Source organism: Lampetra fluviatilis, chromosome 15 (genome assembly GCF_964198595.1).
Source record: "Lampetra fluviatilis chromosome 15, kcLamFluv1.1, whole genome shotgun sequence".
Taxonomy (NCBI): domain Eukaryota; kingdom Metazoa; phylum Chordata; class Hyperoartia; order Petromyzontiformes; family Petromyzontidae; genus Lampetra; species Lampetra fluviatilis.
The window spans coordinates 15,128,489-15,243,339 of record NC_136289.1 but is presented as its reverse complement, the minus strand read 5'-3'; the positions used below and the strand labels follow the sequence as shown (position 1 = coordinate 15,243,339).

At 50.3% G+C, this 114,851-nt stretch overlaps 6 protein-coding genes across 19 annotated transcripts; 3 read left to right on the top strand and 3 right to left on the bottom strand.

Annotated features, from left to right (window-relative positions):
* Window positions 1–2,428: 2,428 nt before the first annotated feature.
* LOC144936299 (gamma-aminobutyric acid receptor subunit alpha-1-like) lies at window positions 2,429–21,030 on the bottom strand. 10 transcript variants are annotated; one of them, XM_078863390.1, is made up of 10 exons: window positions 20,827–21,030; window positions 20,230–20,376; window positions 19,171–19,292; window positions 16,922–16,986; window positions 14,289–14,533; window positions 13,762–13,844; window positions 12,191–12,334; window positions 7,709–7,861; window positions 5,266–5,468; window positions 2,430–4,898 (listed from the first exon to the last, which is right to left on the bottom strand). In XM_078863390.1, the coding sequence occupies exons 2-10, from the start codon at window positions 20,322–20,324 to the stop codon at window positions 4,596–4,598; spliced, it is 1,413 nt and encodes a 470-aa protein (XP_078719516.1). In that variant the 5' UTR covers window positions 20,325–20,376; window positions 20,827–21,030; the 3' UTR covers window positions 2,430–4,595. The 10 variants fall into 10 exon arrangements, with proteins under 10 accessions (XP_078719518.1, XP_078719516.1, XP_078719521.1 ...); XM_078863395.1 differs by having other exon boundaries at window positions 20,831–20,937; XM_078863388.1 differs by having other exon boundaries at window positions 2,431–4,898; window positions 20,230–20,339.
* A 2,211-nt stretch (window positions 21,031–23,241) lies between these two features.
* LOC144936298 (gamma-aminobutyric acid receptor subunit beta-3-like) lies at window positions 23,242–37,335 on the top strand. 2 transcript variants are annotated; one of them, XM_078863383.1, is made up of 10 exons: window positions 23,242–23,611; window positions 25,556–25,727; window positions 26,964–27,052; window positions 28,110–28,177; window positions 28,658–28,878; window positions 30,562–30,644; window positions 30,803–30,940; window positions 31,081–31,233; window positions 32,690–32,937; window positions 34,578–37,335. In XM_078863383.1, exons 2-10 carry the CDS (start codon window positions 25,645–25,647, stop codon window positions 35,154–35,156), a joined length of 1,662 nt encoding a protein of 553 aa, XP_078719509.1. In that variant the 5' UTR covers window positions 23,242–23,611; window positions 25,556–25,644; the 3' UTR covers window positions 35,157–37,335. The 2 variants fall into 2 exon arrangements, with proteins under 2 accessions (XP_078719509.1, XP_078719508.1); XM_078863382.1 differs by lacking the exon at window positions 23,242–23,611 and having other exon boundaries at window positions 25,217–25,727.
* Window positions 37,336–49,669: 12,334 nt separating this feature from the next.
* On the top strand, window positions 49,670–56,582 carry LOC144936296 (magnesium transporter NIPA2-like). Its single transcript, XM_078863379.1, has 7 exons — window positions 49,670–49,748; window positions 51,659–51,883; window positions 52,871–52,927; window positions 53,383–53,473; window positions 53,807–53,967; window positions 54,483–55,114; window positions 55,918–56,582. Exons 1-7 carry the CDS (start codon window positions 49,703–49,705, stop codon window positions 56,266–56,268), a joined length of 1,563 nt encoding a protein of 520 aa, XP_078719505.1. The 5' UTR covers window positions 49,670–49,702; the 3' UTR covers window positions 56,269–56,582.
* Window positions 56,583–57,159: 577 nt separating this feature from the next.
* LOC144936294 (gamma-tubulin complex component 5-like) lies at window positions 57,160–89,652 on the bottom strand. Of its 4 annotated transcripts, none has more exons than XM_078863374.1 (24): window positions 89,539–89,652; window positions 88,763–88,896; window positions 88,475–88,528; window positions 87,617–87,719; window positions 86,514–86,625; window positions 85,151–85,227; window positions 84,372–84,522; window positions 84,164–84,281; window positions 83,639–83,728; window positions 81,824–81,917; window positions 80,641–80,956; window positions 79,491–79,693; window positions 78,439–78,554; window positions 77,033–77,277; window positions 75,730–75,940; window positions 75,063–75,269; window positions 74,150–74,326; window positions 73,628–73,712; window positions 71,638–71,758; window positions 70,708–70,997; window positions 70,184–70,309; window positions 67,546–67,634; window positions 58,612–58,712; window positions 57,160–58,118 (listed from the first exon to the last, which is right to left on the bottom strand). In XM_078863374.1, the coding sequence occupies exons 2-24, from the start codon at window positions 88,882–88,884 to the stop codon at window positions 58,087–58,089; spliced, it is 3,240 nt and encodes a 1,079-aa protein (XP_078719500.1). In that variant the 5' UTR covers window positions 88,885–88,896; window positions 89,539–89,652; the 3' UTR covers window positions 57,160–58,086. The 4 variants fall into 4 exon arrangements, with proteins under 4 accessions (XP_078719500.1, XP_078719501.1, XP_078719503.1 ...); XM_078863375.1 differs by having other exon boundaries at window positions 88,763–88,917; window positions 89,539–89,641; XM_078863377.1 differs by having other exon boundaries at window positions 89,558–89,639.
* A 206-nt stretch (window positions 89,653–89,858) lies between these two features.
* Window positions 89,859–92,727, top strand: MED7 (mediator complex subunit 7). The gene is made up of 2 exons (XM_078863381.1): window positions 89,859–90,205; window positions 90,523–92,727. Exons 1-2 carry the CDS (start codon window positions 90,188–90,190, stop codon window positions 91,276–91,278), a joined length of 774 nt encoding a protein of 257 aa, XP_078719507.1. The 5' UTR covers window positions 89,859–90,187; the 3' UTR covers window positions 91,279–92,727.
* A 34-nt stretch (window positions 92,728–92,761) lies between these two features.
* LOC144936293 (serine/threonine-protein kinase PLK4-like) lies at window positions 92,762–113,266 on the bottom strand. The gene is made up of 18 exons (XM_078863373.1): window positions 113,050–113,266; window positions 112,349–112,444; window positions 111,870–111,965; window positions 111,215–111,332; window positions 110,377–110,654; window positions 109,127–109,372; window positions 108,112–108,713; window positions 105,254–105,330; window positions 100,979–101,580; window positions 100,124–100,228; window positions 99,475–99,577; window positions 98,735–98,884; window positions 97,774–97,916; window positions 96,799–96,893; window positions 96,235–96,355; window positions 94,988–95,116; window positions 94,317–94,423; window positions 92,762–93,444 (listed from the first exon to the last, which is right to left on the bottom strand). The coding sequence occupies exons 1-18, from the start codon at window positions 113,080–113,082 to the stop codon at window positions 93,237–93,239; spliced, it is 3,309 nt and encodes a 1,102-aa protein (XP_078719499.1). The 5' UTR covers window positions 113,083–113,266; the 3' UTR covers window positions 92,762–93,236.
* Between the last annotated feature and the right edge of the window lie 1,585 nt (window positions 113,267–114,851).

The following is a 114,851-nucleotide window of genomic DNA, read 5'->3' as shown; positions in this document are numbered from 1 at the left end:
CGCACAAATCACAGCAGATGCGGGATACCTGATGCACAAATGCAAAACAAATACAAATCCAGTGTACGACTGTGAGCATCCAGAACAGGCCGTACAACATATAACGATTAGAGGCCCGATCCACAAATATGGAGACATCACAGCCATGCATTCTGCTGCTCCTGACAGGATTATCTGGCTGCATCTACATCAGCCATTCGAAAGAAGAAGACCTCTAGCAATGCAATAAAATAACTCACGTGAAAATTGTGATATTTAACCTCACGGACCACTGTAGCGGAGAATTCCAGCGAATACATACACCTTTCGTTAGCGGACTACAAATACAACATCCATAAGACAGGTTTGTTGTGCGAGATCACACGAATATAAATGTGTCGTTCAACCCGCCACCAACCGACATAGCCAATTAGTGAGGGTTGTCAACTCGTTACTAGTACAGCACACCGGTGTGTTGCAGAGTAAATCGACAACATTTACAATCGGAATACGACGTTTTGCAAGTATTTACAACTATGATGGTAGGTGTGCTGTACTCGTCACGAATTAACACGTTCTGTTTTCTTGACAAACCTTACTAATTGGCTGTCGGGTGGTGGCGGGTTTAACGACACATTTATATTTAGACGATCTAACCCAAAAACTTGTATTATGGATATTGGTCGCGAAAGTCGACGTGTTAAATCAAATACAACACGCATCGTTACGTCTATCAGCGCAGTGGCCTTCGAGGTGCGCTAACAGCAGCATTTCTAGAACTCCGAACCGATTTTGTGTGTAAACATATAATTGGGTGTTCCCATATACGTGGCAATCGACACACTTTCAAGCATGAATTTCCATCTCAAAATATTATCTATTTAAACATTTTAACACGTAATAAGCATCACATTCCACATCCCCAGCGTGAAGACGCTCACTCACCCAGTCCAGCAGGGCCGAGCACTTCGCCTGCGCCAGCATTGTCGGCGCCGTTGGCGAGGAAACGTGACACGAAAAAACACGACCCTGATAACACCGACCCTGATGGCACTGACCCTGATGGCACTGACCCTGACGACACTGACCCTGACTACTGACGGCACTGGGAGCGACTCCGCTGCCCCCGACAGCCGCTGCCGCCTTCTCGCTCTCGAGATTCAAACTGAGCTCGCCCGTTGACCCGGAAGCGCAGGTCTCGCTCTGATTGGCTCCTGATTGACCAATGGCACTCAGCTTCATATCGATTCAGAATCGAGCTCAGTAATAACATATATTTAAATCGATCTCGGTAGCATCTATCGATTTCCAGTTGAAATAAAACGTCACGATTCCGAATCGATTCTGCATCGAGTTCGTGGTCTCTGCGACGTTACGACTGAGCTCGTCGTGCGGCACGGCCGATGCGTGGCACGACTCTAGCAGGTCGCGTGAACACATAACTGTTGTGTCGTTAAAACCCGCCACCACGCGACACAGCCAACTAGTAGGGGTTGTCACGGAAACAGAACGTGCCAATTCGTCACCAATACAGCACTAACCGGTGTGTTGGAGAGCCAAGCCACATTTGCAATCTGAGTACGACGTTTCGCCAGTAATTACAACTAACTTACTGTTGCGTTCCTTATATAGAGGCGTAGATGTGGTGACCACGCTTCTGCGCTCTTGCACAATGTCGGGGGGGGGATTACTGAGGCAACGTACATGATGCATGTGCATTATGCGAGCCCTTTGAACTTGTCCTTCATGTCTATTGTGTTTATTAAATATGCTATGTTGGGCAGACGGCGAATTATCAACACGAGACTAAAAGAACACCAAAGCAATATTAAATACTCCCAAATACAACTGTCAGCAGTAGCAGAACACGCGTGCCAACAAAGACACTCAATTGATTCTGATAATGCTGAAGTTGTGCAAAACTACTACTGGCCAAGACTAAATTTCGATTTAAAGCTTTCGTGACTGCAGGGATTCATCTTCTTGGTTCTTTCGGTAAAGTCACGTAGAAGGGAAGTAATAAAATAATAAAAATAAAACATAATAAAACAATTCTCACGACGTTTCGGCCACAACGCAAGCAGCCGCCTGAGGACGGCTGCTTGCGTTGTGGCCGAAACGTCGTGAGAATTGTTTTATTATTTTATTACTTCCCTTCTACGTGACTTTACCGAAAGAACCAAGAAGATGGCCAAGACTAGTTAGAGAATCGATCGAAATTGAGAAGTAAAAAAAAATTAACCGTTCGGATAGCTACAGATTGAGTACCGCTTGGAAGCGAATAATTAAATAATACACTTGTAAAGGAGAGCCGACACAAGCTTGCAAGGGGGTTCGTCTTTTATTCCTTCCTTCAGTCCACACTCGTCCCCAGCCTTCTCAATCTCATTCCCGCCAAGATCCCCCTCTTCTCTCATATCTCCTTGCTTGCCCCCCCTTCCCCTGTCACCGTCCCACCCCCCCCTCCTTTTGGTGGGAATCCTTCCCCTGACATCCCTTACACATTGTTTAAATGCATGCCTATGCAGGTCACCATTCATCTGTAGTGTTGTTCACCAACACGGAGGCACACACTCTGGGCTGGGAGGCAACACTTTTATTGAACAACTTCCCTAGCGGGTAACACTGAGGTGATGTGGCTAACTATGTGAGTAGCGAGTTAACTCGAGACGAAGACCCGGAGACGACGAGACGCGGGACCCAGGCTTGATTCCACAGACGAGCCAAGCTCTCTCTCGGGACCGCCCCTTGATGCTCCTGGGCGAGGCCTCGCTCCGCCTTCGGCCACGCCCCCTTCGAGACCTTTCCCGTAGGATCTCGGCCGAGCATCACGCGCCCTCCCGGGTTCACTGAGGCCACCACCAGGACCACGCCCCCTGGCTGACATGCCGTACCCACTCTGGTGCCAGAGAGAGGCTCCAGACGCACAGCTGCACTCCTATAACTGCAGCTGGCACGAACACCCTAGTGACACCATTTACGTCACTACACATCAATGGAGATAACCTGTGAGCAGACAATAGATACTGCTATTCTAGTGCACACAAACGACAGGAGGTACCAGAACAAAGTGCATGCACATTGTTTAATGGGTACCAATTGTAATTTATATGCATTCAATAATCCCCCCCCTACTTCGCACAAGAAGGGGTCACACGTGACATCACATCTATCCTGTAATTACAATGATGCAGATTGTAATTACTGGCGAAACGTCGTACTCAGATTGTAACTGTTGTGGATTTTTTCTCCAACACACCGGTGTTGCTCTACTAGCAACGAATTGCAATGTTCTGTTTATGTGACAAACCTTACTAATTGGCTGTGTTTGGTGGTGGCGGGATTAACGACACATTTATATTTATGCGATCTAACCCAAAAAAACCTGTATTATATAAATACTTATTCAGTAAATACAATATTTAAATAATAATGATTAAAATATTTTTCAAAACGGACGATATGATTTTAATGGCTCTTATATTGTACAACATATATCATCGTATCACGGCAACCCTAGTATTTCTGAAGCATATAAATGGGACTGGCATAAGATGGTGTGCAATTGGGTGGACCATGCATATATCCCTGTTTATTTTTAAGAGGGAGTGGAGCAACGAGGGTACAGGGCAAGGAGTGCAAGGATGCACATGGGCACAGAGAAGAGACAGGTTATCTTGAACTAGAATAGAGTGGACAGCCAAGGAGGTGAGTTCCAGACTATGCAAGTAACACCAAAGAAGCAACTGTCTATAGAGTAGAGGTCTATCTTACTGGAGCAGAGCACACGAAGGAGAGTGAGATTAGAGAGGAAAGGATATGTGGGGGCGAGTCGAAGTAGAACATGAATGATGGTGAGGGTGAACTTGTTTCAAATGCTTTAGTGCACATGAAGCTGGGCCACTACGTTTGCATGTTAACAGCTCTGTAAAACAAGACGTTTTCTTTTGATAAGCGCAACAGCAATGTGGAAAGTACTAGACTTATCGTAAAGACACTGCTAATTTCTTGTAACAGAGGAAAGGCCTGTGCTAGCCGCCAGCTTGCAGATAATCACTGACGGGCATTTCTACAAGACAGGGAGCTAAAGACACAGCCACAGTCATATGAATACCTTACAGTACAATCCTGTAAAAGACACTTCGATATCCGCTTTGCTAAATTACATTGTTTTCCCATTATTTATGTTCATAAAATAATGTAGTCATACTTTTTGATGTTTTTGAACGTTTTCTACCAGTTCCCTATTCCTGAAACATGCATGTACCGATACTTTCTGTTTGTAACATGACCTTTGTAGCCATGATTGTAACTAAGATCTGTACTGTACAGCATCTGTACCATCTCAGGATGCCCATGAAATAGAGCCTAACAGCTCATTGGGCCCTTCCCGCTAAAAAAAAGTATAACATTTTACATGATAACACAAAATATAAAACATGTTTGCATGAGCATTTTTCCAATATTAAAATTAAAAAAACCTCAAGTTTTCTGAATTTCTACACATCAATCACAAATTTACTATTTAGGTGTATTGGATATAGTGGTTTTGTCATCTCTCTCAAGCACGTGTGACCTGTTACCACTCTTCGCAGTCCCTGGCTGCTTCATGCGCCCTAAGGCAACGCACCACTTGCATGAGTCTCACGGTTCAGGTACGTGGCCCAGTACACCAGGTTGAAGATTCCAAAAAGGATGGGAAACACGATGCGGGAGAGCTTGTCAATCTTGCTCACGCTGTTGTAGGTTTTCTTGTAGTCGAGGGGTCTGCTGTCATGTTGTCCGTGGTGCGGCGCGACTTTTTGAGAGACGCTGAGCAGAGCTGCCTCCCTGGCCAGCAGCGTGCGGTGGCCCGCGGGGCACAGGCCTGTGGTATAGGCGTTTTTGCGCTTTTTGATCAAAGTCACCGCGTCCTTTTTCTGCAATGGTGAGCCAAATAACATAAATCATATTAGGTACAGGTATGTGAACACATAAGCCCTGACTCAAATGATCACTCAGGACAAATCCTAACACCACTCATCAATACCATCCACTGCTCACATATACCTCACTAACACCCCACTTACACCTCACTCCTAAACACACCACCCAACCTTTACACAGCTCACTAACATCCCATCCACCCCTCACATCCACCTCACTAACACCACATGCTCCCCTCTCACGCACACCTCTTACTGTCCACACACCCTCACCCCTGCAGTCCCGTCACTCCTGGTGTCCCTCCTCATGTCACTCCTCGTGTGACTCCCCATGTCCCTCCCCGTGTCCCTCCCTGTGCACCTTCGATGGCGCAGGGAATTTCCCATTCCAGGCCCAGGCTCTCTTGGTGAAGTAGTTGACGGTGGCGAACTCGATGAGCGCTGAGAAGACGAAGGCGTAGCATACGGCGATGAACCAGTCCATTGCCGTCGCATACGCCACCTTGGGCAAGGAGTTGCGTGCGCTGATGCTGAGCGTCGTCATGGTGAGCACTGTGGTGACGCCTTAGAAGGGCAGAAAAGTGCAAACGCTCAACAAGTCAATCACCTCCAGAAGAGCCTCCACTAGAGGGTAATTGATGTCCTCTTCCACTTTTGGAAGAGGTGAGTGTACCACATTTAACCCCATCACACACGACCTGCCGATTGACTGTGAACCAATTTTTCTGCTGGGTGGACAGAGGTGATGATGGGGGGTTGAATTGTTTCAACTGTCGCACCTGGAGATGGAATCGAACCGGTATCCTCTGCTTTGCATATCCAGTTTGCTGTGACCATTATACTACGGCAGATCCCAACCTGAGGTAGACGCCATATTTGCATGCAAGTTGGCTCTCAGCTTAATAACTAATAAATGCATTGAAAACCAATTATGAATATTTCATTATTTCATTTAGTGTGCTTGAGCCAGCCCTGGGGCTTATCCAATGGATGTGTTGCAAATGGTGCAATCTAGATACCACAAAATATGTCTGGAAGTTGTGCTCAGAAAACTTCAGGGTCATTCCCAAATGAGACATGACTCCGTTTTTGTGAGGTTCATCCTAAATTAAATATAAAATTTGGAGGGAAAGCTGATGGCTTGTGTTGTGCATCTCTCTTGGTGAACATGACCACTGACCCAGCAATCCGACTCACTCGAGAGCTTTACTTCTCTACTTTGTGTGCAACTAGGACCCATATCTAACAGAGAAGGTTCATGCCTATAAACAATCATAATCAGAATATTTACTTATACTGGAGAAATCCGATGAGCTATAAAGCTCTTTTTCACAGATGTCCAGTAGGGGCAGGTAAGAACGTTACAACAACAGCACAAAAACACGAGAGTAGTGCAAAGTACAAGAAAGGTAAAGAAATCACCAAAACGAATACAGGCTGGCTACCACAAATGATAGCTCAACAAAGTGGCCCATCATTTGGACATTTATAGCACCAAAATAATCTCAATGCATCTTTATGAATGTGGAGGGGAAAACTAGAAGACCTGGAGAAACCTCTAGCAGTTCACCAGCATTAGATCAAGCATGCCTGACTGGTAAGACAAAACTGGTCCAGTTTGCTAGTTTAAACAATCTGCTGCAAAAAAAAATTCTGATGGGATGTCAAAATACTTTCGTTGTTTACATAGACGTGACAGATATGAGAAGGAGCGTATTGTCTGACAAGTTATTTTGTTATCTCTTAGTGTATGGATTCTGCTGGTGCCCAACAAAAAACCCACAATGCCAATCATGAGCCGTCATATCATGTTTATGCATCACACTTGCAGGAGTCCTCTTGTGATAGGCGAGTGTTTTCGCGTGGTAAATGTATAAATAACCGCAATGTTAAAAAATATGTTATGCAATTCAGCTTAATCAATTATAATTGACAGCCCTTCATTAATCCACTGCTGGATGAAATCCTCCCCACGCCGTGGCAGTCATGGAAGTTGCTTGATCATACTTCACCACGCTGATCAGTGCGGGTTGATGGAGGGAGATGTGCCCAGGACCAGTTCCGATATCACTCACCACTGACATTAGCCGTGGGTGGGATCAAACTTCGGTCGCTGGGTTCACAGCGTGGTGCGTCAACCACTTTGCTATCACTTCACCCCTAAAGTAAGTAATATTATGCAATACATATTTCTGATTTCAACCTTACATCCTCAAAATTGTGCAATATTTGATTATTTATGATCTAACCCGAATTTTAAACAATGTTTTTAAATCTTGATTTAAATATTATTATTGTTTTTAACTAAAGCTATAATCCTCTCGTCTCTGTCATAGGAATATCGAATTTCTGCCACTGGTCATGGCTATAAACAGGAGATGAGCACAAATGTCTCATTGTTCATTTCAGCAGGAAATCCCTGCGACTTGACATCATGATTGACTACGATCTCCAAAATACAATACAATGCACATTGCATGGCCACCCTGGTTATCACTGTGGGTGTATTAACCGTAAAAAGTATATGCCGTCTGCTTCAAAGTGGACGTTAAAGGGATGAAATAGGCTAGGCCCCTACTGGCATCCTAATGCACGTTCGCAGGACAGGTGCCTGGGGACAACTGCCACTGAGGGTGCCCATTCAAATGTGTTGATATGTATGGCACTTATCGCATATAGAGTGCTCTGACCCCAACATAAAGGGCGGTGCTCTGTAAAAACAAATCATTGTTATTATCATCACCATGTGTGTTTTTGCAACGCAGCAGAAGCTATCGATGCCAACGTCTCCGCTGCTGTATTACCGAACACAGTGCGTGCTGGCACCGCCTCGCGGTTGAGCCAGAAGGAGACCTGGGAAAGGAGCACGGTCATGATGCACGGCAGGTACGTCTGGATCACGAAGTAGCCGATATTTCTGCGCAGGTGGAAGCGGGTGGTCATCACTGTGTACACTCCTGCAGCCACAAGTGCATGTGGGACAAACACAAAGATAACAATACAGACTGATGGGGAAAATGCTGTTAGCGAGCACCAATTAAGGCTGGCATGGCGCAACAAGGGGGTGGCGTGGCCAAAACTATGACCAGCCATTTTGTCTCCCTAGTGGCGATATTTACCCACCACACCAGGTACTCAATTAAGAGTCCACATAGTGCAGGCCCAGGACCGATTCAAATGTGTCACTGATGTTGGCCATGACTGAGAATCGAACTCAGGCCACGGGTTTGTAGCACAGTGCACTAACACTTCTCGTAATGAGGGAGCACACACAAGAGAGAGCACAAACAGACACATGTAAAGCAAGAGTGTTGTTTGAAATTCCAGTGCTTGGCAAAACATGTATGCTGTTTAACCGTCTCTGTAATAAAAAGCACGAACAGGTTCACTCTCGCTCAGACACAGAGCTGCCTCAACATGGAACCATCTCCCAGACACTCTCTATACAGGCCACGAGTGTCAACTTCTCTTTAATTACAACACCCTTGCACAACACTGGCAGCTGTTAACAGCTGAGTGAATGCTACAAGAACCGGCAGTGCACCTCACTTAATTATTCATGTATGTATGTTATTGACTGAGTGTTATATTCGAACAAGCAGCTTCTGTTTTGCTGGATAGAGGGGGTTAAATAGGCATGGCACGGCCTGGAGAAGAGATGGACTGATGCGTTATGGGAGTATGTGGAGCTGTGTGGAGGTAAAATTTGAATCCAGCAGATTACTTGCCGATGTGGGCGGGGCAGGCACCCCTGGGAGGTGCAGCTATAGCATATTAACTTAAGTGCATAGTCATAGTTGCTATCGCAGCCATACATGTAAATGGGTACACGGTACGGCCGGGGACAAAGGAATCTAGGGCTAAGGCTCCCTGCGTTCATGACTGAGGGTTAAGCGGAATGTTGGAGACACAGTGTTTGTAGGCCGCTCTCTCTCACTCTTTGTCTCTCTCTGTTAATGCTAGGACCGCCATTCCCCAACACCTCGGACAAAGTTTTTAGGCCAAGTCACTCCAAGTTGGAGGTCTGTTTTCCTAATGTACAATGTTCAATGTCATCAAATACGTGGCGGTCCCCAGCAGAAGTATGTTAATGGCCGTGCTAAAGCCTGTGGGTACGAACGCTTCCCGCTGGGAGTAATTTCGCGACCAATTATATCCATAATACAAGTTTTTGGGTTACATCGCGTAAATATATAAACGTGTCGTTAAAACCCACCACCACCCAACACAGCCAACTAGTAAGGGTTGTCACGGAAACAGAACATGCCAATTCGTCACCAGTACAGCACACCGGTGTGTTGGAGAGCCAAGGCACAACATTTACAATCTGAGTACGACGTTTCGCCAGTAATTACAACTAGCTTTATCAGGCGACAGCCAGATTTGTGGAGAAGTCTAACTGTTCAGTTACTTATATAGAAGCGTAGATGTGGTGACCACGCTTCTGCGCTCTTGCGCAAAGTGGGGGGGGGGGGATTACTGAGTCAACGTACATTATGTATGCGCATTATGCGAGCCCATTGATCTTGTCCTTCTTGTCTATTGTGTGTATCAAAATAATCTTGATTTGAAACTTTCGTGACTGCAGGAATCCATACTCTTTGGTTCTTTTGGTAAAGTCACGTAGGTAGACTTTACCGAAAGAACCAAAGAGTATATATTAAAATAGCTGTACCTTAAGTAATCCCTATTGAAGTATGCTACCCTTTATAGGCATGCATTTAAATAAGGTATTATTCGATGATTCGCTTCTACGCAGCACTAAGGCGGTAGCTATCCGAACGGTTAAAATTATTTTTATTTCTTTCAATTTCGATAGATTATCTAATTAGTCTTGGCCAGTCATAGCTAGTTTTGCACAGAACTTCAACATTATCAAAATCAATTGAGTGTCCTATTGGCACGCGTGTTCTGCTACTGCTGACAGTTGTATTTGGGATAATTTAATATTTCTCTGATGTTCTTTTTTAGTCTCGTGCTGATCATTCATCCTGTTTGCCCAACATAACATTTCCCACATGCCCAGTTTATCCTGTACACACCTTCTGTTGATAGCTTCGATAATACATCTTTTGTACCAGACATTAATTTCTGTATTTTGTGTACCATGCCAAATCTGACTCGGAAATTTTGTTTTTCCAAACATCTGGCTTGTTTATCAGTTACTCCCGCAATGTACGGTATTTTGATAATTTTAATTACTTGGGCAGTTTCAATGTTCGTGTTATTTGATTTGGTTTTGGCATTCAATGCCCTGTTGATTTGTGCATCATTGTAACCGTTCATTTGCAGCACTTCTTTAACATGTTAAATTTCACTTCTCAGACTGTCTTAGCTCGATGAATGATTGTCTTGATAAGAGCAGATTTCTGTGTGGGGTGATGGTGTGACTCTGCATTCAGATAGGCGTCAGTATGCATTTTCTCTCGGTAAACCATGTGTTATTTTATCATTTCAACCCCGTCTGAGCAGAATATCCAAAAATGGTAGAGTTCTGTCAGCCTCCACTTCCATGTTGAACTGGATGAATGTGGTTTTGCGAGTTGAAATTATTTAGAAATGCGTTCAGTGTATCTTTGCCGTGTGGCCAGACCACCAATGTGTCATCCACATATCTAAACAATGCAGATGGTTTTAGTGTGCTTGAAGCTATTGCTTTTGTTTCAAAGTCTTCCATGTACAAATTCGCTATTACAGGAGACAAAGGAGAGCCCATTGCTGCTCCTTCCTTTTGTTTATAGAAGTCACCTTGCCACAAGAAGTAGGTGTTCTTTAGACAGTGTTCAGCTAGTCTTGGGATGTCTTTGGCTAAACCTTTGTTCGTTACCAGAGTGTCGAGTAATTTAATTGACTCGTTGACCGGAACCCTCGTGAACAGAGAAGTCACATAAAAACTCACGAGAATATCATTAGGATTCAGCTTAATATCTTTAATTATATTTACGAGATGTTCAGTTTTTGATGAACGAATAGGTCCTACCGATGTAGGGCTGTATTTGTTTCGTTACATATTGTGTTAATTTGTACGTGGCAGAGCCTATTATACTAACTATGGGTCTTAATGGGACATCAGGTTCGTGAATTTTTGGTAGCCCATAAAGTCTTGGTGGTTTTGATGCCCTTGGTTTGATCAGCTATTGCTCTTCCTTGGGAATTGATGACTTGGCAATGATTGCCGTTATTTTACGTTGCAAGGTGTTGGTTGGGTCTCATTTAATTTCAAGGTAAGGTACCTTCATCGAGTAAATCTTTGCTTTTATTATCATAATAATTTTAACCGTTCGGATAGCTACAGCCTTAGTGCTGCGTGGAAGCGAATCATCAAATAATACATTATTTAAATGCATGCCTTTAAAGGTCGGCATACTTCAATAGGGATTACCGTTGGTACGGCTATTTTAATACACACAATAGACAGGAAGGACAAGATCAAAGGGCTTGCATAATGCACATTCATAATGTATGTTGACTCAGTAATCCCCCCCCCCCCATATTGCCCAAGAGCGCAGAAGCAGTCACCACATCTAAGCCTATATATAAGGAACGAAACAGTTAGACTTCTCCACAAATCTGGCTGTTGCCTGATGAAGCTAGTTGTAATTACTGGCGAAACGTTGTACTCAGATTGTAAATGTTGTGGCTTGGCTCTCCAACACAACGGTGTGCTGTATTGGTGACGAATTGGCATGTTCTGTTTCTGTGACAACTGTTACTAGTTGGCTGTGTCGGGTGGTGGCAGGTTTTAGTGATACATTTATATATTTATGCGATCTAACCCAAAAAACCTCTGTTATGGATGATATCGGTCGCGAAAGCCTACGTGTTAAACAGTAATTCACAATTTGATTGATAATTAACGGGCATTTGAGGGAGGTGGGCAGCGGTGAAAGGGAAGTCGGGGTCACGTGATTGGCGCTGGCGAATCCCGTACGACTGCTCCCCTGTCGGTAGCAAATCAGGGAGCTAGGGCCCAGAGTGGCTACACCAGAGAGGGGAGGCACAGGGCGTCCACGGGACAGTCTCTGGAGGAGGGCGGTCACTTCATTTCTCTTTTTGCCTCTTCCCTTGCAGCACTCCACTGTGGAATTCCCTCCCATCATCTCTTTTTCCAAGCTCTTTTAATAACTTTGCGCAATTTAAGTAACGTATTCAGTCTTACCTTTTACAGCTCTGATCGTGCTGTTTGTGGCTGGCCGCTTGACATTTTGGGCCTTTAGGCCTGTGCTCAGCGACTGTGTTTATGAGATAAATGAAGCCCGTGTGGCAGAGGCACAACCGGAGCTCACCGGTGCTGGAGCGGCTGAGCTCGCTGCCCACCGTGTGGTTGATCAGGTTGTACTGGTTGAGTCGAGATCCGTCCTCTGCCACGATCACAGAGTTGGCGGGGCCGTGCGTCCACGTGTAGAACACTTCGGAGCTAGTGTATGCATCTGCACAAATAAAAAAAAGATTATCCGTATAACCTTTAACACACCAGAGACAGCAGCCTTCTTTCGGGCCTAGTCTCACCAGAAAGGAAACAACTTATTCTTATTTTTTCATACTTTGATATTGGCAAAAAAAGGTCCCATTTTGTAGCTGCTCACCCGAGGTATAAATTCTCTGATAGTGCATTGTCTATGTACTATTCGCCTTTTGGCATTCTCTGTTCTGACACTGGTCTAGACCCTAAAGAAGGCTGTCTCTGCTGTAGGCCAATCAGTTTCAAAGACTGCATATATTATCAGAACATACTCTTAGTTCTTTCGGTAAAGTCACGTAGGTAAAAAATGAAATTAAAATTAATAAAAATAAAATAAAAATCACGACGTTTCGGAGGCAACACAAGTCTCCGTCATCAGGTGGGACCGTCACAGCCAGATTTGCTGACTTTACCGAAAGAATTAAGAGTATGAATCCTTGCAGTCACGAAAGCTTCAAATCTAGAATTATCAGAGCATGTTTGTTTGCATGTTCACGACAAGTACGTGTGGTTAATGCAGACTTGATTCCTTGCAAAAGGTTTCTATTTGGTGTTTGAACATCTTAACACCTGTTTTATTGCCAGAAAGGCTAAAAGTATTCTTATTTTTTCATACGTTGATACTGGCAAAAAGGGCCCATTCTTTAACAGGCTGTTGGGGCAAGCGCTGTTAGCGGCACACAAGGGGAGTAGTGGGAGGTCAGCTCCATGGGCGGCCACCTTAGTGTCGTCCAATGGTGCTCTTTATACACCGCATCAGGTACTGTAAGGCTGAGTCGACCTAGGTGAGGCCCAGGGCCAGTTCAGATATTCGTCACCAATGTTGGCTGTGAGCAGGACTCGACCTCGGGTTACTGGGTTCACAGCGCCGTGTACCAACCACAGCAGTGCAATGGCCACACACATTCGTTTTTCCGCAAACCCGGGCCCCAGCTGGTTTGCTGCATGAACACTACGTCTGTGGTTCACGTAAAGGTTAACTTGCATCGAATTATTTTGCTTGTTTACCAGGAAGTCTCTCTGAGTCTCAAGATTATTTTTAAAGAGGAGCCTGCCAAGTTTTGGCAGTAGTGATGTCGTGCGTAATCCCAACTGAGTAATTTGCATGGTACAGTAGTTTTTCAGCATTGGGATGTCGTTTGATCAATACAAGTTATATTTTATAGTGTTTTTAGCTATGGAAGGAAACCAGAGAACACAGAAACCCATACAGAACAGGGGGAGAAGATATAAACTCTGCATTTAAAAGAGCCTGAGATGGGAATTGAACCCATATACTCTTGTTGTGAGGCACTACGTCATCCTGCCGCCAAAAACATATTAAGCATATTTAAAGCATGAGGAGGCAAATTATCTGCATGCTGTTAAAGTGTATGTGTGTCTCCACATACTCACAGCTCCCAAACTTGAGTGGGCAGGCATGCGTGTCCATCGGGAAATCCTCCAATATCATGGGGCACTCTGCATTAATAGTCAGCCTAAGAGAACATTAACAGTGGTCTCTTCAGGTATCACCTAGTTAAACAACATCAACTTGAAGATTGCAGATAATATATATGTTAAAAAGACATCACTGACGTGCAGTTTTGGATTCATGGTTATACTACGGGAGAAAAATTACTTTACATGTCAGTTTTCAGGCTTTTCACATTAACATTTGTAAAAAACAGTGAATGAGGTTGTGATTCCCGTGTGCTGCAACATCATCTAATTGACAGAAACATCAATAGATGTAGGGTGATTATTGTACTCATATGTAAACAGCCAAGGACATTCGTCAAACAATTGCAAGTGGAGTTATCACAAAGTCCACATCACAGTGGCTACTGTGCTTAGCTTGCGATGCATCATATTTGGTGTCTGCTGGCGAATCTTACGTGTGGCTGAGGTGTGATGCATGAGCGGAGCTGCACAATGCTTACCGCATGGTGTACAGCAGAGATCCGTCATCGCAGATCCTCAGGAGTTTGTTGGGAGTGGTGATGTTGTGTGCCACGGACTTCTTGCTGTTGTAGAAGAATGTGTCTGGCGTCCATAGGTGAGACACCATCATATTGTTCACAGGCAGAATCCTCATGGGCCCGTTGAATTTGAGCCGTAAGTCCCTCCAGCTTTGACGGAAAAACACATCCACCGTGTACTCCTGGACAGATAGAATATTACAGCGCTCATACACACATACACATTAAGATTAATAGAACAATTATTCTTGTTTTTTACGTAGTTCGCTTAATGCTGGGTCATGTCACAGCACTTTATACGCGATAAGTGACTTACATAACATTTTATCTCAAACATATGAGGGCACCCTCAGTGGCAGCTTTCTCTGTGGTCACAGGTGATTTTGCACCTGGCCTTCAATCAGGCAATAGTCTGCCAATAGGAGGCCATGATTGCTATGAGTAATCCCATTGAGTCATTTACAGGATTTATTTTATTTGGAAAATCTGGACCAACAACGCCAGCACACAATGGCCTACTTGTTTTGAATGACATTGTGGATCTTTAATGTCCACAGTGAAACACAGACGCCACGTCGTATTTTCGGGTTCATACCCCTGCCGTATTAACTAGGGTGGCCTGCTCGGGTCGAACCGCGAACCTCTACAACGAGCGGCGAACGCGCCACCGCTGGGCCACCGCGTCACTGCCCCTCATGGTTATATTCATCTAAAGCCCAACTTTGCAGCCTTCTTTGCTTATGTGTTAAATAATGTTTCATTTAATTTCATTAATTGTGATATAACTATGGCACTGGCAAGTTTGAAATTGTTCTTACGGTATTTTCTGAAGCTATCAACAGAAGGTATGTATCGGATTCATTTCTCCTGTGGCAAATGCTATGTTGGCGATAGGGGAGGAATGATCAGCATGAGACGAAAAGAAAACCAAAGAAATAAATACTTCTACACACAACTGTCGGCAGTTGCAGAACACACGTGCCACCAAGGACACTCAATTGATTTTTATGTTGAGGTTTTATGCAGAAATAGTTACTACTGGCCAAGACTAATTAGAAAATCTATTTAAATTGAGAAAACATTATTTTTACCGTTCTGATAGCTACAGACTTAGTGCTGCTTGGGAGCGTATTATCAATACACTGTTTCATTTCATGCTTATACAGGTCACCATACGTCGATGGAGATTAACTGTGAGCAACCAATAACAGGTACAGGGACTCCTCTACTTACGAACGAGTTAGTTCCAGAGGTCTGTTTGTAAGTCTATGTGTCTATGTGTTCGTAAGTTTCAAACATGTACGGCATGTGCATTAAACACGGGGAATGGTTTTCAAAATTGTATCATCTCCTGCAGATGTAGATGCCACCACCGCCATCTATTGCACAGTAGTTGAACCGGCAACTGAATACACGGACAGGTTTGTTCGCATCTCTGAAAGTGTATAATCGAATGTTCATAAGTAGAGGAGTCCCTCTACAGTATTGCGATTTTTTTACCCAAAAACGGTGGAATACATGAACCCCCTCCCCTCTGATATTCGCACCCGATTGGCTCACAAGTGATGACATCACATTTATTCCTCTATTTAAGACCGAAACAGGATTTCTTCACAATTCTGGCTGTTGCCTGATGAAGCTGGTTATAATTACTGGTGAAACGTCATACTCGAATTGTAAATTTTGTGGGTTTACTATCCAACACCCAATGGTGTGCTGAACTAGTCACTAATTGGCATCTTTTGTTTGCGTGAGAAACCTTACTAATTGGCTGTGTCAGGTGGTGGCGTGTTTAACGACACATTTATATTTACCCGATCTAACCCAAAAATACCTCTTTTAGGGATAGTATTTTCTGTTTGTGTAAATGCCTGTATTCCTCCAATACAATTTTCAGAAAGTATCTTCTCGTTGTCACTGTGCATTGCCTCAGTGAGAGCGAATCCCATGGCCTAGCTCCTCTTGTGATTTGTATTTTGTTACTTTCTATCGAGTGCCTGTCTCTCGGTGTGTTGTGTTAAGTTAAAGTTTATTTTGTTTAACCAGGTGAGAAGCCAAGAGACGAGGATGAGTCTCACTCACTCAAGTGACCTGGGTCACCAAGATGACACAAGCAAGAATGTAAACACAAGTACAGTAATACAGCAAGATAAATTACAGCAAAAAAATACAAAATTCAGAATAGAAGGAAACAAAGAGCAGAAACAACCACTTTACAGAAAATATATAAAATACTGCACAAATCACTAGTGAAGAGAATGCATTCCCGAGAATGAAGATGAGTCGGATAATCGACTTCTTAAACTCCTCCACCCACGACCCATAGTAATAATACTACATCACAGTTTTTTTGGGTTAGATCGCATAAATATAAATGTGTTGTTAAACCCGCCACCACCCGACACAGCAAATTAGTAAGGTTTGTCATGTAAACAAAACATTTGGCAAATTCGTGACGAGTACGACGTTTCGCCAATAATTATAACGAGCATCATCAGGCGACAGCCACATTTGATCTAACCAAAAAAACCTCTTTGATGTATATTTGTTGCGAAAACCTACGTGTAGTAATAGTGTAATGTAATAATAAATACCATGTCAGTATCCGACACGGGCCCAAAGCTTGTGACGTAGATGTCGGTCTTCACCTCAGTGGCTCCTGAGAGAACACAAACACAAGCGTGTTTAACACATCCCATCAGCAACATGGCTTTCTGGTATCTCGTGAGACAATCAGCGTCTCACCCACAGTCGGGCTCGCTTAAACCAGTGCTGTGAACTGCCAGATGTTCGTTGGTTCAAGCAAGCCTGACTGCTGATGAGACACTGCATGTCCACACCAGTCCAAAGTGTGCTTCCATTAAGCCGATGTTACTGAAATTGTGCACTCTCAGAAGACCCTGTGATTTATGGGATATATAAAAAAATATATATTTTTTACGTGGAAGGATAGATACATTGTTTCTCACATTCTCCATGATGATGCAAATTATTATTGTGTGCAAGCCACTGCTCACTGTGGGAAGAGTTGTGGACACCCGTCTAGGGTGCACAGCCCGCAGCCATGCGCACATCGCAGCTCACTCGGGGCCACGGGACAACATCGGTTGCTCAGACGGCAGGAAAATAGATCATAAACTTACGAATGTATGTTCATAATCCCAAAAAATAACATTCGGCCAAAAATATGTCACCAGTGTTTGTATAATAGGTCTTTATTTACAAAGAATGATATTGCTATGATGTGTATCATGTACTCCATGCCATCAAATCTAGTTTTGAAATAGAATGTTGAGTTGTCAAGTTAATTGCGGCGAGCAGCTATACAGGCCGTCAGCAACGGCAGCAAATTACCACCACGTTGTCCCGAATGTAACCATCATGTTGACAGCTGCTGTTGTTTTTTATATATATATGTTTATTTGGGTTTTGGCACAATTCATATTTATTTATTTCATTATTTAAGATAATCATGTTCGAATTTTAACCATGTGTGGCAAACTCCAAGTATGACACGTGCAATTAAGTTTATGTTTCGCACATTTTATTTGTTCTTTATACTGTTTCATGAAGCCCAAATAAATTGTCCATTTGTACTTTTGGATTTTTCGATTTCAGGATTTCACTTCAGGCTTCTCAACTACCACAGATCCGTGGGGCTGATTTGGAAAATGTCGAGAACTGGTTCCCCATTCGTTTTCACTTACAAATGAGCAGAAAATAACTCAGCTGTTTTCGGTAAGAGGTTGACAAAACATATTTTGTTCCACCACGTGAATGAAGCCGTCGGTCTTAATGGGTTCCCACCGAGTTGTAAGTTAAAGATGCCAACCTGCTCGCACAGTGGGCAATACAAGCAATACGAGACGTCTACTCCCTCGAGACGATGGGTCTTAAGTAAACATACAGCCGAGATTAAAAGCGTGACATGCGCACTGCCTGGACACGCGGCTCAGCAGTGGAGTGAGCTTCGGGCCTTGTTGACGCGTCCGGAGGCGGTAAAATAAGTACCACATCATGGGAAAGTCAACAGTGATTGTTCTGTGGATAGACTAACCCTGTTTCAGGAATGTGGAATTTCCACGACTGTCTCAGGGCTATAAATGGAAGATGGGCACCGCCTCCATACTCATTTCAGCATAAAATCAGACATTGATTTGTCATTATTTATAATTTCCACTTGTAATACCCACAGTATTCACTCACTATTGAAGAGAGAGCGCGACTCAGAGGCACAAGGGACCATAGACAAGCAGGAAGGCAGCCAAACGATGAGCCAGCGCCAAAAATTGCCCAAGCTGTGGGGTTCACTATATGTTAATTGATTATTGCTCAATTAATACGTGTTTACATGTGGGAGGAAACCGGAGCACCCAGAGAAAACTCATGCACGTGGGGGAGAAACACTCTATCCTATCCAGATGGAAGAGTTGGGAGTCCACGGGATGGCACTACCACTTGACTAGCCTCAACCAGAAGCACCTGGGTTCGATTTCCGACTCTTGTGCCTTTCTGTGTGCAGTTTGTATGCTCTCCACCTGTTCTGCATGGGTTTCCTCTGGGGTTTCCGGTTTCTTCACATTATAAAAACAAATGCAATCTAACTGATATTGTTTAAAAACATCAGAATGCTGAAAAGTTACACCCCCCCCCCAAAATATCTAAGTTGGATGTGTGCATAACATGGCTCTCTATGGCAAAAATCTGGCAGGACTCTCATGAAAAAGAACCTTGAGATTCAGTGAGGCTTTCCTGGATAAACAACAACACTAAACATATGTATAGGTATAAGACGAACGCTGGAGACAAGTCGCGCATGTGTGTGTCACTGCGAGGGCCGCACCGCTGAGCCCTGGCCGCAGTCGGTTGTCGTATCCATCAAGGAGGCGATCCAGGATCTGCGTGAACACGGCGGTGTCATCCTGATCGACGCCCTGCGTGGGCGGGAAGCTCAGCTGACCTGGGCTGAGGTGCGCCATGGGACACACGCATCACGTCATGAATCCTCGGGGTTATCGACAACACGTTCTCGGCCAGCAACAGACGGCACGAGTATCAGAGTTTTAATCTGTAAGAGTGTAACGCGTTTCTTGAATTGAGCAAGGGTATTGTGTTATAAGCTTTTTGTAAAAGAGGTTATGATGGGATTTTCCTCCCCATGCATGCGTTTGTTCACCCTCTGTTGTGTTCGTGTTGCGGGTTCAATAAAGACATTAAAGAGGGGATGGGAGGCATTCCAGAGTGAGGTGACTTGCAGTATGGTGAGTGGGTGAGTTAGTGGGCACAATGAGTGAGTTGTGTCCTGCAGTGTGGTGATTGAACAGTGTAGATGAGACGAAACAGTCTATTAGACCGAGTCCTCAGCATGGGTGGCAGAATCAACGAGCGATGCTGATGGCTTCACCGAGGTAATAACGATAGAAGAATGATCAGGAGGTGACTGTGTACGTCCATTGCCGCATTATCCTAGTAGCACAAGTAGCTACATATGTAGTATCTACACATGTGTAGTAGCTACGGGCGCCGCACTTTCAAAAGCCCCGCGCTCAATGCTTTCAAGCTATCAATTCCAGTTCAGTGAGTCTGCACTTGCTCTATTACTATAGTACTACACTGCCTTCAATTGTTATGAACGACTGGGTGTTTAAGGTTAGCGATTTATCGTATTATCTGGCTGTATAGCAAATAAAAAAATACAATAACTTTACTATGCAAGTTAAAATGTAGTGTTTTAATACTTTTTTGAAAAAAATATTTAGGGCCCCTTGATAAGATATGCTCCAGGCCCCGCACGAGCTTAATCCGGCAGTGTGTACGCCGCGAGTTTGTCCTGCGGCTTGCTCGGTACGCGTGTTTGTGGCAGTGGACACGGGAGAGACGGAAGGGACGGGGGGTCTCGTACCAGCAGCTGGCCTGCTGCAGGCAGCAGAGGCTGAGGCAGAGAACCTGCGCAGCCAACGCGCCAGGGCAGTGCGATGCGTGGCGCTTCAGCCTCATCCCGGCCACGCGCCGCTGCCGAGAGCGCACAGGGGCACACGCGTGGAAGGAGCTGGGCGCCACACGGACACCAGGCAGACAATACACGGGCCGCCTTCATCCTCAATCCCTCGACTTGTCTTACCTCCCTTCTCACCCGCTCCTCTCCTCACATCCCTCCTGCTCCCCTCGCCTTCTCCCGCACAAGAGATCCCCACAGAGGCTGAAGCCACCTGTGCCGTGACTTTACCTCGCCGGTTGGTGCTGCGCAAAGCATCGCGCGTGTCCGCGTGGCGCTGGCTCCGACTGCGACATCGGCGCGTCCTTCGATTGCGCAACGCTCGAATCACACCGCGACCACGACGCGCGACCACGACGCAACCAGCCCCGCCCGGGCGACGAATCCAGATGCTTCTGAATTCCCGCGACAGAGACGCGGAGCGCACACGGGAGACCCGCAAAGGCGTTCATTGGAGACTCTCGCTGCGTCTCCGTGAATAGCGGCGATCTGCAGCTCACTCACTCACTCGCTGCCTCGACCTCCCCGTGTCCCGTCTCGCGTCTCCCGTCTGGAGTGTCCCCCCGCCAGGGACCGCTCCGCCGTCCACCGCTTCGATGCGCGAGAGGAACACAATCAGACGCTGAGGGGCGGACCCCGCGAACTGAAGCTGAGGGAACACAGCGCGGGGGCGAGGCGACAGCGGCCACACGCAGCACCCCCCCCCCACTCACCCCACACTAACCCCCCCCTCGCCCCCACTCATCCTCCACTCACCCCCTCCACTAACCCCCCACTCACCCCCACTCATCCCCAACTCACCCCCACTCACCCCCCCACTCACCCCCCGCATACACCACTCACCCCCCACTCACCCCCCGCATACACTACTCACCCCCCACTCACCCCCCCCACTCACCCCCCGCATACACCACTCACCCCCCACTCACCCCCCCCCACTCACCCCCCGCATACACCCCCCCACTCACCCCCCGCATACACCCCTCCCCCACTCCTCACCCCCCACTCACCCCCCGCATACACCCCCCCCCACTCCTCACCCCCCACTCACACCCCCCCCACTCACCCCCCACTCACCCCCCGCATACACCCCCCCACTCACCCCCCGCATACACCCCCCCCCACTCACCCCCCGCATACACCCCCCCCACTCACCCCCCGCATACACCCCCCGCCACTCACTCCGCTCCCCACCCACACCCCACAGCCACAACCCCAACCCCCTTCTCTCCCACTCAGGCCCGAGTCGCTCCGCATGCCCGACACGTCTCGCCTCCGCCTCACTGCCCTGCCGAGGCGAGGGCGCGCGGGCTCCGTGTCCCTGTGTCCCACCCATGCCGAGCCGGCGACCAGTGCAGGCTCATCGTGCCCAGAGGCTCCTGCTGCTGCTGATGGCCATAGACGGGCGCGAGTCTCAGTGCTGAAGCAGCTAATTACCCCCCCCCCCCTCGTAGCCTCGCATGACCCCCTCCCGCCATTACTGCGCACGCACAAAGATCCCCAATATCGCCTTCGACTGCTCGGGCAAGTGCTGAGGCACGGCACACGAGGGGGTGAGAGGCCGCCTTTGTCTCTCCAGTGGCGATGTTTACGCCGCACCAGGTACTGATTTCAGGCTGAGTCGACCTAGGGGAGGCCCTGGACCAGTTCAGATATTCGCCACTGATGTTGACCATAAGCAAGACTCGAAATCGGGTCGCCAGGTTCGTAGCGTGGCGCGCTGACTGCGACACTTATCGCTCCCCAAAGACACGAACAGGCACAACAACAACAACCGCCATTCGCCACTCAGTGGCGGTGACGTCACCACGACGCTTGTGCCAGGCCATGTGCACCTTGAGGCCACGTGAAGTGTCGAACGCCTGCTGGCAGGAGGTCACGGGGCAGACCCAGGTGCCACGGGTCGACTGACTGAGATGACCGAGATGACTGGCTGATGCACCACCTGTGCCCCCTACTGTGCCAACTTGCTGTGCTTTAGCCACCTGGCGCTCCGGTCGTTGTTGTGAGCGTCGCTCCTCCGCCCTCCGTTGTTGTTGGATGGCGACTGCCTCCAACTGCCCAAGTAGCGTCCTTCACGAGCCTCCTCCACAGAGGCCGATCTTGACACCGCTGGTACCAGTCATCGGCAAATCCACTCAGCTCCACGTCCTCCTGTACCACATCACTCCATCTCTTCTCTAGCCCGTGCTGCGCCCGTTTAGCCCCCTCGATCCGGCCGAACAAAAGCTGTTTAGGCATGCGGTGGCTGATGCATGCGGGCTACATGACCCAGCCAACGCAGCCTTGCCTGCCGGAGGAGCTCACCGATGGGACTTTGTCCAGGCACAAACACGTACGGACGCACACATAAACACCAAGATGCAACACCAAGATTAAGCTCCACAGATGATTGGTTGTGTCGAAGGCTCTATTGCACGTGTAGACTGCAGGCTGGACTGTCGGTGGTCTCAGCATCAACACCAACCATATCGGCATTCGGATCCAAAAATGACAACGTGTCGAGAGCCGAGTATCATCACCACGCTTGTGTGTGAGGGAGTTGTTCGATTCCCCCTCACGACAAACATCGGTGACACGCGGAGCGCCGGGCGGCTAAAAAGCAGCGATGTGCCACAGTGGGGAGCATAGATGGTGCATCTGCCAGTCATTCTCAGTCAACCGATGACACCTGAGTCTGTACCGTGACCGCCTGCCAAATGAGCCTTCTACACTTCATGCGGCCTTCGACACATAGTGCACATAGCCTGGCACCTGCGCCGAGGTGACGTTACTGGAACTTAAGAGGCGAACAGCGGCAGTGTGTTACAGAGGAAGCGCGTTCAATGTCTGCATAAACAAGACAATGCCAGAAAGGTGATGAACGAGAGGTCGTCATTCGGTCCAGCAAGCTGTGGTCTGCCAGTAGGGGGCAATGGTGCTGCGTGTCTCGTAATGAGTCATTTGCGGGTATTTTTTTGAATTTAGACCACGACGCCGGCACGCAATGACATGATTTTGTGAAAGATACCCACTGTAAAGCAGACGGCGCATGTATTATGGTAAACACTCGTAGCAATAACCAGAGCGGCCGTTGGATTCGAACCGTGAACCTGTGCAACAAGCGGGCGAACTCGCTACCGCTGGGCCGTGCCACCGCTCCGAGGGAGCGCGCTGCGTGCTCGCGAGCGTCGCAGGGAGAACACCGCTCCTCCGCCTGTCACCATCACCAGCATCAGCACCAGCATCAGCACCAGCAGCATCAGCACCAACAGCAGCAGCAGCAGCACGTGCAGCACGAGGGAAGAAGGTTCGGGTTCCCACGGTCGGGGCATGCGGTGCACGGGGTGCGGCGTAGAGGTGTGGGTGGTGTGGGGTAGTGGCGTGTGTGTAGGAGGGGGGTTGTGTGTAGGAGGGGGTAGTGGTGTGTGTGTGTAGGAGGGGGGGGGGTGGGTGTGGGTTGTGTGGAGTAGTGGGGTGTGTGTAGGAGGGGGGGGTGTGTGGTAGTGGTGTGTGTGTAGGAGGGGGGTAGTGGTGTGTGTGTAGGAGGGGGGGGAGAGTGGTGGGTGTGGGTTGTGTGGGGTAGTGGGGTGTGTGTAGGAGGGGGGGGTGTGTGTGGGGTAGTGGTGTGTGTGTAGGAGGGGGGGGGGAGTGGTGGGTGTGGGTTGTGTGGGGTAGTGGTGTGTTTGTAGGAGGGGGGGTGTGTGGGGTAGTGGTGTGTGTGTAGGGTGGAGTGTAGGAGGGGGGGGGGGTTGTGTGGGAGAGTGGTGTGTGTGTAGGATGGGGGTTGTGTGGGGTAGTGGTGTGTGTGTAGGGGGGGGGTGTAGGAGGGGGGGGGGTTGTGTGGGAGAGTGGTGTGTGTATAGGAGGGGGGGGGGGTGTAGGAGGGGGGTAGTGGTGTGTGTGTAGGAGGGGGTAGTGGTGTGTGTATGTAGGAGGGGGGGGGGGTGGTGGGTGTGGGTTGTGTGGGGTAGTGGTGTGTGTAGGAAGGGGGGGGAGTGGTGGGTGTAGGTTGTGTGGGGTAGTGGTGTGTGTGTAGGAGGAGGGTGTAGGAGGGGGGTAGTGGTGTGTGTGTAGGAGGGGGGGTAGTGGTGTGTGTGTAGGAGGGGGGGTAGTGGTGTGTGTAGGAGGGGGGTAGTGGTGTGTGTAGGAGGGGGGAGGAGTGGTGTGTGTGTAGGAGGGGGGGAGTGGTGGGTGTGGGTTGTGTGGGGTAGTGGTGTGTGTGTGTAGGAAGGGGGGGGAGTGGTGGGTGTGGGTTGTGTGGGGTAGTGGTGTGTGTGTAGGAGGGGCGGTGTAGGAGGGGGGGGTGTGGGAGAGTGGTGTGTGTGTGTAGGAGGGGGGGGGGAGTGGTGGGTGTGGGTTGTGTGGGGTAGTGGTGTGTGTGTAGGAGGGGGGGGGTGTAGGAGGGGGGTAGTGGTGTGTGTGTAGGAGGGGGGTGAGTGGTGGGTGTGGGTTGTGTGGGGTAGTGGTGTGTATGTAGGAGGGGGGTAGTGGTGTTTGTGTAGGAGGGGGGGGGTGGTGTGTGTGTAGGAGGGGGGGGGGTAGTGGTGTGTGTGTAGGAGGGGGGTGGGGAGTGGTGGGTGTAGGTTGTGTGGGGTAGTGGTGTGTGTGTAGGAGGAGGGTGTAGGAGGGGGGTAGTGGTGTGTATGTAGGAGGGGGGTAGTGGTGTTTGTGTAGGAGGGGGGGGGGGTGTGTAGGAGGGGGGGGGGGTGTAGGTTGTGTGGGGTAGTGGTGTGTGTGTAGGAGGAGGGTGTAGGAGGGGGGTAGTGGTGTGTGTGTAGGAGGGGGGTAGTGGTGTGTGTGTAGGAGGGGGGTAGTGGTGTGTGTAGGAGGGGGGGGGGGAGTGGTGTGTGTGTAGGAGGGGGGGAGTGGTGGGTGTGGGTTGTGTGGAGTATGGGGGTGTGCTGTACGTGGGGGTTGTGAGCGGGGTAGGAGTGTGTGAGATGAATATGTGAGTGTGCAGGATAAAGGAGCGAGGGGTGAGGTTGGGGGATCTTCGCCCCCGCCCCTCCCATCTCTCTCTGCTGCTTTTGCTGCAGGATCCGCACGAGAAGCGCCGCTGCTGCCTTTGCTCCTGCTGCAGGTCACGGAACGTCGACACGGCGCTGCGCAACGCGAGATCGCGCTCGCGTACCGTGAACCTCCATTTTCTCTGCGAGTCGCGCCCCACGGGCTCTCGACGGCGGCCGTGAGATGTTGACGTCGAAGCAGCAGAAGCCTCTGATCGCATCTCTCGCTCTGTGATGCGCCCAAGGACGCACGCCTGACTGCGCCTGCACCAAGAGGAGCAAGGGAGGAAGAGGCGACCAAGGAGGAGGTCGCGGGCTTCTGGTGCGAGCCGTGATGGGGCGAGGAAGCCGCGCGTGGAGCTGCCTGGACGGGCCACTCGCCACGGTGCTACTCGTGGCTGCGTGCGGGACTCTGAGGTGGGAACCGAGGGAACCGAGGGGGGTCAAGTGGGACCAAGGGGATCGAGGGGGTTCAGGGCACGGGCGTATGGGGCGTGCTCGAGTCACGGGGACCAAAGGGTCGACCAATGTGTTCACCCCCTTCACCAATGCGCAGATTTGTCGCCACGGATACCGCGATGTGCAGGCACCACGGGATAGGCGCTGCAGCACCGCCGCTGTCACGCCACGGTGTCCCGACAGCGGAACAATGCACTCGACGTCACGACAGCTATTAGAGGCATTCACATCATTATTATCAATGCTGTTCCATATATCACATCACTGGCATTGTGGCAGTGTATGTAGAGTGTATACAGTCTGTAACCCAGCGATTAGCGTGGATGTTGACGCTGAGCAATATCTGATATTTCATTCACGCTCACACTCGTTCATGAAGAATGGCCATTTCCCAAAACGTCGCTCTATGTATAAATGTTGTATCCTTGTAGAGCCACATTGTGAATTGACGAGTGTGATGAGCGTTCATTAAACAATAGACGAGCTCAGTGGGAGAGTGAGCGGGCTGGGTGGTGTCACGTATTGTGTCCTGCGTGAGCTGGTGAAGGTGAAACAACGGACAAACATTGTACTGCCTCTCAGTGTCCGCGAGGACAATGGGAACAGAGATATTAGTCTGTGCCGACATCGCGCCTCCATGTCTCGTGAACGCCGATGAACATCGCACGCAGAGATCCCATCCCGTCTCTACCCGCGTCTTAGAAGCCACCATTTCCATTCGTCTCGTCCGCGCGTGTTTTGTGTCACGTTAATATAACACCACGTTGGCTTCGTTGTGTTAGAATTATGACATGGTTACGTCATCGATTGTCCAAGTGCAATCTACCCGTGAATAACCTACTACTACTAAATTGTGGTCTTGCCTACCCCCCACACCCACGTATTCACTCCGCACACCATCCCTTAACCACCCCCCGCACACCCACGAATTCACCCCACACACACCCACGAATTCACCACACACACCCACGAATTCACCCCACACACACCCACGTATTCACTCCGCACACCCACGAATTCACCCCACACACACCCACGAATTCACTCCGCACACACCCACGTATTCACTCCGCACACCCACGAATTCACCCCACACACACCCACGTATTCACTCCGCACACCCACGAATTCACCCCACACACACCCACGTATTCACTCCGCACACCCACGAATTCACCGGCACGCCCGGCGCAGCGTGAGTCCCAGGAACGTGTCCGTGGTGAAGAAAACCGTGGACAAGCTGCTCAAGGGTTACGACATTCGGCTGCGACCCGACTTTGGCGGTGAGGCCTGCTTACTCGAAATCGCGATCTTGCGTGCGATCTGGGGCCCAGCGCGTGCACCGATTGTTACGGAGGTTCGCGGTTCATTTCTGTGGAAGGCAGCCCTGGTTAATACTGCGAGTGGGTGTAGTAACCCTTGGACTTAGTTGAATAAACGCGGTCTTTTTTCTCGATCGACCGGCTGATTGTGCGTATAATCGCCAGATGCCTGCACATGTCTGATAACTGCCACTACCACGCGATATGTACATTTGCACAGCCGTTATACCCCATTAAGTATACTGTACCTCTCGCTCTGGCTGTCCACAAAGAGTCTGGAGTGAGAAACTCGGTCCTGATACAGTCGGAGCGCGTGATAACAGAAACAGCAATGTCGACACGACGGACACGTGTGTTATGCGTGGTATGTGTGGCTACGTGTACTGCTGTATTGAGGAGCGGTAGTATACTCGTGAGCGCAATGCTCTAAGAACCCGGTAGCTCGAATCCTGACCATGCCTATATTGGACATCCGTGAAAAAGAGCTTCATAGCTCATCGGATTCCACCAGTTTAAATTCTTATTCTGATAACATAAGGAGTAATTATCTTAACGAGTCCTCAAACTTCCATATTAAATGAGTGCCTGGTGCAGTGTGTAAACAGCAGCACAAGGAGAGAAAAAGGCGGCCAGGCGTCGTACCGACCACACCACTCCCTTGTGCACCCTGCCATTGGTGCTCGCTCACAGCACTTGCCCAAACAGCCTGTGTAGGCTACACGGGCGATATTTGCTTTGTATATCTACGCGTGCATCTGTGTGTGTCCCGTGCGTTTCTATGTGTATGTTCGTGCGCGGTTCTGGGCCTTCCCTAGGTCGACTCAGCCTCAAATGAGTACCTGGTGAGATGTGTAAACATCGCCACTCGGGAGACAAAGGCGGCCGGGCGTGGTGTTAGTCACCCATCCGCTCTTATGGTGTCGGCTTTCACGTGTGCTCGCTAACAGCACTTGCCTCAACAGTCTGCTAAGGCTACGAGGGGATCTCTGTCTTTGTTCGTGCGGGTGCCCATGTCTAGGGACGCCTGTGGCTGTGGGAATGAACATTGACATCGCGAGCATTGACATGGTGTCCGAGGTGAACATGGTGAGTGACTTTCCTTCGTTACCTCCGTCCCAGACTCATTGATGACCCGCCAGGCTTATTCGGTCACCGGCGGCCGGCCGCCTCCACGTTGCACTTGTTGAGGACTCGGTGAACCCGACCTCTCTACTCTGTAGTCAACCACCGCCGCCACCGCACTGCAGGTCACAGCCCTTCCCTTTCTGATTTCCCCCCCATACTGCTCCATCTTGGAATTTTCTCCCATCGACTCATGTCCCCAAAGCTCTGATTCAACAAGCTCGTGCAATTAAAAAACTGTGTAAATTATTAATCGATTACAACTTTGATATTGCTGTTTGTTCCTGGCTGATTGGCGCTTTTGGGTATTTGGGCCTGCGTTCAGCAACCGTTTTAAAATAAAAATGTAGCGTGAGCCTCTGTGCGTGGCGCATGTCCTTAGTGGGTGGGCACACGTGGAACAAGAGCGATGCGCGTCTCCATTCTCCCCTCTCTCCACCCCAGGACTACACCATCACCATGTACTTCCAGCAGTACTGGCAGGACAAGCGCCTCTCCTACACGGACATTCCTCTCAACCTCACGCTCGATAACCGCGTGGCTGACCAGCTCTGGGTGCCCGACACCTATTTCCTAAACGACAAGAAGTCGTTTGTGCACGTGGTGACAGTGAAGAACCGCATGATCCGCCTACACCCCGACGGCACGGTACTCTACGGCCTCAGGTGAGACGCGGGGGCAGGGCCCGGGACGACGACGGTCAACCAGCTGTGCCCGCAGCAGCGGTGCACGGGTAACCGGGTAACCGGGTAACCGGTGGTGGAGCGTTAGCAGGGCACCTGGATGGAGAGTTCGCAGGGAGTCGGGGCAAGAACTGTCTCAGTGGAATTTAAGAAATTTTTGAGTGATGCACTTCTAAACCGAAATGATATATCTATTTCCTGTGAATGTTCATGTTGCTGTGCAGTTACCACTCAACACTAATTAAGAGGAATTGTCATAGGAAGTGGCTAAACGTATTATTCGCGTTGAGGTGAGTGTGAGCTCACTGTACACTATGCTAATCCTTAATTTTATTTTGAACAGGGCCCCATGGTGTACATTGCAGTATTATTCACTCTGTCTTCTGGGTGTGATGAAGAAGGGTCATTGTATGAAACGTCACCAATTATACTGTATATTGTTTTATTTTAAGGCAACAGTGTTCTTGACGAATGTGTTGAGTTTGTGGACCGTGTATGAGTGTGGCATGATCGAGTGGCTCAGCAGTAGAGCTAACAGCTTACAAATCGGATGGTTGTGAGTTCAATCCTGGTTGTGGGGGGGAGGGTTGACTCAGCCCATTATCCCCCCTGGGTCCATACAATGAGCACCACTTTGCGTGGAAGTCAACATCGGTTGTCTTACACAGAGACTCATCCCTGACATAGGGATGTGGAATTACACCACTGGCTCTCCAGGGCTGTGAACAGGAGATAAGCATCGATGCCTCGATATGGCTCAGGGCGAGCAGCAGAACATCACGCTGCACATTTACATTAACAGGGTTTAAAGCTCTGACCAGTCCCTACACCCCGTGAAATTAGATCGTATCACGCATGATCTTATATGGACGCATGCAGTTATATTTAAATGATTGACAGTTCAATATAAACAGCAACATCAACGTGGTTCACTTGACTGGCGCATTCACCCTTGTGACGCTGTGTCGCATTGAACCCAGGAGCCTTGCATTAGCACCCATCAAGGACAAACGGACACGCCATTGTACCACTAATTACCTAAACGAATGCAGCGCCTGCGTGTGCAGGGGAGCAGGGGTCTCCATGTGGAGCTGACCCCAGGTCACGTATTACCACCTGCATGATCTCTTGAGATGGGACATCTCGATTGCAAGAGGGTCCCTGGGGTGGCATAGCAGCCTGGCACCAGATGTCCTCTTGGGCATTGGCCCCCGGCGCGTGTTCCTCTAGCGGCGCCATGCGCTGCTCGCGTCCGTCGCGTCACCGCTGCACTGGCTGCTGCAAGCGACTTTCATCTCAACCCGTTAAAACCTAAAAAATATACCCGCATCCGGCACACCACATCCATTATAGGACTGTGGTGACCAGTCACCTGTCTTTTCCAGTCTACTAAAATGTCCAACTGATTTCCTGCTGCTCAAATGAGCCTTGAGTCAGTGTATATCTCCTGTTTAGAGTATGCAGATCCAGCGGTGGAAATTCCACATTCCTATCGTGGCCGTGAGTCTATCCATAGGATAACAGGACTTGAACCTGCAACCTTCTGTTGGTGAGCCACTGGGTACCGCTCACTGCGCATTTAAGAAGAGCGTGTGACAGCGCCTGTGTCTGTGAGCACGTGCATACGTGGGCGAGCACAGCACCGCTAATACACCCCTATCTCAGAATCACCACCACGGCGGCCTGCATGATGGATCTGCGGCGATACCCCCTCGATGAACAGAACTGTACCTTGGAGATCGAGAGCTGTGAGTGAGACGACAAATTGCTTTATTAAACAAAAATACTAACCGGTTTTTCCTGACATAGAGACATGTCCAGTAAACATCCGACACGTGTACTCTTGTACCCCGCACGTGTACTCTAGCATAGCACACACGTGTACTTCTGTGCGTACGTTCTCCAGACGGCTACACCACGGAAGACATTAAATTCTACTGGCGAGGAGGCGACACGGCCATCACGGGCGTGGGGGAGATTAAGCTGCCTCAGTTCACCATTGTCAAGCACAACCAAGTGTCGCGCAACGTGCAGTTCGCCACCGGTGAGGCCCGCTCGTGACTCGCACGAGGATCGGCTGCACAATTAGTACGGCCAACTCGTGTCAATTGCACAGTTTTGTGCCAAAGCTTGGTGGAATGACGTGCGATAACGCGCGATGGCGTGTGCTTGTGCTGGACACAGGCTCTTACCCTCGGCTGTCCCTGAGTTTCCGCTTGAAGAGAAACATTGGCTACTTCATCCTGCAGACGTACATGCCGACGATCCTCATCACTATCCTCTCCTGGGTCTCCTTCTGGATCAACTACGACGCGTCCGCCGCACGAGTCGCTCTGGGTATGGTGGCACAGCACAGTCCCGCCACGGTCACCCGCACCGCAGGGCGGCAGCACTCGTGCCCCACAGCAGGAATGGCCTAATGTCAATTCCTGATCTCAGGCGCTTTTCAGTGTGTATTTTTACGTTCTCCTCCTGTTCTACACGGATTTCCTCCAGCCTCTCCAGTTTCCGCCCATCGCTAAACACGCCCACAACATAATTGGTATTGGCCAAACATCCCTATGTAGCAGTACCTTCCAAAAAAAAGGTATTCAGACTACTCAGTGTTGCTTTGCTGCATGAATAGGCGTTTGTTATATAAGTGCTTAAAACTCACAGACACTGCTGCGTGTGGATTGTTGCCCAGCATGCGAGGTGCTCGTGGACAGGAGTCTGTGTCAGCGTTTTCTGTTTAGCTTCCTTTTCTGTGCCGAAACTTTCCTCTTTAACTCTCAACAATGATCACTGCTGCTGCACAGAGCACACGTGTGGCTGAATCCTGTTGAGATGGAATCCTGCTGCGGCTGTCACATCTAGGGTGGGGAGCCCAGTTCCTACCGCAATGCTGCATCTGATAGAATTCAGAGTAGAGCAGCAGTCAGGGTGATTCATGATCCAGCACTCACTGATTTACTCCAATCGCTCACTGAAGTCACCTTATTTTGCTACTATGGCGGTCACTGTCCCCGTGAACCTCACATTGATTACTATACCCATACTCTTTGGGTCTATTGGTAAAGTCACGTAGATAGGACCAAGTCTACCAGACGGATGATTTTGTCTCATCCATGTTGCATTAAACCACCACACTGCAGAATCACAACAACATATTCACTCACCCACCACACTGCAGGTCGCAGCACTTTTCTTTCTGCATCTTCCCTCACACTGCTTCACTTTGTAATTCCCTCCTCGCATCGTCGTGTTCTCCAAGCAATTGTCGAAATCAAGACTTTGACAGTGCAGTTTGTTGCTGGCGACTTGGCATGCAGTGGAAACACTGCCACTGTGTGAACCACACCCATGCCTGCCATGGCGCATCATCATCGTTTTTGTTTCTGTAATATGATAAATACTTTATTTCCCAAATAATTTCTGAGATGCATTGTCAAACTGCCCCACAGGGCTGCGCAGTGATGACACTTGCACCTCACAGCAAAAAGTCAATGGGTTCAATTTCTGACTTGGGCACCTTTCTTTGTATAGTTTGTATGTTTTCCTCTTGTTCTGCGTGGCTTTTCTCTGGGTCCTCCAGTTTCTTTCCATAGCTAAACACATGCAACGTAACTGATCTTGGCCAAACATCTCATTGCTGAAAAATTATCCACAAAATGACTCAATTGGAATCACACACGGCAGCAATGTCACCCTCGACTGCAAATTATTGGCAGGGTCCTCCTGGAGAGGCAGGAGGCTTTCCTAGACGAACAAGCAGAATAACAACGATTCTGCTGAACTCGCTCCCTCCTCGCAGGCGTCACCACGGTGCTCACCATGACCACCATCAGCACTCACCTGCGCGAGACGCTGCCCAAGATCCCGTACGTCAAGGCCATCGACATCTACCTCATGGGCTGCTTCTGCTTCGTCTTCCTGGCGCTGCTCGAGTACGCCGCCGTAAACTACCTGTTCTTCGGCCGCGGGCCTCAGCGCGCCAAGAAGGCGGCCGAGAGGATCGCTCGAGCCAACAATGAGAAGCCGCGGGCCGCCGACACCAGCAAGGTGAGGGGCCGCGGGACAGCTACGAGCACCAGGGTGGCGCGAGTTGGGTATGTCGCGCGGGTCGGGGAATTTCAGTAAAGTTTGGTTTTCAAAATCGAGATGTCATCTTAGCCAAAGTCGTTGGTGCCACCACGCCTCCGAGCTACCGATGTGTTCCACCCTGAGCCAGATCCCACGGCTGTTGCACAGGAGGTGAGTAGTGACCTCCAAGATCTGCCCTGACAGTCTCACCACACCATCTGCCCTTTGACTCACATAGAGGAAAATATATTCACACAGAGATCTAAAGACTCACCCAGAGACCAAGAGACCCACACAGAGCGCCATTGACTCATATAGAGACCTATAGACTCCTACAGAGGCCAGTAGATCCACACAGACAGCTATGCGGACTCATAGATCTATCCTTACAGTATACCAACTCCATCTACTCTTAGGTTGCCAGACTCGTAGTGACCACTCCAATGCCTATCTGGGCATCTGGCTCTCCTCCATTCGCACTGTACGTAGCCAATTGTGCAAATCAAAGGTGCCGGGGGAGGACAACAAACTAAACATAAAAATCAGTTTTAAAGAAATTAGTTTTCAATCTAGATGATTTTAAAGTGCATAGCTTCAGTGGCTTCCGAATAATGGAAGGAAGAGCATTCCAGACGACCGCAGAAGTGCATCTGAAAGTGTGCGATGCAGTGACCGTCTATGTTAAATGGCCAGCCAATAGCCGCTGCGAGGATGACCGGAGTTCGCTTGTTAGATTATGCTCCTTGACGAGATCAGCAAGGCATTGCGGTTCATTTGTGGAAAACACTTTATGTGTAATGAGTATCCCACCCAGTGCGTCCAGTTCTGCCTGATTATAGCAAATATGTAGCCGCATATTTTGATTGAGATCCCCGACTTACAATAAAATAATAACCGGCATCATCGTGGGGAATATAAACAATTAAATACATAAGTTGATGAGATGCTGAATGTTCAAATCAGTCAAGGGTTTCCTTGCATTCCTTGACAAAAGACAAATAGTTCACTGCTTTAGCCCACCGGTGTGTTGAAGCGTGAAACCACAACATTTACAATTTGAGTACGACGTTTCGCTGGTAATTGCATCCAGTGTCAACGTGACACTTTTTTACTGATTGGCCGTGTCGGGTGGTGGAGGGTTACGACACATTTATAAATAACGCGATCTAAACCCAAAAACGTTGATTATGAATAATATTGGTCGCGAAAGCCTAGGCGGTATATTGTTTGCTTATTTGTTTTCATCCACTTGTAGTTGTTGCTAGTGCATTGTAGTTGCATTGTAGTTGGTGCACGCTGCAACACAGGACCTGAATTTTCTATCCACACTCGCAACGCTCCAAGGCATTTGTCAGAGTTAATTTTCAAGACAGAAAGTCTATTCACATTCGTGTTCCGGTTGTGCAGTAGTTTAAATTTGTTCTGTCGTCTCTGCTCTGATTTATATTTGCTTCATTGCTGAACTCTGTTAGTTGTTTTGCTTTTTTCGTTGTGGTGACTCAACTCACCGTTGCAATGAGAGCCTATCCTGCCTTCGTGAGTTCTCACCGAATAATTAAACAAAAGAAACGTGAAAGTTGAAATCGCTCGCTGGGCGTGATGGCCGTTGCTCGCCGCAGGTGGATGCCCACGGTAACATCCTGCTTACGAGTCTGGAGATCCGCAACGAGATGGGCGGCCCAGGCGGGGAGGGCGTGTGCGACGTGCGAGCCGCCGGCCTCTCCCTGGACCGCCCGGGCCTCGCGGGCGACATGCGGGGCATGGGGCTGGGCCTGGGCTACCCGGGCCTGCCGAGCGACATGCGCAACACCCCGCTGGGTCTCAGCCACTCGGCGCTCGTGGGGGAATCCCGCAGCTCCCCGCTTGGCTACGGCCACCCGGGCCTCCCCGGGGACCCGCGTGCGACCGGCCTGGGCCTCGACCACCACCACCACCACCCCGGCGTGCAGCTGCGCAAGCCGGTGCAGGGGGGCGGCGAGACGCTGGAGCGGGCGGCCCGTGGCGAGCGGGGCCGCGGGACGCTGCAGCGTGGCCAGGGTGGCGCCAAGAAGACGAGGCTGCAGCGCCGCACCTCGCAGCTCAAGATCAAGATTCCGGATCTGAGCAACGTCAACGCCATTGACAAGTGGTCGCGCGTGATCTTCCCCGTGACCTTCGGGTTCTTCAACGCGGTCTACTGGCTCTACTATGTGCAGTGACGGGGCGGGCGGGCAGGCCGCGCGGCGCTGCCGCTGGCTGCACTGACGAGGTCTGTCAAGCCGAGCATACCTTTTTGGCAGATGGTTAGAGCATGCGGCGAGTCACATGGATACATCGAGTCACCTGGGGACACGGCGAGAGCCAGCGAGTACTGTCTGCTCATGCATGTCTGTCCCACTCGCACAAAGCCCTTTGAAAACGGAAACCTCCCAAGCAGAAAATACCAGTGTTTTTCCATAGAAGCAAACTAGTTACGACACGGTAATATCCTGCTCTAACTCCAGAATATGATTTAACGTCAATGGGAAACGGTGACATTTAACCACAAAATACACAATGTATATACTGCATCTATGGTTGCTTATACAATATTCACCATTTACCATGTCGTGCCCCTACACCACCGTATCGTGCCATTTATGTTAAACGTTTTTAGAAACAAATCCCATGGCGGGGGATTCAGGAACGTTGTCTCTCCGCTCCGCACGGGGTCTGAGACACACTTTCCTGCTCTTTGACTCAACCCGGGCGACACGTTTTTCGTACAGGTGGACAAACCAACCTCACAGCGACGAGTGTTGTTCCCCACGACGAGTTCTTCTCGAAAAAGAGCCCCGTCACCACGAAACATCGCTGTTTCCCAGTGCAGCAAGAAATGCTTTGAATCTGTGGTAGAGGCTGCCACGTGCATTTGCTAGGGTAACACCGGCGGCAGCAGCAGCAGCCGCACTGCTCGGTCCAACGCTGCTGTCACAGGCTGCCCGTGGTTGCACACAGCTGGCGTTGTTTAACCGTGGGAAGTGACTCGAATCGTAATCACTCGGGGAGCACCTCTCACCACAAATATTGGTGTTTTTTTAAAGCATTTATGTGCCATGTACTTTTTAGGGCTATTTCTGAGTAAGATGCACTGTTTGATATGATGCAGTACAAGGGGGTTAACCATCTGGGCTTCAAATGAACCCCGCTTTTCCCCAGTCCTGTGTTTAATTGTCTCTCGTCTGTGTAATCTATGAACGCATACCCATGTAGACAACTCATAGAAGATACTTTACATTTAATTTCAAATACTGTGGTGTAAACGTATTAGCCATCATATTACCACATTATCGACGGCTCAATGAAACGATGAGGTGTTTTTAACCATGCGGTAGAGCAAGCTGTACCGTGTCTGAAGTTTTTGTAACGTTAGAGAGACGTGCTGGACAGGGTGTGAGACTGGGGAGCGATGGGAGTGGGGGTGGCGAGCTCCGAGTAATCGGACCCAGGCGTAGATCATGGGACACATCCCACACGCCCGAGCACACGCTGGAAGATGTATGGGCGAGGGTGAGAGACGTGGAAGGGATGCAGCATCTCTCATGAGCAGTGACCTCTTGCATCGTCCACCCAGTTCGTTCTGGTGGTGGATACAAGGGGGGCAATGGGGTCAGTCGCTCCCCACTCCGCTCCCATTGAGATCTGCAAAATTGGTATTTTATTGATATTTGCCAGCGAAAAAGTATTAATTTTTATTCATATATCTTCATCTACCCAGGAAGCTTGGTCAAGTCTCAAGACTCTTTTTCAGGAGGGTTCTGCCAGGTTTTCGCAGTCGTTCAGCCAAACGGCGAAATGGCAATGTGTAATCCCAGTTGAGTAATTTGTAGGGCCTGTTTCAGCATTGGGATGTTTGGTCAGGGCCCTGTTTTAAAAGCTTTAAGTTTTAGGACCATCCCCTCACCTCCTGGGAGGTTTCTCGATGCGGCTCTGGTTCATTCTGCGATCTGGCCTCGTTCCGTTTTCGTGACAGAACGAGAGGAGCCCTTTAATGCCGAGGTGCACGTGCACTTGAAACGTGCACCGCTGCGTTTGGCACACTCCCCGCACGTCCGATTCTTTGCATTCATCCTCTTCCACCGATTGAGTCGGTAGCCACGGCGCTCGCTGCTCCCCAATCATGCCACGAGAGGGACCGCGATCTCCCGGCATCGCGCCTTTGGCCCCACGAGCCGAGGCCAGCGAACCTCTCGTATTTTATATATTTTTAAGTGTGTAGACTTGGCTTGCGCTGTAAACACAAAGCGGATCAAACGGACGCCCCCGCCACCATCATAGCATGGAGCACGGGTAGAGGGAACTGTGGACGAGGGAGGCAGTGGCTTGCTGAAGGAGGGTGGTGAGGGGCGGAGGGGGCACTGTGGCTTTGTGGGGGGTGGGGGGGTATCAGTGGACGACGTCGTCACGAGTTCACGCCTTGTGCGCGTGTGTGTATTTACCGTACTCGTATGTCCCATGTAACAGGTGAACTATGACTATAATAAAGGTATAATACTGTATTGATAAAGCACACTGGAAGAAATCCAAGTCCACTATGAAATGTTTTGCAGTGAGGCCAGAATCAAATGTACATTGTCCTGTGTTGCATTAAACCTCTTAGATGACCCTTAACCTCCTGTCGTCGTGCCGCTCCTTCACGCCGAACGAGGAGCGCGGAGGAGATGTCGGGACGAGGTCAGTGCAGAGCCCACACTAAGCCCTCTGTGACCACGTGGAGAAACATTGACCACATTAACGCGACCCCTCACAATCCCGTTTGGACCCATAGCCAGTCCAGTTTTGAAATTAGCAGACAGTCCGCCTTCCCATGTTTGTTTCTCCACGTAAAAAACTGATTTTTTTCCTGATATATTCCGTTGAACACACGGCCATCTGAGAGGACATTTTTTACTGGTAGGAACCACCTGGTTCCACCAGCCCACAGGGGATTATTGTGTCCGTCCGTCGTGCATAAAAAAATGGGAGGGGTGGGGTTGGGTGGAGAGGGGAGGGTGGGGAGGGGCTGGATGGAGAGGGGAGGGTGAGGCTGGGTGGGGAGGGGTGGGGCTAGGTGAGGAGAGGCTGGTCACCCCGTGGTGCCCTTATAAAACTCAACGTTTAACCTACTCACGCCGGCTTGTGCCCGCCCTCACAGTTGGCCATATTTGCGGAATATACCACGCCGCCGTTGATCCTGGCCATTGACCGAGCAACCCAACGTTCCTACCAGCTCCCTCCGCAGAAATATGTTCATCACCATTACTTTTACCTTCTCTTGGTCTGCAAGACGTGTTTGAAATTGTAAAACTGGGTGTTAATCTTTTGACTTGAAACTTTCGTGACTGCAGGAATTAATATTCTTTGGTTCTTTCGGTAAAGTCATGTAGATAGAAAAAATAAAAATAAAGTGAATACTAAAATAATACTGTAGCCTGGTTCTTAATCGGAGTGAGTGTACTGGCAGTCTATAATCTAGACTGTAGCAATGGTTATTAAGCTGGGTGAGTGTACTGGCAGTCTATAATGTAGATAACCTCGGTGAGCATACTAGCAGTCTATAATGTAGACTGTAGCCTGGTTCTTAACCTAGGTGAGTGTACTGTCAGTCTATAATGTAGACTGTAGCCTGAAAAAAAACCAGGACGTTTCGATCGCAACACAAGCGGTCGTCATCAGGAAAAGGGGGGTTAGCCTCTAAAGGCAAACTGTTTATAAAGGTTTGGAGATGGGCGTAGCCCAAGTGTCTCAGCAGCACCAGCGTGGGTGGGGCAGCTGATGCCAATGCAGGAGACAACAACGACACCGGTAGTGGGTCTACACCAAAAGGCCGCCAGGCAATCACCACTGTACCCTGCTCCACACACCACACTGCTGACGGTGGAGGTTGATTGACAAGAAAACACAAGTCATGACCCAAAGTGGTTGATGACATCTTTCCAATGATTGGTGTAGACCCACTGCCGGTGTCGTTGTTGTCTCCTGCATTGGCATCAGCTGCCCCGCCCACGCTGGTGCTGCTGAGACACTTGGGCTACGCCCATCTCCAAACCTTTATGCACAGTTTGCCTTTAGAGGCTAACCCCCCTTTTCCTGATGACGACCCCTTGTGTTGTGATCGAAACGTCGTGGCTTTTTATTTTTATTTATTTTTTTCAGGCTACATTCTACATTATAGACTGCCAGTACACCCACCAAACTTAATAACCAGGCTACAGTCTACATTGTAGACTGCCAGTACACTCACTCCGATTAAGAACTAGGCTACAGTATGTTTCATTCATTTTCTTTGTATTATTATTTTTCTATCTACGTGACCTTACCGAAAGAACCAAAGAATATGAGTGTTAATCTGTTTTAAAATAAAACCAAATGTTTAACTAACTCCTCTTGCCTTCACTTTAGCTGATACAAACTCGTTTTGTGCACGAACTGGTTGTCATCATCATCATTGCATGCCACAGGATAGATGCTGCCGTCCGCACGCGAATGTCTGATTTCACGCGAGCGGCACGTCAGCGCGCAGTAAAAGAGAATTCTAATTATTATCCATTCCCGAGAGCTTGTATGAGATCCCTATTCACCACAACAAGCGCCAAGCGACGCCCGCTCAACCACCCTGCCACCAAACTTGCTTCTCGCAGCATCCGCACGCAGCTGCTCCATGTTAGAGGTACGTGTTCCTGAAACATTTGCGTCTGCTGGCCAGGTGCATCTCACAATAACATGGACAAAATATAAAATGTTTATGACCATTGCTACTCTCGAACAAAATGTCAGCATTGTCAATTCAGGAAATTCATCCAATTGTTTCACCTGCCGCATCGGGAGATGGGATCGAAACGGCAAGCCCAGTGTGCTGCTCGGCCGTCACTCCACTTGCAGCTGCCCTCGTCTCTCGGCTAAAATGGTAGAACTCTCCCGTTTGTTACGTTTCTGTCAATGCAGCAAACCGGAAACCATATTTTACCATTTATTTTCATGCAGTTACCAGGTATGCAAAAAGCTCCGGTTTTAACCGTCCTAGTTGTATCAATAGAAGTCCTTGAGCGGTGACGCCTTTCCCAAGCGTCGAGTGCACGGCGCCAGGGGTAGAGGCCGGCTCGTGCGCCTCGACGCTTCCGTCCTCCTGTGCTGTGCCGAGCACAGGCGCGGAGACGCGCGAATTCCAGGCGCAATGAATGCATCATCCCTCTGGAGCCAATTACACGCAAGGAAAATAACTCAAGGTCGGCAGCGACGGGAATAATGTGGCCACGGCCGGATAAAGCGCTTTCATAATTGGCCGTGTTTCTGCGGACCAAAGCGCCGCACTGCGAGCTTGATTAAAATAGATCGGATGCCGTTTCCAGAGCAGCGCCGCACGAGCTGCGTGCCCTGGGGCGAACCAATGAAATACATTTGCACGAGCGCTACGTTCAGCCAAACGGTGTTAATTGTCCATTCCCCCCAAAAGAGCCAAACACGTAAACGTGACGACAACACACTGCTCATGAACTGGACTGGACGATATCATCACAGCGAGGAAGGGTGGGGGGGATCTGAAAGGTCATCAAAAAAATACATCCACAATAAAGCGTGGCATGATCTCGTGGCCATGGTGAGGACGATTCACTGAGCCACGAGGTAGGGAGGCCACGCCGCAGCTGTGCCCCCTACCCGGGCCAGAGTGGGGAGGTGAGGGTGGATCAGAGCTGCCTCGGCACGGCGCCCAACTACGAGCTTGAGGCCGCTTCGCTTGCACGCCATGCCTCTACCAAGCCGTTCTTAACACGTTCCGCGAGCTCCCAAGGCTTTTGTCAAAATCACACGACCCATCGTGGTGTCGATCAGCAGGAGCTGACGCCTGTTCACAGCCGTCCCACAGCGCACAGGGTGCTGATGGAAATTGTGATCGTCGTTTCGATTTGTGCATTTAATTATAGCTCCCTGATATCACTGTCACTATGATGTAAATCACCTCCAGCCCTTCGCCTTTGTGAAACCTGTAGCGTTTAGTTGTTCATTTATCGCGTGTAAATTACACTCAATCTTGATTTGAAGCTTTCGTGACTGCAGGAATTAATACTCAGTGGTTCTTTCGGTAAAGTCACGTAGATAGAAAAAATACTAATAAATCACGACGTTTCGATAGCAACACAAGCCATCGTTTTCAGGCGAAAAATTATATACAGCAGGCGGACTGCTGAGGAGGAAATGTAGCGAGAGAGCTGCTACAACAAAGGGCTATCGACGTTTGTGGTGGGTACAACCTAGGGATGGAATGTGCAAGTAAATGTAAAGACTCTCTGAGTTGCATTACATTTCTAAGTTTGCTAAGTTTGATCTTTTTTTTCTTTTCTCTCTATCACCTTTTCCCTCTGCAAATGTCCCGCCCGTTGCGACAGCTCCCCCCTCCTCGGATGAGCCGAGGTCACCCACCCCGACCCTCTCTGCGGTTACATTCACTCACCCCACATACATAACCCCTGTAGTAACTCTCTCGCTACATTTCCTCTTCAGCAGCCCGCCTGCTGTATATCATTTTTTCACCTGAAGACCATGGCTTCTGTTGCTATCGAAATGTCGTGATTTATTAGTTATTTTTTTCTATCTACATGACTTTACCGAAAGAACCAAAGACTATAAATGACACTCGTTTAATACGCATTAGTTATACCTTGCTCTGTAGCCCTGTAAAGTGCTTTGAAAAGGGAATTATGTTAATGCGTTATAAACATCTAGCCTTTTGCCTGTCCTAGGACGGAAGCTGTAATATTTACACATTTTTAAAAAGTATTATTGTATCTTGTGTAAATTTAATGGTAGTGATTCTTGTACGAAACTATACCATTAAACGCCTGACTTCATATCACTGCAGCACTGTATATTACTGAGTTTCAATTTGTTCAAATGCACTGCTCTGATACTTTATTCTCTTCTGCTTTGGGCCGCTGGGGTTGAAATTCATTGGTAATCGATACAATATCTGGCAAATCACCGAGAAATGTCTATTTTACCATAATTTAGAAGCATAAATTAGACTTACCTTTTGTCTCAAGTGCTAAAGAAATAAATAAAGACACCATATCCACTTTGTTGCTGCGTATAATTATTTATTCGATTCATTTTCAATAAAGAAACGTGAAACTTAAAGCGAATTTGCGAAAATAAATTTTCCGCTCGACCTTCTGCGTGAGTGCAAAAATCCACCCGCTCATGAATATTAATGACGGGGGTGGGGGCATGTGGAGTGACGTCACGCGCGGGACACACAAACAGACATTCTTGGCTCATTATAGTTGTAATAAAGTTTATTGAATTGAATTTTGGAAGTGCTCATTCACGCGGGTGGTGCGCTGTGTTCAGCACCAGGTATCGAGCCGCCTTCACTGCCAAATGCCACCGTCAAGTCTGGAAACCCATTTGTAAACAATGGGCGTGGGAGAGACAGATAGCAGCAGTCGGGTTCCACACTGACGAGCAACAAAGCATTTCCTTTGTAGGATCATGGGGAAGATGTCCTCATTGTCAAGCGTATGCGAGAATTGGTGACGACCAGCTACAATGAAACGTCCAACTAAGACTGCTTACTGCTTGCTGCGAGACTCGAGATAAAGCAGAGGTCCGTGGCCAAATCGAGTGCATGGAACAAATTATCGTTGACATCGTGTCCACGGCATAGCACGCCCAGCTGTGTGAGCAGACTGACACAACAGCCTCCACAGCAGTCACACGGCTGTGAGGGCACAACCCAGAAGACGGCACAAGGTCACATCCCAGGCCGCCAGGGCACGCGCCCGTTCTGGGCGGTGACCACCCCCCAAAGAACCACTCCCCCACATAATCACTCCCCCACATAATCACTCCACCACAGAACCACTCCCTCATAGTACCACTCCCGAACAAAACCACTTCTCCACAGAACCACTCCCCCACAGAACCATTCACACACAGAACCACTCCGTCATAGTACCACTCCTAACAGAACCACTCCCTAACAGAACCACTCCCAACAGAACCATTCACACACAGAACCACTCCGTCATAGTACCACTCCCCCACATAATCACTCCCCCACAGAACCACTCCCCACAGAACCATTCCCACACAGAACCACTCCGTCATAGTACCACTCCTAACAGAACCACAGTACTACTTGCACTCCCTCACTGCAACACCCTGTGCGCTCGCTGCCATTGACGAGAGCTACACTGCGCCGTCATCACAGGAGAGCTCATCGAATGTAACGGACTACCCCCACGTCTCTGGACATTTTGCACATTGCGCACGTGGGCCAAAGTGTTCGTCAGAGAACCCCATCTACCGTCGCCTTGGTAACCACCCCTGGCAGGTTTCTATGGTAACCACTTGCGGGGGGGGGGGGTCGCCATGACAACGCCTTGTTCAGCTCCCCGGCCTCGCTCGCCTCTCAAGAGATCACGTGACGCGTCGCCATGGCGATCAACTCCATCTCACGCAACCCGGATCCATGTGCGTGCGAGATGCAGGAGCATGAATCAGCACTCACCATTCACTCACCCTCCACTCACCCCTCACTCACCCCTCACTCACCCCTCACTCATTTCTCACTCTCCCCTCACTAACCCCTCACTCACCCTTCACTCTCCCCTCACTCACCCCCCACTCACCTCCCACTCTCCCCTCACTCACCCTTCACTCACCCCTCACTCACCCTTCACTCTCCCCTCACTCTCCCCTCACTCACCCCCCACTCACCCCCCACTATCCCCCCACTCTCCCCTCACTCTCCCCTCACTCACCCCTCACTCACCCTTCACTCTCCCCTCACTCACCCCTCACTCACCCTTCACTCTCCCCTCACTCATTTCTCACTCACCCCTCACACTCCCTTCACTCACCCCTCACTCACCCCTCACTCACCCCTCACTCACCCCTCACTCACCCTTCACTCACCCCTCACTCACCCTTCACTCTCCTCTCACTTACCCCTCACTCACCCCTCACTCACCCCTCACTCTCCCCTCACTCTCCCCTCACTCTCCCCTCACTCACCCCTCACTCACCCCTCACTCTCCCCTCACTCTCCCCTCACTCACCCCTCACTCTCCCCTCACTCACCCCTCACTCTCCCCTCACTCACCCCTCACTCTCCCTTCACTCACCCCTCACTCTCCCTTCACTCACCCCTCACTCACCCCTCACTCACCTCTCACTCACCCGTCACTCACCCCTCACTCACCCCTCACTCTCCCCTCACTCACCCCTCACTCTCCCCTCACTCTCCCTTCACTCACCCCTCACTCTCCCTTCACTCTCCCTTCACTCACCCCTCACTCACCCCTCACTCACCTCTCACTCATTTCTCACTCTCCCCTCACTCTCCCCTCACTCTCCCCTCACTCTCCCTTCACTCACCCCTCACTCACCCCTCACTCACCTCTCACTCACCCCTCACTCTCCCCTCACTCTCCCCTCACTCACCCCTCACTCTCCCTTCACTCACCCCTCACTCTCCCTTCACTCACCCCTCACTCACCCCTCACTCACCTCTCACTCACCCCTCACTCACCCCTCACTCACCCCTCACTCTCCCCTCACTCTCCCCTCACTCACCCCTCACTCTCCCCTCACTCTCCCTTCACTCACCCCTCACTCTCCCTTCACTCACCCCTCACTCACCCCTCACTCACCTCTCACTCACCCCTCACTCACCCCTCACTCACCCCTCACTCACCCTTCACTCTCCCCTCACTCACCCCTCACTCACCCCTCACTCACCCCTCACTCACCCCTCACTCTCCCCTCACTCACCCCTCACTCTCCCCTCACTCTCCCTTCACTCACCCCTCACTCTCCCTTCACTCACCCCTCACTGATCCCTCACTCATCCCTCACTCATTTCTCACTCACCCCTTACTCACCCCTCACTCATCCCTCACTCACCCCTCACTCTCCCTTCACTCACCCCTCACTCACCCCTCACACTCCCTTCACTCACCCCTCACTCACCCCTCACTCACCCGTCACACTCCCTTCACTCTCCCCTCACTCTCCCCTCACTCACCCCTCACTCACCCCTCACTCTCCCCTCACTCTCCCATCACTCATTTCTCACTCACCCCTCACTCATCCCTCACTCTCCCCTCACTCACCCCTCACTCTCCCCTCACTCACCCCTCACTCTCCCCTCACTCTCCCTTCACTCACCCCTCACTCTCCCTTCACTCTCCCTTCACTCACCCCTCACTCACATCTCACTCATTTCTCACTCACCCCTCACTCATCCCTCACTCACCCCTCACTCTCCCCTCACTCATTTCTCACTCACCCCTCACTCATCCCTCACTCACCCCTCACTCTCCCCTCACTCACCCCTTACTTACCCCTCACTCATCCCTCACTCATCCCTCACTCATTTCTCACTCACCCCTCACACTCCCTTCACTCTCCCTTCACTCACCCCTCACTCTCCCCTCACTCATTTCTCACTCACCCCTCACTCATCCCTCACTCACCCCTCACTCTCCCCTCACTCACCCCTCACTCACCCCTCACTCATCCCTCACTCTCCCCTCACTCATTTCTCACTCACCCCTCACACTCCCTTCACTCTCCCTTCACTCACCCCTCACTCTCCCCTCACTCTCCCTTCACTCACCCCTCACTCTCCCTTCACTCACCCCTCACTGATCCCTCACTCATCCCTCACTCATTTCTCACTCACCCCTTACTCACCCCTCACTCATCCCTCACTCACCCCTCACTCTCCCTTCACTCACCCCTCACTCACCCCTCACACTCCCTTCACTCACCCCTCACTCACCCCTCACTCACCCGTCACACTCCCTTCACTCTCCCCTCACTCTCCCCTCACTCACCCCTCACTCACCCCTCACTCTCCCCTCACTCTCCCATCACTCATTTCTCACTCACCCCTCACTCATCCCTCACTCTCCCCTCACTCACCCCTCACTCTCCCCTCACTCACCCCTCACTCTCCCCTCACTCTCCCTTCACTCACCCCTCACTCTCCCTTCACTCTCCCTTCACTCACCCCTCACTCACATCTCACTCATTCTCACTCACCCCTCACTCATCCCTCACTCACCCCTCACTCTCCCCTCACTCATTTCTCACTCACCCCTCACTCATCCCTCACTCACCCCTCACTCTCCCCTCACTCACCCCTTACTTACCCCTCACTCATCCCTCACTCATCCCTCACTCATTTCTCACTCACCCCTCACACTCCCTTCACTCTCCCTTCACTCACCCCTCACTCTCCCCTCACTCATTTCTCACTCACCCCTCACTCATCCCTCACTCACCCCTCACTCTCCCCTCACTCACCCCTCACTCACCCCTCACTCATCCCTCACTCTCCCCTCACTCATTTCTCACTCACCCCTCACTCTCCCCTCACTCATTTCTCACTCATCCCTCACTCTCCCCTCACTCATTTCTCACTCACCCCTCACTCACCCCTCACACTCCCTTCACTCTCCCTTCACTCACCCCTCACTCTCCCCTCACTCATTTCTCACTCATTTCTCACTCACCCCTCACTCTCCCCTCACTCTCCCCTCACTCATTTCTCACTCATTTCTCACTCACCCCTCACTCACCCCTCACTCACCTCTCACTCACCCCTCACTCACCCCTCACTCACCCCTCACTCTCCCCTCACTCTCCCCTCACTCACCCCTCACTCTCCCCTCACTCTCCCTTCACTCACCCCTCACTCTCCCTTCACTCACCCCTCACTCACCCCTCACTCACCTCTCACTCACCCCTCACTCACCCCTCACTCACCCCTCACTCACCCTTCACTCTCCCCTCACTCACCCCTCACTCACCCCTCACTCACCCCTCACTCACCCCTCACTCTCCCCTCACTCACCCCTCACTCTCCCCTCACTCTCCCTTCACTCACCCCTCACTCTCCCTTCACTCACCCCTCACTGATCCCTCACTCATCCCTCACTCATTTCTCACTCACCCCTTACTCACCCCTCACTCATCCCTCACTCACCCCTCACTCTCCCTTCACTCACCCCTCACTCACCCCTCACACTCCCTTCACTCACCCCTCACTCACCCCTCACTCACCCGTCACACTCCCTTCACTCTCCCCTCACTCTCCCCTCACTCACCCCTCACTCACCCCTCACTCTCCCCTCACTCTCCCATCACTCATTTCTCACTCACCCCTCACTCATCCCTCACTCTCCCCTCACTCACCCCTCACTCTCCCCTCACTCACCCCTCACTCTCCCCTCACTCTCCCTTCACTCACCCCTCACTCTCCCTTCACTCTCCCTTCACTCACCCCTCACTCACATCTCACTCATTTCTCACTCACCCCTCACTCATCCCTCACTCACCCCTCACTCTCCCCTCACTCATTTCTCACTCACCCCTCACTCATCCCTCACTCACCCCTCACTCTCCCCTCACTCACCCCTTACTTACCCCTCACTCATCCCTCACTCATCCCTCACTCATTTCTCACTCACCCCTCACACTCCCTTCACTCTCCCTTCACTCACCCCTCACTCTCCCCTCACTCATTTCTCACTCACCCCTCACTCATCCCTCACTCACCCCTCACTCTCCCCTCACTCACCCCTCACTCACCCCTCACTCATCCCTCACTCTCCCCTCACTCATTTCTCACTCACCCCTCACACTCCCTTCACTCTCCCTTCACTCACCCCTCACTCTCCCCTCACTCATTTCTCACTCACCCCTCACTCTCCCCTCACTCATTTCTCACTCACCCCTCACTCTCCCCTCACTCATTTCTCACTCACCCCTCATTCACCCCTCACACTCCCTTCACTCTCCCTTCATTCACCCCTCACTCTCCCCTCACTCATTTCTCACTCATTTCTCACTCACCCCTCACTCTCCCCTCACTCTCCCCTCACTCATTTCTCACTCATTTCTCACTCACCCCTCACTCACCCCTCACTCACCCCTCACTCTCCCCTCACTCACCCCTCACTCTCCCTTCACTCATCCCTCACTCTCCCTTCACTCTCCCTTCACCATTCACCCCTCAATCCTCACGCGTCCCTTACCCCCCTCCCCCCTCATTCACCCCTCACCATTCACCCTTCACTCATTCCTCACTCACACTCCCTTCACTCTCCCTTCACTCATCCCTCATTCACTCACGACTCTCCCCTCACCACCGATTCACCGCCCACTTGGATGTATGTTAAACTTCTTTCGCACCCTAAGTAGCCAACCGTGCCAATCGGAGATGCGGTGGACAACACACTAAACACAAACATCTGTTGTAAATAAATGCGTTTTCAATCTCGATTATTTTAAAGTGTATAAGCTCCCAGTGGTTTCCTAATATCGGAAGTGTTCCACTTCTAACTCGCTGCTCGTCTTTCACGCACCCATTCCTCACTCAACCCCCCACTCCTCAATCGCTCATCACCCACCGCTCACTCGTCCACTCACTCCTCCCTCACCCCTGGCGCCTCCCACGCGCGCAGGGTGCGATTCGTGGTCTCACAGCAGGTGGCGCACGCGAAACGCGCAAACCCCACGGGGGCCTCACCGCCGCGCCCTCGTGTGGACAGCCTCGCGCATTGCAGATAAACAAAATCGTAAACAGATCATACATAAAATATGTTCTTGGGTTAGATCGCGTAAGTATAAATGCGTCGTTAAACTCGCCACCACCCTACACAGCCAATTAGTAAGGTTTGTCACGTAAGCAGAACGTGCCAATGCGTTACTAGTACAGCACATCGGTGTGTTGGAGAGTACTCAGATGGTAAATGTTGTGGATTTACTCTCCAACACCCACCGGTGTGCTGCACGAGTAACGAATTGGCACGTTCTGTTGACGTGACAAGCCTCAATAATTGGCTGTGTCGGGTGGTGGCAGGTTTAACGACACATTTATATTTACGCGATCTAACCCAAAAAGTAAATCTGCATTATGGATAGAGGACTTACTGTCCTCTCTCGAGTGAAGACCCTCCCGCCAGCAGTGGCTTGAGCGAGTAATTGCAGGGCTACGCCTTGCCATGTTACAGGAGTGACATGGCCACCCATTGCCTGCTCATTGGCGAGCACGCGGCAGTCGCGACGGACGTGGTGCTCGTCCCCGGTCCCCAGGTCCCCGCGGCCGCCAGGCAGAAGGTCCCAGTGATGCAGCCTGTGGCTCGATGTTACAGCGAGGCCAGCGCAGAGTCCCGCTTGTCGGTATCGAGTCCAGAGTCTGCTGGTGGCGAAGGGATGTGCGTAACGTGGTGTGCCCAGGGCTGCATTTCTCGCTCAATATTTTCCGGGACGCTGATTGTGTGGCCGGCTGGCCTGGGGTCAGGATTATCGGCACAATGCGCTATCATCATTAGACCCGAGTACGATGTAACGGGCTGCGTCATTGTTCCCGATAGTCCTCTTATTCTATTTGTCTACCTACGTGACTTTACCGAAAGAACCAAAGAGTATGGATTCCTGCAGTCACGAAAGCTTCAAATCAAGATCCTCTTATCCTATGAACATCTACAGGACAATAACAATGAGCGCCAATTGCGGATTGTTCCGGCTGCAATGAAGCCGCTGTGTGCGTGGGGGAGGTGCGGGGTGAGGGGTGGAGTTCGGGTGCCTGCGGGAGACGCGGGGCGCTTCGAGCGCCCAGGTGAGTGGGGGGCGGAGCGACGCGGGGGGCTGGGCTGGCGCTCAGGTGTCTCTCGCACTACTCATCATCATCATCACCTGCCGAGCGACGCCGCTCGGATCTCCGCACAGACGCGCCATGTCTGCTGTAAACGGCGGCCCCGTGTCGCTCAGCTGCCGCCCAGGTGAGTCCGTGTCTCCCCGCGCGCACCTGCCCCACTCGGCTCAGCGTGGCAGCCGGGACTCCGCGGGGCAGCTTTGTTGTTGTTGTTGTCGTCGTCGTGTGTGGGGATGTGACCAACGCAACGCGAGGGCTTCGTGGGGCCTTGCGAAAGACGACCGGAGGACATGGAGCAGCAGACGACTCGAGTGGCGACGCTTCGTGTGCCTGGGCTGAGATCTGCCAAGCGGCAATATCCGCAAGAGTAGCAATTTACCCAGGAAAGCCACGCTGACCTTTATTTACGAGGGTGTCCTGTCGTGGGCTGCTTGGTCATTAACAGCAACATCTGTGCGTGTTTTAGCTGTGGGAGGAAAGCCACGCAGAACAGGGGGAGAACATACAACCTCGACAGGTCCTTATTGATGAGGCACGAGCGTTGCCAGTGCGCCACTCGTAGAGACCCAGATATCTTGAGAGTTTGAGAGAATCTCTCGTGGTGGAGCTCTGGATCACGGAGGAGCGACATGGTCCGCATCCTTGATGTCTCCTGTCCTGATGCTGAACCAGGGGAAGGGACCCGGGGTCTCTTCCCGGACACGGCCGTGCAGTTCTTTTGCATATTTACCTCGGCGTTGTCACTGCTCGCATCGCACACCCTGCAGCAGCCACGCGGACCGGTGGAACCGGTCTGGCCAGGGTTGGTGCGGCCACATTCCCGCGCAGACCTCCACCCCCCCTTGCGGAGCCGCAGTGCGTAACAACCACGGCGTTCTTGGCCTGGAATCTGTTGTGATTCATGGCGGTAGTGACGAGTCCGCCAGGATTGTTAACCACGTACGGGTGGTGATGCAGGAGGGGTTGGTGTGCGTGACGTGGCTGTTGTGATTGAGAGGAATGTTTGTGGGGGGCGTTGATTGTTGATGCTCTTTTGTGTCCGATACCTTTTGATAAACAATGGGCGAGTTTATAACTGGGGTTGGGTTTGGAGAAATAATTGAATGGTGATCGCAGGTCACCGGATGAACACATTTGGTACCATCTGCACAATGGATGTGTGATTGAGCTTCACCGCAGTCACTATTATAATCAGACCCACTGAATCACATAGAGACCCATACTCATAGAGACCCATACTCACACAGACCCACAATCACGGAGACCGATAGACTCACACAGACACAATCATATAAAGACCCATCGACTCCCACACAGACCTAGTCTCGCAGCACAGAGACCCACATACTCGGAAAAAGACCCAAACTCACACCTGGAGCTCACAGACTCACGTAGAGACATGTACACCCATATAGAGACCCAAACTGTACCATACTAAAAATAAGCATCAGCATCGTTGTGGACAATGTCACAAAATAAAATAAGCAGGCAACGTCTACACATTTATGTGTGTACATAAAAAGAGGACTTTCTTGCACATCCAATCAGTCGCACGGATAATAATTAGGCTACCGAGTTCAGCATAGGCACTGATTTAAGCAAGCCGAACTGCCGATGAGACACTGTCAAAACCAGTTATGTGTGCTTGTCTTGAAACGATGCCGCTGAAATCCTACACTTCCAAAAGGCAGTGCGGCTTGTGGGTTGTGTAATCTTTTTTTATGTGGAGAGATAGATTTGTCGAGGAAACAAATTGTCTGTTTTTCTATATTGCACAACAATGTGATGAGTGATGGATTGAAAATCAGTCACAATTAAACGGTAAAGGCACAGCCTTTAAATTTCCTGCTCACGCCACTCCTTACGTAAGGGAATCAATCCACAACTCTGATTTTGTTGCTGGACGCTTGCCATTTTGGGCCATTGGGTCTGTGCTCAGCGACCGTGTTTGTTTTTCATCTTGCCACTGGCTGTGGAATGAGATGGTGGTGGAGTCAGTGGACACTGAAGGTGGTGGCCGTGCTTTGCATCCCACAGGTGCCGCTGTGATCGTGTCCTGTCCGGCTGTGGGGCGCCTCGACCTCTGCGCCACAGCGAACGTGACCAACGGCACGGCGGCCACGGCGGCTGCTGGAGACAGCCCCTACAACTTTTACATCGGCCTGGCCCTCGCCGTGGCGTCCAGCATCTTCATAGGGGGCAGCTTCATACTCAAGAAGCGCGGCCTCCTGCAGCTGCAGGCCAAGGGAGTCTCCCGAGCTGGTGATTGCCCAATAGGCGCCTCGTCGCCTTCGTCTCTTTGCCTGCCCCTCCTCTATCAGTCAGCAGACCCCAGGACTCCCTCCCTCCCTCCTCCTCTGTCTCAACACGTAAAAAAAAGTTTTTTTTTTACACATCCTATCAGCCACACGACCTTCTGGCAGTGCAGTGATTTCATCAGCATTGCTTAAATACAAACACTGGACCGGTTTTAACATTCAGTGTCAAATCAGCAGTCAGGCTCGCTTGAACCAATGCTGGTGACCTGCCAGATGTTTGCAGGCGAGGACACTCGCTCTTGGATATGGTGTGTGCAGATTGAAAAGGCTGGATAATTCACGTTTCATCATCTCTATAGATGTAAATTACTGACATTCCCCAGAATGCCACTCAACCCGCCTCTACTGGACATCTGTGAAAAAAAGCTTCACGGGTCATCGGATTCCTCCAGTCTAAATAAAGATTCTGATACGATTCATGTGTGTCGAGTATGATAGTTTGTATTGAACGAGTATGCATATCTAACAGGGTTCTTAACTATAAACATCTGGTGGTTCACGTGCATTGGGCCAGGTCGATGTGATAAGACTGAATACTGAAACCGGTTCAGAATTTTGCTTGTATTTGAACCAATGCCGGCGGGGTGAAGGTAACGTAGTAACACTCGTGCATCGTAGCAAGAAGGCCCTGGGTTCGATTCCTGATCAGGTGCCTTCCTGTGTGGAGTGTGAATGTTTCCTTTTCTGAATGGGTTTCAGCTGGCTTCTCAAGTTTCCTCCTAAATCTAGAAACTATACAATGTGATTGGTAATGGCCAAACATCCCAAATACTGAAAAATAACCTGCAAATTGCTTAATCGGGATTACAAGAGCAACATCGCCCCGACTGTAGAAAACTTGTCAGGACCCTCCTAAAGAGACCCCCTGAGGCTTTCTTGGGTACACGAGCGTTGTGACAAAACAATGAACGCGATCCTTTTTGTTTACCAGGTGAAGGCAGCCATGCCTATCTCAAAGAGTGGATTTGGTGGGCAGGCCTCATATCAAGTGAGTACTCGCGATTTTACAGATTACATCGGGTCAGAAACATCCATTGTTCTGTTCATCTGTGCTGTCGCGTGTGTGTTAAGATGTTTAACTGAAACCCACCAGTGGAGTGGCAATGCTAGGGCAGTCGCCTCCTTTCACTCTTCTATCGCTACGGTCATCGACTGTTCTGTTACTAATATTCTCCACGACGCTCATGACTGTTTTGCATGATGTATAGTTTCGCGTTGAACCAAGACCCACGTCTAGCAGAGAGGGTCCTTAACGGTAAACATCTGGCAGTTTACTAGCATTGGTTCAAGCGAGCCTAATTCTGTTGGTGACACTTCATGTTGAAACCAGTCCAGAGTTTGTATTGAACCAATGCTGAAAATTGGACGTGTAGAATGTTGAGCTGTAGCCTGTAGACGTGTGAGAACGTTCACCTTCATAGCGGCCCCCGTCCTGTTCTGCAGTGGCGCTGGGCGAGGGGGCGAACTTTGCAGCCTACGCATTTGCCCCGGCGGCGCTGGTGACCCCACTCGGAGCGCTCAGCGTCATCATCAGGTGAGACGAGGGAGCCACCGTTTCCACAGAGCAGACCCGCACAGGTGGCATAACTAGAGTGGGTGAATGCGTGGGTGATTAATTAATTCATGAATACGTGGGTGAATGTGTGAGTGCGTGGGTGGGTGAGCTACTGACTGACTTGCCAAGTGAACGAGTGAGCATACCAAACCTGGACACTATTTTCAGTCGCCCTAGGTATATCAACACTGCAGCAAACTGTAATCAAATGCAACACGCTACCGGTTCTCGGCGTGCCACTGATGCCGCGGGAGGGATGACCGCGTGCGTCCGTGTTGATTTTGTGCGTCGTGTTGACCGTGTGTTGCCCAGTTCGACGCTGTCCTCGTGCTTCCTGGGTGAGCGTCTCAATCTCCTGGGGAAGGTGGGCTGTGCCCTCTGCCTCCTGGGCTCCACTATCATGGTCATTCACGCCCCGGAGGCCCAGGAGGTGTCTTCGCTCTACGAGATGGCTCGGCGTGTGCAGGAGCCAGGTTCGTTCATTTGCCAGTTTCTATCTCGCTGCGCTTGATGCAGTTCAATTTAGGTTCAGCTCGATTGAAGATCCGGCACTCGCTGGATTTCACTCCAGCCACTCGCTTGCTCATTGGTAGTCGGTCACCTCCGTATCACTCTTCTACCGCGATTACGACGACTATTACCGCGGTTACTGTTCCAGTGAGCTACACTCGTCAAGTCCTCCACCCGTGTGGAGGACTCGGTTTACCAGACTGCCTGTTTCATCTCATCCATCACTGTTCAACCACCACACTGCAGGTCACAACAACACGGTCGCTCACTCACCCACTCGCTCATGTACATATGAAAGGGTTTTGTCGAGTTCAGATCTACCACTTGTATGTGTTTAAGACGGCTCCAAGTAATTCTAATCTACACACAACCTCATAACAGGAGTGGCACAGTTCGATGGCTGTTGGTGACCAAAATTATTACGCGTGGCTCAATTATTGTTTACAAACGTAGGTCTGTGTTTTTACTCGGACTGCAGGGTTTGTGGCGTTCGCCGTTGTGGCCGTGGCGGCATCGCTGGTGCTCGTTGTGGTGTTTGTGCCGCGCTGGGGCGACTCAAACGTGCTGGTGTACGTGGGCATCTGCTCGGTGGTGGGCGCCCTCACCGTGGCCTGCGTCAAGGGCCTGGGCATCGCGGTGCGCGAGCTGGTGGCGGGCCGCTGGAGGACCGTGCTGACCGACCCCCTGGCGTATGTGCTGCTCTTCGGCATGGTCGGCTGCCTCGTGGTGCAGCTCAACTACCTGAACCGCTCGCTCGACGTGTTCAGCACGGCGCTCGTCACGCCCGTCTACTACGTGTGCTTCACCAGCGCCGTGCTGCTCTGCTCGGCCGTGCTCTTCCACGAGTGGGAGGGCATGAGTGGGCATGACGCCGCGGGGTTGCTCGCCGGCTTCCTCACCGTCATCGTCGCCATCTTCATCCTGCACGCCTTCCACCACCTGCCCGACGAGGCCACGCGCCTCGGGTCACTGCGCCAACCGTCCGGCGGCCCAGCCCGCACGGAGACCCCGCTCCCAACGCTAGACGGAAGCCTGGGCTTCGCGTATGGGCATCGTGACGACGACAGCCGCCGGGAGGAGAGGCCCGTGGAGCCGCCCTGCATGGGATATGTACGTTTCCCCCGCAGCCACAGCTCCCATTGACTCACGACAGGGTTAGGTGGTCGACACAAATCTGTGTCGTGAGATCCTCCACCACCCAACATATCGAAACAAATCGTCATGTGTGCAAGCAATTAACGTGCCAATTATTTGTTTCGACTCGCTTACCTGCGAGTTGAAGAACAGCTCGTTTGTTAATCGGCTATTATTGTTACGCTTGACACTGCCAACCAGCATTTTCCGGGCAAGGTCCAGAAAGTCAGACATTAGAATTGGCGCATTCAATGTAATCCTGACTTACTGTGTTCTGTATGTAGGCTCTGTTGAGCAATATTGGGTGCTGAAGGGTTTCACAACATAAATCTATTCAGATCATTACGTGGTCTAACCCAAAAATCTATTACGAATCCGATTGCTAAACCTGCGTGTTAACTTGTTTTCCAACATTTACAATGTTGGAAAAAACGTATATTTGCGTGTATGGACATGCATGTAATCCTTACATAACTTAAGAATTACCTACACACAGTGCAATGGTTAGAGTACTGCGTTACGAAACCGGCAACTGAAATTTGATTCCTGCTCACGGCCAACATTGGTGACGAATATATGAACCTCCCCTAAATCAACTTGCCCTTACATGAGTATGCGGTGTGGCGTGTAAACAATAACATTGGAGAGACAAAGGCGGTGGGCCGTGGTGCTAGCCACACAACCCACTGTGCGCCATGTTGTCCTTCATAGGTGCTCGCTAACAGCACTAGCCTCCACAGTCTGTCAAAGTTACAAGTGGGATATTTGTCTTTGTGCAGGTAAATGGCGGCGCGTCAATTCCGTGCGACACTTACCAGCTGTTCGTCAGCCAGTCCGCCGGGGGGTTTCCGGAGACTCGGGCTGCCAGCTCCTACCCCAGCGCCATCGACGACTGCTGGCCCATCCTCATGGAGTTCCACGACGTGGTCGGAACCACGCTGCCGCGGCCAGTGCCGGTAGGGTCGCTCATGGGTTCACACGAAGGCCACGCCGAGCCCGACACCATCGGCATTCCTGTCACGCGAGTGGAAGTTCCGGCGCGGCTTGGCGATCTGCTGGGCCAGCACGGGATCACGCGGGCCGTGCCAGCGAGGCCTCTGGCCGAACAGGCTGTGGCCTCGGTGGCGTGACGACTGGCGGTCCCCGCCAGGAACAGGGCGACGTGGTGCATGTGACCGACGGCAGGCCGTGGATTGGACGGGTTTATCGAGTCGGGAGATGGAGCATTGAAGTCTGCTTTTGCACAGGTGCCGGGTGGATTGTTGCACGGTGGGATCGTGAGAGGTGGTGGCACCTTGGGGAGGTCTCATCCAGCAGTGGATTGATCATGGCTGACGATAATGATGCTGAAGTCAGGATTCCAAACAAGGTGCCTAGGAAATGTTTAAATCCTGTTCTTTTTTACTTATTCTTGAAAGAGAACAATAAAGTTTATCTCTACAAATTATGTTATTCTTGTTGTGTGTAGCTGCTACCAGTATAGTCACCAGTATTGTGGTCATCATTTAGTGCTAAATTGTACGGTGGTTCCACTTTAGAGTTAGTTTTCCATTGAAAGCAACTCTTGTGCCTTGTGGACAGTATGGGAGTTCATTACAATTGATTCTAGAAGGCAGCTTTTGCATAGAGATATCTCAAAGTTGCATGAGAATCGACGATGCCTCCTGGAGGCCGAATGCTGCACGAGCTTCAGTCATCGCCGGCTCATAAACAGGACGGCAGCCCTGCCAATGTGCCGCTGATGAAGGCCCCTCTGCGAGGCACTAAAGTTTGACTCGAGGAAAAAAAAATTTTGGATAATTTTTTGTTTGTTATTCAAGTTGTGTATACTTCAGTTGTAATTATGGCGCTGTGTTTGTGAACGACGATTACCGAAGTGAGGAATGTCGGGACGCACGTGTGACCTGGTGTATTAGGCACCGCGCGTGACCCCCCCCCCCAACCGCACGGAGCGTGACACTGGAAGAGCGATGCGGCCGTGCGAGCAAGAGTTCTCGAGTGACGCACGGCTTTTTACACAATAAATATTTATTAACTTGGCGTCCGTCATTGCGCGTAGATGGCACCGTCACGATGTTCTCACTCACGCGGGAGCAGACTTGAGTTGTTTTTAAAATGTAAATACAAGTTGTTGACCGCTCAATAAAATGCCCAGAGTTATAATCTTGCACATTCGCTATTTTAAAATATTTTGTCAGTAGCACCGACCTCTGTGTTCTGTCTGTTTGTCTCTTATCCCAACCAACGTCAAATACAATTTACTGCTGCTGCTGTACATTCCACCTGCTGCTGGTGTGGTCATGCATGCCACTTGACACAGTGAAACAAATTAAAGTGTCATGCGTACGATTGTTTAACAGGTCAATTTGTATTTTTTTGGCACATGGGTAAGTTGAAACAATGCTTACAGCCAAATGTAGCAATTAGATTTACGATGTTTTACTTGAAACTACGACAAGCATCTTCAGAACAAGGTCCAGGAAGTAAATAAAATCCAGGATTCTGAGATTCAAGTGAAATGTCGCATATCTAATTATAGCTATATCTGGTTTCAAGAATTGTTATCAGACACACCGGTAAGTGAGCTAACACTAACAATTGGCACGTTAAACGCTCGTATATTGTTCGGCAATTTAATTTACTTTGCTGTGTCAGGCGGTGGAAGGTCTTATGACACAAATATGGAGAAATTGTTACGTGGTTCACCCTTAAAATCTATCGTGAATCTACAACCTGCGTGTTAAATGTAAAACATCTAAATGTCACAATGTTCCGTGCACGTGTGGCCGATACACCATGGTGCGTGTGGCTGTAGTTGTCATAGTAACAACTGAGCCATGGTTACCGCGACACCGCCTGCTTGCTGTTGGTACGATGGGGTGGGGGACTGCGGTGGTGGCCGCCACTTGTGGGTTCCTTGTGCGGTTGGCAGGGAGGTGGCGACGGCGTCAACCACACACGGCCTGAGCCATTGACTCCACTGCACACCACACACACACAGCATACACTGCAGTAAGTGTCACACCTTGGGAGCTCTCAGCGTGGCTGAAAAGTAATCGTGTAGTTATAAAAGGTAAACCTCCAGTCCTGCAATTGCTTACAGATGTAGTGCGAGTATAATTTAATTGAAGATTGCAATTGGTTGGTGCGAGTGGTATGTTTCAGTGCCTGGGAGATGGTGCGCTAGGGTATCGGCATGGGTGTGCGTGCTTGGTTGTCATTTCTCGTGAATTTTTTGGATAAATTCCACTTTTTTGTTCTGTATGAAACCACTCCCCTGTTGAACCGTTGTGGCGTCCTGGCTACAAAATAAAGGCAACGTTTCACCCCTACTAAGTGTTGTCACAGGTGAGAGCTCTTACTCGCACCACTCCTTCCCGTTGTACATGCATGAACGACCCAGCCAACTAAATAACAATCGTGATGCCGACAATGCGTCCAAAAGTCAGACGGGCATGACGATGGATCCTTACGCAGTGGGTGCCTCCCCTGGCACACGGCCTGGTTGAGAGTGTTGAGGAACGTGGAACGGCTGCAGTTGAATCCGGACTCCAGCTGTAAGACGCAGCCAAGCCTGTGAAAGCGGGGACACGTGGGGAGATGTGGAGAGACACGGGGAAACATGAGAGGACGTAGAGACAGGTGAAGAAATGCTGAGACACAAATTTCAGCAAAGACTTGTGGTGCAGATTCCCGCAGGCTGTCCTGGTTAATACAGAGTGTATTATTACTCCACCTCTTTACTGCAGAGGTATTACGTAACGGGGTGTGGCGAGCTGTTACGTTGGGGGTGTCTACATCAACGTCCGCAAACGGTCACCACCCTGGGGGGCTGTGTGGGAGGCTGTGGCTGGGATCCCACACAGCCCCGCCCCTCGGGGGGGGTTGGGTATATAAGGCGGTGAGAGAGAGCTCGAGGCAGTCATCGAAGTCAGAAGACAATGAAGAGCCAGTGAAGATTGAAGACCGACTAGCCTAGCCCTGGGACTACCCTGTCTCGCAGTTCTTATAAGAGCCGAGCAGGGCAAGCCAGGGGCGACCTCAGAGAGCGAGGTCTGGGTCCCTGTGAGGGCCAGACTCGAGTGGCTGAGGGTCGGACCTGAGCCGAAGCTGGGCCAGGTCAGTTAGCCTCCACTAGGATGGTCTGAGATAGAGGGGTGTAGTAGGAGCTAATGGGATCCTTAGCTGAGGAACACATCCTCTAGTACAGGGGTCGGCAACCAAAACAACAAGAAGAGCCATTTCTTTCCAATTCGGTACAAAATTCAGTATTTCAAGAGCCGCAATGCATCTATGTACATATGTAATAAACGACTGGACCACGATGTCTGGCTCAGTGTCCTTTATTATTCGGTTCGTGCTGTACACCCACACGGCTGTCTTTACTCTGTAGCTTCTCCACGGTGCTGACTCCAATGTCGGCCCGATCCACAACAGCAGCTCCGCTGCTGTTTCTCTCACACAGCCCCCCTTGGCTGTACTCGCTGCTGCTCTTCTCCCTCCGCAGCTCTCACAGCTTCTTGCTCTCTCTCTCTCTCTCTGCAGCTCCTCCTGGCAGCCACACCGCTGCCTCTAACAAGCAGCCCTCTCTCTCTCTCTCTCCGCAGCTCCTCCTGGCAGCCACACCGCTGCCTCTAACACGCAGCCCTCCTGGCTGTCTCCTCCGCAGCTGCACACCACTCCGCAGCTTCCTCTTATCTTCGGGGTTGGCTCCCGATGGCCGTCGGCGCCCCCCCCCTCTCCACACTTGCCCGCGTGGCCTCACTCTCTTCCGCTCACACCCCGACTGCCTTCCCCTTCCGGTTTACCCGCTTAAGGCCCCCGAACCTTCCCCCCACGTCACATGACTCCACCCCCCGTGACGTCACCTCCGGAAGGTCGCTTACGCCCGCATTACACCACCCTCCCCCGTAGAAAAATCCCAGCCGACCTCGGCTGACCAATAGCAAATCGTAATGCGGCGAACCGAGCTTCCCCCCCTAAAGGACACTAAGCATACAATGTAACAACAAGAATAACAACAACAACGCAATTACCTCAACGAACGTACAAAAAGCATGCAATAAATACAACTGTAAGAAAAAAAATATAACAAGACAGCAACAATCAACGAAACGTAAGCGATTTGGAACGTGTGCGGGTCGCCGGCCCGTCCCGGACGGTCGGCGGCCCACTCGCAGAACGGGAACGCGATGAAAGTCGAGGAATGACAGGGGGTAATCCCCCTGTCACAGCTGGAAGTCCACCGCCGTCCCGTGTCTCTAAAGAGTTAGTCTTGGGCTTGTCCTGTGACCGTGCCCGCAGCTGGGTCGGAAAGGCTGCAGGGCTCGAAGGTCCCGCAGACCTGGCAGGCGTCCTCCGAGCAGGGCCCCTCGTCCCCCGCAATGTCACGGCCGGCCTGTCTGGAGCAGGTACGACAGGCGCTCGAGCAAGATCAATGGACGCAGGCAGGGGAGAGTCAGCAACAACAGACCCCGGCAAGGCAACATTGGGGGATGACGCATCATGTAAGGGAGCAACATATGGTTTCAAGCGCGACGTATGCACAACCCAGCGACGAGACCCAATCTGGACGCGTGCTGACTGTGGGTTGGGAACCGCAATGAGGCGTACGGGACCATGCCAGGGTTTGTGCAATTTCGGCGAGGTCCCCGGACGTACCTGTGGACAATGAAGCCAGGCTAGGTCCCCAACCTTCCAAGGGCACTCCCCCTCAGACCGTCGCGCATATCGCTCGTTCCGGGCCTGGGCTTTGGCCGTAGCCACGCGGGCATTCTCCCGTGCCTCCGTGACTCGGCGAACCGTGTCCTGAATGTATTCAGGAAGTGGTTTCCGAGGTCCCTTCACCCCAGTTCCCAATTGCACATCCACCGGCGGCACGTTTTCCCGACCATACATAAGGTAAAACGGCGAATATCCTGTAGCCGCATGAGGCGTCATCCTGTACGCCGAAAGCACCCCGGGGATGTGCAGATCCCAATCTGATTGTTGTTCACTCACGGTATGGCAAAGCATGGCAGACAATGTCCTGTTCAGCCGTTCAACCATACCATCCGTCTGCGGATGGTATGGGGATGTCCGTACTTTCTTAGTCCCAAGGCCCGCGCACACTTCCGCCAATAATTTAGAAGAGAAATTCCTGCCCTGGTCCGTGAGGAGTCTCTCAGGCGCCCCCTTATCCATAATATACCCAAACAAAAAGGCGTCGGTAATGGCCGCGGCCGACTGATCGGGCAACGGCCAGGCCATCGGCCAACGGGAGAGGTACTCAACCCCTACCAGCAAATATTTATTACCCCTCGCCGATGGTGGAAAAGGTCCCAATATGTCCAGTGCCACCAATTCATTGACTCGAGACACCTGAATCGACTGGAGAGGCGGCACGTAAGGATGTTTCGGCGGCTTACGTTGTGCACACGCAGGGCACGCGCGCACGTGCCCTACGACATCTGTCGCCATGCCGTGCCAAAAATAATGACGTTGCAACGTCAACAAGGTCTTCTGCACCCCTAAATGTAAGAGAGTGTCACAATGGAGGGTTCTAATCAACTCGAACCGCAAGGACGTTGGTACCACCAGGCGCCAACGTTCCTGGAACCCCTCCCGCCACATAAGCAGACCATCTCGGAGAGCGGTTTGCGGCCCCACAGCCGTACTCGGACTCCCATTGTCCTTAGCAGACCGCTTCCGCAAGGACACCAATGACTCATCCATCATCTGTTCCCGGATCCAGACAGACCGCGGCAGATTCAAAACCCCGTCAGCCGGTCCCGGTTCCATCGGAGTGTCCGACTTCTCGACGGCCAACGTGAGCGGCTGAGGGGGGTTTGGAATCGGCGAACACCTATGCGTCCCCGACTCACATTTACAAGGGCCGCGCCGCGGTAATCTGGAAAGTGCGTCAGCGTTCGCATGGCGCACTCCCTTCCGATGTTGAATTTGGAAGGAAAATTCCTGTAGCGTGTCCAACCAACGTGCCAACTGTCCGGATGGCTGGTCAATTTTAAGGGCATATTGCAAGGCCGCATGATCCGTACGCACAATAAAGGAACGACCGTAGAGGTATGGTCGAAATTGCCGTAGGAAAAAAACAACCGCCAATAGTTCTCTGCGAGTGACACAGTAGCGGGTTTCCGCAGGAGACAAGACTCGGCTACCATACGCCACGACACGCTCTACACCCCCTTTAGACTGTGATAACACCGCCCCAATACCTGTGTCACTCGCGTCCGTATCAAGAATGAATGGGTGATCGAAATCGGGATAATCCAATGTTGGGGCCGTGGCCAATAGATCACGCAGACTCCGAAAGGCCGCCTCCTCCGGCTGTCCCCAAACAAACTTCCGTCCTTTACCCGTAAGGAGATGCAAAGGCCTCGCAATCGTCGCAAAACCCGGCACGAATCTTCGGTAATACGAGGCAAATCCCAAAAACCGCCGAACATCCCCCACGGTGGCCGGAGTCGGCCAATCCCGGACGCACGCCGTCTTTTCCGGATCCGTGGACACTCCCTCAGCGCTCACAATGTGCCCCAAATAGCGGACGGACCGTTGCAGTAGGTGACATTTCTTTGGTTTGAATTTCAATTTGGCAGAACGCATCCTCGTGAACACTGTCTCCAGCCGCGTCAAATGTTCATCGAATGTGCGGCTGAAGACAATGATATCGTCCAAATATATAAGACATGTCTCCCACTGCAACCCCGTCAAAACGAGCTCCATCAATCTTTGAAATGTAGCAGGGGCCGCATTCAATCCCATCGGGAGACAGTTGAATTGAAATAACCCCTGCGGCGTACGGAATGCGGTTTTCTCCCGTGAGGACTCGTCAAGGGGAAGCTGCCAAAATCCCGAAGAGAGGTCCAGTGTGGAAAAGAACTTAGCCCCCGACAATGCGTCGAGGGAGTCATCCATACGCGGCAGGGGGTACGCATCTGCCACCGATATCTTATTCAATTTGCGGAAATCAACACAAAATCGCAATTTGCCATCCTTCTTCTTGACCAAGACGACTGGAGCGCCCCATGGGCTGTTAGATGGCGATATAATGTCCGCAGCCAACATGTCTTCCACTGCCCCCCGTACGTGTTCTCGCTCCGCAGGACTCATCCGATGCGAATTTAATCGAATAGGGGCAGCATCGCCCGTCTCAATGTGATGGTAAAGCAAGGAAGTGCGGCCCAAATCCAAATCATCGGAGCTGAACACATCGGAATATGTCAACAACAATTTACGCAGCGCACCACGTTGCTCCATGGACAGGGAAGAATTTTCGTCACATAAATGAGCAACCCAACGATCATCCGAACTCCTTGGCTCGGAAACCCCAGCAACAACTCCCCGGCTATGTGGACAATCATGGGTCGCAAACGCCGTAGTGGCATGTGCCACAACCGTACCGGCCGGGACACGGACGTTTTCTCCCCCCGCATTAAGCACCTGTAAAAACGGTAATTGATCCGGCCGGACGATGGTCTGTGCCCCCACTAACGCCAACCCGGTTGTTATCGTGGTGGACGGTGACAACAAGACCCCTACTGCTCCTAGCCGATCAGGCAGGGGCTTCCGATACCGCAAGGGTATAAGCATCTGTGTACCAGGTGGGATGTCCACAGATGCGACGGACAGCGCCTGCACTTGTACGGCCGAAGCAGGTCGCCCCCAGGGCGACGGCAGAAACGAGATTTGACGGCCCCCCGGCAGTTCAATACAATTCTCATTGATTTTGATCAAAATGGGCATCTTAGCCAAAAAATCGGTGCCTAACAAACAAGGAACCGCCAAAGATCTCGATATCAACACAACACCCGAGGCCGACACATCCCCAATAGATATCTTAGCATCCACCTGACCCACGATACCCATGCTACCCCCGTTCGCAGCGACGCACGACCCATAAACCGGACGCACAGCCCCCGGCGGAATACCCAACAGATGGAAAATGACATCCGATATAATAGTCGCAGACGCCCCCGAGTCGACCAAAATGCGCACGTCCACACCTTGTATGGACCCCGGTACGGTGGACGAACCCGTAGCGGCCGCGACAACTCTCCGTGCCAATTTGCGCCACTGCGTAACTGAATGACAAGGCCCCGTCGATGGCCTTTCCCTAACAACAACAATAGGATCGCGCAACACAGGTGGTGGGTGAGGTGGAAAGCCTTGCCGAGTGTCTGGTGCGTGCCGACATGCCTGTTTCGGAGGATCTTTAGCCGACTTGACCGGTGCCGAGGCCTCCTGCTGCGGCGGAGCCGGGAAGCGGGCCCAGCAGTCTCTGGCGTAGTGGCCCTTACGCCCGCAGCGGAAACATTCGGCCTCGTTGCGCCGAAGCGCAGGCCTCGCCTCCTGACGGCCCCGTTCTGGTAGCACCGCGCGCGGTCTCGGCCCGCCGCGTCCCGTCCATGGAGCGGAGGCGGCCGTCAGTTGTTGAGGGCCCCGGTCATCCGGAACATAGACGGCCTGCGCAGGGTTCCACCCCAGCGCATCCTCTTCTTTGACGGGCCCTCCCGTCCACGCCGTCACTTGTTTCCAGCGACGGAGGTTGAATTGCGCATCGAGACACTTAGCAGCCGTCCGGGAAGTTAGCTTCTCATGCCCACACACAGGCATGGGGATCCCTAGATCCCGAGACAGCTCCAACATTTTCCCTAATATGAGAGGCTCGAGCAGATCCTGTGGCGTCTCAGGATAAGCTGCCATGGCCAGCTCCAGCACCGCACCCCTGAACGCCACGGGCGACTCCTCTGGTGCTCGTTGTCGTTGAGCGAATCGCCGATGCGCATCATCTGGTGGCTCATAAGCATCGGCCATTTCTTGAAAAACACCACATAAAGTTGCCTTCTTATCGGTCGCTATGGAACGGAAGAATCGAACAGATTCGTCGTCCAGGAGAGTCGGCAACACCTCCAAAGCCTCCGCATCGGTCCATCTTGCTGTGCGTACCGCCGCCAAGAAGCGGCAGGCGAACGCGCTCCAGTCCCCACCGACGGAAAATTCTTTAACCGTTGTAAGGTGGCGACTCCGACTCCTCTTCCCGCCGTCTTCCAATGGTGGTGGTTGTGATGGCAAATTCAAAATGGCGTCGGCCCGCGGCGTGGCCAAGATGGCGGTTTGGCGCCACGGAGCGCGCAAAATGGCGGCCTCTTGCCGCGTGGGCAATGGCGGCGGCAGGACAGGCAACGTGGCGGCCCGCGGAGCACCACTTGCATCATCCATCGTCCCTGGCGCGACGAGATGGCATAGATGCGCCAGGACGTCCTTAAGTGCCTCCAGTTGTACCGCCATCGCTTGCCATCGTTGATCCGCGTCTGATGATGTCGACGGACCCGCCACCGCGCCAACATCCTCCACTCCCGTTCCCGTGGTCGCCTCAGCCGGGCTCTCCTCCACCACCCCAACAGGATCCGTGGTTGGGGGGAGTTCGTCGTCGTCGGACGAAGAAGCCGATGCAGGCGCCGGATTAACTTTCTTCCTCACTTGTTTCGACATGCCGTTGCACTTCCGACACCAGTGTAATAAACGACTGGACCACGATGTCTGGCTCAGTGTCCTTTATTATTCGGTTCGTGCTGTACACCCACACGGCTGTCTTTACTCTGTAGCTTCTCCACGGTGCTGACTCCAATGTCGGCCCGATCCACAACAGCAGCTCCGCTGCTGTTTCTCTCACACAGCCCCCCTTGGCTGTACTCGCTGCTGCTCTTCTCCCTCCGCAGCTCTCACAGCTTCTTGCTCTCTCTCTCTCTCTCTGCAGCTCCTCCTGGCAGCCACACCGCTGCCTCTAACAAGCAGCCCTCTCTCTCTCTCTCTCCGCAGCTCCTCCTGGCAGCCACACCGCTGCCTCTAACACGCAGCCCTCCTGGCTGTCTCCTCCGCAGCTGCACACCACTCCGCAGCTTCCTCTTATCTTCGGGGTTGGCTCCCGATGGCCGTCGGCGCCCCCCCCCTCTCCACACTTGCCCGCGTGGCCTCACTCTCTTCCGCTCACACCCCGACTGCCTTCCCCTTCCGGTTTACCCGCTTAAGGCCCCCGAACCTTCCCCCCACGTCACATGACTCCACCCCCCGTGACGTCACCTCCGGAAGGTCGCTTACGCCCGCATTACACATACGTACATATCGTCAAGAAGCAGCCCGTAAAGAGCCGCATGCGGCTCCGGAGCCGTAGGTTGCCGACCCCTGCTCTAGTAGAATCGGGTGAAGGGGCCGTTACCCCTTGAAGTGTTAGGGTTCGCTACGTGCTGTATCGTAGCTCTTGTTAATAAATAAGTGTTGCCTCCATCGACGTCTCCTGCGCTACTTACACCCACTACATTACCAAGGAAAACCTCAGAGTCTCATGATTCTGTATCAGGAAGGTTCCGGCAAGTTTTTGCAGAACGGGGCAATGATTGAAAAGCATAGTCCAATTGAGTAAAATTTTGACTTAACTTTCGTGACTGCAGGAACTCATTTGGTAACGTCACGTAGAGAGAAAGAAAAATCATACAAATAACAAACCACAACGTTTTGATCGCAACACAAGCGGTCGTCATCAGGAAAAGGGGTTTAGCCTCTAAAGGCAAACTGTTTATAAAGGTTTAAAATGGGCGTAGCCCAAGTGTCAGCAGCATGGGCGGGGCAGCTAATGTTAATGTAAGTGATAATCGGAGTGGGCAACAACCTCTAGCTGAAACCTCCACCGTCAACCTCCACTGTCAACAGTGAGTTTGTAAAGCGAGGTGCAATTACCTGGCAGCCCTTTAATTGGTGGAAACCCACCACCAGCACCGTCGTTGCCCATCACTTACATTAACATTAGCTGCCCCGCCCATGCTGCTGACACTTGGGCTACGCCCATTTTAAACCTTTATAAACAGTTTGCCTTTAGAGGCTAACCCCCTTTTCCTGATGATGACCGCTTGTGTTGCGATCGAAACCTCGTGGTTTTTATTATTATTTTTTTATTAATTTTATTGTTATTTTTCTACCGACTTGACTCTACCGAAAGAACCAAAGAATATGAATTCCAATTGAGTTATTCTTGGTAAGTTTTCATATTTGGATAATGATGCTGGCACACAATGGCCTCAGATTGCAAATGACATTACGGGATCTTTTAACGCCCACTGCAGAGTGCAGCGTAGCAAAATGTAACTAAGTATTGGGGAAGTCAAGTCAGTGATTCCTGCTCAAATGAGCATGAGGCATTGGTGCTCGTCTTCTGCTTACAACCCTGAGCAGGTGGTGGAAATTCCACTATCCTATGGAGGGGGCAAGTCTATTCATAGGACAACCACTGTTGACTTCCAATGGACTGATGGTGGGTTGAGGCAACCTACCCAACCAGGATGTGAACTCGCAACTTTGTGATTGTAAGCCGCTCTTTCTACCGCTCGCTGAGCAATCCAGCAGAATCGCCCCACCTGGGAGTGTTGGGGCCACCCTTCCAGCACGCAGCGAACTGCAGCCCAACATCCAGCACGCGGAACAGCGCCTCCCTCAGCACCTCCAACTGTATACAGCGGCCACACACGGACATGCGAGCAGACACACATAAAATTGGCATACGAGCTACATCACCCAATCAACGCAGCCTCGCCTGTTGGAGGTGCTCACCGATGGGACGGTGTCCAGATCTTTCAAGAATCTATCAGCTCCTCACACAATTCAGCCTGGTTAAAACCCGGATGGATTGTAGGCAGGCTAGCCTCGATCTTTCAAATTGGCGCAGATGTTCCTTCAGAGAGGTTCACGTTTTGCAAGAATATAAAAGGGAGGGCATAACTGTGGCCGAGAAGATTCGAAGCTTTGTGTGGAGCAACAGGCCAGGTAGCTACCACACAGTATTACACAGCTGATGAAAAGATAATGCCACTTAACTGATTCGGAGTGAGACCTCTGGTAAACCGGAGCTGGTCATAAGCACACTACCCAGGTACGGAAACTTCTCCACCCTCTCCACAACTGCCCCGTCACTCATGGGGAGTTAAGAAGGCGGAGTGTGCAGGTGCATAGTTTTGGTAGGGCCGATGGTAAGGCCCGACTTCTTAGTTGTGCATGAGCAAGAATTACCAGATCATCAGCATACATCACACGGTTGACCAATAGGAAGCCATCCCTTCATCACACCTGGGTATCAATCAGCCTTCTGTTGTATCTGTACCAAATGGAAATTCCTACAGTACAGTCATGAAAATGTTTTCGAACTCCTTGGTCATAGAAATGTTAAATAATGTAGCAGGCAGAAGGCATCCCTGTCACACCACAAGGTGAACATGGAATCACTCTGACTCCCAGCCATGCACCTTTACCTAGGCCTGCCCACCATCATGAAGGTCCTTACTGATTGTGAGTAGAGGATTACGAACCTCAAAAGCAGAGAAAATAACCCAGAGCCCTGGCCTATTCATTCATGGTATAATAGGTCTGGTTCAAATTCCCTACACCCCTGCTGTAGCAGACGGACAGAGAATATGGCATTCGTGCAGGACCACCCTGGCCTGAAACCCCATTGGGGTTCTGCAAGCCTCTCCTTAGCGTGCCCGGTAAGGTGAAGTTGAATAATCCTTTCCAGGACCTTTCCTAGCACACTGAGGAGGGGGATGCCCTAGTAGTTGTTACAATTTGTGCGTGTCCCCTTCTTAAATGTATGTATGTTGAACTTCTTTTGCACCATATATAGTCAACTGTGCTAATTGGAGGTGGGGGACTACCAGGGCATCCTTCGAATTCTGTGCAACCTGTCCTATGGTCCAGATTGTTGTAATGATGTCATATAGAGCAGGAGTGCGCATGTGAGATGTGTGTTGAGTGGAGTGTGCATACTCTTAGGTTTTTTTCTGTAAAGTCACATAGGTAAAAATAAATAATAAAAGTAATAGAAATAATAATAGAAATAAAATAATAAATCACGACGTTTCGGAGGCAACACAAGTCTCCGTCATCAGGTGGGACCGTCACAGCTAAATTTACCGTATCAAGTGAGGCAAAATTCCAAGATACAAGCTCTTGAATACAAGTTAAGGGGGAGCGGGGGGGGAGGAGCTTATCTGAATGTGGTAGCCAGGGAATGGAACGTGTTAGGGGGGGTGGGCTGGGCTAAAAGAGAACAATCGGTGCACCTCGACTCGGAGGGTTGTAACCGGTGTTGGCTGACAATCCAAATACAAAAAAATTAACCCGTAAAAACAAAGTTTTTCACTATAAATCCTTTATATGCGTGTTCAATGGGCCACAACCCAGCCCACATTGGTCTTTGAAATGGGCGGCTAGAGTCCTCTCGTCCTCTGGCTTGAGATGGCTGCCACCTATGGGTCAGATGATTGCCTGCCACCATTAAGCAATTGGTAATTAAATATAAAAATAATTACCTAAAAAGTGTAAAATTTTGGAAAAAAAATTTCACGAAAATAAATTGTCACGCACAACGAGTCTGTGTGCAAAATGTCAGCTCGATTGGATCACGGGAAGTGGGTTAAAAAACGACCGAAAGATTTGCACGGTCGTAAGCGCGCAAGCAAGCAAGCAAGTGAACTTAATATAAAGGATTTAAAAAGCAGTACTGTTTAACGCTGGGGATGTCAACACTCGGTAAAGTAGAATGGTACCTGTCAAATAAGATGGTACAAATATGCGTAGTTAAATCTTTTTTTAGGCTCAATACAACAACAAAATCCTGGACCTACTGAATGATGGGAGTTACTCCAAAATTAAAAGCGATCCTACTAACAGCCTAACGACAAAAACCAACAAGATCATCACGAGTTCGACTTCCCTAATCGAACCAACCAAACGTCCCTCCCTAAAACCCTCGGCTGCAAGACCTCCCAGATTCTGTGGTCTTCCCAAGATCCATAAAGAAGGCACCCCACTACTGCCCATGGTGTCCACGATCACTTTACCGAAAAAACCTAAGAGTATGAATCCTTGCAGTCACGAAAGCTTCAAATCTGGAGTGTGCATGTGGAGTGTTGGTGGGTGAGCGTGTGGGTGAGCACGCGGGTGAGCACGCAAGTGAGCACTTGGGTGAGCACGTGGGTGAGCGCGCGGGTGAGCCCTCACTCCCTGGGTGAGCAGGCAGCAGCTGGAGAGCGCCGCCAGGTAGCGTGCGTGCACGTGGATTAGCTGGTCCAGGTCGGCGGCGGCGCCCAGCTCGCTCTCAAACTCGCGCCACGTCCCATGCAGCACCTGCGGACCGATACCGCCGCTCTCACTGCCGCTCTCACCGCACCACCAGCAGCGCGCGTGATTTTCCACCGGCACTCTACCGAGCCGAGCCGGAAACACGCTGTGCTGCACTGGCCTCACAAGGCATTTAAATCTGGCACAGGTCCAAGCAGGGCCAGGCGCAGGGGCAATGACGGGTGCGTTGTGTGCGACGTCAGACCTCGTAACTCGCCCCGCGTCACCGCGCCATCTAGCCGGGACATGCGAAGTTGGCGGCGCGACTCGGTTTGCGCCGTGGGAAAGCAACCTGTCCTTCCTGACCTGCGCCGGTTCGGCACGGTCCCAGCACGGTCTCGGATGTGGAAGTGGAAAAGAGGCGCTCGGTGCAGACTAGAGACTTGCGCGGTGCGAGGACGCACCTTGTGCAGGAGGTAGCCGTGCAGGGAGTTGACAAAGTGGAGGATGCGGATGCGGAGCAGATACATGCGGTGAGGAGCCCGACTCTGGTCGCGTCCGGAACTCGTGATCCTGGACGGCGACGGCGCCAAACGACACTGCGACCCGGCGTCCCGCGGCCTCCAGGTGCCTCCCTGCACCCTCGCTGGCACGACGCCACCACCACAACTGCCGCTACCACCGCCCTTCTCCGTCACCGCACGCTCATGAGAAACCTGCTGCAGCTGTTGCTTACACTTGGTTTCCTGCAGATCTGTTAATGCAGCACAAAATACAATACAAATTATGTTAAATACGAACACATGGATTTACTGACTTCAACTGGCATAGACGTGGATGCATGGTGAACTTATTTCGCACCGTACCTTGCCAACCGTGCTAATCGGAGGTGTAACGTGTTCTGATGTTCAAAGCGATACTTTGTTTGCGTTTTTCTCCATGAACATGGCTACGCAAGTACGACGCCTTGCAATGGATGTTCAATGATGGAACATCAGCACACCGGACATATATGCCAAACAAAGAGGGTGAAGCCGCATGTTCGTGTTAAATGTCTTGATACTGAATAAATGGTCCTACAATTAAGAGTAATGGTGTTTTATTATGTTACAGTAACATTCAGCAATGGAATGTTCGCCAAAACTTGGTAAATATCACCTGTAAATTACTCAATTTGGATGAATCAACAGCAAAATCGCCCCCTACTGCAAAAACTTGGCAGGACCCTCCTAAAAAAAGTCTTGAGACTTGGCGAGGCGTCCCTGGGTAAACGAGCACAATGACAGTGACGATAATCACTGAGCCATGAAAAGACACGCGGTGGAAATTACAGAGACATAAGGGGGAGCACGTGGATCAGAAAGCACACTCCCTGCTCCCTCCTCGCCACGTGCCTTTGAAGCGCAGCTGCTCCAAGCTGCACTTGGCCCACTTGATTTTGAGTAGGAAGAGGAAGATGTCGTTGTAGAGCGCTTGGTCCTCATTGCTAATCACAATGTCCAGAGGCCACGGGACCTGACAGAGCACACGGTCGCTCAGTTGCTTCCCGGCCTCCCTCACCCTCGATAATCACTTCCAAATAAACCACTGCAGTCTGCGCTCCTTCAACGGGGGAGGAACAGCAAAACGAAATTATTAATTGCACTTATGGCAAATGCTATGTTGGGCAAACAGGACGAATGATCAGCACGAGACTACAATAACACCAACGAAATATTAAATACTCCCAAATACAGAACACGTGTGCCAACAAGGACACTTAATTGATTTTGATAATGTTGAAGTTCTGTGCAAAACTAGTTACTACTGGCCAAGACTAATTAGATAATCTATCGAAACTGAGAGAAATACAAATAATTTTAACGATTCGGATAGCTCCAGACTTAGTGCTGCTTGGAAGCGAATCATTAAATAATACATTGTGTAAATTCATACCTATACAGGCCACCATACTTCAATACTGTTGGTACGGCTATTTTAGTTTCCACACAATCGGCAAGAAGTACAAGAACAATGCGCGTTGCTTCATTCATCCCCCCCACCACTTCCCGCGAGAAGAGCGCACAAGAGTTGTCATCACGTCTACGCCTCTATTTAAGGAACAGGTGGACTTCTCCACAAAGCTGGCTGTCGCCTGATGAAGCTAGTTGTAATTACTGGCAAAACGTTGTACTCAGATTGTAAATGTTGTGGTTTGGCTCTCAAACACACCGGTGTGCTGTACTAGTGACGAATTGGCATTTTCTGTTAATGTGACAATCCTTACTAGTTGGCTGTATCGGGTGGTGGTAGGTTTAACGACACACTTATCTATTGTATTATGGAAAACTAAAGGAACTCTCTCCTGAAGCCTTCTCGTAAACCTTGACATTGGCATTCAGCTCCTGAACATATTGCCATACACAAATAAACTCAACAATGATAACGTTATCAAGAGTAAAGACCCAAACAGGCACATTCTCGTGCAAGACACAGAGCTGCTTCAATACAAAATGCTATTTCAGAGACATTAACACATGGCGCCAGTCTGAGCTTGATAAATCTGAATTACCACTCACTCGCACAACATCTGTAGATGTCATGGCTCGAGTGTGCTCTCCATGAGATTACATCTAATGACGCTTTGCCGTTTGTTATGCTGAGAGATGCGAGGAGGAACCACAGACAAACGGGACGGCGGTGAGGAGCCGGCCCTATCGACAATGGCCCAAACTCTGCAACCCTCAATATAGTAAGATGTTTTTTATCCAATTAACGAGTGGTTATACACGTGGGAGGAAACTGAAGCACCCGGGAGAAGACCCACGTATGCTGGGGTGCGACACGCTGTCAGTCCACACTTGCAGGGCTACTTTTTGTTGGTGAGCCTGGGTATGGCTCCTCGACACGCTTGGGAAAGGAGATTCACGATACTTGTACAATCCACTAACCCTTGCTACCTCCACAGGCATGCATTACCACTGCCCGGCAGATGTAAATTTCACTCCTGGCTTATGACCAGGGTACCACTTAATTCCCAACTGTATTCCATCTGTATGGGGATCGAGCGTTATCCCCCCCCACACACGTGGGTTTTATCCGGGTACTTCAGTTTTCCTCCAATGCGTATAAAAACTCATGAATGGAGTTGGCCCAACATCCCAATGTAGGAACACACAGCACGGGCAATTATTGGCACTGGTTCTGACCGCCTTCCCAAGCGCTTATCTGCGGATTCCAGTGGAGGCCACTGTGCAGACTCTGTACGAACTCCATGCAGCATCACAAGCTCGGCAGAAGCTTCTTGCTCTGCTGCAGTTTGTATGAATGCTGCTAGATACAAAATATCGTTTATCATCTGTGTGCAGCGTGCCGTGCAACACGCAGCGCCGCGTGGACGTGAACCTGGTAGTGTAGCCGCAGCCCATCGAGCGCGTGCACGAGGCTTCGTTTCTGGAAGCGGCTCTGCTTCCTGACGCTCACGCTTAGCCTGCAGGGCCGCACCACCACCAGGGTCACAGGGTCACACAGGGTCACACAGGGTCACACGCACAATCCCAGCTTCTACATGCACGCGACCGAGTTGGGGAGCGGTGGCGCCATGGCTAACATTGCGCTACAAACCCGGCGACCCAAGTTAATTTCCCGCTCGCGGCCAATACCAGTGATGATTATCTAAACTGGGCCTCCCCTAGGTCGGCTCAGAATCAAATGAGTACCTGGTGCAATGTGCAAACATCACCACTAGAGAGACAAAGGTGGCCAGGCAAGGTGCAGGCCACCCACCCACCCACCCACTCGTATGCTGTGCCGGTCTTCATAGGTGCTGTTCGCTAACAGTACCGCCCCTCCTAGCTTTGCTCCACACAACTCCCCACAAAGATCACCCATGTAGGCTGCGTGGCGTGTGCGGTGCGCATCTCGTGCCTGCTCGCATGGCACGTGCGGTGCGTGGCGAGTGCGTGCTGCAGCTGTGCGACGAGCACGTCAGGCTGTGTCCACGACGTGGCGTCGCAGCAGAAGAGCGCCGTGCAGAAAGCATGCATTGCGTCGCCGGCCTCCATGAGGAAGTAGCTGCGCATGGCCTTCACGTGCGACAGCAGCCTGGGGGCACAATCATCACCAACGAGCTTAAACAACAACTGGCGTGTCGTTAAATGCTCGTACGCGACGTTAAACGCTCATACGCATGATGATTTAATTTGTTTGGCTGCGTCACGTGGTGAAGGGTCAGGTGGTGGAGGGACAAAAATGTGGCCAGATCGCTCCATGGCCTAACCCAAATATAAATTACGAACCACAATTGTTTCTTTAAACAGTTATTGGCCACAGAAACCAAAGGCCCAAAACGTCAAGCGGCCATTAAATACTTTTTGCCATCTGCTTCACTTACAGTGGATGTTCAAGATCCCATGATACCATTCAAAGAAGAGTAATACATTGTGTGTGAGCAGCATGGTCCAAATTTGCCAGGGCAGCTTCCCTGTCGATGCCACCGACCACACCCTTGCTGTGTTTGTTTTTATTATTTTTCTTTTTTCACCAAGGAAAGCCTCGCCGAGTCTCAAGACACTTTTGTAGGAGGGCCCTGCCAACTTTTTACAGTAGGGGCGATGTTGCTGCTGTGTAATCACAATTGAGTCACTTACAAGTAATGTTTCAGCATTGGGATGTTTTGGCCACTACCAGTTACATTGCATGGTTTTAGCTATAGGAGGAAACTGTAAAAGTCAGAAGAAATCCATGCAGAACAGGGGGAGAACATAAACACTCAGAGAGGTGCCCAAGTCGAGAATCAAACCCAGGCGAAGCACGAGTGTCGCCGCCGTGAGTGCACGACCTGCAGTGCGACTTGAGAGTGGCCATGAGCTGCCCGCAGCAGGCACGGTAGCGCTGCTCCACGCGGCCGTACAGGCTGCGCTGCAGCGCCTGCAGGAGAGGGCAACGGAGGCGGGGCGGCTCGTCAGCCCCCTCGGCGCCACCGCGCGCCGTGTTCCCGTTGCATTCGTCCCACGCCGCCGAGGAGCTGCGCTCTACCAGGAACATCCTGCGGGAGACACCGCGGTCACGATTTATCACACGGGGGTCTTCGCAGCCCATGTCACGATTCAGTTCACCAGAGTGAGTTGAAAGAATAACAATTGGTGAGTTAAATGTTTGTATGCGTGATAATTTCATTTGTTTGACTGTGTTCGACTTCAAGTTGATTTTGTTGAACCAGGTGAGAGAACTCACGAGACCAGGAGGAGTCTCATTTGCAGATGTGACCTGGGTAACACAGAGCAACTGGTCAACCGCAGCTCGGGCTCAACACTCACGCACTCGGCTCGGCCACTCACTGGGAATATTTACTGTTTTTAATTTTTAAACAGCTGCTAAGGAAAGGTCCAAATGCCAAAACGTGAAGCAGCCAGCACCAAACAGCTCCGTCAGATTTGCGATCGATAAAAAATGTCACGCTTTTCTTGACTCGAGGGAAGATATTGTAGTAAGAGCTTGGGGGGCACCTGGAAAAGTTGATCTCGAGGAGGGGGTCCCGGTGCTCCTCCTGCATGTGCGCTCGGAGGGCCCCGGGGACCTCCTCCCTATCCCCCGGCCCCGTGCCACCACTCGCCGGCTCCGTGCCGCATGGGGTGCAGCAGCCGTGACGCCCGGGGGGGCTCAGGTGAGGATCCAGGCCCTCGCAGAACTGTGTGTAGAGGCTGCCCCTGTCCCAGCCTGAACGCACGCACACACACAGGTCCCCCGTGTAGACGCACACGCAGGATGAGAATTCAAAAGAGAAGAATAGAGCCTCGTGTGCCAGAGGAACCTGGGTCACCACAATGACAAAAGGAAAAACTTAGAAACAAGCACAGCACATAAAGCAAAAATAAAACGGGGCGTAAACAACCGCGTTACAGAAGAAATCTAAAATAATGCACAAACACCATAAATATTAAATCCAACATATTTACAGTCAAGAGTTGATTTGGACAACTGACATTTAAAAACCAGTAAAATTAAGTGACATTAAGGCCGGCAAGGCACGCAAGGGGGTGGTAGAGCCAGCACCACGCCTGGCCGCCTTTGTCTCACCAGCTACATCTTTCAAAATGAGTCAACCGAGAAGTGGCCCAGACCGTGGCCAGAAATCTAAATAAAATGTCGGGGTTAGTAGGGCAGTGCGCAAAGATCGAAGGGCACCCTGAGAGGCAACGGTCCCTGAGCGGCACAAGACGGCACAAGGTGACTCAGCAACTGGCCGGCAAGTGGGCATTCGTCTGCCAGTAGGAGACGATGATTGCTGCTGTGTGCAATCCAAATTGTGTAATTTGGAACATAATTTTTGGAATTTGGCACACTTGGATCATGACGCCATCACACAACGGCCTGCTCGTTTCGAATGACATCACGGGATCTTTAACGTCCGTTTGTGAGTAAAGTAGATGGCACGGAATATTTTACAGTTAATACACCCACTTAAGTAGTACCCAGGGAAGCCTGCCGAATTCGAACTGTGAAGCGATACAAGCAGAAACACGTTGAACTCAAGGGGGAGACAACAGCCGAGAGATGAATAATAAATCAACGTGGACCACGTGCTTGTTTTTACGCTATTTGCTTCGTTGCTGTTTCTACGCGATTGCTTGTGTCTTTGTGGTAACCCAGGTTATCACTCTTGCAAATGAGACTCCTCTCGAGTTCTCAACCTGGTCACACAAACACTACCTCGAAATTTAAAATCGTGTGAGAAGAGAGGCCCGCCCCAGTGCCGCGACGTGACAGACGTGCAGGACGCGAGGGACGCGGTGGGAAGCGCTGTCATACCGTGTGGGGGCCGAGTCGGGCCCCCCAACCCCGGGCCGTGCAGAAGCTGCGTTGACTTCCCGGCCAGGATCAGCTGCTTGAGCACGGGTCTCAGAAACGCTGCCATCGTGGGCTCGTCAGGGGCCTCTGGGCCCCCCGTGGGAGTCCCTCGGGCACCCCCAGCAGCGCCGTTCCTCTCGCACACGCAGTAGAGCGTGTAGGTGGAGAACCAGAAGTCGCGACGGGCAACGCGCTCCGCGTCGTTCCTGCAGCCAGAGGGCGAGCGCGGAATCACGACGCTGCCCGGCACAGCGCTCCCTCCTCGCCTGACTCTCGTCGTCGTCGTCATCAACGTCATCAACGTCATCATCATTATCATCGTGGAGTAGAAGATAGCAGCTTACACGTGGCCCACCATGGTTATTGAGAAATCACGACTAATGCAATCAACAAATAGAAAATTTAAAACCGTCTGGCAGTGTGCAGTGACTGAGGTCACCCAGAACAAACAGTGAAGCATAGAACGACTCACTGCCCAGTTCACAAATGCGAAGGAGGCATCACAGCGATGCATTCCACGACTCCTGATGCAATCATCTGTCTCAATAACTTCCTTGTAAAATTACAGTTGCTGCTCTACGTGAACATCAGTCATATGAAGGTGATTATTTTGTTTATGTGCATTTACCCATGAAGCCTTGGTCTCAAGACTCAGTCTCAGGAGGGTCCTGCGAGGCTTTCGCAGCAGGGGCGACAACTGTATTTGTCGTGTTAGTCGTGGTGTCGTTTTTCAAACATTACACCTCTGATTAGCACAGTTGGCTATGTATGGTGCAAAAGAAGTTCAAAATACATACATTGCAAGTTTGGATGATGTTATCACAAGTTGGTCTGCTATTAAAAATCACGAGAACAATGCTGTATTTTCTACAGCATCAGTCGTTCTTTTCAATGTTTTAATTCTATGAGATTGTTTTGTGTCGACCTAGAACCCATATCTAACAGAAGGGCCTTACCTATGGGGGGCGGTGTAGCGAGCACCACGCCCGACCACTTTTATCCCCCAAGTGCTGATGTTTACACACCACACCGGGTACTCATTTAAGGCTGAATCAGACCTAGGGGAGCCCCAGGACAGGTCCAGATGTTTTTCACTGATGCTGGTTATGAGTGGGAATCAAACTCGGGTTGCTGGGTTTGTGGTGCATGCACTAACCACAAGAACAGCTGCCGTTTTCCACTAAGTGGCAGTGATGTCCGAACGGCACTTGTGCCAGGCTAGGTGCACTCGGAGGACATCACGTGAAGTGTGGAAGGCTTGTTGCTGGCAGGTCAGACCCAGGTGCTATGGATTAACTGTCTGAGATAATTGGCAGGTGCACCACCCATGCTGCTCATTGTGCCTTACACACAAGTGACAGAGGCACCTCTGAATGATGAACTCGCGTGACGGATCGTGAAGTCGTCCCAGCGTGATCCAGTCGTCGATGATTTCAATGTATGGACGCACGGTTTGCAACCACAGCCACAGCAGCAGCTGCCCCTGCCACACGCACGCACACACACAGGGCCTTTAATCCTTTTCCACTGACATATCTAACCTGTGCTGGGGCTGTGCCAAGCCAGTGCAGCAAAGCGTGAGTTTTCCATTGCATGGAGTAGGTGAGTAAGTGGATGAGTGTGTGAATGAGTCGGTGAATGAGTACGTGAGTGAATTCTTGTGACCTGCAGTGTGGCGGTTGAACACTGTGTGGATGAGTTGACAGTTTTTGGTTGACCGAGTCCTCAACTCACAATCAATGAGTGTAGTTCAGGGAACCGTGCCCATGGCAGTAGCAATATAAGAGTGACAAAGGAGTAACTGACCTCTGTTGAGTGAGTAAGTAACTATCGTGAATCGGTAAGTTTTCGGCGTTAGAGGCTGTGGCACAGAATAGAGAAGCCGAACATATTAATTACCTCCTAAGATAGATGAGTAACATTCCAGAACAGCTGAAATGAGCCGGTTGTGCAAAGTAGATGCACAGATTCATGATGGATAGGAAAAGCAGGGTTGCAGCCTCACAGCAAAGGGCCTTAGTTCGATTTCTGACTCGGGTGCCTTTTTGTGTAGGGTCTGTATGTTCTCCCCCTGCTCTGCATGGGTTTCCTCCAGGTTCTCTAGCTTCATCCTCGAGGTAAAAAAAACCCAAACAATATAACTGGTATTGGCCAACCAACATTCCAATGCTGCAAAATTACCTGTAAATTACTGAATTTGGATGATGCACTGCAGCAACGTCACCCGCTACTACAAACACTAAGCAGGACCCTCCCTCCAGAAAAAGAGTCTTGAGACTCAGTGAGGCCCTTCTGGGTAAGTAAGTGTAGTAATGATGATAGAAGAATAAGCCCTCGGACGAGAGACTATCGATGGGGGGGGGAATCCCCAAGTATGGCAGTGCAAAGCGAGGATGCGCAAGGGAGCGGGCGGGCTCACGGAGGAGTCAGCCGCCTCTCCGAGCGCGTCGCCGGCTAGCACGGCGTGCAGCAGCGTGTTGAGGAGGTGCGAGGCCTTGACGACGTGCGGTACGTCGGGCGGCACCTCGCGGACGCCGACGGCGAATGCGCGTCGCAGCGCGCGCAGCTCGGCGAAGCGTCCGGCGAGTTCAGCCTGAAGCATCGCCAGCGTCACCGCCCGCTCTGAAAAAAACGGCGGGGTGGTCCATCAGAGGGGACCGGCGACAACGCGGCAGCGCAAGGCGATGCGAGGCGACGTCGCCGTTTGTTCACCATGTACGACCTTGGCCTACTTAGGTCCTATTATCCGTCTCTCCACAAAACAAATCAAAATAATTTTTACACATCCTATCAGCTACACGGCATTCTGGGAGAACATCATTTCAGCAGCATTGATTCAACATGAGCAAAACTCGGGAACAATTTCGACATTCAGTGTCTCCTTAGCACCAGTCAGGCTCGGTTGAACTGATGCTGGTGAACAAAATTAAACGATTGCTTTGTATTCAAGTTGAATAAAGTAATGAAAGATAAACATTTTAACTAAAGAGAGCATGAGAGTGGAAGGATTCATACAGCCACGCTGCACAAGCGGTGACACCATGGGGTCCGTGGACTCGCCTGGAACATCGCTGCAGAGTTGATGTTCACAGCTACTGGGGTAGAGAACAGACGCTCTGCAAAGTGGGGAGATCTTTAAGATATAAATTAATAATAGTAGTTACACAAGACATTTGGTGTCCATGCCATTCCTAAGCACGAGCCTATCATGAAGGCTGGTTCTGTATATCATCTGCGAGGAAAGGGAGAAGTCACCATGTGTAATTGAAATTGGATAATTTGGGGGCAAATTCTGAAATTTGCCAAATTTGGATACCACCACACACAACGGGTAACCCTTGCGGATGATGTCATGGGATCTTTAACGTCCACCGTGAAGCATACAACGCGGAGTATTTCACAGTTAATACGAGAGCGCAGTAATAACCAGGGTGGCCTGCCAGATCCGAACTACGAACCCCGCGACAAGCGTTGAACGCGCTGTCGCTGGGCCGCATCACGGTCCTGCTGATGCGACCGTGACCGATGCTGGCTGTCGTGGGATAGTCCGAGCAGGGCATGCGCCTCACCCTGACAGATGGCCCTGCGCTCGACGTCGGCCAGCTGCCGCTTGAACCCCTGCAGATATCGAGCCAGGGCCCAGGCCAGGGCCTGGTAGGTGCGGCAGGGTGCGGAGTCCTCCGCGGGACGTTCCCAGCCGAGGGGCCCTCCAGGACCGTGGGGGCCCGGGGTGAGGGGGCCTTGGAGGTGAGCGCCCACCCAGGGACCCACCCAGGGGCCTGCCCGGGGGCCCAGCGGGCGGCTCACGCTCTCCACAAACTTCTGCAGCCGCAAGACAAGTTGCCCGAAGGAGGCGAATTGCTCGCAGACAGCTCGTAGACAGCTCTGCCGAAACGACAGACAAATCACCCACAGACGTTCGCAGTTATTGTTCCGCTTATTTGCCCAGCAAAGCCTCACCGAGTGTCAACTCTTTTTCATGAAGGTCCTGCAAAGGTTTTGGCAGGAGCGGCAATGTTTCTGCTCTGTGCCAACCCAATTGAGTAATTCGCAGGTAATTAATGCGTATTGGGAATGTTTGGCCAATACCAGTTCCACTGTGTGTGTGGGTTTATCTGTGGGAGGAAACGCAGAGGTAACACACGCAGAAAAGGGGCAGAACGTACAAACTGCACGTAGAAAGGCACCCTATTGGGATTCTAACCCAGGAATGTATTGCTGTGTGGCACGTAAATATTACTGTAAATATTACCATTCCATAATATTACGAGTCATAATTTATCTTGGGTAAGGCCACGGAGTGATCTGCCCAACATTTTGTTATCAAACCCTCCACCACCTGACATAGCCAAACAAAAAAAAATGTTGCATGGTGTAGAAGTGTTTAACAACACGTCAAATGATATGGTTCAGCTTACTAGTGAGTTGAAGGAAGTAAAAAATACCATCCTAGTTGATGATCTGAAGAAACATATCTAATTGCAGCTAAATTCGGCCGTGAGAATTGCTCTTCGAATTACCGGTGCACGAGCTGGAACAACTAAATGCTTGTACATGTGACAATTTAATTTGTTTGGCTATGTGAGCTGGTGAAGCGTTCACAAAACATTTGGTATTAACACATTCAAAGTATTAGCTGCTCAGGTAAGCACTGAGACATTGGTGCTCATCTCCTGCTTACAGCCCTAAGGCAGTGGTGGCCAGCAGGAGGAGCAGGCGATTAGATGCTGATGGCAAAAGATATATTCTCACCGGTGTGAGATGCGAGACAGTGATTCCTGGTCTCACCAACACCTTCCCCTCGCAGAGCTGATAGACAAAGAGACATCGAACACCCGACAGCAGCCTACACGCACGCACACCAACACCCAGACACACCAACAATCACACACTCACCGTAAATACACCCTAACACATACCAACACATGCAGACTTTAAATATATTGTGAAAAGTGACCTAACAGCACCGACCTGCAGTGACAACATTGAGTGGGAATAGGGGTCTACTCTGCTGGAGCTACAGCCTGTGTGACTCAAGGCAGCTGGAGTCGGTTTCAGCTCAGCCCTGGCCAGAGCTTAGACAAAGGCTTGGGTGGAGCACCTCACATTTAAAAGGCAGCTCAGGTAAACAAATTCAGCAGGTAGTATGCAGCAGGTAGCAGGCAGGCAGTAGGCAGCAGGTAGCAGGCAGCAAGCAGCAGCAAGCAGGTAGCAGCAAGCAGGCAGCAGGAAGCAGGCAGCAGCCGCCATGCAGCAGCCGCCATGCAGCAGCTGTCATGCAGCAGGTGGCAGGTGGCAGGATAAATACACCCAATGCCAGTACCCGCGCCTGTGCGAGGCCAGGTGCACTTTGAGGCCACATTAAGGGTGGAAAGGTTCGCCGACAGGTCTCTGGGTTGGCTGACTGAGATGACCGGTAGATGCAACAGCTGTACCCCCTATTGTGCCAATTTGCTGTATTTTAGCCGCCCGGCGCACCGCTCGTTGTTGTGAGCGTCGCTCCTATGCCCTCCGTTGTTGCTGGAGGGCTAATGCCTCCAACTGCCCAGTAGTGTCCTTCACGAGCCTCCTCCATAAAGGCCGATATTGACACCGCTGGTACCAGTCGTCGGCAAGTCCACTCAGTTCCACATCCTCCCGTACCGCATCAGTCCATCTCTTCTCCAGCCCATGTTGTGCCCGTTTAGCCCCTCTATGCAGCCAAACAGAAGCTGCTTGGGCATGCGGTGGCTGGGAATGCGGGCTACATGACCCAGCCAATGCAGACTTGCCTGCCGGAGGACCTCACTGATGGGAATGTGTCCAGATCTTTCAAGGATTTGTGAGCTCTTCACACAATCCAGCTTGGTTAAACCCAGGATGGATCATAGGCATGCCAGCCTGAATGTGTCTAATCGGCACAGATGTTCCATTAGAGGGGTCCACGTTTCAGAAGCATAGAGAAGGGAGGGAATGACTGTGGCCGAGAAGACCCGAAGCTTCGTGCGGAGCGGCAGACCAGGTAGCTTCCACACAGCATTGCGCAGCCGATGAAAAGATAACGCCGCCTGACTGTTTCGGAGTGAGACCTCTACTGTCAAACTGGTGCTGGTCATAAGCACACTTCCCAGGTGTGGGAAACTCTCCACTCTCTCGACAACTGCTCTATTACCAATACACACACAGAGATGTGCACCATAAACGCACCCAAACAATTGCACACACCCCCAACGTTTGTCTTGATTTGTTTAGCACCAAAATAAACCAAATACTTACCGTGTTTAATCTTTAGTTTTATAGTTTGAATAATGTTGTTTAAAAGCACTCGAATTGTTAAGTATAGTCTCATTAAATCAACATAACAGAGAAGCAGACACTCTGCCTGCTTCACAAATCTGTTCTTCCACATATAAAATAAGTGTGTTGTACACATCCCATCAGCCCCACGGCCTTCTGGGAGCTAATCTAACAGAAAGGGCCCTTGCTTATACACATTTAGGAGTTCACCAGCATTGGTTTGAGCAAGCATGACTGTGCTGATGAGACAGTAAATGTCAAAACCGGTATTGTTAATGAGCAGCCTCTCACCACAGCGTCTCCCGGACAACTTGAGCCTCGGTGAGCACCAGGTGGTCACGCGGGGCAGCCAGGGACTCCGTGGCGAGCAGGTGCCGGTTCCTGCATGGCCGACAGGTGACAGTCGGTACACGCAGATGACTTTGACAATCACACGTCCACCTCACTGCCAGAGGCCACCCCCAGCAGCACGGATGACGTCCAACGAGACAGGTGCCCTCCACCATACACTCAAGTGCACCCCAGTGAGGACCACCACCGCCACCACACACGCCCACACAGGTGTCCCCACACACACAGGTGACCCTCGCCATCACACATACAGGTGATCTCACACACACATGTCCCTCACCACCACACACACACAGGTGACTTCAGACACACAGGTGTCCCTCACCACCACACACACACAAGTGATCCTCACCACCACACACACAAGGGTGACCTCACACACACACACAGGTAACCTCACACGCAAACACGAGTGACGTCACACACACAACCCCCCGTGCCCATGCGTGTGAGGGTGGTTGCCACCATGTGGAGGCCAGGCTGGCGTTGGGGTGACAGCTGTGCTGGGCACTTCTCCTGGGCGCCGTCCAGTACTGCTGCACAACGCTCTTCTCCAGCCACCGCCGGTCCTCGGATAGAGTTGCTACGCAGCGCACACACAGCGCACGGTCACAAAAACCACTGCATCCACCCATCAACTCACCCACCACCCACTCACGAACCAACCACTCACCAATCCACTGCACACTCCGAAGCCTTGGCTGCGAGGGAGCCTCCTCTGAGGGTGTGACATCCACTTGAATGCCTGAGTCCTCTCTGCTGAATGGCTGCAAATGCAACTCCTTTCCTTCATCTGGGCAGAAGTCCTCACTTTCTGAGAAGTCCTGGACGTACATGCGCACACACAACACGAATATAAACACCTACGGACCTGGAAACCAGGGTGGCATTGTGATAGTACTCGTGTCCCACAGCAAGAAGCACCTGGGTTCAATTCTCAACTCAGGTGCGTTTTTGTGTTTGTACATTCTCCCCCTGTTCTGCATGAGTTTTCCCTGGGGTCTCAGGTTTCCTCCCATATCTAAACACACACACACAAAGTGGAACTGGTATTGACCAGACATCTCAATGCTGAAAGTTGCCTGCAGGTTGCTCAATTGGGATTACCCATGACAATAGTTTACCAGGAATGCCTCACTGAGTCTCAACTCTCTTTTAGAAGGGTCCTGCCAAGTTGTTTGCAGTCGTGTGCAATGACTGCTGCTGTCTGTAATCGAAACTGAGCAAATTGCATGTCATTTCTCAGCATTGCGGATGTGTGGATGTTTTACTTAAAAATATATTACTTTTTAGGCAATTGGAGGTAAAGGAGAAAACTGCATAAACTGATCAAGTTTAAACAGTGACATAGGCAGTTGGGAGACGTTAAGATAAACACGTGTTGTGCAGCAGGGCGAACAATCAAGGTAGGCAGGAGAACAGAGACAAGCTGTGCTGGCTGTAGTGACGTACGGAACCATGGCCGGTAGGGATGGAAGTCGTTTCCTTCGCAGGCCACCGACTCCCCACCCCACAGACAGCGGCATCAGCTTACCAGCCAGCCAGAGAGAGAGTGGAAAGCCAAGTGGTGCCGTTGAGAGAGCAAGAGGGAAAGGAGGAGGAGGAAGCAGCGAGACAACGGTAAGCACGTGCGTGTGGGCGAGATGTCATGCAGCCCCACTAGCGTAGCCTCCTGTCAATGTTTGGCTAGGACCCCTGTCTAACAGAGAGGACCCTTGCAGATAAATAAACACATCTCGCAGTCTACCAGCGAGCCTGATTATGCTGATGAGACACTGAGTTTGGGTGTGCCGATGGTGCCAATGGTGCTGAAATTATGCACTCCCATAAGGCTGTATGGCTGATGGGATTAATATATTGTTTTAATTTGGACATTCTGAGAATTAGCATTTGTGTTCCTGCAGTAGGAATTGTTTTTTTATTCAACATCTGCCGTGGCGAGGAGATGTTATCTCCCTCGCCTGGTACGCAGCTCGTAGGTTCGATCCCAGACCCTGACGATGCCAGTTGTATATTTGGAGTCCGCGTGATCTCTCTCCCCATGGTGGTCACACGAATTTTCTATTAGATTATTTGGGTGCTACTATAAATTTCCATGTGACGGTATCAGCCCATTCAATCAGCTGTCATGTGTGGCCAAGACGCCACTGCAAAAGAGCTCATAGCTCAGTGGGCTTTACCTGCTAAATAAAATAGGTTTAAAAAGGTTTAACATCTCGTGGTATTATGTGGAACTTTATGACAGTTTACTGCAAGTTTTAATAGACATTGGCTGACTAGAAATGTCTGTTTTGCTCTGTGGAAGAGGTGGCAACCCTCAGCCTGATTTGCTGCTGCAAGCCAAGGAGCATACACAACCAGATGGTCTCGAAATAAAGCAGCACATAGTCGTTCATTATAAAGTGATTTCGTGCTGCTCAAATGAGCAGAGCCATTGGTATCCATCTCCTTTTGACAGCCCTGCGGAGCTAGTGGTGTAAATTCCAACATTCCGACGTCACAGGTGAGTCTTTCTCATAGGACTACTGATGATTTCTACACAAAGTTGTACTTCTATTATTGACCCCGGAGGGAAGAATGATGAGCCAAGTCATCCCCCTAAACAGGATATGAACTAGCAACCTTCCGATTGCTAGTTGCTCACTCTGCCGCTTGCCCACCTGGCTGGGTGTATTCATGTTCAATTTATAAATCAAATTTTTTTAGGTAATTCACTTGAGTAAGGCTTCATTGGTGCTCATTAGAAGCTAGATCGTTATACTTTGAGGGATTTCCCCCTGCCCTATTAGAATGGCAAGCCAGGGTTTTATGGTACCTAGGAGCGAAGTGGAGGCAGGCAGGGCGGACGCAGGCAGGAGGTGACTGGGGCAGCCCACGGGAGCAGCCAGGGCAACGAGCAGCGACACCATCGCACAGCGTACTTCCACCTGCGGCGAGCAGCACAGGGGAGAGTGAGTCGACGGTGTGCGTGTGACAGCTGTGCATGTGTACTGCCTGTGAGGCCCTGCCACTTCTGGTGGACACGCCCACGCGGGCAAGACCTCCGGCTCAGAGCCACGTGGGGCGCTGAGTGCCGAGGCATGTTCATGCGGAGCTCCGAGATTCAAATTTCAATCAAAGTGATCCTTCGTCATAACCTGAATTTAGTAAAGTTGAATTAGCATCTATTTGCGAAATTTGTGCCCCTGCTTCTGTTAGGGAGCTGAGCGAGGCGTGCCGTCTCTCGTCAAATGGGGTCGTAGGCAAAAGGGAGTCACTGCATTTCAAAGGCTGGCTCCTGGATCTTTGTGTGCAGTGTGGGGGGCGAGTGTGAGCAGAACACAATGCAGAGTAACAAGCTGAAGTCAAAAAGCTGCTAAGTTTAACAACCGACCCTGTGGTCCCAGCAAGATCACGGCAACAGGACATGACCTGAGAAACCAGATCAAATGTAGCAAGCAGTGACTTAGGCCTGCCTGCTGCCATGCTGTTTGAACGTTTTCACGTGCCAATCAGTACATTTATTACTAAAATCCCTCTGGAATAAATTACCAGTCCCTGGCTTTCATAATCATCAATTGATTCTGAAAATTACTACAGTACCCATTTATTGGTTACTATTAAACCTGAGGATGCCTGACGCAGTTTCAAACAAAACATTGCACATGTAATTTGTGGCTGTGAGAATTCTGCAACTCAATGCTGAAACAATAACAACTGAGGAATGACTAAACGCTGGTACGCATGACAATTGTTAGGCTCTGCTGGGTAGTGGAGAGTTTCGAGATAAAAAAAAAAATTTGGCCAGATTACTATCATGTTGCCTCCCCCAAAAGTAAATTATGAATCCTCATATGGCTGTTCAAATCTACGTGTGAAGTGTGATAATTGGTTTGTGGTGTGTGTGTCCGCGCACGCGTGCTCAGCGGCGTATCTTGCCCTGGGAAACGTGGGGACGGTGTCCTGGCAGATTCTCGCAATCTGGGATCTCCAGGCGGCAGCTTTGTCCGGCTCCGAGAGAGTGACGAATGCCTCGTGCACTCTGCAGGGCAGGGCCAGCGTGATTAGCGCTCCGTGAGATCAATCATCGCCCATTCACCCAGGAGAGCCACACCGAGTCTCAAGACTTGTCTTCAGGGCGTCTGGCGTTAGGATGTTTGGCCAACATCAACGACGTATGCTTTTAGCCATGGCAGGAAACTGAAGAACCCGGAGGAAACCCATGCACAAGGGGAGAACATACAAATTCCACTCATACACTGATACACACACTCACTCCCACAACACTCACTCGACAGAATAGGGGAGAACATACAAATGCCACACAGGTGACAAAGTTGGGAATCGAACCCAGATAATTATTGTTGTGATGCACTAACCTCACCGGTGTGGAACATCTGATCTATTACACTTGTTTACCAAGGAAAGCCTCACAATATTTGTTAAGCGTGCTGCCAAGTTCTTGCAATAGGGGGCGATGTTGCTGTGTTTTCCAATTAAGTGATTTGCAGAGCAAGCTTGAGAATTCGGCAATCATGGACCGTGAAGCCAGCACATAATGGACTCTTATTCGAATGACGTCACAGGATCTATCGCGTTCACTCTGAAGCGCACGTGGAGTTTTATCAGGTTAATATTCCCACATATACACGCACATGATACACCCACCCGCAGCAATACCCAGGGCAGCCCGCCGGATTGTAACTGCGAACCTCTGCAGCGCTGGGCCGCGTCACAACCCCCGTCTGTGTGAAAGGGTTGGCCTTGCTGGGCCCAGTCGAATGCAGCAGCGCTCACCTGTCCACAGCAGCCTGCAGTCGTCGCTCGTCTGGGTCCAGCTCCAGCTCCCCACTGCAAAGCCACACAGCCAGAGCACGAGGCATAGTGGTGTGCCAGGTGGTTGAACACAGTGTCGGTGAGACAAGCTCGTCATGCAGTCCAGTAGTCGTCCACATGGGGGAAGGAATGAACGAGTGACATTCACGGGATCCATGACTTCACAACCTGGCTGAATGAATTGCAGCGGTGGCGATGTGCGACCGTGATGACCTCTTGACCCTGACCCAGGGTCCTTGGTCCCCTTACCCGAGTCGGGCCTGGACTTTGCACAGGAGGCGCGGCAAGGCCGGGCTGGAGTCTGGTAGCCCCGTGGTGAGCCCCACCAGGCGCGCCAGCCCGGCTGTCAGGGCCTCCGACCTCCCCGTCATCACCGGCGCGACCTCCACGCAGAGACACGGGGACTGCGGCTGTTATTGTTACATGCATCGCAAGAACCTTTTACAGCTGCAAAAACGGACCGGTTACCTGTTTTACGCACAAATAAATGTGTAGCAACACACGTCTAGTTTTCCACTGAGAAAATGAAGGCGAATGTACTAAGCGATGAATTGGGGCGCCGTGCCGTTTGTAGGTCAACGCGTGCCAACGATGATGGCATTCATTCCCAATGTTCCACTGGAAACGAATACTCCTGGTTCCTCACTTTCGAACCCGGTTTAGCGGCTATCGTTTGAGAACCATCGCACGCGGGTCACGTGCGGTCAGGGATCACACAAAGATGCCCCGTACAGCCTTAACAGATTACTAGGCAAACGAATGGGTGGGTGGCCAACACCACGCCCGACCACCTTTGTCTCCCCATTGGCGATGTCTACACATCGCGGCAGGTAGTCATTTGAAGCTAAGTCGACGTAGTGGAGGCTCATGACCGTTTCAGATAATCGTCAAAACTCGGGTCGCCGGGGTCAGAGCTCAGTGCGCTAACCATTGCTCCACCGCTCCGCACACACCGAGTCACAACAAGACAAACACACAGACAGAAGACAGACACACGCACCCAGACACACCACCCACACACGCACCTCGCTCTGATGAGCTCACATCGTCTCCTCGGCTTCGCAGGGCCGATCCGAGTGATCGATGAAATGATGGTGGTTGGTGGTGGTGCTGCGATGATGGTGGCGATTCTGTTATTGTTGATGCTGTTTTGATGGTGGTGGAGGTGGTGATGCTGCTGCTGCTGCGGCGTGAATGATTAGTGGTGGAGGTGGTGGCGGTGATGCCGTCGACGATGCTGGTGGCAGCGCTGCGACACCTGCTGGTGGCGGGGGGGGGTCTCTGTCCGGCTCCGGGCCCCTCCTCTCGCCCCGCCCCTCTCTGCACGCCGTCACGTGACGGGGTCAGGAGGAAGTGGCGTCACGGGGTCACGGATAACGCCTGGAGCAGTGCGGCTCCACGTTACCCTCCACTCCCCTTCGTTACCCTCCACTATCCCTCGTTACCCCTCCACAGTTCGCGTGCGTTACTCAGCGTTACCCCGCGTGATCGCACCCCGCCATCATCCCTCGTCGGAAAACGTTTCCGACGTCCCCCCGCGCTCGTTACCCCGCCCCCCCCAGGCACCGCCGCCTCCGGGCCTGGGCAGAGGGAGACGCCGCGAGTCGGGCCGCCTGAGGTTGGACTCCGCTTCTTTTCGTCGGGCTCGGTCCTCCCGCCACCACCGCCGCCACCATGGCCGAGTCTCAGCAGGTGAAAATGTTTACAACACGCCTCCGCTGCCGTCGTATTTATAGAGCGCCTTCACTCAAGTCGTGTAAGTGTGTGCGAGTCTGTGGGTCGCTTTGTGAGTCTGAGTGGATGTTCGTCTGTGTCTGTTCGTCTCTCTCCGAGCCCGTGGGCCGCTGTCGTTCACGGTGCGAGTCTGGTGGTTGCCACTATTCGCACAGACCAAACCCGAACAGTTTCTCAGACCAGGTCTATCAAACCTGGCATGCTCCACTACCACCAGACGTTGGCTGCCGTAAGTGACAGATTGTCCTCTCGCCCCCCCCCCCCCCCCACGGCAGGTGAGCTCGTTGCCTCTGCCGCCGATGCACTACGCCAAGGAGTACACGGACGAGGCGGTGCGGCGCGGCGTTGCCCCGCGGCCCCCCCCGCCCCTCCGCGACCACTACCTCATGTTCGGAAACCCCTTCCACTGCGACGACGTGATCATCCGCCCGCTGGAGAGCCAGGGCATCGCCCGCCTCTACCCACCCGACGTGGACCACAAGCGCGAGCTCAAGAAACTCAACGTGTCCATCCTCGTCAACTTCCTGGACCTGCTGGACGTGCTGGTGCGCGGGCCGAGCAGCGTGCGGCGCGACGAGAAACTGGAGGACCTGAAGCTGCTCTTCGTGCACATGCACCACCTCGTCAACGAGTTCCGGCCGCATCAGGCGCGCGAGACGCTGCGGGTCCTGCTCGAGGTGCAGCGCCGCACGCGGCTCGACACGGCGCAACGATTCTCGCGGCAGCTCGACGCCGTGCACGACCTCCTCTCCGGCTGCCTCGCGGCGTTGGGCGGTGGTGGAGAGGGGACTGGCAGCGCTGGGGAGACGGCAGCAACGGCGGGGACGGGGGGAGGAGAGGCCACGTGTACGGCGAGCGTGAAGGTGGAGCCGAGCGAGGAACCAATGGAGGTGACGCCCCGCTCACCGAGCCACCCCGGGTCAGGCCCGCTGGGCCAGACAGGGCCCACGCCGAATGCGGGCAAAGAGGCAAATGGTGCCATGAGCGACAAGGATGCGCTCATGTGTCGCTTAGTGGATGAGCTCACTTGAGCGGGAGATCGTAGTTGCGTCTCGCGGTGTTTTTGTTCACGGTGTGAAAAGGGGACGGACTTAAATTAATCAGAAAAAGTAATGCCCATAGACTATAATAGGGACCATGCAAAAGCTATACCCATTGTTTTCCCCAGTTATACATTAGCCTTGAGCATTTCATTTCCATTGCAGCGTACACTTGTACCTCATTCATGAAGGACCCGATTTGAAGCTTTTGTGACTGCAGGAATCCATACTCTGGTTCTCTCGGTAAAGTCACGTAGGTAGAAAATACATTAAATCACGACGTTTCGGGCGCAACACAAGCGTCCGTCATCAGGTGGGAGAGCGTGGCCTGCTGGTGAGGCAGACTTTTAAAAGGTTTGAAATGGGTGTAGCCCAAGGGTCATAAAGAAGTGGCCGGGGCTAGTGATGTTAATGTGAGAAATTAGCATGTAACTGTAAGATAGGAGAGCGGCCTCCTCGACGAGGGAGTGCAACCCAACGGGTGCAATCCAAAGGGAATGTGGGTATGAGAGTGCAATCCAAAGGCATGAGAGTGCAATGCAAAGGACATGTGAGCATGATATCTGAGGGAGGCATAGAGAGACAGAGAGTCGGAAATAACAGCTGACATTAACATATTAACCAGGTAAAGTCTTAACTGTGATGTTTCTGTCCTACCTGCCTATGTCAGCTGTTATTTCCGACTCTGGGTCTCTCTCTATGCCTCAGATCTCTCATGCTCACATGTCCTTTGCATAGCACCCTCATGCCTTTGGATGGCACTCTCATGCTCACACGTCCTTTGGATTGCACTTCATACCCACATTCCCTTTGGATTGCACCCGTTGGGTTGCACTCCCTCGTCGAGGAGGCCGCTCTCCTATCTTACAGTTACATGCTAATTTCTCACATTAACATCACTTATTTGACCCTTGGGCTACACCCATTTCAAACCCTTTAAAACAGTCTGCCTCAGCGGCAGACCATGCTTTCCCACCTGTTGACGGACGCTTGTGTTGCACCCAAAACGTCATGATTTATTTTATACCTACGTGACTTTACCCAAAGAACCAAAGAGTATATATTCGAATCCTGTTGCGTGGGTTTCCACCCATTGAGAAACAGTGTCATTCGTGTTGGCCAAACTTCCCAATATAGCAGGACCCATCTCAAGAAGTATTCAGCCTCTGACTTTTCTGGGTAAATAAGTAATTATTAAAAGTCTGGCATTATGGGTTTGTCTTTGATTTGTCTGTCCCAGTGGAAAGCTTTGTATTTTTTAAAAGCTGTGCACACGTGTCTATTGACCTGTAGCCTATAGTTTTTGATAAGTTTGTGGTGGATGACTTTTGCAAAGCCAAGGTGACCGACTGTTTTCGACAAATGTAAAATAAAACTTTTTGGCAGTCATCTTTTATTCAGGCAGTTTTTTTTCCCACTTCAACATTATGTACAAAAATGCATAATGCCATTCTCACAACATAAGCACATCTTTAATAAAACATTGGGAAAGGAAAAGTATAAAAATATAAATATGAAATAGAAAGATTTAAGTGTTCAAAAAATACGAGGTTAGCTTAACAAACTGAACGAGTAGCCACATTGTAGCTGATTTAAAGCACCAGAGTTAATACTGCTTTATTTAAAACCAGTACTGCACCTAAATAGATAAGACGACATTCCAGGAGATGCCAAATGCAAGCAGCGGTTGCGCCTCTCCTGTGCACCCTCATGCATCCCCACATGCACGCACTGGCACAAGAGGCTTTGCAAGACCGAAGTGCTTTGTTCTTTTTGGCCTCACGCACGACTTATTTTCAGCCAGGTTTGAAATATATTTCCACACATGGTCCAACACATTCAGTACACCTTTCTCCATGGCTACTAGTCATGTGTATACCCTTATCCACCAATGACCAGACATTTTCAGCAGTGAGAAATGCAAGCCTTGGGCACACCACAACGACGGCTCAGAGCCTATGTCCACCACACCGCCCGCGTGTCCTCCCTGTCGCTCTCGAGCCTGGCGGGATGCCTGACCCAGTGTTTCCTGCGGTGTGATGAGTGGTGGAGGTAGCGCCGGCTCCCAGCCCCGACGTCGCCAGCAACTCCACAACTCTCGGCAAGATCTGCAGCCGGTCCTTGAGCTGCTCAGGGAATTGATCCTTCTGGGAGAACCTGTATTGCACACGAATTGCCAGAGCCACGTCAGCATCCACTCAGGGCCAATTTACCCCGGTGCTCACAAAAAAGGGGACCGCACACCAGGGCCCGTGGATGGTGGAAGGGTTCCCCACTCCCACCACCGCTGCACCCCCCATTCTTCACGTGACATTCTGCCCCAGGCCTCCAGAAACTTCAAGGTGGCCCTGTGTCCACTTGACCACCACCCTGTGGCAGTCTGCATGCAGAAAAATCCCAGCTGGGCAGGGGGAGGGCCACTGGAACGTTCAAGCACAGGGATGCTTGGAAGCAATTAATCAAATACCCATTGCTGAAGCACATTAATCAGAAGTGTTAGGTGAAAGCCTGAGAATGAGTGAACTACGTAGCTATCTGCCAGGTGGCTCTGGTAGAATGAGCGGCAAGCAATCGAAAGGCTGCGAGTTCAAATCCTGGTTTGGAGGGATTGACTTAGTCGATCATCCTTCCAGAGATAAAATGAGCTCCACTTTGTGATGAAGTCTACAGTGGATGACTTATGGACAGTCCCACCCACCACAGGAATGTAAAAAACATCACCACTGGCTCTGTAGGGCAGTACCAAGAGATGAGCAACCACCTCGATGTTCATTCAAGAAGGAAATCACTGTGACTTGGCCAACCATCATCAACCACCAATCTACTGCTCGATGAAGCCCTCCCCAAGCCAGTGCTACCCTCTCACAATTCTGTGCTCCATCCCATCGGTGCACGTTCTCTTGGGCGCATTCCATCCTTGGATGCCACTCAATGGCTATCCAGCTTCCCTTAAAGTGAAGACACCATCCCGTGCTCTGGTTGTGACAGGTTTAGTGCGTGTTGCAGGAGTTGTTGGGAACGCGGCTGACCTGCTGGTGACTCCCAGGGAGTCGGTGAATGCGATGGAAGCGGCGGTGGGATGCACCTGCATCCGGCAGCCCTCGTTAAAGTGCACCCACACTTCGCCTGATGCCAACTGACCACCGCAACAACACCGGAAAAGAAAGTGTCAGTACATGCTACGACATGTTATATAGCAAACAACCACAAATGTGCGTGATTTCACACTCCAATTCCCCACAAGCATGGCCTGTCGTTTCTCAGGGCAGTCTGGCTGATGATGAAGATCGAGACATCGTGGCCATGATTCCAACGCACCTCCTCGCTACCACCTCTCTACTCTACGCCAGATCCCACAGTGGCTGTGCTGTAAATACAGTGACTACTGCCCTCACAAAATCCCATTATCTTGTCTTAGGTCTCCCCTTGATTGCTGGACTACTCCAATGATGGTTTGTTTATAAACAGACCATTTTAGAGGGGGCAATTTGTAAATATATAGCCCTCCACAAAAAAACTTTCACAGGGGGCATATAACCATTGCGTTGAGAAGAACGGGTCTATGACATCCAACAGCTGTCAAAGGGAGGGAGGGGGGGCGTGGAAGCAACTGTCCATTTTTGCACCCGACCCCATCCATGAGCAAAGCTGATCATGGATATGCAACGCTGTGTGTCTACGCAGGGAGTGGAGTGTTCACCTGTGAGGCCCAGCCGACGAGCGGCACGAACACGGAGCGGACAACTTCCGCACGGCCACACGCTGACGAACCGCCCAGCGACACGGGACTCGAGGCCTCCGACATGGCCTTCCCGTCAAACAACAGCATCTGCAGAAACAACAAGCGAGACCGATAGTCGCGCTCAACTCTACTTGGTTACATATATATATATGTATGTCTGTTGAACTTCTTTCACACTGTACCGGAAGCCAATGCAGCTCAGCAAGCACGAGATGGATCCGACTATGTCCAGTGCTCGCCGAGCTGCATTGGCTTCTGGTTGCCGAAATAATACATTGTAAGGTTGCACTCATTACACACAACCTGCTTGCCACAATACCTTGCTGATCTCGTCAAGGAGCATAAACCATCACACAAACTACAGTACTGTGCGAAAGAAGTTCAACAAACATAAGTAGTCAATCATGCTCATTGGAAGTGTGCGGGAAGGACAACAAACTAAACACAAAATGCAGTTATAAAAAAATTAGTTTTCAATTTAGATTTAAAAGTGCATAGCTCCAGTGGCTTCCTAATATCGGAAGAGCGTTCCAGACAGCCGCAGAAGTGCATCTGAAAGCGTGAGATGCAATGAAATAATGGCGAGATGTCCTACAACAATGATAATACATGGAGCTATATGCAATACAGCCTGCATTGATGGAACTGCGCTTGATTTCAACAAAGCAGTCGGGTTGAATGATGTTCCAGAATTTACTAATTCACTCTCTCACTGGCGATCAGTCGCCTCCCTCATCACTTTTCGATTACTACTACCATGGATACAGTTCCTATGGGCTTAACATGTTTCCCCCACCATAATGAGGACTCTGCCTACCAGACTGACTGTTTTGTCTCATCCACACTCTTCAACTGCCATAATGCAGATCACAACAACACACTCACATCACCCACCCATTCACCCACACACTCACCCACCCACCACACTGCAGGTCAAAACATTTCTCTTTTTGCTCCTTCCCTCGCACTGCCCCACTTTGTAATTCTGTCCCTTCGTCTCATTTCTTAAGCTCTTATAATAACCTTGCTCAAATAAAGAAACGTGTTACACTCTTCTCTATTATAACTTTAATAATGCTGCTTGTTGCTGACCACTTGACAATTTGGGCCTTTGGCCCTGTACTCAGCTGTCTAGCATTTATACACGTCGGTGTTGTACAGGGTGTGGCAGAAGCAAGGAACCACACGCCGTGGGGCTCACGTACAGAGGGGGTGAGGGCCGGCGCTTGGCTGGGAGAGGGGGGCTGGACCATCCTTGTGACCCCTTCTTGGGTAGCAGGGGACGCTGACTCCGCTGGTAGTGGATTCACAATGTATAAGGGGCGCCTGGCAGGGGGGTTAATGGGTGAAAGAACAAAAGGGAATTATCCTGTGTTACATAGAGCAAACACACCAGAGTATAAACTTGATTTGAAGCTTTCGTGACTGCAGGAATTACTGATTGGGTCTTTCGGTAAAGTCACATGACTTTACCGAAAGAACCAAAGAGTAACACCAGAGTATATCGGCACATGTGTGAATCACATCAGTCATATATAATCTTACTCTTTGATCGAAATGTATAAGTGCCGCGACCACCTCCTGGATACCAGGCGAGGTATCAAAATAGGAGAACATGGAATAAACCCATGCAATAAACCATACAAACTCCACACAGAAATGCACCCGAGTCAGGAATAGACCCAGGCCCTTCTTGCTGTGAGGCACAAGTGTCACCATTGCACCACGCTGCTGCTGCTGCCCTTAGATGAGACAGTGCGAGGGCCCACCTGGAGACCGTGATTGGGAAGAGGCCGATGCTGGGGTGACACTTGTCTTCTTGTGCCGAGATCAGTGCCTCCAGTGCCACACACTGCCTGTACACCTGGCTCAGCCACACACATGAAATGTATTAAATAAAAACGTTATTTGGTGATAACCATTAGTCAGTGGTGCACAAGTAAAAATAACAAATCAGGAATGTGTAATAATAGCAAATGTGGCCTTAAAAAGAAAAACATATTAAATAGGTGACATTAAAATGTACCGTGATGATCCAAGCCACTGTTCAATCAAGTCGACAATTTGTAGACGGAGATTTTAGATTAGATTGGTCATATGCTATGTTGAACATCCAAGATAAATAGCAATGAATGAGAGCATTTGTCCAGTTGGGTTCCCTGCTTCCTGGAGCAAAATGCCACGTGTGGGGCCCTTTAATCATTATCAACAAAAATCAGGCCCATAGTGGGGCCCTCCTTTGTGTGAGGCCCGGGCAAATCACTCTTCCTCTGGGCAGGCCTGCATCCAGCATTCCACAGCCAAGCTATGCTATTGTAATGACAGGAGAGTCTACATGCGGTGTAAGTAGACTTGGCCACGGGAGGTAATGACAGGAGAGTCAGCCTACAGTGCAAATGCACTAGTGGCCACGGGAGGTAATGACAGGGGTGTCAGCTTTGAGCGCGAAGGGACTGGTGGCTACGGGAATGATCGAGAAGGGAGCGCGGTCAGGTGACGGAAGAGAACGGTAGAATCTGCTGGTGGAACGAGCATCCAGAGTCAGCGAGAAGGTTCGGGAAGGGGGGCGTGGCCTCGGTCCGTATATAAGGGAGATGCGTGGGAGATTCAGGTCTGTTGCAGTGGGGTCTCCGCCTGTGTCAAGTGAACGTGTCTTCAATAAAGTGCCATCTCCAGAGAAGTGTGTCAAGTCGTCTTTACACTATCAAACACAAACATCTGTGGGTGATGGTGGAGGTGCTCACTTGCTCTGCATGACACAAGTACGTCCTCACTCCCTCGGCCGCCCCCACTCCATCCATGGCCACAGAGCCATCGAGCACGCTGAGCCTGCCGGAGGGCTCAATCACACGCATGCTCGCTTCACCACCCCGGTGAACCTTGGCTCCTGACGAGAATCGAGAAAACGTTTGTAAGCTCACGTGAGCGGGTCTCATACAAAAGTGACACTACAACTGCTCCTGCGCAGCTCATTGTTTCTATACAGCAATCATACTTTTTGCAATAGCCAGTTGGCTCAGTGGTAGAGCGAGGGGCTCACAATCGTAAGGTTGCAAGTTCAAACCCTGATTGGGGGTTGACTCGGACTATAATCCCTTCAGGGTCCATCAAACTATTACTGATTTGCATGAAATTCGACACTGGTTGTCCAATGGAGAGACTCTCCCCTGTCATATGAATACATTTCCACCACTATCTCAAGGCTGTAAACCGGCAATGAACACCACCTCAATACTCATTTGAGCAGGAAATTATTGAACTATACTTTTAAGGAACTTGAGAAATCCCCACCCACAATTTCCCTGAGCCATTTCAATACAAAAAGTTATTTTGAACAAGGAAGAAAAATCATGCAAGTGCATAGATTTTATTTCACTTTCAAACATGCGTTTGTCCTGGGAAGTTTATAATTAGCGATAACTGTACTGTTTGCACTAGGCACGCATGAGGCAGTACGACTATAGAACGTAATGACACAACAGGGTACGGATAGTGGCTCTGCCAAGGGAAGCCATGGGTTAACCCATTGATCAATTTGTCCAGGTTTTATAAAGGATAAGTTTTTGTTAGCAACACAACTTTATAATGACAACAAAGTTTTGTTTATTTTGGATCATCACGAGAGTTTCTGTGCCCCTGCATTACAGAAACACATAACGCTTTAACCTCAGTTGGAAAGTGTAAAACAAAAACACCACCTCCTACCATCGTAGAAGCAAGCTTCGAAGTCCGGTTGAGGAGAATTTTCCATGAGCGTGCACTTGGCATGCTGGGTGTAGAGCGTCACCTTGGGCGTCTTGGAGCGCACCAGCTGCACAAACCTAGCAGCGTACTTGTACTTCTTCCAGTAGGTCTCTAGCGGCAGGACGGGACACAGCGCAAGCACAATTCGACATGGACATCAGTTACAACTGTACAGCCACGTGTGGCCAGGGCAGTGCCACTCACATTTCTCCTCAGATACTGGAGTTGCTGTGGTATAATGGTTAGGGCACTGGACTCACAATCTAAAAGTTACAGATTCAATGCCACACTGTGTGGTAGATTAAACAATGGTGCACATATTCTTGGTTCTTTCGGTAAAGTCACGTAGAAGGGATATAATAAAATAATAAAAATAAAACAATACAATTCTCACGACGTTTCGATTGCAACACAAGCAATCATCATCAGGTGTGAAAACCACAGCAAGAAAATGTTCTTGCTGTGGTTTATTATTTCCCTTCTACGTGACTTTACCGAAAGAACCAAGAATATGAATCCCTGCAGTCACGAAAGCTTTAAATAGAAATGGTGCACATTTTCCATATCCCTCTGCGTAGCTGGGTGGATTTGGTTGGGTGGTTTTCTGGCTGGGTGGCTGGGTATCTGGGCAAGTGGGCGAGTCAACGAGGTCGGCCGATACTCGGACCCATGAGTGAGGTGTGTGTGTGTTGTCGTTTTACCTGGAAGTGTGTGATAGGAGTAGATAACGACCTCCTCTGGGGGTGATGAAGGCCGGTCGTCCAGGGGAAAGCCTCGACCTTCGTTGGGCTGATATAGGCGGATCTGAGGAAGCCATTTCTCCAAGTTATGTAAACACACTTACACCTCTCCCCAGAGTTTGTGATGATGTCTCTACTTGTGAATGGCTCATCTTGCCTCAGAACCTGGACTACTCTTACAGGACAAATCACCATTACCGTATTAGAGCAATTGACAAGTTGCAGGTAACCTGACATGCTTGCTATGGCTCGGGAGAATTCTTATATGGCCTTTACCAAACCTCTAAATAACGGTTGTCAGGTAAATGGACAATTATATGAAAGACAAATGACCATAACAATGACACCAAATAACGATTAAGCCTATAAGCATTACGCAGTCATCCAGCAATGGTTCAAACCTGACTGCTGATGAGACTGAATGTTGAAACCGGTCCCGAGCTTGCTTGTATTGAAGCAATAAAGCTGATAAGATGCCGATGTGATACGTAGGCATTACATATTTTATAACAATTAACAATTCCAGGAAATTCTTGATAACCCAGAAGCATTATTAACCTGTGGTTTATATTCAACTCAGTGTGCATGCGTTTGCTCTCCACACACACACCTGCTGCCCATCACTGGAGATACGCAGAACTTCCCGCACTCGCTCCCGCCCACTCCGCCCCTTCAGGAACTCCAGACACACCTCTCCATCTTCCAGCACGCTCACCTAACCGAAACACAATTCGTTACCAGATAAAATGAACTTGATGCAGCTGTATGCAATACATTTAACAACATGTAAAGCTGTGCTGCTTACAAACAGCAGGAAGGTACAACTCGCATCCATATGCCATGCAGGCATGTCTTGTGACCACTACATTGCATGTACAATTCTGTCAGCCTTGTCGAATCCACCAGCTCAGAAGAGCTAAACATGTGGCCATATTATTGTTTACATGGCATGCATGCAAGGCATATGGATGGGAGTTGTACCTTTCTTCCTACTGTTTCTGAGCACCTCCGATTAGAATGGTTGGCTACCTCGTGTGAAGTTCAAAATACATACAGTAAAACCTTGGATTGTGAGCATAATTCGTTCCAGAAACGTGTTTGTAATCCAAAGCACTCGTATATCAAAGCACTCGTATATCAGTTGTGATCACGTGACGTTCAGCAGACAAAGCGTATACGTACTACTCGTATTGCAAGACCTCGCTCGTTTATTAAATTAATATTTATTTTAAAATGTGCTCGTCTTGCAAAACACTCGCAGACCAAGTTACTCGCAATCCAAGGTTTTACTGTACATATATCCAACTTGGATTTTTTTATTGTCTCCCATCTGCAAGCATTATATTATTATGAGGAGGGGTTTTCTTATCACTCACAGAAAGGGTTTAGTTTTATGACTTGCATGCCATGTGACTACCACACTGTATGTATAATGCTCTCAGCTATGGCGAGACCACCAACTCACCACCGCGTTCTTCGTGAGCTGCCGAATTGGCCGCAGGCGGATGCTGTTGAGAAGCGACGTCACGTGGCTAATAACGTTACGCCCTGCACTGCCATCTTTCGGCATGACATCGTCCGAGGGCCAGTGCGCCTGCGTCTCCTGCGTGTCCGCACGTCTCTCAACCCCTTGTCCACACCGACCGTCTGCTTGCTTCTGAATGAGTCCCCTTGCCGGAGGGTAGTGACGGGGATCTGTGGCTCCATTGCAGTGCGGCTGGGAGGCCACACCACAACCACCTCTACTACCAGCAGTGCCACTCAATGGGGTAGCAGCGCAGCCCACGAACACAGACGAGCGATTCGTTCCTTGCAAAGCATCACCTCCATCACCGGTCCCACCGCCACTACCGCATGATGCCACTGTGAACGGCCTGCCGCTGTGGCTGGGCAGCGCAGGTGCCACTCCCTCCCGCCGTCCTTCCCTGCCATCCTCCCCGTGGTCCCGGGAGGCCGCTGTGGTTTGGCATCCCCCCCTGGGCCCATGGGCCTCCCCCGCCACGTCGCGGCCTTGGCAGCCACACTGTGAGCTGTGCTGCTCACACAGCGCCTTGTCTGCTATCCGGCCTGAAAAGCCACGTGAACGGTTAGTGGGTACCCACACAAAACTAACACTACAATGTGATTAATTAATCATCCAATACATTAATTAATAACTGATCTCTGCGTTAGAACATGTAATGATCTGCCCAAAATTGTCTAATGAGACCCACCACTATCCAACACTGCCAAACAAATAATATTTCCACCTAAACAAGATTTGAATGTGCCAATTACACTGTTCTACAATTTTTTAGACGTCGTCTGCTTCAGAGATGAAATGTGCTGTTTAACATGGATTTTGATGTGTTGAATTCAAATATGACAATTAAAACAACCGATTGGCTACTGTTCCCAAGATATTTTAGTTTTAACATTTTACGTCTATGTATATTGTGTAGATAGTAGAGTTTTACTCATAAATTGTAAACCTGGGTCTTTTCATGTGTTTATGGTTGCTTTACATGATAATGTCACTTGTCCTGTTCATGTAACACTTCAAAAATCAGCAAATGGGTTATATAAATAAAATTATTATGAAACAAAAGACAAAAAACTATTAAAAGTACATAGTTTAGTCCTTATTCAGTGTCTACTCGGCGCTTCTTGGCTTGTCTCTTGTATTCATTAAATGGAGCATCTCTTGTCACTGTCCAGCAATAGTCTGCAACCATTGATGGGCTACATTTGCCCTGATAGTTTTTCCATTGTTGCAATGTCCTGGTGAAATGGCTTGCCATGCTCGTCGCTCACTGCTCCACAGTTCGGTGGGAAAAAATCTAGATGAGAGTGCAAAAAAATGTCTTTAGTGATGTGTTGCAACCAAGGCTTTTGTATGCCTTGAGGTTTTCCACCAACTCCCTGTAGTTGTCTGCCTTGTTGTTTCCGAGAAAATTTGTTGCAACTGGAAGGCGTTCCATGCCGTCTTTTCCTTGCCACGCAGTGCACTGTCAAATGGATCCTCTCGACGGAGTTCACGAATCTGACTACCAACAAAGACACCTTTTATCTTAGCTTCACTTAACCTTGGAAATTTTCCAGAGGTACTGGAAAGTTGCTTGTGTTTTGTCCATGGCTTTGACAAAGTTCTTCATCAGACCCAGCTTGATGTGTAAGGGTGATAACAAAATCTTCCTTGCTTCAACAAGTGGTGGATGCTGAACACTTTTCCTCCCAGGCTCAAATGACTGTCCGAGTGGCCAATCTATCTTGATGTAGTTGGAATCTCTCGCACGACTATCCCATTCCCAGAAAAAAACAGCAGTACTTTGTGTATCCAGTCTGCAGACGAAGCAAGATAGCAACAACCTGCAAATCGCCACAAAGCTGCCATTGATGTTGGCCATAGTTTATGCACCTCAAAAGTTGTTTCATGTTGACATAGGTTTTCTTCATGTGGACTGCATGATCAACTGGAATTGATGGCAATACATTGCCATTATGCAGCAAAACAGCTTTAAGACTCATCTTCGATTAATCAATGAACAGTCTCCATTCATCTGGATCATGAACGATGTTGAGGGCTGCCTTCACACCATCGATGTTGTTGCAAGCTAAGAAGAATGGGACAAGATCCTTTTGACGATCACAGAACATGGAAACCCTAACATCACCTGCCAGGAGATTCCACTGCTGCAGTTTGGAGCCCAACAGCTCTGCCTTACTCTTGGGTAGTTCCAAATTCCTGACAAAGTCTTTAAGTTCACCTTGTGGTTCAGAGGAGGAGGTAGGGGAGAAAATCTGAGTCATGTGACCTTGATGGTTCAGGACCAGAAGTTTAATTATCTTCCTCATTTGACTCAAGTGAGAAAGATTCTGGTGCATCAGGAACCGGCAGTCCTTCTCCGTGGGGTACTAGGCACATAGGTGATGGAATGTTTGGATAATGCACAGTCCACTTTTTCTTCTTTGACACACCTTTCCCAAGTGGAGGCACCATACAGAAGTAGCAATTGCTGATATGATCTGTTGGCTCTCTCCAAATCATTGGCACTGCAAAAGGCATAGATTTACTTTTCCTGTTCAACCACTGTTGAAGATTTGTTGCACAAGTGTTGCAGCATATGTGCGGAGCCCACATCTTGTCTTGATCTCCAATTTGGCTAAACAGAAATGTGTCCCTTTGCGAAATCAAACACCGTCAAATATAAGAGCAAGACACTGTATGATTTCTAGAGCTGATATAGGAAAATTTGTTCAGCAGAGGGATGTAAGCCTAGTTATGATTGCATCATCCATGACTTCTAGGAATAACATGTTGCAATTCATATCATGTATGATGCAATACCAGGTTAAAATTGCATCATTCATTGTTTTGCTCAAAAAGCAAGTACAGTCCAAACCCAGCCATAGATGTATTCATAGATCCAGTCAAAGATGTATTTTAGTCATTTCTGGTTTAAATTGAGATCCCTTCCCTTTATAACTCACTTATCCTCCGCCATTCTCAAGTCAAGGGTCGTATATACTGACCCAGTAGCATATCTTGAAAACTAGAACCAATCAACAATTTTAAGCATCCTTTTCATTCTCAGTGACCCAGAGTAAGTAAAGTTGGACTACATTTATTTCGGAAGCATTTTGGCTGTAGACCAGTGTTATTATTGTGTTATCACGCTGGGAAGTTCAAGAACAATGCTTACATTGCTAAATTTGGTTTGTGAGAATTGTTCTTGAAATTACTGATGAGCTGAAACAGTAACAACTGGCGCATTCAATGCTTGTACACGTGACAAGTTTAATTGTTTGGCCATGTTGGGTCTTCTAATATAATTTAATAAAATCACTATGTGGCCAAACCCAAAAATCTACTGTGAATAAAGGCTGCAAAATCCCATATCAATGAATCAATTACCAATTAATGAAATAATTCAAGCAAGCCTGACTGCTGATGAGACCAAGAAGGTTCAAACTGGTTGAGTTTGCTTGTGCTGAAGATATGCCATTGGAGTTATACACTCCTAGAAGGCTGTGTGGCTGATGGAATGTGTAAAATATTATTTTATATTCTCCACAATGATGTAAATAATTATTCTATGGAATAGTTTTTTACTTTACACAACCAGAACGTGTCCCATCTCCTCAAATCCTGGAAGCCAAGCAAGGTTTGAGCCTGGAGAGTGCTTGGATGGGTGACCAACACACATGCAACAGGTGTTATAAGCTGCAGCAGAATAATAATGTCACCAGAGGGAAGTGCTGTAAAATCAATTGTTGTCCTGTACTAAGCTCCAATTTCTATTCTGAACACCTTCACCAACCCGCACTGATGAGTGCTCTGAAGTATGTTCAAAAAACCCCAACAACTTGCAGGGTTTGGGGAAGCCCTCATCCAGCTGTGGAGTGCCAAAAGGGGCTGTTGATGTACTTTTCATTTTTTGTAATTAAAGTTAAAGTAATTTCCTGCTCAAATGAGCATTCAGGTGGTGCTCATCCCATGCTTACAGCCCTTAGTCTATCAATAAAACAACCACGGTGGTCTTCCCCACAAAATGGTACTCATTGTATCAACTCTGGAGAGTCGATGGACCAAGTAACGCCCCAAACCAGGATATTAACACACAACAGTTCTGACTGAGCTGCTCGCTCTACTGTTCAAGCCTCCTGGCTGGATTAATAATATTTTTTAAGATTTCACAAGATGAAGAATGTGACTCTACGACTTCTGATGAGACTTAGAACATGTGAAGCCACAACTCACCTAGATCCAAGCAGGCGTTGTTGCTCCACAGGCGATCCCCATCCACTCTGTCTGACATGAGTGACTGGTGACATTCCCTGTCAAAGACATTGTACCAGCCGTGCATCCTTATAAACACTTAGTAAATATGCAGAAACACACACATTTAAGCACAAAAAGCTTCACTCATTGATCCCTGAACCCATGAGGACTGTCTACCAGACATTTTTTCATCTAATCCAAATTGTTCAACCACCACACTGCAGGTCATAACAACACACTCACTCGCGCACCGACCCACCTCACCACACTGCAGATCACAACACTTCTCTTTATCCTTCTTCCCTCGCACTGATTTACTTCCCTTCCCATTATTCTTCTGGTCATCTCTTTTCCCAAGCTCTTATTATAGCCTCGCTCAAATAAAAAAAGACGTTATCTCTCTAGCCATCACAACTTTGATAGTACTGTTAGCTGCTGGCAGCTTGACGTGTTTTCAAGCTAGCCTAACTGTAACAGCCACATGATACATGCGAGTTTGTGTGTTTACTGTACATGTGTTATCACGTGTCTGCTGTCAATATCTGCCCTGGACATCCTTGTAATAAGATGTTCCCCATCTCCAAGATTTTCCAGGTGAAACATTTTAAATTAATAAAAATAAAACGTTTGATTATGAATCTTGACTTAAAGCTTTCGTGACTGCAGGAATTCATAATCGTTTGGTCTTTCGGTAAGTCACTGGCCCGATTTCTCTCTGAGACCTTACAACCATTCACTGGTAAGACCACCTCAGCCATACTTAACTCAGCTCACTTGTTATCGTTAATTAAGGGCATTTCACTATCCAGGTGTCGCCTCGACGGACCTGGCTTTCACCTGAGGACGGCTGCTTGCGTTGTGGCCGAAACGTCGTGAGAATTATTTTATTGTGTTTTATTTTTATTATTTTATTACTTCCCTTCTACGTGACTTTACCGAAAGAATCAAGAAGATATCTCCAGGTGATTTGCTCGTTAGTTGCGATGTAGTATCTTTGTTTACCAAAGTTCCTGTGCCTGATACCATTGCAATCATTGAAGATTTGGTCCAACAAGGACTGAATGCTGATGTACCAGCCCTGGTGAGACACTGACTCACCAACACTTACTTTACCTGGAATGGAACATTCTACAAACAAGGTACCCCAATGGGTTCTCCCTTATCTCCAGTTGTAGCCAATGTTTTCATGGAAAAATTTGAGACAGATGCCATCCAGGCATCCACTCTACGTCCGTCCTTGTGGAAGAGGTACGTAGATGACACGTTAGTCATCTGGCCACATGGCCGACGAGCTCTGAACCAATTCCTCAACCACATCAATTCCATACACCCAGCCATCTAATTCACCATGGAGGTGGAAAAGGATGGCAAGTTACCATTCTTGGAAGTTTTAATCGAAAAGAGACCAGATGGCTCAATGGGACACTGTCTACAGGAAAGCCACCTATATGGATGCCTACCTAAAACCTGACTCCCACCACCATCCATCCCAGAAGAATTCCGTCATCAAAACTCTACACCAGAGCTCGTTGTATTTCCGATCATCACCACCTAGCCAGTGAACTGTAACACGTACACCAAGCCCTCAAGATGAATGGATATTCAGACTACACAATCCGTAAAGCTATCACCCCAACCATTGGGAAAGAACCATCTGAGGATTCAATCAAAACCATCACCTTGCCATACATAGCAGGGGTCACCAAAAAAATTCCCAAAATCATGAGCAAACACAAGATCCAGGTTCGATTTAACACAGTGCATAAAATTCGCGATCTGATCCCATTTGTTAAGGATGTGATCCCTGACATGCAATACCCCGGCGTCTACAAACTAAGCTGTGCCTGCGGCAGTAGTTACATTGGGGAAACGAAGCGACATGTCTCGGACCGTGTTCGTGAACACAAGGCAGATCTGAAAAACAGAAGGACCAATACCTCAGCCGTGGCTGATCATTGTTTTAATGCGGTGGGCTCACATGAAATTGATTTCTCCAAGACGAAGGTGCTCTGCAAACCCACTGGCTATCAACAAAGATTCGTTCATGAAGCCATCCAGATATAGAGACACAGACACAATTTCAACCGAGAAGATGGGTACAAACTGAGCAATCATTGGAAGGACATTATTAACCAGTTTAAGTCATAACTGGCGGTGATGTTTCCATCCTACCTTCCGATGTTAGCAGTTATTTTCGACTCTCTGATTTTACATTAACAGGTTCCCACGAACACAGCCGCCGTTTACATCGACATGCTAATCTCTTACATTGCCATGCTAATCTCTCTCACTTTAACATCACTAGACCCGCCCACTTCGTTTATGACCCTTGGGCTACACCCATTTCAAACTTTTAAAACAGCCTGCATCAGCAGCTTTCCCCCTCTTTTTTCTCCTGATGACGATTGCATGTGTTGCGATCGAAACGTCGTGATTTTTTATTCACTTTATTTTCATTTTTATTTGATTGTTCTATCTACGTGACTTTACCGAAAGACCCAAACAATAGGTGTGATTATGGTTTGAAACAATATCTGGCCGGGTAGAAAAGCAGTTGAGTGACTCGCCATGGTCAAAATGTGCAAGTTTTTAAAACAACACCGCAAATTACCTAATTGTAAAACACATAATAATCATTGCCTCCTACGGGAAAAACCTCGCAGGACCCTCCTGCAAAAGAGTCTTGAGCCTCAGCGAGGCTTTCCTGGCTGAAACAGCTTCATAGCTCATCAGATTCCTCAAGTCTAAATAAAGATTTATTCTAAAGTCCCCTCCGTACATTCATGCCGATGCCCGTGCTCAATGCATTTGCGTGTCTGAGGAAGTCCTCAGGGTACCTGGTGCAGAGGGCGGAGTGAGAAGAGGATGTGTTCCGCCCCACCAAACTCCCACACACGTTAGCGCGCTCGTCGTGCCGCGAGCCACTTGGCTGTTCAGTCTCCGCTCGGGGTGCGGTACCGGCGCGCGCCGAGCCCAGGCCATGTTGCACAAACTTCTGAGCGCAACGCTGGCTCTCTGTGCTGGCTGTGATGCCGGGCTCGCGGGCTCCAGTGTGGCTTGGGCACTGTGCATCTGTCTTTGCTCGGCGGTCATCGGTTCCCCTCCGCATATTCGTGCTGATGCCGCTGTTAGTGCTCCGTGCATTGGTATGTCCCGGTCGACTGCCGGTGCGAGTGCTGTGGTCGCCGTTACGGTCTCTCTCGCTCCGGCAAGACGTCTCCGAGCGACACGCGCTGCCCTCCACTCCACCCAACCCACTGGTGCAGGTACTGTGGAACGCGTCATCAAATCCAAAGCTGGTCGCAGACTTTGAGGCCTGGGTAGATGTTTCCCTGCTACCACTCACCAAACGTGCGCCGGACCGGGATCTCTCCACGGTTACTGCTGCAGTAGACATGGTGGTGTTGCCACTGTCCATCGAGACCTCCACTCCTTGGGACTAAACACAGCAAAACATTAATGTGATATTGTGGTAACACAAGACATTCTAAGATTCTTATTTATGGTTTTAAACAATATCCAGGCAGGTGGCTCAGCAGCTGACTAGACATGGTCCACATTTGCACAATTCCATAATTGGGAAACGCATAACAATCATCAAGCCCTCCTGCAAAATGCTAGCCGGACCCTCTGGAAAAAGTATTAAAACTCAGTGAGGCTTTCCTGGGTAAACAAGTATCATAATAAAATGTGTAAAATGATCTAATATTGAGCCTGAATCTCGGAAAAGGCAATAACAGGAGCAACGAGAGGCCTTCCTGAGTAAACAAGGAGTAAAGGTGAATAATAGTAACGTGTGACACAAGCACAAAAGCCTCTGTATGACACAGCAGTAGAGGAAATACTGCTCACCGGCATTGGATGCGAGCGGATCACTCCGCGTTCTGTGGTCATTCTACTACCGCCACCACGCAATGTCATGAAGGGGTGGTCAAGCACGCAGGCCAAACCAAGCCGGTCCACTGGGTTCTTCTGGAGCAGCTGGTGGATGAGGGAGCGCGCTGGCTTGGAGAGGTGCATCGGCTCGCTGTACTCTCCCAGTACCACGCGGTTTAGCGTTGTGCCAATCGCGTCCGTGTCAAACGGCGGCCGCCCCACCTGTCCAAACAAACAAAAACCCAACAATCCACATCACGTGGTTATTTTGACTTCCTTATAATAATTTTTACTTCTTGGATCTGGTCTTGATGCTCGATGTAGTTTCAAACAAAACCTACAATTTGGTACATTTGGTGTTGAGAATTTTTTTTCAAATTTACCAGTGAGCTGAAACAATAATTGGCACATGTCGGGTGGCGGAGCGTCTTAATGACATTCAGCTCGATCATTGTGGCCAAACCAGATGTATTAAATGTTAAGTTATCCATCTTTGAATTGTTTTGGGTTGTTAAACGATAGCCGGTAAACCAGTGACCATTTTAATAATAATCACCAGTTCTGAAAGTCAGAAATAGTTTACATTGGAACGCGAGTAATGAGGGCATCAATTGGCACTCGCAAAGTACAAACGGCACAGCAGCCAAAGTCATTGTGTGGTACATAATTTGCCTTTCTTTCTCAGTTAAAAGGTAAAGGTGCAGCACTGCAGTTGCTTGCTCACGTCACGGCTACCAGAAGGGCCTACAGAGAGCCCTAGAGATAATTTCAGTGCCCTTGCAATGGCTTAACCCATGTTATGGCACGATACAAGTTGTCACTATTAATTGGTCGCTTATCCCATGCTGACCAGACATCATCAAGGTGGGCATAGCCACACTTTACCCCACCACAAGTTGCCTGGCGATCAACTTAGGGTGGTGTAAACATGTATACTTCTCGGTGGAGATTGGGGAATTTAAGAAACTTGCATCCTGGTTGCAACTGCCTAGCCCCAAGACGGAATCAAACGGGCGACCTCTGGATGGCAAGTCCAGTGTGCCGACCATTATTCCACTGTGGCAGGTCCCTTATATTCCCGCTTAAAAACGTAAAAATGTTACGTTTACTGATAGATTGTGTGGAAAGATATTTACCAGTTTTATTCATGCAATTACAGGAATGCAAAAAAAATGGTTCTAACAACCAGATTTTTTACATATCTGTAGTTATACACTCACACATACCAGCATGGTGTACAGCATGCACCCGAGCGACCAGACATCTGACTCCAACCCGTGTGCCCCGCGGGTTGCAATCTCCGGGGAGATGTAATTGGGTGTGCCGCACATGGTGAAGTGCTTTTCCTCCGGGAGCCGTAGCTGAGCAGCAAGACCAAAGTCGGCAATCTTGATGTTCATGTCGGCCGTGAGTAGGAGGTTGGAAAGCGTGAGGTCCCGGTGGAGGATTCCGTGGGAGTGCAGGTACAGCATCCCGTGCACCGTCTGCTTCATGAAGTGGCGCACTAAGCAGATGGGATAACTCGATTAAGACAACTATTTATTGACAACTCAAGGCCTACTTTATTGAGGGCGATATTGGCACAAAGTAAAGATTGATTGAATTAAGTGTCCACAAACTTGCCAGTCAACCACTGATTCATATCGTTAAAAGTTCACACTACTGCAGAAGGACCTCCACTACAGTGAACTCGAGATAATTTGGTTTACGCTTTCATACTGACTAGACACATAGGAAGAGGCGAATGTACCCATATGTTAACCTACCAACCACGACCTGTCGATCAACTGTCAATCAGCACGTCTGGTAAAAGTGAAAAAATAAGACCAAATACCCCTATATCTCCCTCTCGTAGAGGCCCTTCCGCCAGCCGTGGCATGAGCGAGCAAGCAATTGCAGTCTAAGTCACGGTACAACCGTTTTGTCAATCAATTGCTGGATAACAGCATCTCCACGTCTAGAGGGGGGGGGCATGCTAGTTATTTGTCTGTACTTCACTAGGCTGGTCAGTATGCGGGTTGGTGAAGGCAGTGAGGTCAAGTTAGACCTGTGGATGAGCCTCACCTTGCTCTTCGGAGAAAGGCGTTCCTCCCTTGGCCTTGAGATAGCGTCCTACTTCCCCCTTGTGGCACATCTCCAGCACCAGGTACACATAGTTTTGGTCTTCAAAGCACGTGTACAACTGGACAAAGCGGCAACACACACAACGTCCTTGTTAAGGCCACATGAACAGTTACGAACTAAATAATCGATTTTAAAATGACATATGATGAATGTCCTCATGAAGAATTAACCCTGTAAAGTGCTTCCAAGCTTTGACACGGACGCATGAAGCATGCATGAGCTTGTATTATAGCAACTCTGTCCCTCCAATATTATTCTTTACCCAGGAAATCCTGAGTCTCAAGACTCTTTTTCAGGAGGGTCCTGCCAACATTTCCACAGGACAGGGTAATGCTGCTATGTTTCCCAAGCAAGTCATTTGCGAGTTTTTTTTTTCAAACCATGACCCCACAGCACACAATGGCCTACTCGTTTTTGAATGACGCTCACTTTGAATCCGAGTTAATACGTCTAGTTTGAGAGACTCGAACAGCGAACCTCTGCATCAAGCGGCGAACGAGCTACTGATGGGCCATGTCACCGGTACATCTTCTTGAGATGCAGTTATATTCAGATGATATGTATATCCACAATGTATTGTGAGAGGTGTGGGCACCTCAAGAACTGAAGGGTGCTTGAGCTGACAGTGGATCTCCACCTCATTCCGGACCCTCTTCAGCATGCCGGCCTTCTTCATCGCCTTTTTGTCAATCTGAGAACACAAAATAGCATAATCTGTCTTAGCTGGAAAACAGACTGCAACAGCAGGGAGCATGTCTGTGTGTCTTCGTGTCCCGATAGGACCATGTGTCTCAACATGTGGAAGTGGAGCTACTTTAACGACCCTGACGCATGTGACTGGTGAAACAAAGACCATCGAGCATCTATCGGCCTGTTGACTCGTAGAGGAGCCGTATAATGTGGAGGACCTCGCCAGGGCCAGAGAACGGGCCATAGCATATGCGAGATGAGATAAACACACAAGACGAAGACGACCGTGTGTGTGTGTGTATCTCCATGTATCTCTGGTGCCTCTGTATGTTTCCATGCGTCTCCGTGTCTCTGCGTCTTAGTGCATCCGTCTCCCTGTCTCACCATCTTGATGGCGACCTCGATGAGGGAGCCCACGGAGCGCGCCCGGTACACGCAGGCAAAGGCCCCCTTCCCCAGTAGCTGCAGGACCTGGTAATCCTGCAGACACAGGAACACACACACACAGAAATAAACAGATATACATACACGGCTACATACACACGAATATAATATACACATTGAAACATACACGAAGACATGCAGTTATTCATGCACAGATATAGACACTCTCACATGTCCATATACACTTACACACTCGGACACAGAAAAAAACACCGCAGATATACACACAGATCCACATATACATACTGAATTATTGTACACGGATAAAGACACACACACATATATACAAAACACGCACGTAAACACCAGCTATACCCACAGAGAAACATGCACATACAGTATACTGTATACGTTATTCCACTCCACATATATAGACACTCCGAGACATCCCAGAAGCACACACGGGTCCACATATCCACACAGATCGCGCGTAGCCCACGCGGAGCCCACGCACACAAATGGGGCAAAGTGATGTGAGCCAGCAGCGATGAAGGTGGCGACCACAGAGCGGCAACACAACAACTCCCTCTCGCCTCCTCACCACTCGTGCCCACTCATCGTCTCGTCCCGTTTCCCCGTCCTCTACCCTCTTCCCCCATCTCCCTCCTCGTCTACCCCACTCCCCTCAGAGCCCTCGTCACCTCGATTCTGTCTCCCATGGCTGGAGTCCCCATCCTCGTTATCGCCGGCGAAGAGCTCCGTGATGAGGTAGTTAATTATGAATTGGTGGGTTCACTGTTGAGTGGAGGGGTTCACTGTTGAGTGGAGGGGTTAATTGGTGACTGGTCGCGAGTGAGCGCCGCTTAACGAGTTGCGATGTTCGCGGCCGCCGCCGCCGCAACCCAACCCCGCCCGGCCATTTTGAATAAGGCGCCCGTTACAGGGTCAGGGGTCACGCGACATCTCAACATCTAAAATGTTTTACAAAACCGGCGATTAAAGTTCATTACGGCCACAACAAAAACCCGAGACCCTCGTTTCCCTCACATTTGCCACCATAATAATACTAATAATAAATCAAGGCCGGATTTGTTTAAAACCTTGGCGGATGTTGACGTCACCTCGCAGCGCGGATCCGCCCCGGAGCCCGGGCCGGGAACGGCGCCCCCAGCGGTCGCGAGGTCACCGCGCGAGGTCACCGCTCGAGGTCACCGCGCGAGGTCACCGCTCGAGGTCACCGCTCGAAGTCACGAGGTCACCACTCGAGGTCACCGCTCGAGGTCACCACTCGAGGTCACCACTCGAGGTCACCGCTCGAGGTCACCACTCGAGGTCACCACGCGAGGTCACCGCGCGAGGTCACCGCTGGAGGTCACGAGGTCACCGCGCGAGGTCACCGCTGGAGGTCACGAGGTCACCGCGCGAGGTCACCTCTGGAGGTCACCGCGCGAGGTTACCGCTCGAGGTCACCGCGCGAGGTCACCGCGCGCCTCGGCGCTGCCGAGACCACGAACAGCAGCGGCAGCAACACCGACACAGCGGACGATGTCCGCCTGCTTCAGAATTCTTGGGACCCCTGTGACCTTCACAGCCCAGCGCCTGGACGAATGGCCATGCACCGCTAGGGTTCGACTCACCGTTTTAGATTGAAAACTAATTTCTGTAGAACTGCTCTTTGTGTGTACAGGAGTTTGTTGTCCGTTCCCCGCACCTACGATGAGTGCGGTTCGCTACGTACGGTGCGAAAGAAGTTCCAACGTATGGTGCATACACAGACGGAGACGGGGTTATGGTCAACTCCACTGGCTTCACCGAGCGCGTTGAATAGTCAGTGATCAGTATCGTAAATAAATACATTTCTCCGTCACATTTATGTCCTTCCACATGAAAACAACTATTTTATCTTACACATCCCATCAGTCACACACGCCCACCTTCTGGCAGTGTGTCGCATCAGCAGCATTGCTTCAATGCAATCAACACTCTGGACCGGGTTTTACATTAGGTGTCTCATCATCAATATTGGTGGACTGCCATATGTTACAGCAAGGGCCCTGTCTGAGATATATGGGTCCTGGTTCGACGCGAGACCGATGCACAACACAGGATGTGCGTCGAGACCCAAACATCTCCAAGCCGGTCCACTGTTGCCCGTGGCTTCGCCAATGCTGCCGAGACGATGCACTCACAGAAGGCCGTGTAGCTGATGGCATGTGTAAAAATAATGTCATATTTTTCATATGGAGGGATATATTATACGTGGAGGAGGCAGATGGTATGCGTGTACACTGCGCAGTATTCTGCTACAACTGACAGAGACGATACAAACGAGTGGGCAGCAGGGCCCCACTGTGGCCCTGTTCAAGGCAAGCTCGTGATTGTTCTACTGATGGTGCAAGCGTGGAGGAGCCGTTGTGGCAACTTCAGAGATCACAACTGATTATTGTTTATTTCTATTTACAACGACACCGATTTTAACGCGAGTAAAGTATATTTAATAGTT

What these genes read in the sequence shown, in the direction of transcription:
- LOC144936299 (XM_078863384.1), bottom strand. Translation starts at nt 20,424, where the DNA reads ATGAAGGCGGCCCGTGTATTGTCTGCCTGGTGTCCGTGTGGCGCCCAG. An exon ending in ACTGCGGCCAGGGCTCAGCG is followed by an intron (nt 16,987 to 19,170) that starts GTGCGGCCCTCG and finishes GTGTTCTCTCAG; the next exon opens with GAGCCACTGAGGTGAAGACC. An exon ending in GCTCAGCCGCTCCAGCACCG is followed by an intron (nt 7,862 to 12,190) that starts GTGAGCTCCGGT and finishes TTGTGGCTGCAG; the next exon opens with GAGTGTACACAGTGATGACC.
- LOC144936298 (XM_078863383.1), top strand. Translation starts at nt 25,645, where the DNA reads ATGGGGCGAGGAAGCCGCGCGTGGAGCTGCCTGGACGGGCCACTCGCC. An exon ending in ACGGTACTCTACGGCCTCAG is followed by an intron (nt 28,879 to 30,561) that starts GTGAGACGCGGG and finishes CCCCTATCTCAG; the next exon opens with AATCACCACCACGGCGGCCT. An exon ending in TACCTTGGAGATCGAGAGCT is followed by an intron (nt 30,645 to 30,802) that starts GTGAGTGAGACG and finishes TACGTTCTCCAG; the next exon opens with ACGGCTACACCACGGAAGAC.
- LOC144936296 (XM_078863379.1), top strand. Translation starts at nt 49,703, where the DNA reads ATGTCTGCTGTAAACGGCGGCCCCGTGTCGCTCAGCTGCCGCCCAG. An exon ending in GTCGCTCAGCTGCCGCCCAG is followed by an intron (nt 49,749 to 51,658) that starts GTGAGTCCGTGT and finishes TGCATCCCACAG; the next exon opens with GTGCCGCTGTGATCGTGTCC. An exon ending in CAAGGGAGTCTCCCGAGCTG is followed by an intron (nt 51,884 to 52,870) that starts GTGATTGCCCAA and finishes TTTGTTTACCAG; the next exon opens with GTGAAGGCAGCCATGCCTAT.
- LOC144936294 (XM_078863374.1), bottom strand. Translation starts at nt 88,884, where the DNA reads ATGACGGGGAGGTCGGAGGCCCTGACAGCCGGGCTGGCGCGCCTGGTG. An exon ending in TCCCTACCGGCCATGGTTCC is followed by an intron (nt 84,523 to 85,150) that starts GTACGTCACTAC and finishes ATGTACGTCCAG; the next exon opens with GACTTCTCAGAAAGTGAGGA. An exon ending in CGCGAGTTCATCATTCAGAG is followed by an intron (nt 77,278 to 78,438) that starts GTGCCTCTGTCA and finishes CTCTGGCTGCAG; the next exon opens with GAACGACGCGGAGCGCGTTG.
- LOC144936293 (XM_078863373.1), bottom strand. Translation starts at nt 113,082, where the DNA reads ATGGGGACTCCAGCCATGGGAGACAGAATCGAG. An exon ending in TCCGCTCGCATCCAATGCCG is followed by an intron (nt 108,714 to 109,126) that starts GTGAGCAGTATT and finishes TGCTGTGTTTAG; the next exon opens with TCCCAAGGAGTGGAGGTCTC. An exon ending in TCGTCGGCTGGGCCTCACAG is followed by an intron (nt 94,424 to 94,987) that starts GTGAACACTCCA and finishes TGCGGTGGTCAG; the next exon opens with TTGGCATCAGGCGAAGTGTG.